The sequence below is a fragment of the Sceloporus occidentalis genome, unplaced genomic scaffold (genome assembly GCF_023333645.1).
Source record: "Sceloporus occidentalis isolate IW3139 unplaced genomic scaffold, rSceOcc1.0.p SCAF_10, whole genome shotgun sequence".
Classification (NCBI taxonomy): domain Eukaryota; kingdom Metazoa; phylum Chordata; class Lepidosauria; order Squamata; family Phrynosomatidae; genus Sceloporus; species Sceloporus occidentalis.
The window spans coordinates 1,504,087-1,632,500 of NW_028316990.1; the positions used below are offsets into that span (position 1 = coordinate 1,504,087).

Genomic DNA, 128,414 nt, shown 5'->3' on the forward strand with positions numbered 1-128,414 from the left:
GCAGCTTTATTTTGGCAGTCTGGAACAGACCAAAGAAAGAAAGAAAGAAAGAAAGAAAGATGAGAAGGAAGGAAGGAAGGATGGGAAAAGACAGGAAGGGAGAAAGGAAAAAAGAAAGAAAGAAAGAAAGAAAGAAAGAAAGAAAGAAAGAAAGAAAGAAGGGGAGGGAGGGAGGGAGGGAGGGAGGGAGGAAGGGAAAAGACAGGAAGGGAAGAAGGAAGAAAAAGAAAGGAAGAGAAAGAAAGAAAGATGAGAAGGAAGGAAGGAAGGAAGGAAGGAAGGAAGGAAGGAAGGAAAAAGACAGGAAGGGAGGAAGGGAGGAAGGAAAGGAGGGAGGGCGGGAGGAAGGGAAAATACAGGAAGGGAGGAAGGAAGAAAAAGAAAGGAAGGAAGAGAAAGAAAGACAAGAAGGAAGGAAGGAAGGAAGGAAGGAAAGAAAAAAGTAAGTAAGTAAGGAAGGAAGGAAGGAAGGGAAAAGACAGGAAGCGAGGAAGGAAAAGAAAGAAAGAAAGAAAGAAAGAAAGAAAGAAAGAAAGAAAGAAAGAGGGAAGGGAGGGAGGGAGGGAAAAGACAGGAAGGGAGGAAGGAAAAGAAAGCAAGACAGGAAGGAAGGAAGGAAGGAAGGAAGGAAGGAAGGAAGAAAGGAAGGAAGGAAGGGAAAAGAGGAAGGGAGGAAAGAAAAGAAAGAAAGAAAGAAAGAAAAGAAGGAGGGAGGGAGGGAGGGAGGGAGGGAGGAGAAAGAAAGACAGACAGACAGACAGGTGGGAGGGAAGAAAAAGAAAGGAAGGAAGGAGGTAGGGAAGGAAGGAAGACAAAGAAAAAGAAAGAAAGGAAGGAAGAAAGCAAGCAAGCAAGAAAGCAAGCGTGGAAGCGGCAGAAGGAGGCGGCGCCTTGGCTGGCTCTGGGAGAAGGCAGCGGAGAGGCCCGAAGAGCCAAGAGGCAAGGCGAGGGCATCTTCTGCCTGGAGCCGAAGGAGGGCGCGGAGGTGAGTCTGGGGATGCTGGAGGGGGCCGGGGGTCTCCGCCAAGAAAGAGGCGGAAGGTGGCCCAGAGAAGGCTGGATCCTCCGCCCAGGAGCCCGGCTCCGCTGCAGAAAGCCTCCCGTTTGGGAGACAGACATCCAGCCTTCTCTTTTGGAGAGCTCTGGGGCCCAACAAGCCACAAATCCCAGGAATTCATACCATGAACCCCTGGCAGAGAAAGCGATGTCAAACCGGATTATTCCTGGAGTCTGGATGCAGCCTTTGTTTCCTGGCACAAGAGGCTTCTGGAGTCAGTTTGGAAACCAGAAGAGGGTCCCTTTATGGTTGTGTCCACAGGGCAGTGGATTCATGACAACCAAATACAGGTTGTAGCCCTCAAATTACAAAAACAATTAAAGCCCTTTAAAACTTCCACAGTCAATTTGCTCCATAAAATACAGAGCAATACCTTTACACTAAAATTAAAAAACATTTCATGCAAAAACATATTGCAATTTTCCATACTCCATTCAAATGAATGCAATCTGTTTTCTGCAGATTCCCATGCAAGCTTTTATCCTCAAAGTCTAATCTAAGTTGGGAATCCTTTTATATTTCCCTGCAAATGTGGAGGAATGAGCGCATAGTGTCTTACTCAAGGGAAGTCATAGTGTCAAATGGGATTATTTCTGCAGCCATAGATGCATCCAGCGAGGGTTATATTTCTTTCTATCCCTCAAAACTGGGACTCAAAACACCTCGCGATGTAAAAGGCGGCGGTGGTTGTGTGCCTTCGAGTCATTTCTGACTCATGGCAACCCAAAGACGAAGCTATCGTGGGGTTTTTTTTTGGGCCAGATTTGTTCAGAGCGGGTTTGTCTTTGCCTTCCCCTGAGGCTGAGAGAGTGTGACTTTTGCTCAAGGCCACCCAGTGGGTTTCGTGGCTGAGCTAGGAATTGAACCCTGGTCTCTGGAGTCGCAGTCCAACACTCGAACCCCTATGCCGTTCTGGCTCTCTAATGCAAAAGGACAATGCAATTACAAATACAGTGACAAATATACAAGAAGAGGGCATAGAAATAGAATTAAGATGATGAACAGAAATAGAATTAAAGCAAATACAAGAGGCTCAGTGTAGAAGTTTGGGCTTTGGGTTATGGATCTGGAGAACAGGGTTCAAATCAGTGCCGGGCCATAGAAACGAATTGGTTGACCTTGGCCAAGTCACACTCTCTCAGCCTCAGAGGATGGCCGTGGCAACCCCCCTCTTAAGAAACTAGCCAAAGAAACCCCATGAACAGTTTTAGAGTCATTATAAATGACTTGAAAGCACAGAACAACAACATTGACAACAGCAGAGAATGAAGTGCACTTTAAAAGATGTTTAGAAAGCCTTTAGAAACAGTTCAGTTGCAACAATACAGCACTTCCAGCCTCTGATGCACAGTAGCTGTTTGTTACATTTGAGCATAGTTGTCTTCAGTACAAGGTGTTCTTTCCTTTAAAAATCAGCTTTCTATTTGAAAAGCCTGCCGATGGATGGACAAAAGGGATGTGACGGATAGCATGTCCGTCTCTCAGGCTGCACCTTTGGGCACACTTTCCTAGGAGTAAATGGACCTTTGAAAGCAGAATCAATGAGGAATAGACAGGACTGTTCTCAATAATCATAAAGGAGGAAAGGTGTCGACTCTCAGCCCAAAGAAAGATCCAAAAAGCACCAAAGGAATCATCCACGTCCCTGCACCTTTTTAAACATTTCATTTTAGTTTAGAGGGTTTACAGTATCCAGAATACTCAGGAATTTAGGGCCCAAACAGACAGGTCAAAATAAAGCTGCTTTGGATCACTTTGGAGCTATGCTGTTTATATGATGCATGTGTCCTAAGAGGCCAGAAGCCATGCCAAAGCCATGCTCCAGTCCTAAGGACTGGAGCGCAGCTTTGACGCAGTTTCTGGCCTCTTAAGATGCATGTGTCATTTAAACAGCATAGCTCCAAAGTGACCCGAAGCAGCTTTATTTTGGCCTGTCTGTTCAGGCCCTAAGTCTCTCCAAAAAGCATCATAACTACCTTCTGGTTCAGAGAAAAATAGCCTATCTAGTCATTCCCAATGCCCATGGGAAGACGCACCTGCAACTGAACCCTTTCTTTTGGCCTTCCTGACCACTCAGCTACAGAAAAATGTTTTCTCGAATAATGGCTGTACCATTCCGACTAGTGGCTCTTGAAGGCCCTCACCTCCCTGAACGGAACTAAATTCATTTTAAAAGCTGTCCAGGCTGATAGTCATCACTACGACTTGTGGCTGCGAATTCCCCAGTTTAAAACATGTCCCTTTTCTCTGTTCCGAATCTCCCACCCTTCAGCTTCAGAGGATCACTACATGCTATTTTCATATATGCCTCTGTGTGTGAGGAAAGAGAGAGATTTCCCGGCAGCTTTTTTGCAGTATATATGTTGAGCAATGAAACTTTGAAAGTGTGGCAGCTGTTAACAGGAAAGGAACTCATCCCTATTGTTCCCATAACCCCTAAGGGAGAAATGTGACAACCCATAGTAACACTGTATACACTTAAAAGTATATTGTGACATGCACAATTATGCCCTCTTGATCTCTGTTTACATGTATTTCTCCGGGAATGTAAGGGAGTAAACTGTTTGGTGTATTGCATCTGTTGACCAATCTGTGCTATAATCTGTTCAGTATGCTGCTGCTCATTTCCCTTTTTGAAACTCATTTCCTCTTGGTGTAGCAGCTTCTACATTTTGTGAGCCTTAAGACTGTTGCAGGTGTCTCAAAAAACATAAGGGTTCTGTTAAAAAAGAGGCAGGGAGGTAGAAGCTGGAGCTGAAGTATGTTTATTTGCATTTTCTGAATAAGAACTACAGTATATATTCATGTATAAGTCTAGAGATGTAGGTGAAAAAAATTACCAAAAAACCCTAAGTCGACTTATCCATGTAAGTACTGCGTCTTAACTCTTATTTAAAAGAAGGAACCATCTCCTGGTGAAAAGCAAGAGTATAATCTGTCATGGAAGCACTGACCCCCTCTACTCTTATCCATCCATCCTTAAGACTAAGCGCATAGAGTTATGTCTGCTTGCATTTTGTAAGTTCTTTGACATTGTTTTAATTTGCTTAATCCTTTAGATGCTCCTAAATTGTACCCTCAACGTATCAAAATCCATAATTTTGGCCCCTAAACTTGCCCTCGACTTATACATGAGGTCGACTTATAGTCAAGTACATATGTACATTAAATGTTGGGGTGGAGAACAGACAGGGTTTGAGGGGCTGCCTTTGCTCCCTTTAAGACTCTGGGGGGCCACCCTCTCTCTTTTTTGTCCCTCTCAAATTTGGGAGAGGCTTTCCTTTTTTGTGGCTGAAAATAGCCCATAATGCCCCATGAAGCCTCTAGTTGGGTGCTAAAGGGCCTGTACAGACAGGCCAAAATAAAGCTGTTTTGGGTCACTTTGGAGGTATGCTGTTTAAATGATGCATTCATCCTAAGATGCCAGTAGCCACGTCAAAGCCATGCTCCAGTCCTAAGTTCTGGAGTGCGGCTTTGGTGCAGCTTCTGGCCTCTTAATATGCGTGCGGCATGGAAACAGCATACCTCCAAAGTGACCTGAAGCAGCTTTATTTTGTCCTGTCTGTATGGGTCCAAAGGCTCTTTTACCCCCATTAAAAAAAACTTTAAAAATCTGCATAGGCAGACCTTTTTCCCAAAGCAGAAAGTGACCAGAACCATTTGCTTATCTTTACAGTTCTGATCTGTTTGACTAATAGGATGACTTTGTAAGGTCACCCAGACCTATATTAAATCCACATGAATTTGCATTTTGGAAATCCAGTTCTAAAGTAAAATAGATGCATACTTTGCTCCTGGCTGTGTCCTTGCAGCAAATCAAGCCCAAATTCTTCCTAGAAGCCAAAGTTACTAAATTGAGAGCATCATACTTTGAATGTATCATGAGAAGGCAGGACTCATTAGACTCATATGTAGATTTTGTGAAGTGTTTGTGCTCAGAAGCCACAACTGGGTGCTGTTTCCTGTGCACACCTACATGAGACAGTTCTCACGTGGTTGAAACATTTTTCTGTACCTGGGATTATGGGGTATGTGGGGAAACAGTTCTTGTCTGTAATGATGTCTTTCCATCTGTGTGCTAACTTTTTTCCCTGTAAGAATTCTTTAATGGGGCATGATGGGAAGTGGTTTGTGCAGTAAGCCAGATGGACAAATATTGAGTGATTCACAATGATGTGATCTGTGTATGAGAAATGACAGATAACAAGATAAACATCACCCAGGAAGTTGGCATGGAGAGAGTAGGCAATTCTTGCCAGAACCTGTTTCTGAATATGAGTCTTGACCTTCTGTTGACAAATTTTAGTGTAGAATTGTGCAAACAGCATACATTAATGTGGATGGTGGTGCTGTGTTGCTCCTACGCAATAATTTGAGATCTGGAAATAGCCAGAGACGATAATCTTGAGGAAACTACCTCTGGATTGGCTTGCAGAGTGTTTTGAGGAGCTGCTGTGAGAAGGGAGTGCCCTGCCCCTGCAAACAATTTGCAGTAAGGTCTGCTTCTCTGCTGCCATAGTTGCTGCTACTTCTCATTCTCTTTAGAAACTGGATTCAGTTGCAGACTGGGCAATGTGTGGAAAGCAATCAAGTTCCTGTTTCTGAATGCAGCCAGCTGCAAATTGCAGTACATAATTCCTCCTAGTGATGCACAATGCAAAATTATACAGAGCATTTGTCTGCTTGCCTTTTTATAGAGAAAGCTGTTTGTCCAGTTACTAGCCATGCATAGTCTCCAACAGATGTTTGGGCAACATGGGGATCTCTGGATGACATTGGACTCCAATTTTTGCTGTTAGCTGTACTTACTCAGGTAGATGGGAATTATAGCCCAACAACATCTGGAAAGTCACAAGTTTCCCATACTGGCATTAACATCTGGTTAGACTCTCAAGACACCTCAAGGGCCAAGAGTGTAACCATTACCCATTGGAGGAAATATACAGTACATGTTTGTCCACTTTCCACTTTGACATATTTAACAAAAACATCGCACCCCCACTTTCCCCTGAAATGAAATTGTAGTGTAATGCATGAGATGAACAGAAATCCTTCTGTAAAAGTAAAGCAGGATTAATCATTAAAGTACCACTTGATGCGGGGAAAGTTGTTTTCTTATAGGATTTTAAAAGTAAGAATGAACAATTGCACAGTGTGGTGTCACCTTGACAGCACCCTATTCAGAGTAGGTTGGAGAATATGCAGATGCAACTTGAAAACCTGTGTGTGCCTCATGCTTTTGAGATAAGTTCCATAATTACTGCCTTTTAAAAAGCAATGGCATTTAAATCACTGTTGAAACATGGGAGGAAATATATTTTCTTCCATCATGCTTTAGTTCATAAGACTATTGTTAATCTGCAAAGCTGGCTGTAAGTTCCATATACTGTGTGAAGTCAGCCTGGTGGCTGAGAGGCTGAAACCTTTCTGCATCTGTAAACTTGATAGGTGACATTAGGAAAGATGGTTGAGTTAAATGGTGGAGTTTAGAGCTTGACTTTTCTCTAGTATAGTTTTCTGCTGGTTTGATTAATTGGTTAAACCTTTCAGTTCACCAAAGGCTTTCTTTCTCTCTCTGGGTGGCAGGCAGTCCTAAACTAATTTTTTCTCGTGCGGTTTTTAATGATTTTGGCTGCATCTACACTGCAGAATTAATTAAGTTTGCTACTGCTTTAACTGTCATGGCTCAGAGGAAGACAAAGACAAACTCTCACTTGCCAAGAAAACCCCATGATAGGTTCACCTTAGTGGCAACATAAGTTGGGAATGACTTTGAAGGCACACTTATCTGTGATTGGAAACTTTTTGAAGGCACACAACATGCTTTGAATTGGATTTCCTGCATGGCAGGGGGTTGGACTGGATGGCCCTAGTGGTCTCTTCCAACTCTATGATTCTATGATTCTATGATTCTAACAACAGCAAGATTGTGTGGTTATTGAGAAAACTTAGCTCTCTTTTAGGCGCTTAGAAAACTGTATTATTTACTATTTCTATTTGTGCCCCACCTATCCTTGACTGAGATTCACGCAATGTACATGACTCTCTTCCTCCCTACTCCATCCTCACAGCGATTGTGGTCCAAAACACACTGCAGAAATAATCCAGTCTGAGACGACTTTAACTGGCAGGCTCAATGCTAGGGAATTCTGGGAACTGTAGTTTTGTGAGACATTTAGCCTGCTCTGTCAGAGAGCTCTGGTGCCAGAATAAGGACTGGAGTGCAGCTTTGGTTCAGCTTCTGGCCTCTTAAGATGCGTGTGTCATTTAAACAGCATACCTCCAAAGTGACCCGAAGCAGCTTTATTTTGGCCTGTCTGTTCGGGCCCTATATGTGTTCGTACTAAAGGTTGGATGGATGAGAAAGTAGAAAGGGGTCAGTGCTTTCTGGGCAGATTAAATTCTTGCCTTTCACCATATATATATATATACACACACACACACACACACACACTCTATATGAGTTAAAATACAGTACTTATATTGACCCATGGATAAGTCGACTCTGTTTTTTGGGGGGTCAATTTTTTAACCTAAATTTCTAGACTTATATATGAGTACTGTATATACAATGACTAGAATTAACTAGAATACCCTGTTGACCCTATTTGAGTCTATAATAGAGTGTCTGGGTTTCGGGGGAACCTCACAAGCCGCATTCTGTTTCTCTTTTAATCCCCACAAGACATTTTCAATCCTCTTTGGGTTCCATATGAAATTCAGACCAATGACAAAGGTATCATTTGCCATTCCCTCCTTTCGCTGTGCTCCCACTCCTTCTCTTTTCCTTTTGGTAATGCTTTACCTCTTTTGCCGATTGCTTGGTTCCTTCAGTAGCTAATTGTGAAGAGTTTGTCAGAGGCCCTTTGAAAGCTTGAATAAATTACTCCAGCTGGTTCTCTTTATCCTCTGCTCCAACTGGCATTTCAGCAGATGTGAGATACTCTATCCTTTGTATGGTCTCTGTTGTATGAGACCTTCAGGGGATTTTTTTTCCTTTGTGTGTGTTTGCCTGGAAGAAAAAGCCTGTTAAACTCATTGGGGTTTACTTACTCCCAAGTAAATATGCATAGGGTTGTCACCCAAACTTAATTTCTGGCCTTTCAGAAGAACTGGGTGTTATGGCCTTGGTCCAGGTAGGATCTTTCTTTTCCAAATGATAATTGGGAAGGAAACAAGCAAAGTAGGGGGCTGGCACAGTTTTTCTTCAATGCCTTTATCCACTTACTGTTTTGCTGGGGGTTGAAATGGTGGAGAAGACGGAAGACTTGGAGACTTATAGAGTCTTCTGGTGGCCATAGAGCAGAGATAAGAAGCGGCGTGGAACCCTGAGCCCTAGGCTGCATCCACACTGCAGAAATAATCCAGTTTGACACCACTTTAACTGCCATGGCTCACTGCTATGGAATTCTGCAAACTGTTGTTTATTGTGACACCAAAGGGTTGAAATACGGACAAGATCTAGAACTTTGGTCCTTATAGAGTTAATGGTGAGCTGCTGAGATGGAAATGGCCTTAAGGTTAGCTTTCTTTTGTGACTCTCTCTTAGCCATTTTCTTTTGCCTTACCCTGCTTCAGTGCAGTTTCTGTTATTGTTGCTCTTCTTAATTTTGTATCTTTGGTCCATATTTGTTTTGAATACTTTTGGTATACACATTGTTTGTTTCTTTTCAACAAAAATAGATAAAGATGATTTATATTATCGTTTGCTTTTTGCCTTTTCCATCTTATTGTTTCAACACACAGTTCTCTTAACAGAGAAGGCTAAATGTCTCACAGAACTACAGAATTCCACAGCATTTGTACATGGCAGTTAAAGTGGTGTCAAACGCATTATTTCAGTGGTGCAGATGCAGCCCTAGTTAATGGAAGGCACCACCTGCTTCTTGGGAGTTATCACATGGCTTATTAATTAGGTTTATCTTTCCCGGTTTCAATTTGGGCTGCATCCTGATCTTATGAGAAGGTTTTTGTCGCCAAATTTGCCACGCAAATGCAGCCCAGGGTGGCAAATTCGGCAGCAAAAACCTTCCGATAAGATCAGGATGCAGCCCAAATTGAAATTTAAACTGGGAGAGCTAAGCTGAATGAATAAACCAAGCGATAATCTCCTTGGATTCTGAGCCTTTAGAAGATACTGCTCTTACATTTTAAAATCTCAGTTCTAGGTAGACTTATAAGAGTTAGAATCTTGTTCTTCAAAAAAGAGCAAGACTGTTTTAATCATTTCCAGAAAGACAACCGTGTCGGTTTGTTGCAGCAAAAAGAAAAGGGAATCTTGTATTGTCCTAATTCTATATAATTTATTATGGGTTAAGGCAGGGGACTGAGGGCTTTTAAGTATTTTATGCAACTTGCTGAGGATTGTCACACATCCGCATTAATGTTTAGTTGTCTTCACTTTTCTGTATTCACATTTATTTGTACCTATTCTCCCTCCTTCTGCTGAAAATGTGCAGCTAAGCAGATGGATGGCCACATGTTTGAGCATCTTGGGGTCCTTGTGGATACTCTTGGGTACTCTGATAAAAGTGGTGAAGCCTTTTCCTCTAGAGCTTAAGCAGTTTTTTGTGCCCTTCCCACCACCACAAAAGGCCCCCTGCAAATTGCATGAGGTCCATTCGTATTCTAATCAACTGGAATGAGCAGCGTTTTAATCATGAGGACAAGCCCAGAGATTCCCAATAAGTTGTTGGACTGAAACTCCCATCATCTCATGTCAGTAGAGTGCTGAATCTTCTCTAGGCTTTAAATCTGAACTTTGGTAGAGCTGCCTAAGGGGCTGAATCCCATCACCCAAGATAAGTTTAGCACATTAACATTTGGACTGAACTTCAGAGCAGATTCGCCACCAGCATTCCTAACGCAGGAATTGCCAATTTCCCCAGCTTCCTCATCCTCTTTGTTTAGCACTGTTATCTCATTGTATACACGCAGGTTGTGGGGAGGGATGGGTAAACAGTGAGGCCAGATTGTCATGCAATGTGAGACACACAGTCTGTGGTGAATCATGTGAGACAGACAGTCTGTGGCAATGATTCAGTTAAATGATAAGTGTACGAACATGGAGCAATATAGGTATGGTGACCGCTCACAGCTGCACTTTATAGTTTAGTATAGTATGACCAGGGAAGTTGGAGATCACCGTGCTTCCTTATTGAATAGTCCTCTAATCCACTTTCCATGAATCAGGATGGCATCGTGGTTTGAGTGTTAGACTGCTACTCTGGAAACCTGGTTTTGATTCCCTGCTCAGCCATGAAATCCACTCGGTGCCCCTGGGCAAGTTACTTGCTCTCAGCCTCAGGGGAAGACAATGGCAAACCTCCTCTGAACAAATCTTGCCAAGAAAACCCTAGGATAGGTTCACATTAGGGTCGCTATAAATCAAATGAGTGAAGGCACACCACAACCATCACCACCATGAAAGAGATTCACAAACTGCCTCCTCTATCTCCCCATTTACATTGAAAAAACGAAAGAAATCAAAAATGTGTTTATTTACAGATCATGCAGCCTTATAAGACATGTCTATCGCCACATATTTTAAACATAATGGAAAGCTCCCAAAATCTTTTAAAATCTTAATATTAAAAATGTTAAAGTTGTCTAGCCATGGTGAACCCCACAGTCCAAATACAATAAGTATAACTGGTTGGAAACGACTTGAAGGCACACAACAACAACAACAAAGTCTGCTTTTCAGGATAAGCCCCTAGGAAAGCTGATTACAATATATTTTAAAATGCAAGAGGTTGTCAATCTGTAGAAACAACCATATATAATACACAGATAAGTGAAATAACCAATAAGGTAGCAAAGGCAGATAAAATCTCTTATTAAGAGGACAGTTCGGTAAGATTAATCAAATGTAGGCTGGATTAAATTGATTTTTAAAAAGTTTGTAAAGGTCAGAAAAGATGTGGCCATAGACATATCTAAAGGGAGGAACATCACAGAGAAGTCCCTGTCATTGGTATTCATTCATCACAGCTCTTTCATTAGTCAGAAAGCATGGTGGCTTAATTATTTGTAGTTGATGTATTTTATGTATGTATTTATTTACACCCTACCATTAACATACAAAGGTTTCCAGAGCAGCTTACAATTAGTTTGACAGTTCCCTACGTTCAGCCTTACAAACTCAATAATGGCTTCTCAGAATACATATACTTTGTCTAGCCATATTTAGTACAAGGAAGTGAGGCATGAGCGAAGGAGAGAACGGGAAGTAGCAAACAGCAACTCTTAAATTTAACAAGGGGAAAATGAGATTTAAAAGCCAATTTTGCTTGACTCTTTCAATAGTTCCAGGTGTTCATGTGTGTTTTGAAACAGCTGTGGAGTATTGTAGACCTAAAAAGTTATTTCCCCACTGCCTTCCTCATAGACTTCTTCTCCTTTATTTTCGTTGGATTTTTGCAAATTCATTGTTGTTTGCAAGACCTGCCTGGAAGTTAACTCATCGTTTCTGTCATTTTTAATGAGGAGTTCTGGTTGGTAATGATTTCATGACATGCATATATATGATGGAAAGTGCATATTTGACACAAGGTAGCAAACTTCTCTGCCTTGGTGTGCATGTTTAGGTTATTTTTTAAATCCCTAAAAATAACCTGGTTTAAAAATGTAGTTTAGTTTTAATAAAAACAAGGTTTGCCACTTCAAACCAGCCCCCTAAACTGTTCCAGTATGTTCCCTAGTCAGCAAACCTTTTCTAGGGTTCTGTATCTACAGAGGAAGGGGGGAATCAGTGGAAATTGTTTCCCACCTTTCTGTTCCCAGCAGCCAAGAATATCCTATTCTGTGACTGCATTTACAACCACTTAAAACTGGGTCTTATACCTCCTGTAAAACACATTGATTTAAATCAGGATTGGAAATCATGTGGCCCTTTAGATGTTTTGGACTGGATGATCTAATAGCCTTAGCCATCAAAGTCAAGTGAAAAAGCATGCTGAGAATTGCAGTCAAAAAAATCTGGAAGGAGTTATGATTCTCATTCCTAAAAACATGTCATCTATATTGTATTTATTTTTATTCAGAGTTATGCATATTTAGTCTTCCACTGAGGGATGGTCTTCTGACCACTGAGTAGTAAGAGTTGTTGATGACAGCAAATTAGGAGAAGTAGCTAATACCAGAGGACAGCATCAAAATTCAAAATGACCTGAATAGATTAGAAAGCTGGGCCAAAACTAACAAAATGAACTCCAACAGGGAGAAATGTAAGATACTGCACTTAGGTAGAACACATGAAATGCACCTGGCTTGAGGAAAGGGATCTAGGAGTCCTAGTAGTATTTAGATCAAGGGAAGTAATAGTGCCACTGTATTCTGCTTTGATCAGGAACATTGTGTCTAGTTCTGGGCACCACAATTTAGAAAGGATGTTGACAAGCTGGAGCGTGTCCAAAGGAGGGTGACCAAAATGGTGAAGGGCCTGGAAACCATTCCTTATGAAATAAGACTTAGGGATGTTTAGCCTGGAGAAGAGAAGGTTAAGAGGTGATATGATATCCTTGTTTAAATATTTGAAGGGATGTCATATTGAGGATGGAGCAAGCTTGTTTTCTGCTGCTCCAGAGAACAGGACCCAGAACAATGGATGCAAGCTCCAGGAAAAGAGAATCCACCTCAACATTAGAGCTTCCTGATAGTAAGAGCTGTTAAATAGTGGAACGCACTCCCTTGGAGAGTGGTGGAGTCTCCTTCTTTGGAGGTCTTTAAGCAGAGGCTGGGTGGCCATCCGTCAGAGAAGCTTTGATTGAGATTTCCTACATGGCAGAATGGGGTTGGACTGGGTGGCCCTTGTGGCCTCTTCCAACTCTATGTTTCTATGATTCTATGATTTAAGGTATCCCTATGCATGAGAGAGCCAGCATCAAGTTGTAGTGTTGGTGTTCGACTAGGACTCTGGAGATCAAGGTTCAAAGCCCTGCTCTCTCCAAAAAAGACTTGAAGACATGCAGCAACATGTGTGAGCGACCTCCAAGATCTCCAGTCATCCGTTGCCCTGCTCAGGTCTTGCAAACTTAAGGCCATGGCTTCCTTGGCTGAATCAACCCACCTACTATCTTCCACTTTACCAATGAATTATTGTTCCTTGAGGCTTTTAAGAGGAAAACTCATCTTTGTGGGAGATATTAAAAGGGGAGCCTGAGAAGACTGAAAGGGCCACAGGCTGCAGAAAGTATATTTGGCACCCTCATTGCCCACCTCTATCTTAATGATAATGTTTCATGATTTTAAGTGAAAGGAAAAAAAGAAGAGGAAGAAACTGAACACTACACTCCCTTTGTTTCACACTTTATGATAACTTTGTGTTAGTTTACCAGAAACTTTTCTTTTGCAAACCGAGTTTAAATAAAGTGTGGAAGTGGCTACAGCCAAACTGAGAAACCTGAAACATTTGTTTTTAAATGTAGATTTAATGCTATCTTGGCTGTCATCCATGTAGGCTTGGCCAGTTATTTTATAAGCTGATTTTACTGTTTGGTGACTAAAGATAAACACATTTGCTAAGGTTGCAAAAAGATAAAGGTTTGCCAAAGGCTTTTCTTGGCAGCAAGAGGGAGTGTAGAAGCTTAATTGGGCTATTTATCTCTGCATTCATTTTATTTAGCTATGTTTCTATTTTGGCTTTTAGCTTATGTACTCAAGGTGGCTTAGATTTGCCAAAAGATAACATCTTACAATTCTAGAGACATGATACTAAAGGAAATAATGAGAACAGGCGAGAAAAACTTGAATCTTCAGGTACCAGATGTGAAAGAAATAAAACACGCTTCCTTTGTTGGAAAAGTGTTTATGTGGTTTTACACGGATGTTTCATGTTTTATTTTTAAATTCATTAGATTTTTTCGATCACATTCCTCCAAACCTCAGAGTAGGTCTCAAGTCTTTTACTTAGCAGCAAACTTTTATTACTTCCTTGGTTGCTTAAATGAATGTTATACAATGTAAAGAGTAACACCCCCCCCCAAAAAAAAACCCTAATCGCACCCAATGTAGTCAACAGTGCTTGCCAAGAAGTAGTAAGAAAACAGAGCCAGCATGGTGTAATGGTTTGAGCATTAGATTATGATTCTGGAGACCAGGGTTCATATCTCTGCTCAGCCACAGAACCCCACTGGATTCTCTTGGGCAAGTCACACTCTCCCAGCCTCAGAGAAAGGGCATAGGGAAGCCTTTTCTTGGCAAGAAAGCTCCATGACAGGTTCACCTCAAGGTTGCCATAAGTCAGAAATAACTTGAAGGCACACAATAACAAGAAATGATAGGAGAGAGATGGTATGTCATTTCCTAGAAGCAGAAGCTTCTTTTCCCATCAGTTCCTCAACTACTGATCCTAACAGTGTGTCTGTGTCTGTGTGAGAGAGAGAGTGTGTGTGTGTGTACAAATAAAGTCTCCATGTGTTTAGACTCTTCCTTGCTGTTGGAAATCATGCCTGATCAGTTGTATGCAAGCAGTGAGATTATTAGACACACAATTTGGGGATGTGCAGTGCTGCCTTCTGCTACCTGGGACAGCTACTTCATTCTTCCAAATGAATGAATGAATGAATGTAGAAAGGCCAAGTGATGGAATAAGCTAGTGCAGTCTCAGAAGCTTATTGCTCAGCATTTTAAACCAGCTGCAGCATCCTGGTCTGAAGCTGGGATGCAGGATGGAAGTGGGGATTATCACACACTAAATCACAGCTGAATCGCTGGCTGCCATTAATTCCAGTTCCAGCTGCACTCTGCCTGCACTTTTGTCAGAACGCTTTCTGGCTTCTAAAAAGTGCTGGCAGAGTGAGGCTGATGGTTTGGCAGTGATTTAGTGTGCAATAATCCCCACCTCCATCCCTCATCCTCAGTTTAAAATGCTGAGCAATAAGCTCCTCACTTTGAATATTTGAAAGGATGTCATATTGAAGAAGGAACAAGGTTTGTTTTCTGCTCCTCCAGAGGATATGGTCTAATCTGCACTGTAGAAATTTCACAACGCTTTAACTGCTATGGAATTCTGGGATTTGTAGTTTATTCTGGCCCCATAGTTCTCTGACAGAGAAGGCTAACTATCTCTCAAAACTGGAAATTCCAGAATTCCATAGCATTGAGCCATGGCTTACATCCTTTGTTCTGGGTCCTGTTCTCTGGAGGAGCAGAAAAGAAGCTTGCTCCCTCCTCAATATGACGCCCCTTCAAGTATTTAAAGAGGGTTATCATATCACCTCTTAACCTTCTCTTCTCCAGGCTAAACATCCCAGCTCCCTAAGTCGTTCCTCATAGGGCATAGTTTCCAGACCCTTCACCATTTTAGTCGCCCTCCTTTGGACACATGGCTCCAGTTTCACAACCTCCTTTTTGAATTGTGGTGCCCACAACTGGACACAATATTCCAGGTAGGGCCTGACCAAAGCAGAATAGAGTGGCACCCTTGACACTGTACTTCTATTGATCCAGCTTAAAATGACATTGGCCTTTTTAGCTGCCATATTGGACTATTGACCCATGTTCAACTTGTGATCTACTAGGACTCCTAGATCCCTTTCACACGTAGTCTCATTCAGCCAGGTGTCCCCCATCTTATATCTATGCATTTCTTTTTTCTGCCCTAAGTGCAGTACCTTACATTTCTCTGTATTGCATTTCATTTTGTTAGCTTTGGCCCAGCTTTCTAGTCTATTCAGGTCATTTTGAATTTCAAACTGCAGTATTTCTGCAGTGCACATTAGACTTAGATCACTGAGCAATGGATTCAAACTACAGAAGAATGTCCTGATGGTAAGAGCCATTTGACAGTGAGAGTGCTTTGACTGTGTATTCCTGCATGGCAGGGGGTCGGGCTAGATGGGACTTCTGGTCTCTTCCACTTTTATGATTCTATCATTTTCTTCCATTCAGGAGCCAAAAAAAAAAAAAAGAAAAAAGAAAAAAAAGAAAGAAAGAAAGAAAGAAAAGAAAAGAAAGGCTGGAGATGAAATGGAAAGATAAGGAGAGAGGCTTGAGAGGCAAGACAAATTACAAATTTATCCCATTCTGGGTTTATGATGCTAGAGGAATCCATGGTGTCATTCCTTTAAGTGTGGGAAGCAGTATGGCTGTCAGGGTTAAGTAACTGTGTCTTCCCATACCTTTGAAATCTCCAGTGAAGCTGATGCCAAAGAGGCTTTAATATTGTATTGGACATACTATTCAGCATGAGAGTCTCTCTGTTAGACAAGATGGCAGGGTGACAATAGTTCTCATGCAAAAGGAATCATTCTCATGGAACAAGAAGATATAATCTCTACAGGAAGAAACGCTGCGGCTAGTTGGATCTTGAACTGTGGTGACAACATATCTCTCTCTGCAGGAAGAGATATTTATTTTTCTGCCTTGTGATGAATGGTGACAGAGTTGCTTTTGCTTCTAGGTTCACTTAAGGCTGAGAGAGGAAACCTATTTTTGATATGCAATATTTGGCTGATCTGTCAAGACTGTATTTATATGTTTGGTGTAATTACTTCCTACCTGTATTGTTCTATATTTAAAGATTCAAGTCATTACTAACAGTTCCTCGGTTTTTAATTATTATGTATGAGATCTTTATTATAACATATCTTTATTTGTATGCTAATCCGTTTATTAAAAATGGCACTGATTTTTTTTTACTATAATGAGGGCTTTTGTGTAAAAGAACAAAACATCAAGTTACAAAATGTAAAATGCTTAAGCATGACAACCATAAGAACAGAAGGAACGCAACTAAAAGCTTCAACAGGAAAACCTGGCTGTCCTCCACCTCACTGAATTAATGCTGTTTGGCACCGCTCTATCCTTTGATTCCTGGGATTTGTAGTTTCTTGGCTCTCTAACAGAGAAGGCTAAATATCTCACAAAACTACAAATCCACAGTGACCATGTGCTATTCCTCATGATCGCCCCACATGATGGCAACACAGTGCTCCAATTAATAATAATAATAATAATAATAATAATAATAATAATTTTTATATGTTCCGCCTCTTCCAAGGATCGAAGCAGGATTACATCATCAAAATAATACAGTGCAATTGAACAGTCAATAAAATACTAATTCTGAATTATAGGTGCATTACAGACCGCCCTAAAGCGGGCGGTCTGCCGCCACCGCCATTAGCTGCGGTGGGAAGCCCCAGCGGCCAGACCGTGAGGCTTCCGGCCACAGCAAAAAAGGAGTGCTGAAATGGCACTCCTTTTTGGCCCCCGGAAGTGGCTCTGTGAAGCACGAAGCGCGAAGCGCACACTTGCGGCGTCACTTCCGGTGCGCCACGTCTGGACGCCATTTATCCAAGATGTAAAAATGGCAGCGCCCATGTGGATGGGCACTGCCATTTAGGCCACGCTCCGCGCATGTTGGGAACAGGGTCAGTTAGGAAGGGGCAACCCTTCCTAATCCTAGCACGCGCGGAGCGCGTCCTAAATGGCAGTCTGTAACCCGCCATACATCCCTATTAGTTCCTTAAAATCTCCAAACATCAATTCATATACCATCATACTTAATCATCATCTCTATATCAAATCCTATGGGAAAGCCTGCTGGAAGAGATCCGTCTTTAGTGCCTTCTTAAAGGCATCTAAGGTAGTGATAAGACGGATCTCCTCCATCTGATCAAGAACTGGATTGTATTTAGATGGTGCACCGCCAAGGAATGCAAAATGCTGTAGGCTGTATTTCTGAGGTGGGAAAACCATCTCTTGATCATTCCTTCTCTAAGAAAACTCTATGGACTTTATCACACAGGGAAAATTGGGGGTTTAAAGAGCCATTATCCCGTGAAAATCGCATGATCTGGTGAAAGTTGTTCACATGACGTAGTGATTAAAGAGCCATTATCCCGGGAATAACCAGGCAATAACCAGCAGCAAATAATTCATGGGGAATCCTTATGGTTTGTAAGTGAGTGGCTGCAGTACATGCATTTAACAACTGCACTACCAGTGAAACACACTGGATTGCCATAAATTGACAGATGGCTTCAAGGTAAGCCACCACACACACATGTGTGTGACTATACACACACACACACACACACCTATAATTCAGGTGAAAAGATGCTTCAGCATGGAAATGGTGAAGAACCATATACAAGGTAGATGATAGAAAAGAATATGAGAGCCTTGTTTCAAGTCGAACCTTTGGTCCATCTAATTCAGGAGTGGGCAGCATGTGTCCTAGATGTAGTTGTTGTATTGCAGCTCCTAGCAACCCAAGCTGGAAGTAAAGAATTAAAGGAGTTGTAGTCAAACTTCATTTGGATAGTTGTGACTGGCCATCACAGTCCATATGGTGACAAAAAAATGTTGCCTTCTGTGTGTTTAGTGACTGTGGCATTATGATAATCTTTTTTTCTAGCAGTTATTTAAAACTTCTAGCAGTTAAAGACTACATTTCTCTCTTTCCTCTCTCCACTGTCTCAGATTTTGCTTGCTTCTTTCTCAAATATCATGCTTTATGGATAAATGTGATGAACAGATTAATTAACATAATCTGGCAAAGGAGAGGCAAGCAAAATAAATTACTAAAAAGCTTGAGAAGCTGTCCAAATAACTGGACCAGAACTCCAAAGATTTGACCCTTCTTAAGATGTGTGTGTTTGTGATGTTATTACATATTAGCTTTTAAATGTTGCCGTTCAAGGGCAAACTGTACAAAAGAGCGCTTGGCATCTATCCAGGGCCACACATGAATAGCTTGATCCTGGCTTGGGGCTATCTGGCACACTTCTCCTTTGCTGGGTCAGACTTCATAGCAGCAATTTGAGAGAAGGAGAAAAGGCCCATGTACATCTTAAACCTAATTATTAATCCCAGCTCTAGCACAACCCAGTGCTGAATGGTAAGTCAACACTTACGTAAATCTCACTGATTCAGTGGGTCTCCTCTGATTGGGACTTGCAGTTTGATTTAGTATTGGTTGGCTTTTTTTGGTCAACACCACTGGATTTTAAGACAAAAAGATTTTCATATAGCCTTTTACACACACACACACACACACACTCATAAACTTCTATGGCTAGATCTAAAGTTTCATGTCTTGCAACAGAGCTTTCCTCTAATGCAGTGGTTCCCAACCTTCCTAATGCTGCGACCCATTAATACACTTCCTTATGCTGTGATGACCCTTAACCATGAAATTATTTTCGTTGCTACTTCATAACTGTAATTAAATAGGTGTTTTCCAATGGTCTTAGGTGACCCCCATGAAAGGGTCCTTCGGCCCCCAAAGGGGTCCCAACCCACAGGTTGGGAACCACTGCTCTAATGAAAGGGGAAAATTCTGGAATCCAACTCAAAATCCAACCAAAAATCTAAACAACCAAGTTGACCAATTTCCATTCAAATTTGTTGTTGTGTGGCTTCATTTCCAACTTATGGTGGAAACCGCCAACTTTCATGGGGTTTTCTTGGCACGATTTGTTCAGAGGAGGTTTACTATTGCCTTCCTCTGTGGCTGAGAGCATGTGACTCACCCAGGGTCATCCAGTGGGTTTCATGGCTGAGCTGGGAATCAAATCCTGGTTTCCAGAGGCAAGGTCCAACACTCAAACCACCGTTGGCAAATACCTTGCCTGAAAATAGTTAATCTGGGTGCTGTATATTTATGTCTACAGTTGGCCCTTGGTATTCTCACATTCCTTATTCGTGGATTCAACCATCCACAGCTTGAAATATATACACTATATATAAGGGACACCATTTTACTACACCTCTGTATTTAATAGGACATGAGCATCCATGGATTTGGGTATCCACAGGGGATCCTAGAACCAAACCCCAGTGGATACTAAAGGCCAACTGTACATATTTACATACAACCTAGTGCCATTATGTTTAATGGGACTTACTCTCAGTTAACTGTGCCAAGGATTGCCTCAATAGAAGTGACTGTGTTTTATGTTTGGCTGTTCCTAATATACAAACAGATTCTTTAATTGCATCGGTTCTCTATAAATGACTTTGGTGGTGTGAAAAGCAACCCTGGCTGCAGGGAGGAGAGGTGTAGGTCTTTGTTATGCAACCTATCCAATGTTCTTCAGTCAAAATGAAATTGGCCCACAGACTGTTGCTACGGAAATGGGTTCCTGCGGTTATTGCTGTGTGCTGTGTGCAGGAAAGGTTTGTGTGTGCTTTTCAAACTCAAAAGCTGCTTAAAAAGCATGGCTTTAGTATTGCTTTCTTTTTCTGGAACTCTCCTACTCATAAACAGCAAGGGGCAAAAACTTTACCAAATCCGTTTTTTCCTTTTCTTTTTGGAGGGTGGGGAGGAATTGCAGTCTTGAAACTGGCTTCTTGATTTCCTAGTGTATTACAAGGATGGGAAATGTGTGGGTCACATACAGATTCCAGGGGTGAAAACCCCACTCTTCCCCCCTGTGGAGGCATTTTTGCAATGTTTTGGAGCCTCCCCACAGTTTTAGATGTAAGAAAGGTATCTTATGAAAATGGGAGGTAAACTGGAAGTGAGTTCTGGTCACTGCCTGTTTTTTAAAAACATCTCTCCTGGCCATAAAATGCCTTGGGGTCCCTAAACATGGCGAAAATGCAACCCACATACCCTAGAGGCATTGGGACGCATTTGGTGAGCAATATTGAGGTTATTTTGTAGTAGGGGATGTGCCGTCCCACGTCTCTTAGGGGGCTAATCCACCCCATTAATCTCCCCAAATTGCCCACCCCATTGTACTGCTTGTAGTGATTGTTTACTCCTCCCTCCTCACACTTTCACACTGCACAGTTATAGTGCTGTATCCTATGGCTGCATCCTGTGGCATCCTGTAATTTACAGGGATGTAAGGCACTTGAGTCCTCTGGGAGAGAATTCTGTATACCTCTCCCTAAGCTATAAATCACAGGATTCCATAGAATGTCGCCATAACAGTTAAAGTGGAATATAGCACTATAATTGTATAGTGTGAGAGGGCCTCAGATCCCATCAGATCTCAGAAGCAAAGAAAGGTTAGTAGGAGGAAGACCACCAGGGAGCACCAGAAGCAGTAGGGTATATTCAGAGGAAGGAAATGACAAACCACCTTTGAGTACTTGCCTAAAAAACCTCTGAAATTCATGGAACTGCCATAAGTCTACAGACAAACTGAAGACACATGCTACTACAACTATAGATGTGCCGTAATTAGCCATCATGATCAGAATTCTTTTGTTTTCCATATAAAATTTCAACGACCCCATCCTCACACCTTCATAGAAAATTTTAGCCCGCTTTGGCTTGGAAATAATATTTGGTTTACAGTGGCATATTGGTTTGTTCAGCCACGATTCCCATTTACTTCCCTAATGGAATTAAAGCCATTATGGACATCTGGAGTAAAATTGCAGCACAGATAATGTTTAACAGAGCTAATTAATGTGAGGCTGGCTAATTACTGGCCAGTTAAAAAATTACAAATCAGAAGTTGAACTTGAGTTAATATTGTTACTGACCTGACAGGGCTGGCCCTTCCATGATCTGCTTTCCATAGGTGGCAGATGGTGGGGCGGTTGGCAGCACATCTGCCCTGCTATTGCCTTCCTGCTTTCCACGGAGCAGTGCCATTTCTGCTTTGGCTGCAGAATTCAGGACTTCCCAGAACACTATGGCCTGTTACAGACTGCCAAAATAAAGCTGCTTTGGGTCTCTTTGGAGGTATGCTGTTTAAATGATGCATGCATCCTAAGAGTCCAGAAGCTGTGCTAAAGCTGGGCTCCATTCCTTAGGACTGGAGCGTGGCTTTGGCGTGACCTCTGGACTCTTAGGACCCATGCATCATTTAAACAGCATACCTCCAAAGAGACCTGAAGCAGCTTTATTTTGGCAGTCTGTAACAGGCCTAAGTTTCTCTCAGAAAGAGGCCCTTCCTCAGACTGATTTAGGCCAAGGGTTAGAACCATGTGGCCTTCCAGATATTGGAGTGCTCCATCTAGCATTTGTCACCATTGGCTATGGTGACATGAAATGCTGGAACATGTAGTTCAACAACATCTGGAAGACTGCATGATTTAGGCATCAAGATTTCATGAACAGTTTCCCCAAACCCATGACATTTCACAAATCTGATGGCCATATCTTAAGATTTTTTTAAAAATTAGTCAATAATTGAGAAAATAAAGCTGACAGATTTGCTCATCCAGGCATAAGGCTTGGAGAAGTTAGGTCTTAAAAGCCTAGCTTTGAATCTCTCATTATTTGGCCATGTTTTGGGGGTGCAGAATTAAAAATAAATAAATCTCTTTTTCTGATTGGTTGTTCATCTTTTACAGTTTCATGACAGGCAGGCATAGCATAATTTTCATCATAGAAGTAATAGAGGGGAACCTGTTTGGGCAGTGCAGATAGCTTCTGTTCAGTTCATTTCAGTTGCCCATCCCAAAGCCAAAACTCCATTTTAAAAAGTTGGAATTCAGCTTCATTTGGGTTTGCCCAGAAAAAGAAGGGATATGATGGCACTTTATGTGTTGACCTGAACAAGCTGAAGAATGTCCAGAGGAGGGTGACCAAAATGGTGCCCCTATGAGCAGAGTCTTAGGGAGCTGGGTATGTTTAGCCTGGAGAAGAGAAGGTAAAGAGGTGATATGATAGCCCTGTTTAAATATTTGAAGGGGTGTCATATTGAGGAGGGAGCAAACTTGTTTTCTGCTGCTCTAGAAACTTGGACATGGAGCAGTGAATTCAAGCTACAGGAAAAGAGATTTCACCTCAACATTAGTAGAACTTTCAGACAGTAAGAGCTGTTCAATAGTGGAACACACTCCCTTGGAGTGTAGTGGAGTCTCCTTCTTTGAAGGTCTTTAAACAGAAGCGGGATAGCCATCTGTTTGGGGTGCTTTGATTGTGTCTCCCTCCATGGCAGAATAGGGTTGGAATGGATGGCTGGCCCTTGGGGTCTTTTCCAAGTCTATGATTCCATGATTCTGTCATTTTGGGAGCGATGGTGCAGCTTGCAGGTAAGAGAGTCATTGTAGGGGAGATGATCTCCCACATTTTCCACAGCTGCCCACTTCTGAAACATACAAGGTTGATGCACATATATATCAGCCTGAGGCTACCCTGATAGTTTAGTGGCTGTGGGCAGCTAAAACTGCGTTTTAGCACCATAGTAATTCTAGGGTCAGTTCAGAATTTTGTTTGCTTTGGCCTACAATCAGTTTCTAGTTTCAACTAATGTATTCTCACTGAATCATCTGATAAATATTAAACACTTACATAACTTTAGTACTAATGATATAGCTTCACACTTCAGGATCTTGTCTAGTTCCTTCATAGATTTCCAAGTCCTAGTCTTCTTCTGATTTTTTTTTACTGCAGTCTTCATTCCATTTTCCATTAATTATATTTTTAAACATTTTTACAGTATTATTCTTTTAGCTATATCTATGTTAACTTTTATAAGCAGGGAAGTTATGATGTATTAATACTGATAACAATAGTCTTTTTAAAAGCCTGTTCAAAACAAGAGGCAAGGAAACCATTTCTGTTTTGCTCTAAACCTGAAGCAACATTTACATCGCATCTGGTTCTGTCCGAAGCAGAGAGTTTTTCAAAAGCCTCCTGTTAAGTAAAGGGAATCATTAGATTTCTTATCAGATATGGCAGCCACCTAGATTTAAGCTTGACTTGCTATGAATGTCAAAGGTGCCAGTAATTTAAAATAAATAGGCCAATTGCAAAAAGTTTGTGTTCGCCAAACATTAGCAAGTAGTGATCTCATGTCAGTAAACAGATTATAATCTTATTATACAGAAGTCAGCCAAAGTAATTTTACTGTCTGTGAATGAACATGAAGGAGGTGCTCCTTGTAGCAAAAGCAGTAAAAAGAATTGTGTTGCACATACAGCTTGGAAATTTAAAAAAAGCATTAAAATTCACTATATAATGCCACTAGGGTTGGTCAAACTGTTGCCCATGGACCACTACTTGCCATACGTTTCATTTAGGTGACCTTTTGAAAACCTGTGTGCAACAGCTGGGAATCTCTGTGTTTAGCCTTGCTAATGCTGACAAATATTATACCTGAACCCCCCAATATTTGTTTATATTGTACATTCATATGATACATTTCCTCCAGTTTCCATCTCTAATCTTTCTTAATCTCTGGAGAACCAGTGTGTCATAGTGGTTTGAGTGTTGGACAACTACTCTGAAGACCAGGGTTCGATTCCTCGCTTGGCTGTGAAGCCCATTGGGTGACTTTGGGAAAGTCGTACTCTCTCAGTCTCAGAGGAAGGCAATGACACCCCACCCCCCCGAACAAATCTTGTCAAGATAACACATGATAGCTTCACCATAGATTGGAAATGACTTGAAGGCACATAACAGACACAGTTTAATTTCTAGGGAAGAGCTGGGCCAGATATGAGCCCTGGAGTGCTGGGTAGTGTCTGTTGAGTCACCTCAATGGCAGCTCTAGGTTATAGGAAAGAGGCGTTGAGCAAGAAGCCTTCCTTGAATTGGCTTTTCCTTATGTTTGATGTTTTAACAGTTGTCATGTTCACTTGCCTCTCCCTTCTGGGCTGAATTTTCACCATTGACTAGAACAGGAGTTGGAGTCATACATGCTCCAAATATTAGATTCCTCCTCCTTCTCCATCGGCTGCATTGGTTTGGGCTGCTAGAAGTTTAGCAAGTGGGATGGCAGAGGATTAATTGGGACTGTCCATGCCATATTTGGACAGTTGGACAGTACAGTGGTACCTCGGGATACGAAATACCCAGGTTACGAAATTTTCGGGATACGAAAAAATCCCATAGGGAATTATTGTTCCGGGTTACGAATGTTTTTTCGGGTTACGAAAAAACTTTTGGTGCTTTTTTCGGCTTTTTCGCACGGAATCGCGGCTTTTCCCCATTAGCGCCTATGGCAATTCGGCTTACGAAGGCTTTTCGGGTTACGAAAGCGGCCGCGGAACGAATTAATTTCGTAACCCGAGGCACCACTGTATGCCCAATGGATCATAAAAATGTCCTCTGTGGCTGCAAGCAGCCTATGGCCCATTCTCTGCTCATACCTTCTAGGATTGTTGTAAGAGTTAATACACATTATTCAGATGTTTAGTATTACCATATTTTCCGGCGTACAAGATGACTTTTGAACCCCTGAAAATCATCTTGAAAGTTGGGGGTCGTCTAATACGCTGGGTTAATCCTGGCTTGTTCCCGCCTTCCCAGGCCCAGGCCTCTGCAGAGGCCGGGAAGGAGTGCCTCTGCTGGCGCGAGGGCCGCTGGCTTTGCCCTCCTTCCAGGCCTCCGCAGAGGCCGGGAAGGAGCGCCTCCACCGGCATGAGGGCCACTGGCCCTCCCCTCCTTCCTGGCCTCTGAGGAGACCCAGGCCTCCACAGAGGCCGGGAAGGAGCGCCTCCGCCGGCACGAGGGCTGCTGGCTTTGCCCTCCTTCCAGGCCTCCGCAGAGGCCGGGAAGGAGCGCCTCCGCCGGCACGAGGGCTGCTGGCTTTGCCCTCCTTCCAGGCCTCCACAGAGGCCGGGAAGGAGCGCCTCCGCCGGCACGAGGGCTGCTGGCTTTGCCCTCCTTCCAGGCCTCCGCAGAGGCCGGGAAGGAGCGCCTCTGCCAGCGCGAGCGAACGCCAGCCCTCTCGTCTTTGGATTTGGAGGAGGGGGTCTTATACTGTACAGCGAATATATCTTAAAGTCTAAATTTTAAAAAGAAAAGTTGGGGGTCATCTTATATGCCCTGTCGTCTTATACACCAGAAAATACGGTAATCTGCCCCAGCAGACTTTTGACAATAATAATCATGAAACTCTTAATTCCCAAGATTCTTTGTGTAAGGAGCAGCCAGGAGAAGACTGGCATGAGGATTTTAACATTAATTTTGCCAAACATTAAAATGCCATAAATTTAAGATTATAATGTAATCTTCTCCTTTAATTGTATTTCTCTGTTCTGCCTTGCAGATTAGTGGAAATATTATCATCTCTCCAGGCTGGTAGCTCTTTATGTAGCTGCTTTAACGTATCACTGCTTATAACTGCTTGAATTGTTCCAAATTTTTATTAAGCAGCTAATTGCAGGATAGCTTTACTCCTTTTCTATCCAATGGGCTATTTAGTCTAGAATATCTTTGCTTCTGATGTTGTAGAACAAGAGGTAGAAAACAGCATCTATAATGAAAAGCTACCTCAATGTTGAGGACACTGTGTTTGGAAATTTAAAATAGGTCACTTGAAACTTAAAAGAATAATTGAGGTATTGATTTGTACAGTGGTTGAGATCAGTTGCAAGTTACCTCTGGCTGGAAAAATCTATCCATGGGGGCTTAATGAGGACCCTGGTGATCGGGAACTAATCGTACATCTTGAGCTTGGAAAAGGCACAAATTACAGCTGACTCCCACACTAGTGTGATAGCCTTCATTGCACCCTGGAGCTAACTTGCTTATGAAAATCAGTGTTATGAAAGTCATATTGTTCTTACCTGGAACAAATTGTAAAGTTAGCAGGTGGAAGAGTTTTCCTCTTTGAAGTGTGAAGTTTAAGCTCAACAACCTTGGCTGGGTGTAGTTTAACAGAACTTTGATAGTTGGGGTTTGGATGGGGCACTTTTGCAGATCATTGCAGGGCAATAATGGTCTCTAAACAGGGTGGTGCTTGGACCATTCTGAGTCTGGAGCAAGCTACCCAGATCTATGCTCCACTACTGTACTGTTGGGTATCTCCCAACAGAGAGCTTGTATGATGTGGATGTTTAGCCTGGAGAAGAGAAGGTTAAGAGGTGATATGATAGCCCTGTTTAAATTTTTGAAGGGATGTAATATTGAGATGGGAGCAAGCTTGTTTTCTGCTGCTCCAGAGACTAGGACCTGGAGCAATGGATGCAAGCTACAGGAAAAGAGATTCCACCTCAACATTAGGAGGAACTTCCTGACAGAAAGGGCTGTTCGACAGTGGAACAAACTCCCTCAGAGTCTCCTTCCTTGGAGGTCTAAACAGAGGCTGGATGGCCATCTGTCAGGGATGCTTTGATTGAGATTTCCTGCATGGCAGAATGGGGTTGGACTGGATGGCTCTTGTGGTCTCTTCCAACTTTAGGATTTTATGATTCTATGTAGTGGTTTGAGCACTGGACTACAACTCTGGGGACCCTAGTTTGAATCCCTGCTTGGTCTTGGAAACACCCTGGTTGGCCTTCGGCAAGCCATACTCTCAGCTTCTGAACTGCAGGTTAAAAAATCCTGTCCTGCCCCAATTTCTTGCTGCCTCCCTGCCATGAGCCTTGGCACTGATAAGTTCAACCGGTGACAGGAATGAAGTAATAAAGGCCAAGCTATCAGTTAAATTAGGATTTTTGTAATGAGTAAAATATTTTTAAAAACTTAATTGCTTTTCTTAATTTGGAATTTTAGCATTAATTCCAGAATTATTAATTAAGCCAATAATGGACTGAATGGGGGAGGCTTAACAAATGCTATATTTTTTGCTTGTTCTTTATTAATCACAGACAGTTGTAAGAATCTTTGTTTATTGTTGTTCAGAATTAGAGTATAGTTATTTGTCATTGGCTACAAGATTTTAAACCAGGAGATGAGTACTCACCTCTACTCCTCTAGGGCTTTTAGTATAGCCTTAGCATTCATTCCAGAATTAATGCTAACTAACTTAAATGGCAATTTGACACAAATGTAATAGTTAAATCTCTGCCACCAGTAAATGTAACAGAATTCTGTTTTTAGCTTCTTAACAATTAATATATCAGTCCTGTTCTGCAAACTTTCCAGCTCTGAGTTTGTCCCCTATCAAGTCATTGGGATGACAACGACTTGAGAAATATGAAACATGTACAGTCATGAGTCTTCTCTGAGAACAAATGAGGACTGTTTGTTTTTGTACTGCTGAGCTCTTTATCCTGTCAAATCACCTTTCCCCCTTTTCTTCTCTGAAATATACCTCTCAATTTGTAGCTGAATTGGTATAGGAATATAATAGTGAGGCAGATTATGAGGTGCCAAAATTATCTTCCAGAAAGTAAGTACTAGATAATGTGAAATGTTGCATGAAAGTTATGGTAGTCTTTCTTTTCTCCCTTCTCCCCCCTTTAAATATTTTAGGCCAGAGACCTCAGAAAGTCACCTGAGCTGAAAAAACCAAAACAACAATTAGAAATGCAACATATGCAATTCTGAGATGTGACTAACTAAATGGCAAAGCCTCCCAAACCTACCAGTTCAACAGGAGTGTAATTTGTTCTCAAACAATTGTAATATTAACATGAATAGTCTGATATCCATCTAAGTTCTAAATCCTATAGCTCCTGAGTGCGCATCTTGGAGATTGTAAGTTATAAATGGTTCATCATAATGTAAATGTTCTACTAGCAAAACTCTGCTATGGCTCCCCCTTTCCCCAGGACTAGGGATGCCATATCCCACCTGTAGGCGGGGCAATCCCGCTTTTGGCGGTGCTGGCCCGGTCCCGGTCCGGTTTCACGCCAAAACCGGGACTGCCCTGCCTGCGGCCACCTCCGCCCCTGCGCGTGCCTTCTTTGTGGCCGCGGGGTCCTCCAAGGCCTCGCTGAGGCCTGGGAGGGCTCTCCGCGGTTGGAGCTCTGGCCGTGGAGATGCTCCCTCCCGGGCCCTGGCGAGGCCTTGGAGGCAGCTCCAGGGTCCCCCAAGGCCTTGCTGAGGCCTGGGAGGGCTCTCTGCGGTCGGAGCTCCGGCCGCGGAGACGCTCCCTCCCGGGCCCCGGTGAGGCCTACATATCAAAATGTAGGACTTTTTTAAAAGTCCTACATTTTGATATGTTGTCCTACATTTTTCCCAGTTTGGAGGTCTTCACTTATGGCAACCCTACCCAGGACCCATGATTTTGCTATGTTTGTTGTTGTTGTTAGATACCCTTGAGTCATTCCTGATTTATGGTGACCCTGTGGATGAGGCATCTCCAAGACCCCCTATCCTCTACTTCCTTGCTCAGGTCCTCAGGCTCAGGCCCATGGTCTTCTTGCAGATTCATACCCATGACCTCTTGAACTGAGTCCATCCATTTAGCATGTGATCTTCTTCTCTATCTACTGCCCTCCACCTTTCCTAGCATTATAGCTTTTTCTAATGAATCATGTCTTCTCATGGAGTATCCAAAGTAAGACAACCTCAATTTGGTCATGCTGGCTTCCAGGGAGAGTTTGGGCTTTATCTGTTCTAGGACCCATTTGTTTGTCTTTCTGGCCATTCACAGTAACCCCAACACTCTTCTTCAATACTACATCTCAAATGAGTTTATTATCTTTCTGTCTATCTTTGTCATTGCCCAGCTGTCACATCCATACCTAGTGATGAAGAATATAACGGCTTGCATGATCCTAACTTTAGTATTCAATGTTATGTCTTTGCATGTTAGGATCCTACCTAGTTCTTTCATAGCTGCCCTTCCCAACCCGGATGTTATCACACGCAGGGCAAACGTGGTCAAAACATCATCCAAACATTGCGGAAGTGCCAGGGATGTGATCATGCCTGGGGCTTCTAAAGTGTAATTGAGACTTCCTGCTATGGTACCGTCATGGAATCATTCGCAGGGAAGCCATTTTCTGAATAACGGGATATCCCGTTATTCAGAAAATGGCTCCTCCTGGCTTCCCTGTGAACAATTCCATGACGATTTCAAAGCAGGAAGCCTCAATTACACTTTAGAAGCGCCAGGCATGATCACATCCCTGGTGCTTCCATGACGTTTGGATGACGTTTCGACCATGTTTTACCCTGTGTCTGATAAGATCCCTAGTCTTCTTCTGATTTATTGACTGCAATTTCTACTCTGATCAGTGTTTTATACTGAAATAGTTAAAGAATTCCCTTTAACACTGATCAGATATTGATGCCCAACTATGCTGCCCTCATCAGGATGTGAGCAGCTGCCATTTGCACCAGTTCCAATTATGGTTAGCCACCTGGACAGTGGGTGTTTGACTAGTCTAACAAGGGTATCACATGAGAGAGAGTGATAAGGTTTTGAGTTATCTTTCCTCAATAGTTGCACATCTTTCTCTTATTGCCCCATATAGGATTGGTGAATCCTCAGCCCTTAAAGTCCCCCCCCCAACATTATATTCCTGCCATGCTCTTTCACAATGATCTCTCCAAACCGATCTACTTCCATTCCCTGTGTAACCTAATATGTTGTCCCCAAATTCCAGGTTATTTGAACAAAGGTTTCTGTGTTTTTCTTCTCAGACATAGAGAAATGGGAACCAGCTGTTTACTGGGTTAAACCATTGGTCCATTTTCTTGGAATTGTGTAAAAATACCATTTTGTGAGGCTTGCGGCAATTAAAGATCTACTAGGATAATATTTTTTAAAAAGAAATAAAGTTTTGAAAAAGTCACATTCAAAAAAGTTAAATTTTGAATTTCAACCCCCAGAAATCCTCAGCCAACAGTTCTGTAGTATCAGTATGTAGACTGTAGAGAGATCTTGTATCACATTTGAGACTAACTGAAATAAAGAAGTTGGTAGCATGAGCATTCGTAGATTTCAGTCTACTTCCTCAGAGGCATATAGATGCCTGAGGAAGTAGACTGAAGTCTACGGAAGCTCATGCTGCCAACTTCTTTATTTCAGTTAGTCTCAAATGTGATACAAGATTTCTCTACATACTGATACTACAGACTAACACGACTATATCTTGGAGTTCTGTAGTATTGTAGTCTAAATGTATCATTTTCAAATTCTGAAATAATAATACTAAAAGAAAGAAAATATATATTTTTATTTTTGGCTCAAGTGAGGGACAAATCAACACAAAGCAAGTTAACAGCTTCTCTTTTCTTAGGAGGACTCAGTAGTTACGGTTTTGCTTTTAGTTAACTTGGATGGGATCTTTTCCTTTATTACTATGTCTGCACCCATATGTTATTTTTAAACTTCACTAATCTGTAGTAATATTTACACATGCATTTTCCTTTTTATGTGTACTGTGGATGTAGAAGCTTGCTACTGGATGCAGGGCTTCTTTATTGAATCAGGGCTTGATTTACTTTAAGTTTGTTGTGTAGCTCACTTTTTTTAATTTATCGATTAAGTGATTAATATTTGTTTGATTGATTATAGGTTAGCAGAAGAAAGTATGAGTCTCCTGCTCAAAGCAAAGTATGATAGAGAAGGAACCGAATACTGTGCAGTTATGCATGCATTAGGCTCACAGTAGATAAGAACAGAAATGAAACTTGGAGTTATCAATAAGCAGTTCGGATATTTTGTCTTTAGACATGTTAGATTTTATTTTATTGCTGTTAGCCGCCCCGATTGACCTCAATGGGCGGGATATAAATTATTATTATTATTATTATATTAGATTTGTGCATAAAATGACTAAAAAGTTGGGATCTGTTATTCTACTATGAAAGTGAGCTCTTTGAAATTTCAAGAATACATGGAAGAAAGGAAATGGGTCTATGAAGACCAATAGACTTTTACAGTGATGTTGTGGATACTGTATATGTATCTGTTCTTTTTTTAATATTTGAGATAACATTAAATAAAAAAATAATCAGGGCTGTTTTGTGTTTTTGAGGTCTCTCATTGCTAAACCAGACAGGACTCAAATAAGCATTTGGGCACTTGGGAGTTACAGTCCTCTTCCCCTTATGCCCAGGCTCTGGCAAGACTCCTCATGTTTTAAATCAAGTCAGAAGTTCATTCCTGGCCACAGAGACACTGGTTTTGCATTTGGTAAGCAGGTGACAGACTGTAGGGGCACTTGGAAGGGATTATGTAAGAGGGCCATGGAGGGTCAGATTCAGCATGAGTCATGGAGAAACTGGTTACCTAGACAGGGGAGAAATATCTGGTGTGATAAATGGATTCAAATGTGGGCTGGAAATCAAATTAAAACTTGTGGAGTATTGTATTTTGTTTGACAAATGTACAAGGCACTGGGTGGGGTGTATGCAATGGAGAAACAAGTTGTGTGTGTGTTTTTTTAAATTGATCAGTAGTATACTGAAAGATGGCTGTTCCTTTTGGTGCAAATCATTTGCGGGATTAAATTATTACATCCCCCCCCCCAAAAAAAAAATCAGTGATAATGAATTGGTTTGTTGATTGCTGTTGGATTTATTTTTCTTCTACTCTTTGCCAAGCTGGGAAGATAAAGGGATAGGTAGAAGTTGACATCTTGTTACTGAAATTCTGATCACAGAGGAAAAAAGAGTTTCTGGTTTCAGTCTGATTTGATGTAACTGAATTTGAAGAAAAAGGGTAATTGCTGTGACACATCTTCTAGAACGGTGGTTCTCAACCTCACAGGTCACTGGAGACCATCGCAAAACACATATTTTTAATTACAGTTATGAAGTAGCAACAAAAAATAATTTTATGGTTGGGGGGGGGTCACCACAACATGAATCATAGAGTTGGAAGAGACCACAAGGGCCATCCAGTCCAACCCCCTGCCATGCAGGAACTCTCAATCAAAGCATCCTTGACAGATGTCCATCCAGCCTCTGCTTAAAGACCTCCAAAGAAGGAGACTCCACTACACACCGAGGGAGTGTGTTCCACTGTCTAACAGCCCTTACTGTCAGGAAGTTCCTCCTAATGTTGAGGAACTGTATTAAAATTAGGAAGGTTCAGAACCACTGCTCTAGAACCATGGTGGGAAATATGTGCTCCTCCAAATGTTTGTGAACTATAACTCTCATCACCCATCACTGCCAAGAGTGGTGGATGACTGGAATTGCAATCCAATAACATTTATACAATGTGCGCATTCTGTTTGTTGTATTGTTGAATGCTGTCAAGTTGATTTCAGTTTATGGAAACCCTATGAAAGAGAGATCTCCAAATCACTCTATTGTTATGGTCTTGCAAACTTGAAGTTGTGGCTTCTTTGACTTGAGTCTATCCACCTGTAAAGAGATCTTTCTCATTTCCTACTGCCTTCTACCTTGCCAAGCATTATTGTCGTTTCTAATGACTCATGTCTTTTCCTGAAATATCCAAAATAGGACAGCCCCAGTTAAGTCATTTTGGCTTCTAGGGAGAGTTCAGTGCTGATTTACCCTTTGTCTTTTTTGTCTGATCAATGCCCTGTACAGACTGGCACTTTGTGGGCAGAGTCAGGGTGCAGCATCCTGATGCTGGACGCCTTGACTCCATCCCCAGCTCATCATGATAATGCGCACCATTCCAGATGGTGCACAGCACCATGGCACGCCTCTGGCGTTACATTCAGATGATGCAGGACCAAAAAGGTGCCATACAGCTGTGCCGCTGCAGCTATGGTGCCCTTTGAAGGGCTCAAAAGGAGCTGCTTTGTGCGGCTCCTTTTTGCCTCCCCACCGGAGGCCGGATCAGGGCTATTGCGTGAGGTTGCCGTGGCCCCGATCCAGCCAGGAAAGGGGCGGTCTGTATAGCCCCCAAGTTATCTGCAGAACTTTGCTCCGGCACCATATTTCAAATGAGTTGAACCTTTTCCTAACAACTGTCTTTACTGTCCATCTTTTACACCCATACATAGAAATCAGAAATATGATGGCATGGACAATACTACCATTGATGTTCAAAGGTATTATATATCATTGCACTTATATCTTCTGTATCATTCAAAAATTTTACTGCCATTTCAGTCAATGGGAGAGCACCTTTTGGGATTTAGGAGTACTCTGAAGAACGTAGACCTGTAGCAAATTCCTAGAAGTGAATGGCATGTGCTAGTCTGTTCCATAAACTAGAAAACAGAGAGACCTGTTTTACAAATATGCAGCTAACAATAATGGGTTGCCAAACCAATGTCCCGGATTGTTTATACACATGCTCAGTGGAATTAAGGTACAAGTAATGTACCTATCTGTGATGTTTATGGTTAAAAACAAGTGAAAACCAAGGCACTCTTGGGGCAACAAATCCAATGTTTTCTGGTTGCTTTTGGCTGTGAGAGTAGAAGGGGGTCAGTGCTTCCAGGGCAGATTGACTCTTGCCTTTCACCATATATATATATATGCATTAAAATAGAGTACTTACATTGACCCATGGATAAGTCGACTCAGGTTTTTTTAACCTAAATTTCTATACCTATACATGCGTATATACAATAACTTTCGAAGCTCTGTGTGTACCCAGGTGCATTAATGAAAAGGGGGTGGGGATGGAATGGGGTAGAGAATTCCCCTGAAACAGATGCAGGAAGCCATTTCCTTTCATCTTTTCAATTTGGGTGTTGACAAGGAGCCTTTAGGGTAACTAAAACAAGACATTGTAAGAAGATCAAGGCTTTAAACTAATGCTGAAGGTCAGTAAGGCTTTGCTTTAATCAAATGTCAAAACATTTCACTGACTCTGGTAACTCCCTGTACAGTCTGCTCTTGCTTTGCCCTGCTATAAATAGTGGTTGTGTAGGCTTCTATAGTTTTCAAGTCAAGAAACACTTGTTAAAAGTTGTGCCTCTCTGCCCCACGTGTTTCAGAGGAGGAAGCAGGATATTTCATGGCTCTTGTATGTTTAGGACTGCTCTTTCCATGTTCATGTGGTGCTCTATTCCCATTGGGACTTCATTTAAACAATTCCATGACAATGGATATCGGGTAGTAAGGAAGGCATGGGCCTGTTACAGACAGCCAAAATAAAGCTGCTTCGAGTCACAGTGGAGGTATGGTGTTTCAATGATGCATGCGTCCTAAGAGTCCAGAAGCCACACCATACCTTCACTGTGACTCGAAGCAGCTTTATTTTAGCTGTCTGTAACAGGCCTTAGTTATAATAAGAGGGTTTTTTTTAATAACCCCATACAACAACTGATGTGCAATTGTTTTTCTCTTAGTATTTTATATCCACACATATTTGAAAGCCATCAGTAATTATCAAAGAACTGTGCTATTGTTGTTGTTGTTGTTGTTGTTGTTGTTTTTACATTTTCAAGGTTTTCAAACATCATTCTTCATATTTGGTACAACAGTGTTGGCAAAGTATGTATCTCCTATCCTATTATTATGCCTTCAATTGATGCATGTAATTCTGCAGATACCTACATACTCCATGTATGTGATTACTCTTGTATGTAATTCTGCAGGGATTTATTATCCACTGCAGGACTGGGACTTGGTTTTATTACTTTCATCCCTCTTTAGTCTATAGTCCTATAGACACTTCATTGGGACTGTGTTATTGATGCAATTGAAGGTGAAAACTGACTAGCTGTGATTGCACTGTCTTGGCTACCATTCTCTGCATGCTGACTTGGAACTAAGACCCACTGAATACAATGGGGTTGGTTTCCATTTGTGTAATAATGACTTATTTATTATAACTTTTTATGGTCAGTTTCAGAAAAAAAAATCAGTTCACCTATCTGTGAAATGTACCTTGCCCCGAAGAGAAAATCTCAGAATACTCATCATTTAATATTGCTTCTCAGTAACATTCCTTTTTCATACTTATTTTCTTGGTTGGCAACCCCTAGTAAATTAAATGAATCAATATTAATTAGGAGTCTGTGGCTGATCATGTTCTCCCTTTTAACATACCTTGTTTATATTCATAAAAGATATAAATGATAACCTTTGTTTCTGTTGCGTAAGCTGAATGCCCCTCCAAAGAAGTTGTCTGCTGTAATATGCATGTGCAACACATAAAAACAAGTAATTCTTTTGTGTTTTGGAATAGGGGCAACTGATGTTTTTCATGTCAGTAAAGTAGGGAACCCACCTAAGGATTTAATCAGAACTTTGAAGGAGCTATCAGATGTGCTATATTCTCCCTGCCTCATATAGGTTGGATATTTCCCCTTGGATTCCCTTAGATAGATATATCTCCTTGGGTATTTCCTTTAAAGTTCACAGCTAGGAATGGATTTGTTGTCCCATCAACATGGAACCATCAGCTGACGCTGTTTTGGAACACTTGTTTTGACACTTGCACATATGTGGGTGGTTGATCAACTAAAAGCTCAGAAGTAGTATAGTAATTCATTGCTATTACTCATTACAGTGTAAACACAAAGTAACTAATTCCAAATTAGGAATTAGACAATGAGGAAGTAGACTTAAGTCTACGAAAGCTGCCAACTTCTTTCTTTAATTAGTATCAAATGTGCTACAAGGTCTCTCTACATGTAATTCCATTGCACTTTCTCCTTTACTTTTCATTACTGGAGAGAAGTAATGAAGTAAGTAAATGTTATGAAACTTGAAAAGATCCTGTTAAAATGCCTCTAAAAATGCACTTAAAATAAAGTTGAAACATAACTAGAAAGTGTTACTTGTTATAAGGGGAGATCCCCACCATTAAACCAACAACAAGTGACCTTGTTCACAGAGTTCATTGGGGCTATTTACAGGGACAGTATAGCACCCTTTGCTACAACAGCTCCATTGATTGCCAGTCTGTTTCTAAGCATAGTTAAAAATTCTTGTGATGACCATTAAAAGTCTGATATGGCATAGGTCCAGGCTGTCCAACCAACCACATTGCCATACCAACACTCTGCAAGAGAAGTCACCTCTTATGTTTACATACTCGTGTTTTAGCATGACACGTTTTGTACCTTACATGATGTGTTACCTGTCTCTAAGCCAAATAATCTACCAAATAATCAAGTCCAGTCACATGCAAATGTCCACAAGGTCATTGTGCATATTCTTGCCATCCATTTCAGGCAGATTTTCTATCTCCCCAGTATTACGAATCATTACCTGAATCACATCCATTGCTGTAACTCTCTATGGTGCATAGAGAGTCAGTCATTCGTTTTGCAAATTGTGAATGATTCCCCATCCTGAAAATCCCTATTTGCCCTGGGATCCTTAGGAAAGACCCATGTCTCCTAAGTCTTGCCACTTTCACAGGCACATGGCAATGCCTTCTCACTGGCTGCCCTGGGACTCCTGAACTCCCTTCCTTGGAAGACTAGATCATCCTTCGACTTGCCATCCATCCATGTGTTTTTTAAAATTGTTACAGGTTTTGTAAACTTAAGGTTTTTTTTAAAGAAAGGGCTTTTAAGAGGGTGCTGTCCTGTTTTAATTGTACTTTTAAAAACTGTTTTTTTAACACGGTTTCTCATTGTATGTTTTATGCAAAGGGATCTTGTAGCACCTTGGAGACTGTGGGAAAGAAGTTGCAAAATTTTGTAGACATAAGATTTCGTAGACTTCCTCCATGCGTCCGAGGAAGTCGACCCAGTCTATGGAAGCTCATGTTACAACCTCTTTTGCTCAGTTAGTCTCCAAGGTGCTGCAAGATCCCTTTGCATTCTGATATTCCAGACTAACACTGCCATGGCTCCGATTTATATTGTATATTTTAAATTGTTTGAAATGTTGATAGTTTGATTGCATTTTCATGGTATATGTTTTTAACTATACTGTATTGCTTTTTAATTTCTAAGCAGCCTTGAATCTTGGTTCTGGGGAAAAGGTGGAATATAAATAAAGATGATAATAATTGTGGTGGTGATGGTGATGGATGATGATGATGGCAACATAAATGTGTTCCTTCCGTGGCTATGCCTCCTTAAATATAGCTCATAATAGGACACTATATTGATTGGACTCCTGATTTTCTGGGCTAGCCTGCTCAGTTTCTGTCCTGATCAGGGAAGAAAAGACTTTCCTTCTCCCATGGCAACCCCAAAAATTCACAGTATAGGAGAGACAGCCTCCTCCTTTTCTCTCTCTTAGGCTGTGTGGAATTCCTTCTCTTTCCTGCATGGGATTCCTGGTTGCTACAGGTGACCAGGTACGTCATTCAACACAAAGCTGCTCTAATATTTCCTCAGTCCTTGTGGGTAATTATAGCATGCATGTTAAAAGGCTGCAACTCTGAATACTGCAGGAGGAGAACAGTTTATACTGTGTTAAACAATATTTGGTTATAATAAGGACATAATGTTAAAGAGCCTGTTGTGGCTCCTTCTCTCGGGAGAAGAGGCTTTGTACTTCCCTGGTACTTTTTGCTAAGCAATATTTGCCTTGGGTCCGAAGAACACACACTTCTTCTTAAACAAAGGCACACCTGCTATAGAGAAGCCCTTTTGAAAAAGTCACCCTCTGTCCTTTTTTCTCCTCTCCTCTTTACAGTTTTGTCCCGCAAAGCACTCATCTGAGGGAATTGCTGACAGCTCCTGAAATATGTTTGAATGAATAAAGGCAAAACAGCAACAGCCTCCCATCAACAGGACAAATAGCAATCAAGTCTAGAAAAACATGTGTGGAACTGTTGATGAGTAGCACATGGCTTTGGAGTGGAGAAGGAGGAGGAGGAGGAGAAGAAGGAGGAGGGAGGGCACTTCTTTTCCAGTTCACAGCGAGATCCGAAGGACTTAATGCTTATAAGAAGAGAGATGCTAACTCAGGACCCGGCTGTACCGATGTGGCCGAACAAGGCAGACCCGGCAGCTGTTTGACTGGTGGGAGTCACAGCGGCAATTGCTACTTGGACCTGCACAGATCTGTCTGACCTGTTGTGTGAGAGGAGAAAGAGACGGACCCAGAAGCAAAACAGAATTTAAAATGCCAGCTAAAGGCAAATACTTTTTTAATGAGAGCGAAGGCTGCAAGATAGCTGACCCTTTGTATGAGAAGTATCGCTATTCAAGTCAGCAGCATCCTCTCCTTTTCTTCTTGCTCTTCATTGCCGTTGCCTATTGTATGACGCTTGTCATCGTTCTCGTCAGCTACGATGTGAGTATTCACTGCTGCTTTTGGTATGATTTGGGTTGAAGCATAGCCACATTGACTTCAAATATAAAGGGACCTGGCATGAGGCAGGGCACTGGAAACATCACTTTACAATTTGTGTATTCATTTAGAACAGCCTATAGTTTAGATTAAAATGACATCAAAGTAGAAAATTGGATTCTTCCATATAATGGAGGGTGGGAAAGCTTTACTCAGGTGCTGCATATTTTAATGCAACTCTGATTTCAGGGTTAAACCTAATTGTTACCAATTAGATTGGAAACTGTTAATCAGTGCCAAATGATGAAGCTATGAATCTTGCTTTATATAATGTGATGACTTTCAGAGTCGTACTTTTATATTGGCAGTGCAGCTTAATAGCATGATGTGTGCTATTCATACAGAAGGTCCCAGGTTCAGTTTTTGGCATTTCCGGTTAAAAGGATCAGATAGTACATGGTTGTTGTTATTGCTGTTTGCCTTCAAATCATTTCCAACATATGACAAGCCTAAGGCAAGCCATCATTGGTTTTTCTTAGCAAGATTTGTTCAAATGCCTTTGTCTTCCTTTGAGACTGAGAGAGAATGACTGGCCCAAGCTCATCCACCCCCAAACTGAACCTGGGACCTTCTGCAGTGATAGGAAAGACATTTTGCCTGAGACTTTCCAGTCGGAGTAAATTAGTATTGAGCATAATGTAGAACAGAATATACTGATAGATCTTGGGTGATTTCAATAGATCAGCAGGATTTCTGAGTCACACCAAAGTGACTTATCTCATATCTTAAGTTGCTAGAGCAGAAATGAAGAAAGCATGAGGTAAACAGGAATTTGTTTTTGTGTGGAAGAACCATGAGCTATTTTCACTTCTTATATTCAGAGCAGATTCTTGGGCTTGTGGTTGTTAAAGTTTAAATGTATGACTTTTGATCTAGTAAATGTGCAGACACACATGCCAAGCAAACAGATATAGTACTTCAGTCGCCTTTCTTTGTTCCTTTATTTCTAATGTGTAAAAGATTATTATGTTCTGATACGTTCAAAACTGCAAATTGCTTTGAAATTGTTTTGTCAAGTCCACGACTGCATAACTTTTGCTTTATCTTTAACAGGAACCTCGTGATCACCTTGCCTTTGTCATTACAGTGAGCATTGCTCTCATGATCTTTATAATCATGTATGTGCTGGTTTATATTGAATACTTCTTTTGGTGCCAGCTGGAACTGTTCGCTGTCACGATTTGGATCTGCTTGCTGGCTATAGGATATGTGTCTATTTTTGACAAGAGAAATACCTCTCAACTTTCTGCATGGGAACAGGTATTTACTGTGTCAATTCATCTGTCTCCAAGTCCTTCCTTCAAAGTGTTCGCTGTATACAGCAAACCAACTCCGACCTCGTGCTCTCAAGCATATACAGCAACCAACTCCAATCTGGTGCCGACCTGCACTATGCATCCTATCATCCTTGACCACTGGTCACGCTGGCTGGGGCTGGTGGGAATTGTAGTACAAAAGCATACTGGAGAAGGCTGGTATGTGCCCTCTATATTCACCTCAATTTGCTTTGGTCCACCATCCCATGAGGGTAGTTTAGGTTCTGAGATACTGACTGATGAAAAATTATCCAACAATCTGAGTTTAACAAATGAGTGGGAATTTGAAGGTGGATTTTCCCAGTCTAAGCTGGGCATTCTATCCACATTATTATTATTATCATCATTTATTTATAAAGCGCCGTCCATGTACATGGTGCTTTGCAAACAACATTTCAGTAATACCGCCTATCTCTTCTGTGTTTAATTAAAATAATTTTAAAACCCATGTTTAAAAGAAATGAAATGGTTTCAAATTTAAGGCTGCCTGGATCTCCCTAGATGCTGCTCATTATGCAAATAGGCATGGTTAATCACCTGCAGGGCGAGGAATCATTTAATTATGACATCAATTTGCAAAACTAATACTGATTTGATTGTGAGCAATTAGGGGCACCATAGAGAGTTCCAGCTCTGGGTGTGCTTTAGAGAAATGGTATGTGAAACTGGGGAGATGGAAAACCTGCCTCAAATGGATAAGAATATGCGCAATGCCCTTGTGGACGTTTGCATGTGACAGGACTTGATTATTTGGTGTCTCTGGCTTAGAGGCAGCTAACATCATAAAAGGTACCAAACTGTGTCATACCCAAAACATGAGCATGCAAACATAAGAGGCGACTCCTTTTGCAGAGTGTTTGAACATAAACATACATAAGATTATCATAAGCAGAGAATCTGGTATTACACTTCAAAGGATGCATTATATTGTGTTTATATCTGGTAATTCCTTCAAAGGATCTCGGGGGGATTCTCTTTTTCCCTTCCATGTTCTCATAAGAAATAAGTGAGGTCAGTAGAGGAGAGGGATAGAAAGCAAGCTAGTGGTAAACCTATGGTGCTGTAGGACATGGGTAGGCAGAAAGTAGATCGGAGTCTGCTGGAAAACCTTGGCTGATTTGTCATAGACCAGCAAAGGTTTCTAACTCCCAGTGATCGAACAGTAGCAACAGAAACACCCCTTTCCCCCCCAAAGTTAGGGAGCTGGAATGAAGAAAGAATGGGTAAGGCCTGGAGTGATTGTAGACCAGGTTCTGATCCAAAGCAACCTACTTCATAATTTGTATGTATTTTTGCCTCACACCATCTGGATCTGGTTGGTGAGGAAAGAGAAAATTAGGTTTGGTAAGTCTGCCCATTGCTATGATGTGGTGCTATTTCAGGACATTTTCGTGCTCCTTCAGTAGCTTCAGAAGGAAATCAGTAATATCAGACCAGTCCTCCTAAAAGACAACTTATCCATCTTGAAATTGACAGTGGTTGGTCTATTCTAAAGTGCAATTTCAGTCCACAAAGAGTTACAGTGGTGGATGCTCTATGTGAATAGATGAACATGCCTGCTAGCACATTGCTCCTCTGCAGTGAACAGGCTTCCTGAAAGAAAATAATTTGTTTGAGAATGATTAGGAAAAAACAGTGAGAAGTTGGATATGTTAATCATGACAGAAAACCTAATCATAGCATGGAATGCTATGACTATTTTTTCCTGCTGGTTCTTGTCCAGGGGTCTGGATAATTTTCCCAACGCACTTGAATGCTAGCTATATTTTTGCAGAAGAAAATCTTGGATGTAGTTAAACAAGATTTGGTACTGTTTCAGTTTGTGGGTTCTGGAATCCCACAGTCCACTAATGAGACCCTGATGCAAAATAGGGAAAGGCAATGGGGTCGGGTTCTTACTGCCATTGATGAATCACATCATATATTGGTTGACCGGTCAAACCCAAAGGGAGCTCAATAATGGCTCCCTTTCATCCTAGAATGAAGTGACCAGAGGGTTCTGTCCTGGGCCTAGTGCTATTCAACATCTTTATCAATGACTTGGCTGACAGAATTGGGGGCATACTTATCAAATTTGCAGATGACACAAAATTAGGAGGAATAGCTAATACCACAGAAGATAGGATCAAAATTCAAAATGACCTGAATAGACTAGAAAGCTGGGCCAAAGCTAATGAAATGAAATTCAGTACGGAGAAATGTAAGGTACTGCACTTAGGGTAGAAAAACAAAATGCATAGATATAGGATGGGGGACACCTGGGTGAATGAGACTATGCGTGAAATGGATCTAGGAGTCCAAGTAGATCACAAGTTGAACATGGGTCAACAGTGCGATGCGGCAGCTAAAAAGGCCAATGCGATTTTAGACTGCATAAATAGAAGTACAGTGCGCCCTTGTTTTACATGGGGGATCCGTTCCGCCCCCCCCCCCCCCCCGTGTAAAACAAAAAGCGTGTATGCTTGAGCCCCATTACAAGTAATGGGGCTCGTGCTTGCGGTGCTGCGTGGTGGCGGTGCGCCATTGTTTCTTCTGGCACACGGTGCCAGCATATGCTGAAAGCAACATATAATGCACCCGCGTATGATGTGGACGCACTGTATAGTGTCTAGATCAAGGGAAGTAATACTGCCACTGTATTCTGCTTTGGTCAGGCCCCACCTGGAATATTGTGTCCAGTTCTGGGCACCACAATTCAAAAAGGAGCGTGTCCTAAGGAGGGCAACTAAAATGGTGAAGTGTCTGGAAACCATGAATCCCTATGAGAAACGACTTAGTGAGCTGAGTATGTTTAGCCTTGAGAAAAGAAGGTTAAGAGGTGATATGATAGTCCTGTTTAAATACTTGAAGGGATGTCATATTGAGGAGGGAGCAAGCTTGTTTTCTGCTGCTCCAGAGACTAGGGTTTATAAAATGGGTTTATAAAGAAATATAAATAAAAATTGTGATCTATTATTATTATTATTATTATTATTATCTGAGAGAACTTTTCTCTAGGAATCTCTAAGTCCTCTAGCATGACTCTATGGTCAACTTTCACCAGAAGCTGACCATAGAATTGCGCTGGAGGATCTTGAAATTCTTAGATAGAACATATTCATCAAATCCATCTATCATCAAATCTGAAAGGGAAACCAACAAGTTGTGTGTGTGTGTGTATGTGTTTCTTCAATTAAATGAGTTATTCTCCAGCAGTATCTCTGCCTTGCTGTCATATTGTATTGGCCCTTATGCAGAACCCACTATCCTTCTGTATTTAATAGCTTGATTTCTCTATTCCTTGGTCATTTATATGAGGAGCTAGATACATTTTTATCCTATATAGTTATCTCAAAGCTTTTATGAATGCTGTTCCTTTTATAATTTCCCTTGAAACTTTTATAAGTTTTGTCAGTATCAAAAAATATTGAGCCTCTTTTTCTTTGACAGGTGCCATTTTTTCTGTTCATAATCTTCACGGCTTACACCATGCTACCCTTTGGAATGAGAGATGCTGTGATTGTCAGCACGATTACAGCACTGTCCCATATTATTGTCCTGAGTATTGCTGTAGTGGAACACCACAAACAAAATCATCAGACCCTTGCACTTCAGGTATGGCTAATGGAATATTTGACAGTTTGAATTGTAATATGCCAGACTGATTTTTTTCAAGTTAAGTTATGAAAGGATTTTTGTTGCGGGGGACACAGGATATAAACACAGATTCAATGAAGTATGCACTTGCTGGATGGGGCTATGCCTACTGAACTTATTTTTTTGGGGTGGGAATCTTGATTTGGGCAGAAATTAAGGGGCAAAAGATGAGAAGATACAGTACATACATTCTGAGTAAAGCAGGCCCTTGGTATCAGCTGGGCGAGTGTGATTCCAGGACCTTCCTTGAATACCAAAATGTTCAAGTCCCATTAAATACAATGCATAGCAAAATGGTTTTCCCTATATAAAACAGCAAAATCAAGGCTTGCTTTTTGGAATATATGTGTATATATATATATATATATATATATATATATATATATATAAATTCAAACTGTGGATGCTTGAATCTGTGAATAAAAAAATATATGTGGATACGGAGGACTGACTATATGTGTAGAGTAGTTAAGTTAAACCAGTATTTGCTCCTGGGAAAGCCAAAGACCTCCTCTGCAGTGTTATAACTTGTGCTAAATTCCAGAGAGAAAATATTTGGCTTTTCATGCAGAGGGTGTGTTCCTAAATTACTTGGAATAAAGGAAAAGAAATTCCCATGGTTTTGTAACAGTGAGAACTGTGAACAGCTTTTGCACCATGCCAGTGAATTTTCACAATTGCTTGGCAGGCACCAGTGGTCTAGTCATGCAGCCTAATCTGATAAACTGTTCAGCATAAAGGGGCAAAACCTTCCTGAATCAGGATCTACATAGTTTAGGTGTGTGCGTCATGTCTCTCCATTTCATTTCCTTCCCCCAAATGAATACTTCTTGGTCCAACTGATGCAACCCCTTCATTTGATTAACACTTTGCTTTCACTTCTGCTCTTTCAAATCTGGCATACAATTTGCAGGGAAGGGTTTTACTCTGAATTGTGATTACTGCCTCATTTGGAAGAATTGTCTTCATATTTAAATGTTCCCATTTCACCTAGATTAATTTCAGTGCTTTTAAGAAACAAATTCTATTTAAACTCCTAGCACAGCATTTGTTCTTCATCAGGCAAGGAAGTAATGGGATGTCGATGCAGCAGAACAGAGATCAAAATGATTTCAAATAAAAATGCATGAACTGTACTCATTTGTTCAAACGTTTTCTCCAGCCCATTGTATAGTCAGTCAAGGATTTAGAGGAAATTTTAGATCTAATGAAATGAAATATTTTCCTTTCTAGTTGCTACTAACCACAAATTTACTCAATCTTAAGTCTACTAACATCACCCTTGCAGAGCTAAATGGTTGGGTAGTCCATACAATAAGTTAACATCTGAGTAGTTGTTAGGTTCCCTCTCAACAGTTGTTACAAAGTGCAGTGGGATTTTTCTTGAGGATAGGAGTTGGCCAATTAATCTAGTGATTCAAATGTATCTTTTCTTTGGTGCATATTTTTTGGGTTTTGTTGAGACATCATGACCATGATTAAGGACACTTAACTATGGATGAGAGTTGCTTCTGAACTAGCAGACCATGCTTTTCAACTAGTTGTTAAAGTAGATATGTAATCCATGTCTGATAGTCAAATAAACTTTGGTGTGATTAGCAAACCATAGTATATGGCCACTTATCTGCTTCCAGAGGATTGTTGTTGCTGTTGTTATTGTGTGCCTTCAAGTAATTTCTGATTTATGGTGACTCTATATGAGGTTTTCTTGGCATGTTTTGTCAGAGGAGGTTTGCCATTGCCATCCTCTGAGGCTGAGAGTGTGTGACTTGCCCAAGCTCTAGATGGTTGAGCCAGGATTCAAGCCCTGGTCTCCAGAGCCCTAGTCCAACGCTCAAACCACTACACCACACTGGCTCTTGGGAGGGTACCATATAATAGATAAGAGTGAACTCAGGAATCATAGTTCTGTGATCAGACAAAATAGATAATAAAATAATCTTTTAACTATAGCTTTTGGAAGCTCAAATTGTAGTTTGGGTTCTCTGTTGTCTGCATGATGTCTTTTTGCCCACATGAGGTTGCCAAGAATGTTTGTAGTAATACTTCTAAGGACCAACACAATTCATTTGAGCTGGGAGTAGGAGCTGTGTTGACACATAATGATGAATTATGGTTTCGTGCTGCACGGATAACGTGGAATGAACCCAAATGAAACCTCTGTTTTACATAATCCACTTCTCTTTTCTCCCCTTAGACAGAGAAGTCTTTGTGGCCAAATTATGATCAGTTTGCAAATGCATCAACTTCAAACCATGAGTTACGATGTTGGTTTGCTAAACTAATCATAATTTGTAATCAAACTCAGCTCCTGGTCCAGATGACACATCTTGGCAAGGTTCAGGAAAACCAAAGGTGAAAAGTGTTAATGCTCTGTTGCTTGACATGAGAGAGGGTACTGAGGGAAGAGTAAGCATGCAACAATAGCCTCATTCAAACTGATTGCATCTTATGTGCATTACATTGCACATCGTGATTGAGCATAACCTGTGAACACAATCTGTACATTAATCTGAAGTTCTTCCATGAGTTATATATTTTAACTGGAAACATCTATCTACACTAAATATAATTAGTACCTGTCATTGGTTCTTATCTTCTTCAGTTCCTCATTTAAAGCATTCTCTCTCCCAGCCTGCTGACATGTGTGATTCTCCAGATGTTGTTGGACTCCAACTCCTATCACCCCTAGTTGACATAGGTAGCAGTGAGGAATGATGAGAACTGCAGTCCAAGAACAACTGGAGGACCATTGTTGGCCAAGGGGCAGGGCATGTCCACACTACTGAACCAGTCCCTTCCAGTCAAGAGAAGCAGTTTAGACCCTGTGTGCCACATAACAAAGAGTGCATGTTCAAAGCAGAAAGCTCAAGATTACTCATGAGGGAGAACAAAGTCATCTGTTGTAGAAACACACACATACAAACACACAAATATTCTCCAATGCCTTCAATAGAGTTGTTTGCCAAACTGTCATGCCTACCTGACCTCACAATCAGTCACTGAGTCCTAGCAAATCCCACAAATAAGTAACCATAAGGAAAATTTATTCTGTGTAATTTCACAAGGCCTATCCTTCTTTCTCTAGTTATGTCAAGGCTCAGAAGCCATTTAATCCAAACATAGATGGATTTTTGCTTTTGGCAAGTTTGTAACAGAGAGGAAAATGTTATTAAAATATATAATTTCCTTTTCTTCCTGAGCTGTAACATACATATTGGATCTTCACGTGAACGGATGCACTTCACAACTTAATATCTCTAGGCTAGGACATGGCTTCACTTTGCTAATATGGGTTATTAAGTCATGCCCTTTCCAAAGCACTGTTTTAGCTTTCTGACACTTGACCAGAGCAAATGCTGTAAGTTAATTATTTTCCCCCCTCAGCTACCTTTCAGCTGTGCAAACACAATCTCTTTCATGCTTTTAAAATGTCTCTTGTATTCATATCAGAGCTTTAGAGTAAATACACTGTGTGTGGAAAAGGCTTGTTAAAAGAGAAATAGACTTTGTGTTGACTGCTGGTTGAGGAAGAAAGTGGAGGTATAGGTTTTAAATGGAGTAAAAAACTGCATTGCTTTACAGCCGTTGAAAAACTAGGATCATGTCAATGGAGCAGATAGCTTGGATCTGTACCAGGATTCCTTACTGAAAATGCATGGAGAGCAAAACAGAGAGAAAAGGTAGAAAGCATATTGATCTGCCTCACTAGCTGCTCCCGGCATATTTTTAAAAAGCATAGGTGAGGCCACCAAAATAGAAATAATAAGAAAAGTGGAGGCTGGTGAAAGAGAAAAATCATCACTGGATGCATTTTGAAAGAAGCTTTCCTTAGAAGCTTCAAAATGTTTTTGTCTACTTATGCAAAATGTACCTATTTCATATCACACATGCATATTGTTAGTTTTGCATAAAATGTTTGGTGAAACCTGGTGACCTGCTCTTCTTTTCATGGACCCTATTCCCCCGATATTATTTCTGCCTCTGGTACCAAATTTTCAGTTAAAGAAGTTATACCCAAGAATGTATCTACTTTAACTGCAGTATATCTGTACTCAATTGAATAGTCACTCATGGCTTAACCCAAAGGTTTGTGGGAATTGTAGTTTGCTTGAGCATCTTTACTAGAGATATTTGGTTTCCCACAGAAAATAAAGTTTCCATAAAGGAAAAGAATATCTTTTAAAGTAGTTAAGGGCTCTGGTATTCTGTAGATATAACCAAAGATAATAATATTGAATTAACATGGAGGTGTAGGAATAATAAATCTCAAATATAATAATATCTCATTATCATGAAGGCGTAGGAATAATCTATCTCAAATGTAATTTCTGGTTTGCCTGAGTAGGAAATAAAATGTGAGACAGATATTGAAATTTAGACAATGTTAATAGTTTTGGGCAAGGGGAAAGAAAACTGTATTGATTTGTAAAACTATGATTTTTGTGATGTTTGGGATTTTTTCTTCTTCTTTTGTTTAGGTCCTTGCCAATGTGTTTATTTTCCTTTGTGGGAACCTGATGGGTGCGTTTCACAAGCATCAGATGCAGGATGCTTCATGGGATTTGTACAGATATACTTTAAAATGCATCCAAGTCCAAATGAAGCTGAAGATTGAAAAGAGGCAACAAGTGAGTGGACCAGTTACTTCTTCTTTGATTACTTCCTTTTAATGCTATTTTTAAAATTCAATTTCCAATTTAATCTGCTTGTGTACATGGGATGGGAAGGAATAGCATCTTTACAACAAGATGTGAGTTCTCTTGGGTTAGGCCTGTCCCATGTCATCAAGATGAAAGCCTAGAAGTACAGAAGCCAACCAGGCTTTCTGTAGTCAGAAAAATTAAGGAATGTGTGCAAATGAATGTGCTTCAGATACATGAATATCCTCACCCACTTACTTTCTTTAAAAGCATGTGCGTCTCTCCAGCTATATATTCTAAAGGCCAAATAGCATGCACATATAATTGTCTGCTAGAAGAAACATTTGGGAATGGGAAGCAGAACTTGCCCTTTCAATTGAGAGTAAGACCTGGGAAAATATATGGATTCATTTACCATTTCAAACTAGGTCCATTGCCATTAAAGTTGGAATAGAATGTATATATATTTGTGCTACAGCAGTATACCTGATGTTATATGTTTTTGTATTTTTGCTATATTGTGGTGCTGGCCATGTGCCATAATAAATTCATTCATTCATTGCCATTAAAGAGAATACTATCAAGTTGGTCCATCAATGGTACCTCACTCCAGTCAAATTGGCTCGTATGTCTACCAGTGCTAATCCAAAATGCTGGAGGGATTGTGAACGTAGGGGAACCTTTGCACATATGTGGTTGGATTGTCCCTTAGTGTATGGGTACTGGACAGAAATTTTACAACTGATCTCCAAGATCACTAAACAAAGTATACAATTATCACTACTCCTTCACCTGTTCTCCATTTTTATGAATGAGAATAAAGCCCTGCAGCGTAAAGGACTTATTAATTTGCTTCTGGCTTGAGATAGACAAGAACTGGAAAACTGGAAAGTTGAATATTGCAGGATGGTGGACTTGACTCTAAGACTTGTGGTTAATGGAGAAAATGGCAGATAATAACAACCGAGCGAGAGGCTTACATTCTGGATTGACCTTTGATAAGATTCAGCACCCATTTATTGAATACATCCAGCAAGATTTAGTCTCTAGACATCCCCCAATTTTAGCTAAATTTTTATGGAAAGATGTCTTTCAGGATCCCTGAATATACCTTTTATCTATAATTTTCAGGGCCTTATCTGGGTTATTGTCTTTATTTATTCTTGTTTTGGTGTACTGTTTGTTGTCATGTTTTGTTTTAGAATGTATGAATAAATTTGAATTAAAAAAAAAAAGATAGGGGATGCTGAATATCATAGCCACAGTCTAGGAATTCATTCTTTGCAATTCTGTGTTCCTTTTATTACCTAGAATGTAGAGACATTGCTGGGTTAGTCTGGAAAATCATTATTCAAAGGGATCTTTCAGCATCTGAGTTGCATCTGAGGAAGTAGGCCCAAGTTTATGAAAGCTCATGCTGCCAGCTTCTGTCTTTCAGTTAGTCTCAAAGGTGCTGCAAGATCCCTTTGCTTACTTTTATTTCCTAAATGCTGATAGTTTTGCAATATGGGTGTTACTTACATTACTCAGAATTTCCTCCTCCTTCTTAGGAAAGCTTGCTTTTATCCATACTGCCAGCTCATATCTCCATGGGAATGAAGCTAGCTATCATAGAACGGCTAAAAGAAACCAATGACAGGAAAAAGCATGACAACAATTTCCACAGCCTCTATGTGAAACGGCATCAGAATGTTAGGTGAGCATTGGTTCATGGTTCCTGCAGATTTTTCTTTCTGAGATACCATATTTCTATTTCTGTTTCTATGGATGACTGTACCTCCTTCTTGGACTCATCTTGGAAACATCCTTTGTCTTATGTATTCCCCAAATAAATCTATGGGTAGCCCCCTTCTTTGTGTTGTGTATTTGACTCCATTTTAAGTTGCTTTTAAATGGACCTCAAAGACTTTGTTTTAAATTTCAGTCTGCTTTTGATTTTCAGCGCTGGCTAGAAGCTTCAGAACTGTTCCTGCTTTTGTTCTATCTTCACTGCCCTAGATTCCATGTTTTTAAAACGTTCATCTCTTAAGTTGCTTTCTTGTTTAATGTGAGCTATGGTTTTTAAAATTGCTTTTATTTGTTTATGGTGGTGTTTTAAAAATTTGTTTGCACTATTTGGTTATATTGTAAACTGTTTTAAGGAGACTGTTTGTCTGGGAAAGGAGGATATACTGTATATATGCTTATGTATAAGCCAAGAAATTTTAGTCAAAATCTCAACCCCCCAAAACTGGATTGATTTATCTGCGGGTCAGTGTAAGTACTGTAAAAAAAGGAATCATCTCCTTCTCTGAACAGAGTGACAAAAAGCAAGAGCTAAGTTCATCCCAGGAGAACCTAAAAGAAGCACCAACCCTGTCTTCACTGCAGCACTGCTTCTAGCCTTTTTGAATGCGTGGGTGAGAAAATAATGGTGGCAGTGGCTTTTTGGTACTTCCCCTCCAAGGAGCACTGAGAGAATGGAGAGGTTTGGTGCTTCTTCTAGGTTTTCCCAGGCCCTTTGCCACTCTGCTCAGAGAAAGGGATGGCAGAGATGTTATTCCAGTGATGAGGAACTGGGCTTGGAAGGATTTGGATGGCACTTGTGTGTGCTTGCCAGCTTTTCTAGGTTAAAATCAGGCAAAGACAAGAGTTTGGAGGGTGATAATGTTTGGTAATTCCCAGCACGTTTTAAAGATACAGACCTCCGAATAAGGAAATGAGTGATAAACAGTGTTTACTGATTCAGTGTTGTGTCCCTACTTAGCATCTTGTATGCAGATATTGTGGGATTCACTCGGCTAGCAAGTGACTGCTCTCCCAAAGAGCTGGTGGTGATGCTGAATGAGCTCTTTGGCAAATTTGATCAAATTGCAAAGGTGAGTAGCTTCTTTTTTGTCAGTAAAATGTTTCAAGAGTAAATGTTTATACATAAATTATCTGTTCAGTTCAGCTCTCAACTTAATGGCTGATTGAGCATCTGAGACTATAAAAACACAGTTGTCAATTGATGCAAAGGCACCGCATATGTGCTCCAAGTCTTCATTTATAGTTTGGCTAATTAAACTGAGACATGGTCATCCAGCCGTAGTAACGGAAGAATCCTTGCTCAGTTTTTTGAAGATTGCCTCCCTTCCATCCTCCCTTCCATCCTTAGAACATGGATGAAATACTGCTGGATCAGATACATTCGAGACAATGTTTGTTCCACGTGCCAAACCATATAATTCCTGTTAATTAAGAAGCATATCCACTAATTTATATTTGCAGTGTTGCTGATGACTCATGTGCTATTTTTGTTTTGCAGGAAAATGAATGCATGAGGATAAAAATTTTGGGAGACTGTTATTATTGTGTCTCAGGCTTACCTGTCTCATTGCCGGTGCATGCCAAGAACTGTGTGAAAATGGGCCTTGACATGTGTGAAGCTATAAAGTATGTACTTTTATAAAGCCTGTGTTAGAACAAGTGAATCCAACAACATTCCTTCTGTGACCATATCTTACTACATATGTTTGTGTCAGTGGGATTTTTATTTAGTAATAACACATTTATCAGATGTGAGCTGTAGTACAATACAAACCCAGTAACCATGGAGGATATGTTCCCATATTTACTTCAGATAGTGAAAATTGTGGCTAATAGTGAACCCTATATTTCATGCTGGAGGACCTCCAGATGCCTAGAGAGACCATATTTTTCAACATGGGTAAATGAAATTGCAGGTACCGGTCCCACGGAAGCAAGGGTTATAATGTCCATGGAATCTAATGCAACAGTAAATGCATTTAATCTTCAGTCACAACTATTGTATCGATGTGACATATTAATGGAGCCACATCTCTGGAATTATCCAGCACTATTATTTATCTTTATCACACACTACCCTTCATCCCAAGGGAAGTAGTATACACAGGTTTACCCAATTTTATCCTAACAACAACTATGGCTATCTCTGCACTGTAGAAATAATCCACTCTGACACCACTTTAAGTTATTTATTTATTATGTGGTCCTCCCTTAGCAATATGTAATGTTACAGCCAGAGATATGTTTTGCACTTCCTTGAGAAGGAAGCCATGTAATTAGCGCAAGGTGGGCTCACTAGCGTTTTACAGCTTAGTGACACCCTATACTTAGTTTTTCCAGTTACTACTAACTTTCCAACTATGCCTCTGTTGTTTTGTTCTTGTTTCCAGTGGCCCTCAATTTGATAAATTTGTAATTTAGTAACTGTGAAGAATTAAACCCCCAACATGAATTTTAGCCATAAAGATGGAGGATTAGTTAGATGCCTATTTATGTCATCTTCTCAATTGTTTTACAGACAAGTGAGAGAAGCCACAGGTGTTGATATTAACATGCGAGTCGGCATTCATTCTGGGAATGTACTTTGTGGTGTGATAGGGCTTCGGAAATGGCAGTACGACGTTTGGTCTCATGATGTCTCCTTAGCCAACCGAATGGAATCCGCGGGCGTTCCTGGGTAAACTCCTTCACTTCTTGTGTCATGGTTTCCATTATATCACTGTGTGAGAACACCTAAAACATTGGCAGGATTCACATGTGTCTTCATCCTTTGTTGACTGCATTGCCAGGGGATGTGTTGCGTATGTGAATGGCTCAGCAAAGATTTAAAACTAGGGATGTAATTCTTGGCTGATTTTGTTCTCAAAGGGAAAGAATGAGTAGAATGATAGAATCATAGTACCATAGAGTTGGAAGAGACCACAAGGGCCACCCAGTCCAAACCCTGGCCATGCAGGAACTCTCATTCAAAGCATCCCAGGCAGATGGCCATCCAGCCTCTGTTTAAAGACCTCTAAGGAAGGAGACTCCACTACACTCCGAGGAAGAAGTGTGTTCCACTGTCGAACAGCCCTTACTGTCAGGAGGTTCCTCCTAATGTTGAGCTGGAATCTCTTTTCCTGGAGCTTGCATCCATTGCTCCGGGTCCTGTTCTCTGGAGCAGCAGAAAACAAGCTTACTCCCTCCTCAAGGTGACATCCCTTCAAGTTTTTAAACAGGGCTATCATATCACCTCTTGACCTTCTCTTCTCCAGGCTAAACATCCCCAGCTCCCTAAGTCCTTCCTCATAGGGCATGGTTTTTCAGACCCTAATCTGAACAGTTTTCAAACTGCTGTAAAGTTTTCAGAGACTATTTGCAGTTTGGGACTCATTCTGTGCAAAATTTGTAAATGGTATTTTTACTCATAAAACATAATTTTCCGTGTAGAAATAATATTTCTGTAGAGGAAACGGTGTTTCCTATGAAGAAAAAAGGACAATTGCACTTACGGAGAAATTAACCTGTGAAATCCAAGCCTCTAAAGGACTAATAACAACACATACGTGACATTTGTTCTTTATGTATACCTGCAGAGATCTCCCCCCACCATGGACCCCACATTTGCCTATCAGAAATACTAGAAGAATCTCTCTTGATAGTTATAAAAATATTTATTTTTATGGATCTTCAAAGATATATAGGAATTACATATCATAAGATGACATGACTCATTAGAAAAGATGATAATACTCAGTAAAGTGAAAGGCAGTAGGAAAAGAGGAAGATCACATTACAAGTGGATTGATTCTGTCAAGGAAGCAATGGTCCCGAACTTGCAGGATCTGAGCAGAGCAATTGATAACTGAGGATCTTGGAGGTCTCTCATTCACTGGGTTGCCATAGATTGAAACTGACCTGAGAGCAAATAACAGCAAAGTTGAGTTTCTTCTTCCACCACCTTCTGCCTCTGATGGGAATGAACAACACCAACAAGCAACTATACATTCAATTTTAGCCCTGTTTCAGGATAAGAGTGTTGTGTTATTTCAGAGCTGTGTAAAAATGCTGCAAGTGTGTTGTTTTGCAAGTGTATTGTTGTGCCAGCAATCAGAACTGCCCCCCCAACATGCTTGAAATTGATAGAACTTTATACAGTAGACTCCAGTCTACGTTTCACTTACTGTTTATATTAGCAAAAGCCTTGCTAATAATACTAGTAGTGTGAGCTTAAACTGTAAAGAGTTGGCAAGGTTTATTTTTAGTCATTTTTATGGCCTAGCTGGATTGTTTGTTCCTTGCCATGAGCTTATGTTTGCTTGGTGGTGTTAGAAAGGCAAGAGTATCAGATGTACTGTGATTGCATTGTGTGCTTTATAGCCACTGCTGCTGAGTGCAGAGCACAGTTCTAGAGAATGCTGTATTTTTTCCAAGCATTGTTCTAAGATTTTCCAGGTTGCAATGAACTCAGCAGAAAGTTAGCAAAATTATTATTATTTGTTGTGTGCCTTCAAGTCATTTCCAACTTCTATTAATATCTGCACATCATACATTACACAATAGTAGAGCAGTAGAACATCTTCATTTACGCATTGGGTTTTCCTGAATGAGCAGGGATTCGAACCTTGGTCTCCAGAACCAGAGCCCAAACTCAAACCACTAGACCATGCTGGCTCTCGGCTGGAAACGATGTATTCACAATCCAGCACTTCTCATGGACCTAATTTACAAAAGAAAATATGAAGATTTAGAAAAGAAAAATGCTTCCTTGTTGAAACCTGTCCCCTGCATTTTGCTTCCAGTGCCTTCATATGTCATGACAATGTCCATAGAGTTATTATATAGACCTCATTTATTTAAAGCATGTTTGCATCACTACTCATCTATTTTAGATTTTAGCTGGGGTTGCAGCAAAATGAGAGAGGTGGGTTTTGTGCTTCTAATCCTGCTTTTTGATAAATATTCTTCTCCCTTTATAAGGATCCTCAAAATTAGCTTCCATGGAGATATGTAGTACATCAGCCATACCAACTGATTGACTAGATGTTTTAAAAACTTGAAAGAAATATGTTATAAATGGTTAAACATTTCAGGATGCAAACCTAGAGCAAAGCAATATTGCTAACTTGTCATGCCAATTAAGTTGAAGCTTCCTTTTGGGCATGGCTTGGTTTTCTTTTGCAGAGCAGGATGAATGATGACAAGATACTGGGAAGTTATTTTAAAACAAAGGAGGGAAATATATGTATTTTTGGAGTGACTGTTTTGTGTTCCAAAACTGCTGCTTGAAAAACTCTTGTAATATCAGCCAGCTGAGTAAACTCTTGGACAATGATGTGTTCTATAATAGACATAGATGTTGCTCTCGAAAGCTTCCAGACCATTTTAAGAGCTATTCATCAACTTGTTTGAAGTAGCAGCAGCGAGGGGCTAGAGAGGGAAGAGTGCATTGTGTATAAATTTGAATTAATGTTGATAGCCTTCTTGGCAGGTTCCCAAGTTGTCCTTGAAAACCAGGCAAGCAATATGCAAAGTTTTCAGTTTATATAATAAATGAACTTCAGGTCTGTAACTAATCTGTAGGTATGGTAGTGTGAATCTGTTTAACATTGATATGCGTTAAATGCATGTGCTACTACAGAGTGTCAAAATTAATGATGATTATTATGATATTGGCATTAATGTGTATGGTGCATTTTAAAATAATATGGGGGGCTTGTTTGATTTTGGAAGCTAAATAGATTTGGACTAGGGGCTCTTTCATATTACAGAGTTTATAGCACTGTGATTCCACTTAAGCGGTCATGGCAACATCCTATTGAATCCTAGGATTTGTAGTTTATTATATGGACTTAATCTCTTCAGACTACTCAACCAGAAAGCTCTAGTGACTCCTCAAACTACAAACCCTAGGATTCCATGACCCTTAAAATAGAAGCATAGCTCTATAACTTTGTAGTGTGAAAGAGTTCTGGGTTAGTAGCTGAATAGGAGATGGCCTCAGATTATCCAGACTCTCCAGGTTGGGTTTAGAAAGATTACTTGGAGGTCATGGAGAATTGCGGTAAAATGGACTTGATAATGTTTGGCCAGATGGACCAATGTTCTGAGTCAGTATAGATATATTGTACCATAAGGGTCTGTTAAATTCCATATAGTAAATTATTTATAAAAGAAGGAGGAGTATTAATTTTTATAAATTTCAGTATTAAAAGAGAATGGCAAGTTACAGGTATCAAACTTGATACTTGCAAGGGAATGCAGTCAGATATGCTGAAGTTTTGTTTCTCATGGAGGTGAAAATAAGTAAGGGGTTAAAAGATTCTGTGGTAAACTCCAAATCCCAGGTTTAGGAGACCAGCTGGGGAAAGGAGTGAAATTATTAAAGGAAACTTTGGATCTTGGCTATAAAGAAAACATATTGTTTTTATCTTGGCCACCAAATGCATTCAGTTTACTTCCTTGTAATACAATATTCTTCTTGGTAGGTACTGTTTAGCTCTTCAAACAAAATATTTTTTGCTCTCTCATGTAAATAGAAACTGTGTTGCTCTCCTAACTATGTTGGCTTCTTCCTTTATGCTTCTTTTTTCCACCATGTCCTTCCTCCAAAGAGCTCAAAACAGGTTAATGTGGTCTTCCACCATTCCTAATTTCATCCTCTCAACACTGTTGCAAAGTAGATGAGGTTGAGAGATGGTAACTGTCCCAGGTCCAAGAGTGAGTTGTGGCTAAAGGGGGTTCACGCTTGGGTCTTTGAGGCCTTAGTCTTAGCAGTCTGTCCTTTGTATCAAGCTGGCCCTTGCCCAAAGCTTGGAAACATTAGGGACTTCTATTCTCAGACTCTTCCAGACAACATGTTCACTTCAACATCAAAGCTCTGCTGTTGCTTGGGTTTGTCATTTCCCCTCTCCTAGTTATGATCCTTCTACATAAGTCAATGTGGGCAGCTGTATCCTTCCAAGTATTGTTGGACTTCAGCAAACCTCAGCCCCAGCTAGTTAATGGTGAGGGATTATGGGGGCTGAAGTCGTAACAACCTCTGGAAGTTCACAACTCTTGACTTACCTAGACACACAGTTAAGAGGGTAAAGGAAAAGAAAGACAAGGGGAATAGACATATATATACAGTATATATATATATATATATATATATATATATATATAGAGAGAGAGAGAGAGAGAGAGAGAGAGAGAGAGAGAGATGTGCTTCTCCTAAGGTCAACAGATGGACAGATTACTGTCTTTGCCATCTGTTTGTCTACATATGGAGAAAGACCATTGGTTCTACATCAAGATTATCCTGATATCACATCTCAAGCTGATTCTTCCAGTCTACATTCTCAATTTATAGACCTAAGTCTTTCTACAGATCCTATGGAGACAATATCTGGCCAGGTTTTTGTATTTGTTTGTTCTTACCCTATACCAAGTCTGCTAAAGAGCTCTGAAGAATTCAAAAGGTTGCCTCTTTCATGCCTCTCTTTCAACCCCTCTCTCTCTGTTTCTGATGGAGTCTATTTATGACAACCCAATAAATTTCATAGGGTTTTCTTAAGCAAGGAATACTCAGAGGTGGTTTTGCCATTTTCTTCCTCTGAAATATAGCACCAGATATTTGTTGATGGTCTCCCAGATGCCAGCCACAGATGCAGGCAAAACATCAGGAATAAACTCTTCTAGAACATGGCCACATAGCCCAAAATACCCACAAAAACCTAACGATATAGTGTGTGAGTGTATGTGTGTGTATCAGCAATGGAAGACACTACTACTTTTAAAAGGAAGGGACTGGGAGAAAAAAAGGGAGTGTGACAACACCTTTAAGACTAACCAGTTTTTATTTTAACATGAGCTTTCCCGGTTATAAATCCACTTCTTTAGTGAGAGAGGCAACTGTACTATTGTGGATTGCAAATAAGCAAAACTCTTAAGCAGCAATTGTGCCAGGATCCTGGGTTTGGCTGCCAAGGCTGAAGCTGCTGAGGAGCAGAGACATGTTAACAACAGCTATTGATATGGAAATGAATCACTTACAATGACCTTTCTGCCAGTGTTTAAGTCTTTTGTGCTCCTGTGTTTCCCCCTCTTTTCTAGCCGTGTACACATCACTGAAGCAACACTAAATCACCTTGGCAAAGCTTATGAGGTGGAAGAAGGGAATGGACATCTCAGAGACCCATATCTGGCAGCCATGAATATCACAACATACTTGGTGATTGATCCAAGGGTAGGCATGCTTTTTACCTAAAAGTGCACACTTGTACTTGCAGAGCAGTGTGCAAGCAGATCTCTATCTCTCATAATGTGGCTAAAAGAAGAATATTGCAAACCCCATTCCCATAGGCTGCAGTGCTGTGACGTTGTCATATTCCAATTGGTCAGGAAGAAGCTGCCAGCAATAAAATGTTAACAAACAATACGGCATCTATGAGCAAAGCAGAATGCAAAAAGGATTGGGTAGAAGTGTGTGCGTAGTAGGGAGTTGTTTCTGTTTTCAGAATCATAGCAACCCAGTCTGGTTTATTGTGAGGAAATGATTTCCCCCCCACTTTTACTATTTATTCTGTTTGCATCCTGTTTTCCCTCCAGTGATGTCAAGGCAGTGTACTTGGGTAGTCCTCCTCCTTGCTTTTATATCTCCAACAAACCTGTGAGTTAGCAAGACTGAGTGAAAGAAAGGGAGGAAGTGGTTGGCCTAAGATACTCAAGTGAGGGTCGTGGTTCGGTACGGACTAGAACCTGGATCTCCCAAGTCCCAGTCCTATATTTTTAGGAAACTATGGGAAGAGAGAAAAAAAGCTTCAATGTAAAGCTGGGGGACTGGGAATGAATAAGCAGAGGTGGTGAAGGAAAATACAATAAATAATGAAGAAAGAAGTCAGAGTCCTAAGATAGTGGGAAAAGATGAGTGATGATAAAAGGAGACTAGGGCCTGTTACAGACTGCCAAAATAAAGCTGCTTCGGGTCTCTTTGGAGGCATGCTGTTTAAATGATGCATGCATCCTAAGAATCCGGAAGCTGCACCAAAGCTGCGCTCCAGTGCTTAGGAATGGAGTGTGGCTTTGGTGCGACCTCTGGACTCTTAGGACCCATGCAACATTTAAATAGCATACCTTCAAAGAGACCCGAAGCAACTTTATTTTGGCAGTCTGTAACAGGCCTAGGGAAAACCTAGGGAAGAAAAGGAGTGAATTCATTTCATAAGAAAAGAGGAGACGTGAGAGATTTGGCACTTGATGGCACGAATCTGAATTTCACAGTGATTTGAATTAACCGGCCAAACATGGCTGGCTGCGGAGGCATTTCTACCAGTTATCTGCATGTAGTTGTTTTTGACGTTATGTGACTTTAAGTCATTTCCCAACTTACGGTGGCTCTAGAGAAAACCTATCATTGGGGTTTCTTGGCAAGATTTCCATAAAACAAGTTTGTCCTTGCTTTCTTCTGAGGTTAATCTCCAGAGCAGTACTCCAGTGCTCAAACCCCCACATCATGCTGGCTACTAAATATTACACCTTTCACAATAGTTTGAAAAAAATGGCTGTGCAAGGGCATCGTTGAACCATTTCCAGAAATAAAATTTGCAATTTGACAGTCTGAAAATTAGTACTTTGTAGCTGAATTAAGTAAGTATTGATACATAATTTTAGTCACATCAGTGTGGTACAGAGCACCCAAAAAGGGTGGCCTGCTGGCGCCTGTTTTTCTGTCGGAGGGAAGCCGCAGCCGCAAAACCGCACGGCTTCCCGCATACGGAAAAAAACCCCGTAAAAAGTGGGTTCTTTTTATGCTGCGGTGGTGGTGTAACCAGTGCGCCACTGGCGCACTCATTACATAAGTGCTGTGTTAGTCTGTAGAATCAGCACACAGAGAGATCTTGTAGCATTTTTGAGACTAACTGAAAGAAAGAAATTGGGAGCATGAGCTTTCGTAGACTTCAGCCTACTTCCTCAGATGCATTTACATGCATAAATTCATCTGAGGAAGTAGGCTGAAGTCTCATGCTGCCAATTTCTTTCTTTCAGTTAGTCTCAAGGGTGCTACAAGATCTCTCTATGTACTAAACAACAACAAATGTTTGTTTATTGATCCAGGATTTTTTACAGCTGAATATAAAATGGTGATGGTGGTAGGAACTGGGGTGCTGAAAACAATAAGCCATGAAAAAAGTAGGAATACTTGACTGCCAGATAATTTTATATGTATGTGTGTAGGGAGGGGGGGACTTGTATAACAAGGCTAAAAGGCATTAGACATTCAATTGCATGAGCCACAGATCCATGAAACAATGGCTTTTAGAGTTTGGTCTCCAAGGAACACTTCAAGTATCCAGAAAGGGCTGTGTGTTCTTTAACTGTGTGTAATTAAAAGAATATGCTTGAAGCCTCCCACGTCTTGTCTTAAGTGCAGTTCTACTAGCATTCAGTGAAGAAGTGATTAGAAAAGAAATGGTACTCCAGAGCAATCCAGTTTGCTTTGCATGACACAAAATTGAAAGTGTGTTTTGTTTTCCACCTATTTCTAAAAGCAGAGACCTACTGACTACATTAATACTTCTTTGCTTAATGCACACCATCATTAAAGATGATTAAAACCAGTTTACAAAATAATAGTTTCCAAAGAGATAGCAGGGCCATAGCTGATTGTATAGAGAGTGCTTGTTTTGTGTGTCAATCCCAGCTTTGAGACTTGGCATTTTGTTGTTAAAACAACAACTACAACTGGAAAAACACATCATAGTGACTTTGAGTGAGCCAAAGAAAGTCACAATAGATGTGAGACAGCACCACAACAACAACTGAAATAAGGAGATAATTTATTGCAAATAAACAACCTCCTTCGGTGCACTATATATGAACAAGAATGAAATACAATTAACTAAAATGAAAAACAAATATGCTAGAAATAATATATTGAGGAACCTGACTGATGTGGGAACAAGTCCAACCAACCAATCAACCCTAACGTTAAAAACATTAGAAATTGCAGTAGGAAATGCTATGGGGATCAATCAAACCATATTCTATAAAGGGATTTTGTAGCACCTTTGAGACTAAATGAGAGAAGATGTTCATAGCATAAGCTTTTGTAGGCCCAGATCTACATAAATAATGCAGTTTGACACACCTTTAACTGTCATGGACCAATGCTGTTGTGGAATCCTGGGATTTGTAGTTTGTTGTGGCACCAGAGTTCCCTGACAGAGAAGGCTAAATACCTCACATAACTACAAACCCCAGAATTCTATAGCTTGACCCAGGGCAGTTAAAGTGGTGTCAAACTGAATTATTTCTGCAATGCAGAGTAGACCTCAGTCTACTTTATCAGATGCATCTGATAGACTGAGTCTATGGGCTTTTTCACACGGCAGGCAAGCGTTAATAAAAAGTGATTAAAATGTAATAGCGCAATGGGGGAAGATTATCCCACCCCTGCGTGCTTCTCCTGTTCGTATCCTAAGTGTAAAGTGTAATGGACATGTCATTAGGTAATAACAGAAACTCCTATTATTACCCAATGACACGTCCATTACAGTTTATGCATGGGACACAAATGGGAAATTTACACGGGGGTGTGATAATCTCTCCTCCCCCCCCAGTCACACTATTACCATGTTTTAACCATGTTTTATTAACGCTTGCCCCCCTCCGTATGAAAGAGCCCTATGAGAGCTTATCTTTCGAACTTCTTTCTCTGGTCATTACAAAAATGCTCTAAGATCTCTTTGATTACTGATAGAAACTAACACAGGTGTATCTTTGAATTAATTTTACAAATAAGTAAACAATATTCAATTAGAATAAAAACATATATTATCTGCTGCAATAATACCTACATATGAAGGCAATTTAAGTGGCTCTTACACACACACATGGAGACCTAAATGCACAGGGACCCATTGCTAACCAAAGCAGACAACTTTAGGTTGGGCAGACTGAGGGATGGAGTCAGATTTGGATCAGACACAATGTACGTTATCAGACAAGGGAAATTGGAAGTATAATCCAATGGCAATCCAAACACAATCATGGGTTTAATGTTATTGCGTGATAGACTACCAAATGCAATTTTGGGCAATGAGAAGTCAGCCTGAACGCAATCATGGGGTTTCACGTTATTGCGTGAGAGGTGATCACATGCAATTTCAGGCAATGGCAAGCTATTTTCGGGCAATGGGAAGTCAGTACGAACGCAATTCAAATTCACGTAAATTTGCTGAACTAGCGAATTCACGTGAATGTGTTCTGGCCCCACTTTCGTTTCATTCAAAATTAAGAGAAATTCCTCCCATGTGATAAACTCCAATGAGCCAGCATTCTGTATCTTGGCTCACTGGAATTGAATAATATTCTGGTATACATTGATTGCTAATCTTCAGCTCTTGCAAATGGAAGCAATTAAAGAAGGAGAGGGGAATGGAAGGGGGAGACTTGCCTTAGACTTGTGTCTACTTGTTCCAGCTTGTGCACATGGGTTTAGCATGGCATGCCGTCTTCACCTGTTCATTAATGCTTGAGCTTTCTAATATCTTTGCTCTATTTGTCTTGTTTTTAGTCTAAACAGCGCGCCTCCAACAACCACGTCACCCAAGCCAGAGTGCAAGATGGCTTGAAAATGAGGGCCTCTGTCCGGATGTCACGATACTTGGAGTCCTGGGGGGCAGCACGGCCTTTTGCGCACCTGAACCATAGAGAAAGTGTGAGCAGTGACACCTCTGCACCAAACAGGAGGCGTAGGAAGGTGATGCTTTGCTTTCATTTTGTCCTTTTAAAAAATTCCAAGGTCTTATATTGTTGAGCTGTTGCTTTTTTAGTTTTCAGATTTTTTTTCCAATAGAAAGCTTTACATACAAAGAGGTAGAACAGAAACATTAACTATGCTTATCTAGGACACAGGCTTTGTTTTTATAGTAGAACTTGAAAAGAAGAAAGGATGAAATTGGAACATGTCTGTAAAGCCACAGTATAGCTGCACTTGCATATACTGTTACCAGTTTGTACTAGTGAAATGTATAGGAGTGTATAAATCTTCCTCTATATTGACTCACATTATATACAAGAAAATGTTCCACAAATAAGGCTATTTCCTTGTTGTTTTGAATACATAATTCCAAAGACCTACATGATTTATTGGTGGCAAGGAGGAGTTCAAAGAATTATTGATATAATGTGAAGTCGAAGGCTTTCATGGCTGGCATCCATATTTTTTTGTGGGTTTTTCAGGCTATGTGGCCATATTCTAGAAGAGTTTATTCCTGACATCATTAGTGATATTGTTATGTGCCTTCAAGTTAACTCCAGTGTATGGCAACCCTAGTGTAGGATTTTCTTGCCAAGATATATTCATATGAAGTTGGTCATAGCCTTCATCTTAGGCTGAGAGAGCATGACTTATCTAAGGTCACATAATAGCTTTTCATGGCTAATTTGGAGTTTGAACCCAGAGTCCTACTCCAGTATTCAACTACTATGCCACACTGGCTCTTCAGTGAAAGAGAGAGAGAGAGAATAAAGCATAGAAAAAGCCATATGTATGTCTCAATCTCATCTGATATTCTCATTGGGTTTGTGAATGGTCTATAGACTGCCAGAATTACTTCTTTTGTTTCTTTTGTCACACTTTCCAGAAAGGAGTTGGAGACAGCACTTCGTTGTAATTTATTTTGTAAGCTGCCTGGGTTGTTGTACCAGAATATAAATTAAATTAAATCATTTAATTTGTATCCCCCTTTCTCCCAGCACAGAACTCATGGTGGCTAAATGAAATTATACACATTTTCATAGCAAAGATGACAAAAAAAGATTATTGGGAGCCTGTTTCCCTCGGGTTTCCATTTCCTTTGTAACATGAGAAATGACAAGGCTTCAGTCCTTCTTGCAATTCTGCCTAGTTGTAACGATGGTCGTTGTTGTACAGGTGTCTCCATAGGCTTACCATCCATGGATCCTCAAATCCGTGGATGGCAAGTTCGTGGATAAGGAGGGCCCACTGTACAGGTGATCCAACCCCCCCAAAAAACCACCCAACAACCCCAAAATACTTCTGGTCCCAAACTTCTTCCATATTTCTTTCTTCCATAGGAGATAGCTCTCCAGCTAGCAAGTCGTCAAAGGACTTCAGAGAGGCAAGTCTTACCTAGCTTTTACTACTCTTTTCAGATCCAATTTCATTATATGGATCTATCTATTTATTATTATATTCTCCATATTTTCATATACTCTTATGTTAGAGGACAAGACATTATACATACATAAGAATCAATAGCAAATACTGATGTGACAACAGAAAAAAAAGGAGTTTATCACACAAAGGAGATCGGGAGTTTATATCGTGAATATCCTGGAATGATTTCCCACAATGTCGCACAAAACTGCATCTTGTGTAGTTATGATTGCTAAATAGAACCCCCAAATCCAAGAGCAGCGTGCCTTTAAAGTCCTGGTTCTCTGGACAAATAAGAAAGAAGAGTGTTAGTCAACTGGATTTCTCCTGGAGGGTATCTAGTTGGCTAATACTTATAAATGAGGTACTGGCCTAAATTTTCATTTGGAGCTGTTATTTTAATAAGGAACCAACTCTAGAGAAGAGATAAATGGGAGGAAGTGAACAGATGGGCTTAACCAATGCCTCTGCCCACCCCTTTGCAATCTTGCCTTGTTCTGCTCTGTTACCATGTTTGTTTTTTCTCAGTTTTATTACATTTATATCCTGCCTTATATCCTGAATTCCTTCCGTCAATTTATCCTTAAATCATCTGACTATTGCAAGAAAGAATAACTGTCTCAAGTTACCCAGGTTTGCTTAATGGCTCAATTGAGAAACTGGATGTCCTAATGCATCATCCAACTACTACACTGCTCTAGTTCTTACTGAGCCACCTAATAACTTGTATTAAGCTATTGCTGTTCCTCTCTCCCTTTGGCTGCAAACACAGATGAATGTAAGCGCTGGGAGAGTCAAGTAAGGACAAACAAAACATTGAAAAAGAGAATTCTACTGCCATTAATCCAGTTTTATTCTTTCTTCCCCAGTATCTCTCCTCTCCTCCCTGGCTCCTTTTCCTAGACCTTTTTGGATTTGGAGGATCTTGCTCAAAAGTTGATGTAGAGTCCCAATGTAGAACTTCATTTCCTTACTGGGAATTGAAAAGATGGTAGCCATACTTGATGCTTAAGCTTTATTTTTCTTGGAAAGTGCTTCTATTCTGAAATTTAGTCCCATTTTAATAGGCTCTTCCACATTTAGCTTTGAGCTTTCAGTAGTTTTCAATAGATGACAAAGTCCTCCCCCCCCACCAAAAAAGAGAGATTTTTTTTTACAAACAAAGGGCCCAAACAGACAGGCCAAAATAAAGCTGCTTCGGGTCACTTTGGAACTATGCTGTTTAAATGATGCATGTGTCCTAAGAGGCCAGAAACCACACCAAAGCCATGCTCCAGTCCTAAGGACTGGAGCACAGCTTTGACGCAGCTTCTGGCCTCTTAAGATGCATGTGTCATTTAAACAGCATAGCTCCAAAGTGATCCGAAGCAGCTTTATTTTGACCTGTCTGTTTGGGCCCATTGTTTGGCATTTCTCTGAGGAAAGACTATAAGAAAAGTCTTGTCATGAGTGATTAATTTGATTGCTACTAATTTGATGCAATAACTGCTATATGATATCAGCTTTCTCTTTCTCCCCACTCCCACCCCTCTCTCTTTCTCTTTCTCTATGTTAGTCTGGATGGATCTAGACAAGAACATGCATGTCCTCCTTCCATTGTAAACTATAAGTGAGTTTTCTTTCTTCTTTGCATTATCTGTCACTGTGCTGTGGAACAACTGCGCATTTCCAGCCTAAATTATTTTCCTCCCCCCCCCCTTTTACTTTGCTCAGAACTAATGGTTGAAAATATATGTTATTCACACCTAACTTACAACTTGGCCTGTTCTTTGTTTTTCTGCCAGCATGTTTTTGTTGACTTCTCTCTCTGGTTCTTAAATGCCTTGCTTTTGGATTTGTCTGCATAAATGGAACCTCAAATATATTGTGCATGTTTCTGGTCTGGGCATCCACTACCTTTGGCATCTTCTGGGATGCTCCTTTGTGGTCCCAGAAGCCTCACAATAGTCTCTGAAATCACTCTATTGGTTGATTTTACACCCCCAAACTGTACAAACCATCTCCCAAACCATGGAGCTGTCATGTTCACATCATAAGAACCCCCTGCTTTCCTCAAGACTTAATATTAAACATTAAATATTTTGGTCACACTGGTGCATATAGTGAGAGCCAGTGAGCCATAGGAAAGGTACCAGTAACAAAGATGCAAAATGCATCTTTTATGTTTTAATATTTAAATTTATTTTATATTTAAATAAACAATTTTTATTTTATTTTTATTTAAATAATTATTTATTTAAATTTATTTTATTTTTAAATAAATAATTTTTATTTTATTTTTTATTTAAATTATTTTTATATTTAAATTTATTTTATATTTAAATTTGTTTTATATTTAAATAATTCAATAGGCTCATTCAAAACCTCAGTAATTTTACTTGGTCATTTCTAGGGAGTATATGTTATAATATAATATAATATAATATAATATAATATAATATAGGCAAAACTAGTAAAGTAACCATGTTATATTTATCCCTGAAGAATATTTGAACTATTTTGATCTTTTAAAAAGTTGGTAATATGTCATAGTATATTTTCTTTTTTTTCCCCAATAAAGAAATGTCTTTGAAAGTTTCATGACAATTATGTAGATTGTCTTGTCGCCTCCATTTGGGAAATGCTTCATTTTTATAATGATATTTTTCTCTCTGGTTTTAAAGAAATATCTCTCAGAAAGGAAGGATGGAAGAAGATATTAATGAGAAAATGTTGTCAACCATCGAGGGACTTAGTTCAGCCAAGTAATAACACCAATTCTGGTTTCTTGTTCTTGGGAGAATTGCATTGCTTCCTTCACAGAAAGGGAAGGAGGGGGAAGGTAGAGTGCTTATATTATACGATGCATAATTATTAGAAGGGTCCCATAGGCCACAAAGTGCAAACCCCTATTCAATGCAAGAACTCCAACTAAAGCATCCCCAGTGAGTAGCTGTTCAACCTCTTTTTGAAGAAATCCAGAGAAAGAGATGTGACTACCTCTCTATTGCTAAATAGCTCTTACTGTCTACATAGAAAGAAATCACACTAACATGTGTGTATGTATACTGGTTGCTTCTTTTCTTATTGCTGGGTGAACACAGCTCCAGTGGCTCATAATTCGAGCAAAGAGGGATGCCTTACTCCAAGCAATCAATCAGTCAATCATTCAATCGCTGTGTTTATGTCCTGCCTTTTGCTCAAGAGTGGGACTGAAATATTATCTTATTTTGTGATAGATTATTTTATCTCCCTCTGTCCAACATGTTTCTTTCAACAATATCTGTTCTTCAATGCAGACCGTGGTGCAGTGAGAAGGATGACTTCCATGGACTGTGCGGGTTTTTTGTCGACATGGGACTCGAAAAAGAGGTTCGTAAGAGAGGAATAGACCTTACAGGGATGGTTTTAAATAAGAAAATATTTCAGTGCTCAAAGGCCTGTTACAGACTGCCAAAATAAAGCTGCTTCGGGTCTCTTTGGGGATATGCTATTTAAATGATACATGGGTCCTAAGAGTCTGGAGGTCGCGCCAAAGCCACACTCCATTCCTAAGTGCAGCTTTGGTGCAGCTTCCGGATTCTTAGGATGCATGCATCATTTAAACAGCATACCTCCAGAGAGACCCGAAGCAGCTTTATTTTGGCAGTCTGTAACAGGCCTTAGTGCATTTTCTTCTAGGTTTTCTGTATCAAATGGAAGATAACTCTGACAGATCTGAATGTAACATAAAGCCTTGTGGCTTCACCATTGTTAGACTGTTGCTTTGTCTATTGGAAGGCTGTTTTTAATTTAACTCCCTCCATCCAAAACACAGTCTTCTGCCCAGTTTGTATTCATAGTATTTATGTCTTCCCTTTGGGATGGACCAAAGATTGAACTGTGTGATAGGACTTTCTTCTCTTTGTGTTTGTAAAACTCTCTCTCTCTATATATATATATGTTTTTTATTCATTATATCTACATACAAGCACTTACAGCCCTTACAGTCATGTATAACATGTATATGAAGTATATATTTGTGTCACCGAAGAAATGAGTTCTTACAAAGAATCCAAATTGTGTTGCTAGTCCTGATGTTTTTTCCCTTTTGGGTCTGTTTTCCCTCCCAGTATCGCACAATTCCCATCCCCAAACTGAGGGGTTATTTCGCCTGTGCCAGCATTGTATTGCTATGTATGTTCCTGGTACAGATGTGCATAATTCCAAAGTAAGTAAGAGGTTTTGTATTTTCTGTTCAAATGTGCAACGCATTAACACAATTAGAGGATTCAACTGACTTTGCAGGAGGAAATATGTCAAGCTAGTTCTTATGTTGAAATTTCATGCCAATGTAGAAGGCAAAGCCGAATATTTCTTTTTGACCTGCTAGCTTTCTACTTGCCATTCTTTTGTGAGTTGAACAAGCATCTTCCCAAAATATCCAGGAAAGCTTTACCACTTGATTCTTTTTGCACAAACTATCCTAGAAAGAAATCACCTCCTTATTCTCTCTCCTCCCACATATAGAGCTGAAAATATTTGAGAAAGATTTTACCATGCGTTCCCTGAATAAAGTTGATTAGAGTTCATAATCATCTTTAAAATCACTTTTATTTAGTGGTTTCAGTGTTAGATCAGGACTCTGGGAAACCAAGAATCAATTGGCTGGCCTTAGGCAAGGTAAACTCGCACAGCCGTAAAAGAAGATGGGGGCAAACCTATTCTGAATAAACCTTGCCAAGAAAATAAGGCACATAAACAACAAGATCCTAAAGTGTAAAGATATACAATTGGGCACTAAAGTAAGGGTCATCCAAGGCATTGTATTTCCCATCACCATGTACAAATGCAACAGCGGGGCAATGAAGAAACGGATAGAAAGAAAATAAACTCATCTGAGATGTGGTGCTGGAGAAGATTGTTGAGGATACTGTAGACAGCCAGATAGTCAAACAAATGGGCCCTGGAGCAGATCAAGACTGAAATCTCCTTGGAAGCCAAGGTAACCGAACTGAGGCTGTTGTACTTCAGCCGCAACATGAGAAGACACTGCTCAGTGGAAGAGACAGTGGTGCTTGGAAAGATGGAGGGTAGCAGAAAGAGAGGAAGGCCGCATGCTAGATGGATATACACAACCAAAGAAGCCATGGCCCTGACGATGCAGGACCTGAACAGAGTAGTTGAGGATGGGGAGCTTGGAGGTATTTCACTCATAGGGTCACTATGAGTTGAAGCTGACTCAAAGGTAATTAACAACAAATTTCAGGTATCCTAAACCACTAGCTTGGCTAATAGCAGTTTAATGGGATGGACTGAAATGAACATTTGAGAGAATATTACAATTCATGGGTTGACAAAGTGCTGTTAAAAGAAGGTTGGAAGTCAGATGCAAAAAGCTGTAAGGAACTTAACAATGAAAGGGATTGTATCTTCCCCTGAGAATTCATGACTACTGAATCACATTTTCCCTTAACACTGCTTCATCTCTTGTTTCCATCCTCTCCTTCCCACCCCCTTTTCTCTTTCAGAACACCAAGATTAGGTATTTCGTTTGGAATCGTAGCTTTCATCATGGGGCTTATTTTGAGTGTTTGCTTTGCTGATGATTGTTGGGTACGTTAAAGGAAGGGGAAGGGCACTCAGATGTCCAAAGCCTTTAAAGAAAAGCATATTGCTGGGAGCTAGATATTAAACTCAAATTCATTTGAGTTTTAAAAGTAAAATTACAGAAGGGGAGAAGAAGAAAGAAAATTAAGATGGAGGTTGTGATGAAAAGGGAGATCAAACATGGTGTATTCCTGCACTGTGCATTTTTCAAGACCAGAAGTGGGTTTTTGGTAACTACCAGTGTTTATTTGGGCACATTTGGCAGTCTCTGTAGTTCACAGAGGGTCCTGCAACAGAAAGCTGGACCCAGACCCATTGCAACAGAAAGCTGGACCCAGACCCATTGCAATTACCCACCTCCAATTTAAACCACTTTTACCCCACCTTTATGCAAAAAAACCCTCCCTGTGTAGAGGATTGTTGTTGTTCGCCTTCAAGTCATTTCTGACTTATGGTGATCCTAAGGCAAACCTATCACAGGGTTTTCTTGACCAAATTTGTTCACAGGAAGTTCACCTTTCCCTTTCTTTGAGGCTGAGAGAGTGTGACTTGCTCAGCGTTACCTAGTGGGTTTCCATGGTTGGGTGTGTGTGTTGGGGGGGGGGTTCAACTCTTTTCATGGATTTGGGAAGCTTTCTGTGTGATTTGTGGACAAAGGTTGCCTGGAAAATGTTCCAGAGTTTTTAAAATATAAAATGAATGGGTTTCAGGAGCCACAGAAGTGGGGCCAAGTCAGCCTGTGAGCCACAGTTTGTCCATTGCTGCTGCAGTGTTACTGTAATGATTGTGTTAAAGGGCCAGTGTGTGTTTATAGACCTGGCTAACATTGGACGTTATCAGACAAGGGAAATTGGAAGTATAATCCAATGGCAATCTGAACACAATCATGGGGTTTCACATTATTGCGTGAGAGGTGATCACACTCAATTTCGGGCAATGGCAAGCTATTTTTGGGCAATGAGAAGCCAGTTCGAATGCAATTCGCATTCAAGTAAATTAGCTGAACTAGTGAATTCACGTAAATGCGTTCTGGCCCCACTTTCTTTTTATTTGAAATTAAAAGAAATTCCTCCCGTGTGATAAACTCCTCTGTCTTTTTCCTCCCTTCCAGAGATGCTGTTCAAAGCGATGGCCTCCTGCCCGCTACCTTCGCACATTTTCCCAGAAAGTGGAGACGATGCCATCTGTGAGGCTCCCATTGGCCACGATTGCCATAGGCTCTCTGTTGATCATAGCTGTGTTTAATTTGGTAATTCTTTCCCCCAAGTCCTTTGAGAAGGGAGTGCATGCTAATCCCTTTCACTTAAGTAGTGATCCTGTGATTAGGATCAGGCCCTCCAAAAGACAAATTTTGTAGCTAACATTTTCCTACAGTCAGAATGTGGAAACAACTCATCAACAATAATGGTGTTAGTTGTAACAAGTTACCTTTGTTGTAATGAATGTGTTAACAACATTATCTTTTAAAAGCAATGACATGTAACAACAAAGTTATGCTATTCCTTTATACTAATTTTCCCACCATCAAAAAAGTAACTGAAAGTAATGGAAATGTAACGTCTCAAAGGCACTTGATTGACCACGGTGGGTAACATGATATGGAATCAGACAGGCCTTTGGTCTGATCCAGCAAAGCCTGTCTTACTCTTAAGATGTAGGGTAAGATGCAATGGTGGCTAGTGACTTCCATATGTTGGGTCAGTCAGTCGTCTTAGGGGTTCTGTTCTGAGAGGAATTAGGTGCTGAACCCTTTCATGTTTAGAATAAAACCCAAAATGTATTTGCTCTTGCGCTAACATGGAAGCTATTGCAGTAGGCCCTTGGTATCTGCTGAGGTTTGGTCCCAGGATCCCCCCATGGATGCCAAAATCCATGGATGCTCAAGTCCCATTAAACACAATGTCACAGTGAAATGATGCCCCTTATATAAAATATAAAATGGCAAAAACGAGGTTTGCTTTTGGAATTTATATTATTATTGAATATTTTCAAGCTGTGGATAAAGAATCAGGGGATACAGAGGGCTAACTGTAGTCACTATTAGCAGAGTAGATCCAAATGCGTGACAACTGCCTGGCTGCCAACATTGAACCAACTTTACTGCTGCCATCTGTGACGCACACCCCAAAATGCAGATCTTTCCAGCTGTTGTTTGCCAAAGTGTTCTGTTATAGCGGCCCCCAACCCAGGCAACAGGAAAGTGTGCAGCCATTGCTCTTTGCCAATCCTTGGGAGGGAAGGCAGCAGCAGCTTGCCAAACCACTGGGAGTAATAGTTGCTTATGTATGGCTCTCTTCATAGCAACTCCTTGACAACCCAACTCAACATTACCCCACAGTGCTGCTTACCAAAAATATACAGTTGTGAAGTATATGGTGGCTTGTGAAATTCATCATCAGTGTGAATTTGGCCTAATTAAAAAAAATAAATACAAAACTTGTGTTACAGGGTATTTTTCAGTACTCTCTGAATTACTCTGTTTCCCCCCTATATGCTGGTTTTTAAAGTTAAGTTTGTACATCTTGTACTTTGTAATGAAGTTGCAGTGTAATTTAAATTCCCTCCACTATGTTCTCTAACTTCCTTTTAATGTTTTTATTAGCCGGCACACCAACTCAGTGGAAACTGCTCTATGCCACTTACGGCCCAAGTAAGTAAAAAAGCCAACTGTGCTTGCTAGATTAATATCTTTGGTTGAATAGCAGAAATTGGCCATTTTTTAGTTTTCTTCTTGTTTCTTGCTTTTAAATACTACATTATGTTTTGATTGATGGGTGCACTAACTTCACCTTTGCTATCTAGCTTTCTCATCTCCTTCCTCTATAAACAGGTGTAACTTTCTACAAATTCCTTAGGGTGGTTTTTTTTGTTGGTTGGTTGGTTATTCTGGTATAACAACCTCTGAATGAACCTTGTCCTCCATCTTTCAAGGGGTGTGTCAACATTCAAAAGGCAAAGTAGATCCTGATTCCTTTTTAAATTTTTTATTTTCCTTGGAAATCTTGGCCTTACCAGCAGCACGGCTTGAATGGGATCTAAGATTTCTGCAGAGGGATGCCAGTGATATGAACAAGGGGGTGTAAAGAGTGGTTATCTCAGTTAACAAGAATATTGTCATTTGCATGATTTTCCACTTGAATGTTCAAATTGCTTTGCATTAATCTCAGTAAATCCTAAAAAACAGCCTTGTAATTTAGGTCACGATTGTTATCCCCATGTTGCAAATTAGGTAAGATGAGAAAGTGGTTCACTAAATAATTTCAGCCATTTTCTTCCTACTGTAAGAGGATAGGAGTAGACTTTACTGATTTACTTCCAGTTTTTAAAAAGACCTTTTCTGGGACCAAAACGTAACCAGAGTGCTCCTCTCCAAAATGTGGACAGAGGGCATTTTGGAGCAAAACATTTTAATATCCCTGGGAGATCCTGAAGGCCACAAAACTGGCCCCCCCGGGGGGGGGTCTCATGACCTGCAGGACACACTTTGCCCACGTGTGGGTAAGGGATACCAGTGAGATCAATCTATCTGTAAGAGATACCAGTGAGATCAAACAGGAGAAGGCAATATTTGGACTTCCAGATGTATGTGAAGTGGTACTCCCATCATCCCTCATCTTGGTCCAGACTGGTTGGTGCTGATGGCGACTGAAGTCCAACAACATCTGGGAGGGAGTGTAACTAATTTCACAGTCCTAACTCTCAGGCAGTGTATTTTACAAATTTCTCAGTTTGACAGGTTATTTTCATTACAGCTGGGTTTTCCTTTCTGTGTTTTAAATTTGATCATAAGCCATGTATCTTAGCTGTAAGGCAAGATGTAAATAATTAATGAAATTAGTACCTGAAAGAGGCCTTAAGCCATCCTTAAGTTGTCCTAATCAGAAAGATGGATAGCGCTCATGTCTGCTTTGCATTTGCACAAGCCAATCACTAGGCAATCCTATCCATTAATCATTTTGCTCTATATGTCAGTGGGTCCTTGCCTGACAAATAAAGAAATGTTTCTTTGCTTCTCTCCCAATCCTGACAAAATAGATGGTAAGAAATGGCTCTTCTGGAAACAACATGGTATGCAGTAATGAAGCTATGACCTATTCGGTGAGTAAGGTTGGATTTGATCATTTAAAAATACAGTCTTAGGTTAGGGACAAATCTGCACAGTGCATAGGAAACCGGATGGCCTGATGTGCTAAAGGTTATACTCTGTGCGTATGAGAAAGTGGACTGTAATTCATTTAAAAAATCTCTTATTTTAAAATGCCATAAGATTTACTGTCATAAAGATGTCTGCTGAGATTTGTTTAAACTCTTCTGTTCCAGTATTATACCTACTGCTGCCTCCTGGGTTTTATTGCATGCTCTGTATTCCTTCGAATGAGCTTTGAACTCAAGCTTATGCTTTTGTCAGGAGCCGTCGTTGGGTATTTCATTGTCTTTAATACCAACCAGACTTGGAGCACCAGCCACAGCCATGTCAATAATTCCACCACAAGGTAAGATATCTTGTTTTCCAAAAGGTTACATGCTCTGTGAGCTCATGGTAAGCTTACTGTAATCCTAGACTGCCATGCTAGAAATTGACTTTTATTTGAAAAATAAGAACAAAGAGAAAAACCTCAACTAGAAAAAATTAGTCTGAAACACAATGACATTTTAAATCTACACGAGGAAAATTCTTTCCACCACTGAAAATGCTGTGGATCATACTTATTCTGGAATGGCCAACAATTCCACAGACTCCTATTAGACTGTGTTTTTGCCATCATTACAACATGTGCCGTCGCAAATCCTTCTTCACCATTTTGAGATTAGTCTTTCCCCTTTTTCTCATCTTCAAATGTAGAGGCCTTCCTAATTGTTTGAAGAAATACACACAAGAAAGGTTCAGGCAACTGCTGTTTTGCAAACTCTTTATCACTTGAATCTTTGGCGCGATACAGACCGCCAACAAGCGGCGTACCAGCGCCGGTATTAGGGAGCATGCACCATGTGTACACGGGTGCTGCCATTATGATGTCATGCATGCACCGCATCCAAACGGCACGACGCATGTGTTACGTCTTCGTGCTGCCCCAGGCTGCTTACGGCGGCCTGGCTGCAGTGAAAGGAGCTCCAAAATTGAGCTCCTTCTGGGCGTGTGCCTCATTCCCATAGCCACTAAACAACTACGAGAATGATGCCAGGGCAAAAGGGGCCAAGCGGCCCCTTTCTCCCATGGCTCTGGCTCCCGGGGTGTCCAGGGTCATGAAGCCCCAAGGACACCCCTTTTCTAGGCCATGGGTAAGCGAATTTTTGCCGCTTCTCTGTGGTCCGGAAAAGTGCCGGATTGGGGCCTCTGGGCTGCCAGTATGGCTGCCCTGGCCCCAATCCTCTGCGGAAAGGGGCGGTTGCGGATGGCCCCTTTTCCATGGTCTGTACTGGGCCTTTGTGTCCTCAGTGAGCCATTTCCAAACATTAGTCATATGTACTTCAGATTAAGTTCCTGAGGACTTAACTTTATGTTACCATTCTTCTTTTGTTCTAGGTTTTTCATGAAAGATCCAACAATAATGACAAATTTATATCTGGCCCTGTTTTACATAACCTTGGTTCTGCTCTCCAAACAGGTATGGCTTCTGCTCCTATTCCATTATCCATTATGTGGAATCCTTTTTCCTGGCAGACTATATAAAGAACTTGTATTTTCTTAATTTCCGCATATTATTTACTAGGACCAGATGTAATGCTTTCCCTTCAGAACTGCTTTGTAATAGGAATGCTGGGTTGCCCCTCTCTTTGAGATTTTTCCCTTGTGGTTACCATCCCCTTTCCTTATGTGTTATGTCTTTAGATTGTAAGCTGAGGGTAGGGAACTTTTCTTTTTCCTTGTTCTTTTTCCATGTACAGTGATGGTACTCTATAAATAAATAATGATGATGATGATGATGATGATGATGATGATGATGATGATGTAGGGGCTTTCAGCCTTCGTAGGGTGGTTGTGAGAGCTTTGAATATCCCAAGTGTAAAGTCCAGTGACCCAGTTTAGAAATGGGGGATGGTGCCATATCCAGCTCTCCTGGGTCTCAATCCAGCCTTATGGGCTTCTCCAGAAAGTCACAGTCATTTCCTCCCCATTCCGTTCCAGTTCCTCAAAGTGCCATGCGATAATAGTGCTATAATTGGTATGGAAGGGCTCTACATTTTGCCAAGTTACAGGTGTTGAGGAAGAACCAAAACCATCAAATGCAGAGATGGAAGAACTCTTTAAGTTGCGTTACGTGTTATCATATAACACATACCAATAAAAATTTCCCCTTAAAAGGCAGTGTGTATGTGCGGAGGAGGTTAGGTTTTCTTTCCTGCATAAAATTTCTTTGGTGTTGTTGTGTACCTTGAAGTAGTTTCTGACTTGTGCAACCCTAAGGCGAACCTATCACAGGGTTTTCTTGGCAGGATTTGTTCAGGGCAGGTTTGCCATTGCCTTCCTCTGAGTCTGAGAAAGTGTGACCTGTCCAAGATCACTCAGTGGGTTTCCATGGCCAAGCAGGGATTTTAACTCTACTGTCCAGATTTGTAGCCTAATGCTCAAACTACACTGTGCTAGCTCTTATAAATTTTTTTTAAAGGGCATAAATTTTGTAGGTTGCATTTGAAAATACTACATGTTGTAAATACCTCCAAATCCAGGCAATAAGCCCATTCACCAACTTAGCAAAGGAACACCTCTTCTCTCTCCTTCCATTCCTCTCCATCTGACCATTGGTTCCTTTATTGTATTTATAGCAGCAACATGGAAAGTGCCTAAGTGTTCGATGACAGTACAGATGTATTTCATGACTCCTTTGCTTGGTTGCAGATAGACTATTACTGTCGGCTGGACTGCCTCCAAAAGAATAAATTTAAAAAAGAACACGAGTCTTTTGAAACCATGGAGAACGTAAACAGGCTGCTGCTGGAAAATGTCCTTCCGGCCCACGTAGCTGCCCACTTTATTGGAGACAACAAGTTAAATGAGGTACGGAAGAATAGCATTAACGTTATTGTGCTGCATTTGTTTGGCTGAAGGCGTTTGCACACCTGTTCTTTCATAGATCGCGTCATGAGGCTGTTGTTCCCCTTCCCTACACTCTGTGCATTGAAAAGCAATCATGAAACCAAAGTACTAGTATCCTAAATATTAATAGCAAACTCATTCATTGAATGTGGCTACACATGTACAGTAGATGAAATGGAACCATCCATACACAAGAGGGAAATGTGGGCAGGCTTGTGGGAATGCTAAGGTTTGCAGAAGTACCCCGAAAATATTTTTAGGGGGAGGAGAAATCCCAAGGGAGGCCAATGAAGGCTGAGCACAGAATGCTCTCTTTTGGGTATTGTTGTTGTGTACTTTTCCTGGAAAATTAGGATGTCCATGGCCTAATTCAGTGGGATGTTGTAAATTCGAATGGCTGGGATGTACTTTTATTACAAGAATATTTATATCCTAGTTTTCCACTCCCTGAAAGGAATCGCACAAAGCATCGAACAAAGTGTGCATATGTGTCTTGTGTGCCTTCAAATCCTAAGGGGAAACCTATCATGGGATTTTCTTGGCAAGATTTGTTCAGAGGTGGTTTCTCATTGCCTGCCCTTGAGGCTGAGAGCATGTGACTTGCCCAAGGTGGCCAAGATGGGAATCGAACCCTGGTCTCCAGAGAATTAGCCTAATACTCAAATCACTATGCCACACTGGCATAGGGAAAGCTAAAAACAAGGGAGAGTGGAAGATTGAAAGGGAATATATTGGGAAAAGTTATGGTTGACTGGCTGAAATTCTGAATAGGAACACGCTACACTACCATTTTTGGTGCAGGTCTCCCTTGTATAGCTAAGATACCGTCATGTGCAGGGCAATATTAGAGATTTACTAGACATGTCCTATTGAAGAAATTGCTCTGAAGGAACAGCCTCTTAGGATGTATCAGTATCCTTTGAATTGCATGGGGCTGTTGTGTTAAAGCAAAAGCAATGGTTGTGAGCAGTGATATTATGAAACTCTTACTTACTGCATTTTCTGCAGGATTGGTACCATCAGTCCTATGACTGTGTGTGTGTCATGTTTGCATCAGTACCTGACTTCAAGGTCTTCTACACAGAATGCGATGTCAACAAAGAAGGTTTGGAGTGCCTTCGGCTTCTCAATGAAATCATTGCGGATTTTGATGAGGTATTTCCTAGCCTGCTTTGGTTTGATGTTGGGATTATGGAAGGCTTTGCCCTTTGAATCTCAAAATAAGTGTTACCCTATCCTCCTCCAGTGAAGACAGCTCTTCTTATATCATACAAACTCTGCAGGCATAGCAGAGTTTATTGTAAGACAGCTTCCAAAATCCATATTGTGTCATTACCTTTTTTAGAGCAGCCAGAGAGGCACAAAATGTATTTGTACAAGCTTTTGAAACACATGTTATTTCATCAGCCAGAGATGTTCTTTTAAAAGGGAACAGAGGGAAAATGGATGGAGATCAGACACTGATAGAAGTGAGAAGTCTGAAAACAACTAGTTATAAATGCATTACTTATAGTTAATTCATTTTGCAATAAATAGGGTATAATTAAAGTATATTATGTTGACAATGTTATAAGAGATAACTTTACGTTTTGTGTAAGAATTGTAGTTTTACTACATAAAGAGGTAAAGGTAAAACACACCATGTAACAGTTGCTTATGTATATTTTACCTTATGTACCTAAGCCTAACTGCTTAGGTATATTTTATATCACAAGACCAAATAAAGCAAACCACAAAGACCTTAGCTTTATTTGTGCATTTTAACAAGTTGATATATATTGTATTTGATTCTACAACTGTCTTATGAAATTGTTGCCTTCCAACGTCGAAACATGCCAGATCAAGAGTTGTGCATGGATATATATTGAAAAAATGATAAGGACACAGTAGCATGGATCAAATCTTATAACATTTCCCTTGTGTTTTGTACTTGCATAGCTGTATGCAGTATGAAATGCAGTGGGAAAGTCAGCTCTATTGGATCTCTACTGTTCTAGCTTATTCTACTGGAAAACCTAGCCTCTGATATGATAGTAAAGACACAGAGAATCAACAAGGCGTGAATGTTATTTTGTTCCCTTTTTCAAACAGCTGCTGCTGAAACCTAAATTCAGTGGCGTTGAAAAAATAAAAACGATTGGGAGTACATACATGGCAGCTTCTGGGCTGTGTGTTACACCAGGCCAAGAGAATAATCTGGTAAGTCGCCTGTCATAATGCCAAGTCATTCGAATTTGTGTATGGTTGTGGGAGAATTATTTTGCTACTTAACTAGAGTCTTGATTTCTGCAGTCTTTTCCTGTAGTTCTTTAGTGCCTTAGGGAAATGGTTTTCTTAACACTCCTCTTCCATGTTGTTTAGGATCAAGAAAGGCAGCATGCTCAAATTGGCATCATGGTGGAGTTTGCAATGGCCTTGATGACAAAACTTGATGGCATCAACAGGCATTCATTCAACAGTTTCCGCCTCCGAGTTGGTAAGTTGGTTTCCTTTACCTATGGCCTGTAAGCTCAAGGGCTGGGCAGAAGCAAAGCTGGTTTGTCTTCATCAACTTGGTTTCTTTCAGTTCTTTATGCCTAGGTATAAGTTACACAGGCCTACAAAATTGAGGGTAATAAAAACAGACACTAACATAGGATATCTTGTGTGTGATGAAATGGTTCATATATTAAAAAAACCTTGAAGTTTAAGGGTGCTGTTGTATTTCTTGTATATTTGGACCCACAAGTGCCCTTTTTGCATCACTACATCCTACAGAGAAAACTGGCTCTGTAACTGTTTTTGCCATGGGTTTGGGTGCCTTTAGTCTATTGGTTTGCTTATCTGTTGTCCTTCATTAGCTAAATTTCAAGGTGTTGTTGTTGAAAAAAGGTAGCCAAAGAATGTAAGATGAGGACTGTAGGATCAAAACCACTGGGCATCTCCATTCAGTCCCCCGGCTTCTCTGCCTTGCCTTCCTACTCATAGAATGACACTCTGTAAATAAACTGCTACTGGAGTCAAAGAAAGCCTTTTTTTTTAAAAACCCTCAACCCACCAGATGAAACATTTTAGTTATCCTAGAGCCACATTTTTTGCAAAATTAACTCACATCCCACCAGATGGAACATTTTGGATACCCTAAAACCTCATTTTCTTTGCAGAATTTATCCAGAGCTAACCCTGCAAGGGAGACATTTTATGGCATAGTGACCTAAAGAGTTTTAAACAATGGCTGATCCTGCCATGATGAGATATATCTCCAGTGTGTACCTACAACATGTCTCTTGGTGTACTCCCCACAAACCCACATTTTCAGTGTGGTACTTCTCCCAAGATTCCCTTTTCCACAGAGAGAGCAACAGAGACACATTCAGCTACTTTCTGCTATTTTCCCATGACAAGCATCCATGGACCTCCTGGGAAATCCTTGGAAGATCCCAGAAGACATTATTGCTGTGAGTCCCGCTAAAGAAAAATAGCTCCATATGTCTCTGCTGCTCCCCACCATATAAAGGTAAGCAGGGAATCTGCATTCTTATTATATCTTGATAAAATATGATGGTAGATGAAAGTGATTCAATAACAACCTGTCTCCTAAACCAAAAGCCCAAATTCCTCTGGGATTTAGGGAAGCAGAAAGATGACAACATAATAATGAAACGGGTAGACCAGAAAATAGATGGGTAGGCTCAGAGCTAAATTGATGAGCTCTTCTGTTTTACACCTTCAAACTTTGGTAACATGCAAAACAAAACAAAACTTGGAAGCCAAGACTAAGACTTTCTTCTTCATGCAGGTATAAACCATGGGCCTGTGGTAGCTGGTGTGATTGGGGCTCGTAAACCCCAGTATGACATTTGGGGAAACACTGTCAACGTTGCCAGCAGAATGGAGAGTACTGGAGAACTTGGGAAAATCCAGGTAATATAAAAGTGAGGTTTTGAATTGTCCCCTCTAGAAAGAAACCTGAGCAGTGGTGATGCAGAGCAGTGCATCTCAAGGTATCTCATGTAGGTGACTGGCATTTCCCCCCAGTGTGCCAGGGACCAACAATATCATACTGATGCCCAGTTGTTCTAAGTTGTTTCTTTCTTTCTTGGAAACTTGCCAGGACTGGCAGCTGATGACTTGTGGACTAGCATCAACCCATGAACCATAGTTGTGGGTAATACTAACGTAGAGAAGGGCACTTGTCCTCTTTAAAGTATTCTTTGGAGCTCCTTTTATGGGGTCAGCTGCTGTCCTGAGGTGCACTCGGAGTTGTCAGATGAAGGGCTTTCTTTGTTGTCAATCTTTTATTTGCAGAACTCCTCTGTCAGCTCCCTCACCTATCTTTATAAAATGGCTTAAAGCTGTTTTTAACTAGAGGTGAACAGGCTTTTAGTTGATAGGATTTCTTTGTCAATTCAGAAGGATGTACAGGGCAACCTAATACAAACCAGTGAACACACAGTTCTTTTATCACTTCTTTTGCTTTCTTTGAAGTATATTTATTCTTTTGCAATAGTAAGAGCCCTTATTTTTTAAAGACACTTATTAAAATCCATTGTCCCACTGGGGCTGGCATGAGGGGTTCAGCATTATCACCCACCTGCCAATGGCTACACCTAAGCAGAGCCCTCTACTCCCATCCTCCTTGCTGTTGCTTCCTCTTTACTTACTGCTTCACATTCTGTAGTTAGCAACAAGGAGTAGCAGTATCATCCACTTGCCTTCTCCTCCCTTAGCAGCATCATTTGGGCCAGGGTGGTGATGGTAAGTGAAAAGGTATGGTGATAGTAGCCAAAAAGAGGATTTGTTGAGGGCACCGGCTCCAGTGGAGACCAATGCTCACTCTTTCAGCCTTAAGCCTACCTTACACTACTGTGGCTGTTCCCATTGCTTTTCATTGCATCTAACTCCCTGTAGCTGCGGCCAGTTAAGGCGGCTTATTGCCTGGAAATAGATATTCCGTTATTACTGTCTCTGTAGAGGGCTACAAATATTTTACTCTTCAAGAGGAGAGAGGAGGAATTTTGTATAGCGGAGTTGACTGACTGATGGGGAAACTGTTAACACACATCTTTGTTGTAATGTTTTATTGCCTGTGTGCGTGCAAGTTATAGTGGCTTTTATAATGTTTGGAAATTATTTTACCTGAAGAGCCGTTTCAAGCACTGTAGTTGAGTGGCAGGATATCGCACTGATAAAACACTTATTCCAAATATCTTCTATATCCTGCTAGCTTTTTCTGTTTCTTCCTACAGGTTACAGAAGAGACATGCAAAATACTAGAGAGCTTGGGGTACGCCTGTGAATGCCGAGGACTTATTAATGTCAAGGGGAAGGGAGAACTGATGACCTACTTCGTGTGCACTGATACAGCCAAATCCCAAGCACTTTGATCTGAACAAACAGCTTTCTGAGAAGTCTTGTTCGGTTTGTTGTTGTTTAAAAAAACAAGAGCAGCTTCCCTTCTGTGAAGCCTGAAGACTTTGCCTCCTTATGTAAAGGAGCTTGTTCCAAAGGTTTGTCAATTACCTGAACTGCTTTGCAGTTAGAGGAAGAAGCACAGAAGGTTCTTGAAATGATGTTTACAGCTGTTGTCATCCCTGTTTCCAAGACTTTGCGAACGATCTCTGCCACAGGAGTGTGGGACACAAGGAATGCCTTTTTGTGCTTGTCTTTCTTGACTCCACATTTGAACCGAATGCCTTGTTGGAATGTTCTACTGCCTCATCCTTCGTCAGATCTAGTAACAGTATTGCACTTGTCACAGACTTATATTGACTATATACTTTACCTTAAGGGCAAAGCAGGACTGGAACTCTGCAGCCAGAAAGATTTTTTATATATAACTGGAGATGGAATTTGGGACTTTCTGCCTACAAGATGTGGGTGCTCTGCCAATGAGCTCCTGTCCATCCCTTAACTTTGTGCTGGAGTTCTGCCTAGAATCCATTTTCAGTACCAGAAGCATTGCACTGCCAGTATTTTTTACAACCCAGAATTCCAGTCCACAAAAATGCCCTCCCTTGCCATCCCTCTGTGCTATTAATGCTCAATCTTTTATCTTGCTCTACCTGTCAACTTTCTGGCACTGCTTATAGTAATGGTGCAAGGATAGAACATCTCCAGTTGATACACGTTTTAATTTTTGGAGGTTTCTAACCTGGGCTCCAGAGCATTTGTGATTGGTTCTTAAATATGCTTCGTTTGAGTGGCAACACATGGATAGCTTTTCCTTGTTTCCTTCTTTATGCTGTATAATGCATTTGGTCTTCACAAAGGGCCCTTTCATTTCAGCAGCCATTTATTATGCCCCAGCAGTGTGTGAATATTGGCATTGTGTGTGTGTAAGTTCAGATTCTTTTCCAAGGCAATGTTTTGTTGGGCAACCTTTTATATAAATTGCAGGCTGCTATAGCTACTCTGTGGGAATGAAAGTATCTTCTTTATCCATAAAAGGTAAAGAACGGGGTGATGTAGGATCCCAATATGTTTTGGCCCAGTTGCACCAACAAGTGTTTATGCTGTTTCTAGTGTTCTTTTACCATTGTCACACACTGTCAAAATCTAGATTGTTCATTTTCTGGAGCAAATATTGCTCTTGTTTTTCTTATTCTCTAAAGCAAAAGTGAGGAATCTCAGGCCCATGGGCTAAATCTGGTCCTCTGAGCTTCCTTGGATGACCATATCCTCTTCCTAGTTTATACCAATTTTGGGTACCTAGATTTTATATGGGGCTTTCTCCATTCTGAAAAGCTGAAGCACATCTCCCAAGCTTTGGTTACTGATATTGTGCTAACTTTTATCTGGTGAGAGAAAACTTCCCTCCCAAACCATTAACCAGAATTAAGGAGAAATGTTAGTGTTGGATTTAATCACTGGCCACCATTTGTTTCTTGTTAGGTTTATGATAAAAAGACCCAGTATAATATTTTTGTTCAACCAGTCTTGATTTTGGATGGTAAGGCTTTTAGGCATAACAATTTTGATAATCAAGATTTTGATAATCTGTATGCCTCATATTTCATAACACAAATACTCCATAGTTTTCTGGTTCACTCCAATAAGACTTACTTCTAGTTTTAAAGTAGGTTTTAACTTCTTCCTTTTTTAAAGTCTTCAGTGGAAATTGAATATGAGCCTCTGCCAAGGTGGAATATATGCATAGTAATGAAACTGATTAACAGAATTAAGGATAAATACAGTATAGTCTACTTGTTCGGGACTGTTTTCTGTCTGAGAAAGATGTCTGCATGGGGTGGAGAGAAGAGTTAAATCCTTAACCAATGTGATTCTTTTAAAAGTATAGATATTTGCATGTCTTGTTCACTTAAGTCTGCTTCTGTCAAAAGTCTGGAACATATGGCATTACATATATAGAGCTGTAATAAACATCAGTCCTGGCTAGTATAGGCAGTGTGAGAACTGATAGGTATTTAGAGATCTCTGCATTCTTCTTCTCTAGCATAAATTTTATGGATTTGGATTTTGTAAAGATGATAATACTAGGTAAAGTAGGAAAAGAGGAAGAACACATTACAGATGGATGGACTCAAATCAAGGAAGCCACAGCCTTGGATTTGCAGAACCTGAGTAGAGTTGATGACAGCTGTGTTTGTAGGTCTCTAGTTTATAGGATCATCCTAAGTGAAAGCTGATTTGACTGCAATTAACAACAAATGCAGAAGGTATTTATTTTACAAAACATTCTAGTGTTTGGGCTAAGAGTGAATTGTAAGCAGAAGATAGTGATCTGTTTGTGCATCTTTTTGTACATGCAGAAGTAATTGCTTTTCAGTTCTTATAGCACTCCTCATTGAATGATTATTTTTTGGTTTTTCAGAATAGCGTTAGCAGCTCATGATTTCTTTAAAAATACCCAGTGTATTTTCAGTGAGTTAATCTTAGAGACAGGAGCATAGGTCAGCTATTTCTCTCTGGCAGTTTTATCAGAAGGGAAGCAGAAACAAACCAAGTGTTAGGTGAGAAAAAGTTCCAAATTGTTTACAGTATGGTCAACACTAATAACAACACAGTGGGCTCTTCATATCTGCTGGGGTTTGGTTCTAGGGGCCCCCAGGGATACCAAAATCCATGGATGTTCAAATCCCATTAAATACAATGGCATAGTGGCCCTCCAAAAGGTGTGCTCTTCTCAGAAGCAGGTCTTGCTGGAACAATGGGATTAATCTCATGCAAATGTGTACAGGATTGCAACAGAAGACTTTTCTCTTGACCACTGGTGACTCATGTTGACTAACAGAATTAATTTTATTGGGCATATCATAGGACCTAAGGGAAAGAACTAATTTACCTTACACTGAAGTACTCTATACTGAAACATGTTTGAAATGTTGTTTCCGCTACTATTTGCATATGACTTTGCAGAATGCTTTTTAGTAAATAAATGTATGTGAACCTAACGGAGCAGTACTAGACTTTACAAATCACCTGCTCTGGAGTAACTTTACTGAAATCCATCCGAAGTTGATGGAATTGGTTACAAGCATTTTTCCACATTTGAGGGCTGCAATAAGTAGCCTTTTTTAAAAGGTTTTTCAGATTGGAGTGTGATTGCAAAGTTTTTTTCAATATGCTTTGCCTTGGATGCATTCCTGTTGTGTTTTGTTATAATTACTATGTAATTAATGTGCCCAGAGGCAGAAATGCCTACGTTTCATGACAGGAACAAATCTTTTCTAGGGAGGTCTTACTGTCGACTTAGGACTTTTGCAAAGTCTTGACACAATAGTATAGGTCACACTAGAAACTAGAAGACAGACTAGACTTGGATAGTATTAAAATAAAATATTTGTGGTTGTCCCTTTTGTTATGTCTGCAAGTTTATATGAATTGTAATATGTTTTGCTTTCCATTCTTATTTTATTGTGTGTTTGTTACATGTTTTTTAAAATAAAATATAGAAGTTAGAATGGTCTAGTTGAATGGGTTCATCTGGTCTAACACTTAGTAACTATTTGTTATGTTTAGTAACAGTTATCCAGTGGTATACAAACAACAGAAACCTAAAAGTATGAAATTAAAGGATTAATTTTAAATATTGTTTCGGTTCACATTGTGGACTTTCTGGTAGTTTGTCTAAGCTAACTGCTTCCTTATTTACTTGAGTATGATGGATAAGATATTTAGGATATTTCTGATGCTTGATCATTTTATATTACTTAAAACTCATTCAAGGAACCTTATTAAGCAAAATAAGGCTGCCAATCCAGTATGGGACTTATGTCTGTTGGAAATAGAATTGAGCAGTTTCACAATATCCATATTCAGTTAGGGGCTGCTGTGACATTACTACATGGGGAAGCCAGCAAAGTGACTGACGCACAACAGTTGTCAGTGCACATCAGCAGAGTTCAGTGTGCCTTAAGACACTCCTACTGGTGCCCTGATATGAATGTTTACCATTTATTAGGGTTGCATAGCAGCTCTAAACTAACTATGGATAAAGCTACACAACATGGACCATGATATAGAATTGAAGCCAATGGAAGAAAAAGAAAACTTCTAATGACATTACACAGTTCACTCTAGCTGTTAATATGAAACCTCTGGACAATGAGAGCATATTAGCTGATCCCTGCTTTAATTAGTATTATTAACCTTTATTTATGAAGTGCTGTAAATTTACACAGCGCTGTACATACAATCTTTTTAATTAGACGGTTAACTGCTATTAACAAGCTGAGATAGTTTGCTATGATAGGTAAGGATCTAAATTTTACTCTCCTTCCTAGTAAAATATACACTCATCCCTCCATATTTGCGGCTTTGATATTTGCGGATATTTGACTCTATGGTCAACTTCAACTAAAAGTAGCACTGAAAGACCTAGAGATTCCTAGAGAGAATACTTTACTAGGCATGTGTAGCTCCTCCAGTGCAATTCTATGGTCAGTGTCTGTTGACCACAGAGTTGCACTGGTGAACCTAGAGATTCCTAGAGAGGTGTCTCAGGTAAAAACATGGTGTTTTTGTTATTTGTGGTTTTTCCATATTCATGGGGGTCTTGTGCCCCTAACCCTAGCGAATATGGAGGGACAAGTGTAGTTATAAGTGTGTGTTTACTTTCAGAGTATCCTAGAAGTTGCTGTTCACCCAAGCCTAGGGATATCACTACCCACCTTGGTTTCCAGTGGAATGGGTGAAATATTAGTTCACTTTGAAACTGAAGCATCTGCCATTTCTGGCATATTAATTATAGATTAACTTTAAAATATGACTTTTTTAAAATTAATGAACCTGCCATCATTAAAGTCAATCTTAACACGCCCTAGACAATGATGGCAACACATAATATAAAGATATGACTTATGTGAATTTTAAGATGTGGGAAGTTGATTTATTTTAGGTTCATCCTGGTGTTCTTCATTTGAAGGGTAGAATGGGACTGTGTTCACAAACCCTGCCTTACCTTCCAGGAATGAGAGGGAAGCATTGCTCTTAAGCCGTACATGAAGGAGCCAAGTACATTTTAGAACCATGCTTATTCCAGAAGCTTGCAATGATTTCTGGGGGCTGAACATGCATCAAGAATCTAGTGGAACTTTAAAAAATTAACAACTTTTATTTGATGCATATTTTAATGGATTGTAGTTCACAAAAGCTTATCCCAAATAAAGCTTACTAGTCTCTCCGCTTAAGACCATTTCACTCCAGTATGTAAACGGTGCTGTGGAAGACTAGCACAGCCCTGCCTTTACTGCCTCACACAAGCAATTCACTGCTCAAAGATCTCTGTGTTGTATTATTACGTTAAAACAACACTAAGTCTCATTTTAAAGATTTTATTAAGAATTGAAAAATTCTACAGACACTCCTAACATGTTAAATATACAAAAAATGCCCAAGCATGCATTAATTGGGGCAAATATAAATCAAAACAAAAACCCACCCTTAAAACGATGAGTAGCATTATGTAGCAACTGGTTCACATTCATTCTCAATGAGAATGGTAGCTTTTGGAGATTCTGCCACATCTGAGGGGGAAAAAAAGTTTTTAAAATGCATTACTTCATTTGTTATAGCTAAGAAAATGTGTAAATATAGAAGAATGTCATAAATTCACAATGCAAACATTTATCAGTATATTCACAAGTAAGCCAGGCTTAGTTAAATGAGAGTTAGCATGGGGCGTTAGCAAGAGGAAGTGTCGTGTACTGGTTTGAGCATTGGACTATGATTCTGGAGACCAGAGTTTGAATCCCAACATGGATATGAAAATCCCTTGGGTGATCTTGGGCAAGTCACATTCTCTCAGCCTCAGAGGAAGGCAAAGGCAACCCCTCTCTGAATAAATCTCCATGATAGATTTGCCTTAAAGTCACCCTAAGTCAGAAATAACTTGAAGGTGTACACAACAATCCTAGTAGCAAGTTATGATAACATAAATCCAATGCAATGCTGTTGTAACCTACTTTTTTGGCTGTTGCTGACAATGAAGTGACTAAACCCCCCCCCCCCCTTTCTTTTGAGCAAGCTTTCTGCAAGAACCTTGCAAGGCTTTTTGTAGTGTGTCCAGCTCCAGGAAAATAGGGGGACATGTCTCTGCTGATCCCCTTGCCCTTCAATGGATGCATCCACACAGCAAAAATAATAATTTCCATGGCTCAGTGCTCTGGAATTCTGGGATTTTTGTCAGTTTTGTGAAACGTTTAGCCTTCCTTTGGTGGTGCCACAACAAACTGCAGTTCTCAGAATTCCATAGTACTGAGCCAAAGCAGTTAAAGTGGGGTCAAACTGGATTATTTCTGCAATGTGGATTCAACTCAATGAAACGGTAATGGCTATGTTTGCAGGGTGTGTGTGTATTGTTTACAAGGTGAGTTTTTAGAGGGTAGCATACATAGGGGCCAGACATACAGCTTTCAATGCAGGATCTCAGCAAGAATTGCAGCCTTTGTTGAGAATCCTGTTGGGGCAACAGCCTGTTGTAAAATCTTTACATACGTAGTTGTGCTTTCTCACAGGCTGCCTAAGTGCTACCCCCTGGTGCAGCCCAATCATTCTGCAAGCACACACATGATCCTCTCACTTTTGACTTGACAAGTAGCGAGCTAACTGACTGTTGTACAATTAAGGGTACTCAACTGCATAGATGCTAAATGCTGCATAACCTACATTAAATCTCCTAGTTTCACAACTGGAAAAATACATCAGAATGAATGAGCAGTCCTCCTTTGAGGAACAGCAAACACATGGAGGCACTAAACTCAGAATCTGAAATTGTTTTATTATTATAATGAGCAATTACCATGTTTAAGTTTCATCTGTTAAAGTAGATTTAGATGCCAAGCTATGGGAATAATTCCTAGTTGCAAGCTGTTCATCTGGACAAACAAACAAGGGCACCTACTGAAATTCAGTGAGCTTACTCACCTTCTGTTAAGTCAACAAAGCTGTCTGTGTTGTCTGATGAAGGGATGGAAATCCCCATTGCTTTACGGATTCCGTATGTGCTCACAATATCACCTGGAGCCACTTGTTGCGCAAGCTCTTTTAGATTACTGGTCACTCTCTCAGCTGAAAAGGTTGCAATAATACACTGAAGTAATTCTATAACTTTGCTTATCTGAACTCTGTGTAAATTGCCCATGCAGCATGAACATATGGCTATAATACAAGACAATCCAACCATATTCAGAGGGTATGGTTACCCCAGTTCCTCTGCTCACTTATTGAAGACGCCACCATCACCTGTGTCCATCACCAGTGGAGGGTAATGGCATAGGAAGAAATCCAGCTGAAACCCACTTGCTTTTTCTTCCTCATCCCCTTATTCATTTTGCTTTAATTGTTAGGATCAATGACCAGCAATAGTTTGTCATATCTTCTCAGTCAAAATGCTTTAAATAAATACACACAACCAATTTTTCAAAGGACTATAGTCATATTACAAAGCACTGATTTAAAAAAAAAACACGGCTAGCATACTTCTTAAGAAGAGATGAACATACAGAATTGCTTTGCTGTCCCCCCGCCCAAACTTTAAAAGATTTACAGCACAGTCTCTATATATCTGCTCAGAAGCAAGGTGCATGGAGATTAATGTAGTTTACTCCATGGTAAGCAGATATAGGAATGCAGTCTTTGTGTACCATTGGAACCATACTTACCCAAATGCATCTCCTTATAAGATGGGCCCAAGAGGCAAATCATATTAGGAGGCGGTTTTGTACTCAGACGTTCATTCTGAGCATCCTGAAGGTCCCTAAGCAATTTTGTGGTTTCATCAAGTTTTCGCTGGAAGATTTCAGCTTCTGTTAAATAAAATAAAGTTGCAGGAAGATGTTAGCTTGGATGGAGCATACTAAAAACTGTCCAAATTAACAGCTGCACTGTTAACTCACCTTCTGAGTCAAACTCCTCCACAGGCATCCCAAAATTGGTTACTGCTCTCAGGGCTGTAAGTCTCTCTTTACTGAGAGAGGAGTCAAACTTGGCAGGATCAGCTTCCACAATCTGTAGATGGCAGCAAATGCATGCTCTCAAAAATGAGCAAGAGTAATATGTATAAAATAACAAAATCAAGCAGGGAATTGCTGGCAACTCTTTTCTTTCTGATTAAGGGAAATACAAATATTATAGATATCTTAAAGCACTGCAGTCGATATAGGGTGAGCAAAATAAGGCTCTGGAAATGCATGTGGCCATCAAGCCTGTTTCTGCAGCTCCCAACAACTCTTCCAGGATCACAATTTTTCTGGTAAAAAAAGAGTAAACTGCCTCCTGGAAGCCTCCAGGATTGGCAATTCACCTTTCAAACAGATTACTGTTACACACAGTCTGTAGAGTGTAATACTTTTTAAAAGGTGGTTTTCAAAAGGAGAAGTTGACTTCTGTTTTACCATTCCTACCCCCTTTTAATGTCTTTGTCAGTCCATGTGCCCTGGAGAGTCCCAGGGACAGAAAATTGATTCCTGGACCTACTAGAATTGCCAAACCCTGCTTTTGAGAGAGTCCTATTTTGGAAGAAAGGCAGGATATACATTAAATAAATAAAATATATATTTAGCGTGTAGATATCTAAAACTAAGCAAATATCCCCATGTTACGTAACCTGGTCTAATGTTTGGACTATGACCCTTAGCACATGCTGACAACAACAAGGGAGAGCTTAAAGACCATACTCCAGAATCCCACCCCACTCCTTGTGCTATGAACTGGAACGCTCAGGAGTCTCCTGCTTCCTATTTCTCACAGGAGTGGTTGTGCCCATATCCTGCAATACAGTATGATCTTTGAGAGTATGAAGTCTTCACTTACTAAACAGTTGTTTAGTTCATTTTACAATACAAACTGTTGACATGTTTGCACTCAGAAATGCTTGTTAATGCAAGTAAAATCTGAATATGGCCCAATAATTGGTCCACCTTACAGAAGTTCATCCCTGCTCCCCTTGTTTTTACTAAAGCAAGTTTTTTTCTCTGAACAAATGCAACATTTATTTATCTATCATTTATTTAGAGCGTTTATACCCTGCTCTTCAGCCAGAGCAGCTTAAGAATTGTTGAACTGGTGATTCCCTGCCCTCAGGCCTACAACATTCATGTAAAGATGAACACCAGCACTAACACCATATCATTCAGAACAACTGACTGGTATATTGTTGAAGAAGACAACTTGTTTTTATTACAAACTGATTTTTTTTCCTGCCCCACAATGGGAAGGTTAAAAGAGCTACCTGTTAATTTCTAATGCTGTATATCAGGAAGGTAACTGTTCCTTTTATATGTATGTAAGATTTGGTACGTATGGCCTAGTGAAACACATCATTGTTACAGTTTGGCTTCTAACCCTTGCATTGTCTAAAAATTCAATACATTTTACATGTATATTACCTCTACGTCCTTGGACGTATCAGCCCTTGCACGTGGGCTTTCAGTTTCTTCTGCTGGCTGTAACTGGAAAACGAATGAAAAAGGTTACGATATATCAAAATAAAAAAAATTAATCCTTCATATAATTCAAGAAAGTCAATATTAAGGCCTTAGGTTGCTCAAATCTTCCCTGTCAGTGTGGGCTTTCCATAGTGCCTAAATGGTGCAGAAAAATATAACAATTTTGCGGTTCCCATATCACCTCAAGTAAAAATCCAGCTTCTCTCAGTCCTCAGTGGGATTTGAGTAGCATGTGAACTAGATTGCAGCCTCAGTTTATATGAAAAACACAGAATATCCAGTGAGTTAATTAATCCTCACTGCAGGAAATAAATCTCTCAGTGAAAGCTTCACCTGGAGTTCCAGCAGAAACCAGCCTAGGGTTTATTTTAAATATAAAATGTACATAATTTTTCATATTTCTGAAGTTTTCCCCTGAAGTGACAGGCTAAGATACTATAACATCCTGGGAGGGTATAGTTTCTGCCAGAGTATTTAAGGGAGATGGCGAAGGCTGCTCCCTCTGTCTCTCTGTAAAGAGAAGGTAAGGTTTCTTCCTACTCTAGAGAAAATGGTGCTTATTATTGGATTCTTCAATAGTTAAAGTAGCTAGAACCAATTAAAGTCAATTAACTATAGAAAGTTTCTGTGTAAAAGGTGCAAAAATATCACTTTTAAGTGTGGCCCTACTTTCCCCAATATATACCTTATGATAGTTCAAAAACATTAATCCCTTGATGGTTTTTCATATCCTACTGTGCATTATATAATCATTTACTGCAAAAAAGCAAGGCTATTATGATTGTATGCCCAAGGCTGTGCAGTGACCTCCTGGGGGAACACGTGGGTTTTCAGATGCCTAACAAAACAGTAATGAACAAAGGAAAACAGTCTCACCATCTCTAATTCTCTGAGTGAACGTGAATGCCCTCCTTGAGTCAAGACATCCAGCAAGCTGTCAGCCATTACATATGGGTACTCCTGAGACTTTGCCAAAAACTCATTAATGCTAAAGATCAAAGGAACAAAATTACATGCCAACTGATTTACAATAAACCATCTAATGGCTAGCAAGGGGGGGGGGGGGAAGAAGAGAGACAACAGGCTTGCTTTTCACAGGTTACTTGGCTGCTTTTGGCCCTCCAGGCAACCAGGTGGTGACTCAGACCTCAGGAAAAAACCATTGGATTTGGTCAGCTGATTAAACTGTGTCATCAACTCTTAACCCAGTACTTTAGTGCCAGGAGCATTCAGCTTTATTCTTTGTATCTGCTTTTCATTTATGTTTTATGCCAGTCTTTCCAAACCTGTGTTCCTTTCAGAGGACTACAGCTCTCATTCATTGCTCACCACTGACCATGATGGCTGAGGCTGTAGTCCAAATCAACTGGAGGGAATCAGGCTGGAGAAGGCTGCTCTATATTAAATTAGGGCACTCCCAGTTCATCTGTGTCCTACATAACCATCCTTGTCCCACCCTCTTCTTACATGTCATCAGAGGAAGGTGATGGGGAAAAGAATGGGATGAGGTCTGTAAGAAAGAAGTATTGAGTAGGGCATCCAAGCCTACTTTTAGAATTCTTGTCAAAAACAAAACAAACAAAAATCCACAATGTACCCTGGATAAACTTAGCTAACATTTAACAAGTCTAAACACATACAGACTAGTTTAAATCTTTGGATTTCATGTTGTTTCAATATGATATTAAAGTCTGCACTTGGGTGAAATCTTATGAATGCAACCATTCTCAATAGCCATTAATTTAAAAATGCATAGAAAAACCCAAGTGTTTTCTCCTTTAATATTGCTATGCTAGTAACAGGAAAGTACTGTTTTCCAAAATGTGAATGTAGCTTTCACTTTAGGTGAGCAATCAGTCTCTAAACCAAAGGCAATCTTGTTCATTTGTTCAATACTTACTTAAAACCTCCTGGATTAGAATCTTCTCCATAGGTGGAGTAGATCAAATCTGAATCATCCTTGCTGATATTTGCAAATGTGGAATCATATGCTGGTGCATAAGAGCTAAAGGGGCCATAGTTCAAGTACATCACTAATGAAAAAGAGGAAGACAGGGATGAATATCCTCAAACGAACTGGGCTATACAATATGCATGAGTACTGACACTGAAAGCTTTTAGAAACAGATTTTTTTAATTCATAGATCTTTACTACTCATTGGAAGAAGAGGTACTGCCTCTTTATTTAGACCTCCAATTGCTTTGAAGCTCTTCTGCTTTTCTGGGCAGAGTAAAGAAGCCCCTTTCTGTCTCTTAGAAGCCAGTTCTACTGGTGCCAGGAAATGGCTCCTCTTCCAATTGCATTTGTTCTCATGGAAGACAGAAAATACATTCTGGGTCTTGTTTAATAAATAAGATACTGGTTTCACAATTACAGTATTCTGTCAGTTGAGAGGGTGGAACTTCAGGTTTGGTGACAGTGACAAGGGTGTGCTTAGCATCGCTATTGTTCTATTTCACTCTCCATCTGACTTGATTTGTGCAAATTTTGCACAGTGCAAATGCATTGCTTGTGACCCTCCACTGGAACATAATCACTTGCACCTGATTCTATCCACTTTTGCTTTGAACATTTCACATTTCTCAGTTGTTAATTTCATACCATACCAGAGCTAAATGCAACAGCTACTGAGTAGTTAATAGTGATGTTTCTATTAAGTTTTTTAACCCAGATTTAACCAGAACACATGGCCCAAGCTGAAGGAAATGTTGCTTCTGCTAATCCAAATTAGTTAAACAGGAGCATGGTTGCATGCAATACCCCAGCATTTAAATGAAAACATTTCTCTGCCATTGTGTAGATATCTTAAAAGCCTCAAGTCATTTGTTTCAATTCTTATATGAATTAGGTTATGTGAAGTTCTGTCATTCATGAAATGTATCTCTTGTTTCAGGTAAGAGTATCAGCTATGAGAGAATGCTGTGGATAAAAGTAAACCAGTCAGCATAGTAATTTAAGCACTTCACTACAACTGTTACATATGTTAAAAAACCAAATAAAAATCCAATATATATTTGGCTAACAGACCATTCATTTTAACAACTGTCAACTCATGAAATGTTATCCTTTTAGTAATATTTGTTTCTGCTTTGTTGTTGTTGTTTGCCTGCAAGTCATGGAGCCCTGGTGGCGCAGAGGTTAAATGCCTGTACTGCAGCCATTCACTCAAAACCACAAGGTTGCGAGTTCAAGACCAGCAAAAGGGCCCAAGCTCGACTCAGGCTTGCATCCTTCCGAGGTCGCTAAAATGAGTACCCAGACTGTTGGGGGCAAATTAGCTTACTTGCTTAATTAGCTTACTTGCTGTTCACCGCTATGATCTTTGGAATAGCGGTATATAAATAAAACAATTATTATTATATTATTTCTGACTTATGGCGACCCATTTCTTTCCTCTAAGAAATGAAGATGTTTTTAAGCAGAGGGTAGCAGCAGATCTTACCTGGAGTTACTTTGTTCCTTTTGTCCTCTTTGAAACCTTGTAATGTATTCACACCCGACTGAAGTCTTCCAGCTGTCACGCCAAGCTTCACAGAATTATGACCAAGATCTATATTTCAAGAAAGACACGTGAACAAGAAAAAGTTACATAAGTGAAAATTAAAAACAAAACAAAACCTCAATGTATTGGTTTCAACATATATAAAATCTCCCTTGGATATCTGCAAGGCTTTTTTCTCAAATCTTTGTGAGAATAATTCCTGACAAATATTTTCTTAAAAACCAACTAGTCTCTGATTCAACAAAACACTATTAAAACACACTAAGAATGTCCCCCCAGGAATCAGCAACCACAAAACAAAGATGTTTATCTATTTACATTTTCCCTGATTTAAATGCTGTTTAAATAATTAGTGTGTGTGTGTGTGTGTGTGTGTATATATATATATGTGTGTGTGTGTGTGTGTGTGTGTGTGCGTATTCCAATACTTCATAGAACCATGAAGTTAAACTGTTTGTATGGCTAATAGTTCACAGTCATTAGGGTTTTTAAATCTGTTCATTGTCATAATATTTGAACTTCTCTTAAAAATAGTGGTCCAAAGCACAAAGGCTGGATCTTCAGGAGAAATAGCTGCATCCGCAAGCCATACTGAGGGCCCCGCCAAACTTTCCTTGTCTTATTCAAGTAAATGGACAACTAGATTGTAAATCAGTTCATCTGGCTTAGCATCTTCCATTATAACAGGAAAAAATTCTCTAGAAAAGCATGGGCAACATGGTGTTTTTAAGCTGCACACAGCCCACACCCAACATTATACCTGACCCTACCCAATTCCCCCACTGCTAAATTTTTTCACTTAAAAAGAGCTGTGTTCCAGGAAGCCCCAAGAATGCAGAGTTTTCCATTAAAGTGACGCACAGGTTGCCCCCTGGGCCTTCCTGTCAGAAGATTTTTTGGCAACCAGAAGTGGCCTTTTAGCCTCTTTTGGCTTCAGCCTTGGATGCACACAATCCACAGTTAATTGGTGTGGGTGGAATTTAGTCCTGGACCCCTGGAACTTGACAAGCATTACCCCTCTTAATCCTACCAGAAAATCATTTATCCTGGATCTTCTTGTTCTATCAGGATGGGGAACAGTGGCCATCCAGATGACGCTGAACTGCAACTTCTATCAGTCTTTGCAAGTACAGATAATGGCAACGAATGCTGGACAATGCAGATATCTGGAGGGCTTCACTTAACTGATCTTTCCTATATATGAACAAGTCTTCCATGTTTCAGCAAGACAGTAATAAAAAACTAGACTAGAATGTTCCAAGATTTTGGGTCACTATTCCCTTAAGCTACTGCAATCAAAGACACTGTTTTGCACTTGAGTGGGCTAATTTTTCAATCAGAAACACATTACGTTCAAACACAAATTGGAAACAGACGTATGGACCATGGGAATTGTAAGGAAAACTCATGATGAGCGTTGTACAGTCCCCAGAGGCTTTTTCAGTATCTCTGCTAAGTGCAGAAAATCCACTGGTAATATACACCACTAACAGAAAAGATGGTTAAAATTAGTCATTCCAAGCATTACCCCCTGTGTTATTTTCTGCTGGATTAAGAAGTCCCAGGGTGGTTGTGCCATCAGGTTTTCTTCGTTCAAATTCACACTGAAATAAAAGATCAAGCCATTAAAACATGTCTCTTGTGCCCAGCCTGAAAAGCTAGTACGACAGAGAGCCATACATAATTTAGCAGGCTCTTTTGCTCATCATTTCAATTAATGGCTATTATGAGACTTGATTTAGATTTTTAACAATATTAAGCCATCACTTCCAAGGGGACTCAAATGTGTTCAACTTGAAGGTTTCTCAGTCATACATATCCTTCTATTTACCTGACCATTAGCAGGCCGTCTTGTTAATTTTCCTCCTGATTCTTTAATGATACGTTCAATCAGTTCTTGTTCCTTCTCTAAATTATTGGTCCTTATTTTTTCTTCAAGAAGATCTTTTTCTTTCCTAAAAAATTAAAATAAAATATTAAAACAGAAAAAAAAACCAGATGCGTTACTATGCTCAGCCTAGTATATAAGGTTATCAAATAAAACCAAGTTCCACTAAATCAAAAATGTGCTGTCCTTTAATATGTGCAGTTCAATAACATGTTCTCCTTAGTTTAAAAGAGGAATAATGCACATTTGATAGTGAAGTGAACATCATCTGCCAGTAATCTACCTCTTTCAGTGTGCATGTCATCATCTTCTATCTGCAAATTTAGCCAGAGAGAGACACATTAGACCAAAGGTCTGTCTAGTTCAACACTGTATACTCAATGGCCTTTCAAATGGTTTATGGAAGTCCACCAGTAGGAAACAAGTGCAACTGCATTCTCTATGGGAGCATTCCTCAGACTATTCTGTGTGGTGGACTGGTAATTAATTTTTTACCAGTATGCCAGGGACTGGCATCATATTGTGCCCATTGGAAACAATTGTTTTATTCTGTCCTGAAAACTCACCAGTGACTGGCAGACAATGCCTCAGGGACTGGCACTGGTTCAGAGACTACCACTTTGAACAGCACTACTCTATGGCACTTAATATTATGTCTTCTATTATGTTAGCTGCTTGCAGTACTAGCAAAAAATGCCACTAATTTCAAAAACAATAGAGTTTAAAGCTATTTTAACACAAGAACACTGCCAGATGAGACCACAGGTCTACCTAGTTCAGCTTCCTGCTGGCTTAAGTGCCCTACTATACATCCAGGCTTTATCCAATACACTTGCTACATCTGCTATGGCAAGAGCAGTGCTATGCTAAGCCTGGCAAACAGACAGCCTTCTTTCCAACTCTGAAGCTACAAATGCACACCAAGCATCCAGGAGATGCACAGCAATCCTTGCCATATCCCCACTTCCAAAGTTGGGACTACACAGTAAAGATACGCAAAACAAACTGACAAAATAATCAACCCATTGGACATCCCTCTTCAGAGAAAAAAGGACAATAGAGTAAAGCAATGATTACCGCTTCCTGAAAGCACCACATGAACGTTTGGGAAGTGCCAACCAACACTGCATACTCCCACTGTCTCCACACCTGATTTTTTTCATTTGGTAGGAAGTCTGGCAACTTCAATTTTTGGCTTAGTCCCAACATGGTTGAACCCTGTGGGGCTAGAAACCTCTCCAGCAAAGACTTTTGTTGCTCCCAGTAAATGTTTCTGTACATGCAGGTTTAATGTAACCATTATGAATAGTAGTTGTTGATACATTCTCCCACACAAATTCATTGAATCACCTCTTACAGCTATCTAGGTAAACTGCTACCAGTCATTACCTGCTTCTGCTTCACAGAAATGAAAGAAATACTTAGCCCTTGCAGAGTAATCACTTTTTGTGTTCTTTGATGGGAGTTTTAAAGGCTCGGAGATCCGTCTCCATTGAGCCTGTTTCTTTTCCAAGACGATCCTCATCTTCTCCAGCAGACTGCAGACCTGATTTATCTTTCTGCTTCCGAGTTTTTTGAAGGTCTGCCATGAAGTCAATACTTTGTTTCAAGCTCTGAATTCTTTCCTAAAGAAACAAAACAGTAATTCCAATTTTTTTTCACTTACGTTTTCCCTCTACAATTGAAAAGCTGCCTAATCAGAGTGGACATTCTGGACTACAACTCCCAGAATTCTCCACCCAACATGGCCAGCCACTGCAGTCTACTTTGGAGCTTAGGGGCTGTACAGATGGACGGCATCTAGTGGCTGGATTGGTGCCGCAGCAACCACCTCTGGAGAGCACAAAAAGGAGCTGCAAAAATTGGCTCCTTTTTATGCCCTCTAAAGGGCATCATAGCCGCGGTGGCACAGATTTCTGATGCCCTTTCGGTGCTGCATCATCTAGATGCAGCACCAGGGCTGCACCATAATACCACATGGCATCTAGAAGGGCGCGCAGTGTCATGACACGATGAGAGTGGAGTCATGGTGTCCAGTGTGCAGACTCTGTGCCGTGTCTGTATAGCTCCTTAGCTTCCCAAAACAACTCCTCCAAACTCTTCCAGAGAGAAAGAGAGAAGGAAAGGGAGGGAGAGGGAGACAGATGGAGTAAGTGTATAAGAATTGCATGGAGAGTTTCTGGAAGAAGAGTAGTGAGAGCAGCAACAAGGCTGCCTTAAACCCTTGTGCCAATTTGCAAGAGTTACATTCTTCGCTTCAAAGTAACAGTTAAATTTTGTACTTGAAAAGTATCATAAAACTAATGTTAAGGCACAATTGTAAGGAAATCCATTCAGATGCAGGTAAACTGAGTTCAGCTGGATGTACTATTTAGTTTATGACTGAAGCCTTAATGATTGTTGGAGGAAAGATCACTTTTATGATCAAGGAGGTAAAGAATTCATACTTCTTGCATACCATCCAATTACTTATCAAATTATACTGGATCAGGACAGTATCTTAACATTGACAATAATAAAAAAGGAAGACATAAAAAAGCCCACCCCTCTTTTTCCCCCCAATATTAAAGACAAAAAATATGACCTGACAGTAAAATTCCACACGTTCTCCAAGCCACAACTCCTCTAAAGCATTTTACTCTTTAATATAATTACCTGGCTGAGTATTTTCATTCCTGAATGCAAAAGTTTTTTTGCAGCCTTATAATAAATGGTCTCTGGTTTGTTATAGACCATAGCATTAGTACACATCAGTCTGAAGTTGTCCTGTATCCAGAAAAAAAAAGATATATGATTGGTGACTTCATGGAATGTTTGCTTAGATATCTTTTCCCCTTCACATGAACAAGATCTAGAAATTTTAACTGTGTCGAAGCAGCTAGCATTTAGAAAAACAAGTGCCATTTATTTTTCTCCTTGACCAGAATAAAAGAAGCACCACAGTGTTTCAGAAACATTAGTCTTGAAAATGTTCATCTCCAGTTTCTTACTCAGTTCATCTCTAGTTTCTAAACAGAAATGCCACATTCCAACCCAGAGACACTGCCTGGCATTTTTAAGAGCTCAAAAGCAGAGTTTTGAGTGAGTGTGGGTGTGTAGAGAGAATGCACAGAACATTTCAAAACCCTCACCTTCCACCTCTAACTACAATATGTCTTACAATGGTAGATGTAACAGAAGGACAGGTGAAGAGAAAGCATAATGGAGAAAGAAGCACCATGCCTTTACTTTCTGAGCTGCCTCTAAGCTGTTCAGAGTGACAGACCAAACCTCCGTGTGGGATTTAGTACCCTTTTCCTTAGGCATTACCTTGCAAAGCACTAGGCCAGCAGCTGACATGTTTTAGAGATGACAGATTTGATCTGAGGCCAAAGATGTTGATGACAGACATCTGACTTCTTACACTTTGGTATTAATGCCCCGATAAAGGGAATACTCATCACAGACAGTTCTCCCAGGAGATCACAGGGTTGTTTTTGTCAGGTTGAAAACAGTAATAAAGGAAGCGTACAGGTCTTATGTTTTTCTTTAAAACATACAAATAGAAAGCTCTGAGGTGGGGTGGGGTTGAGACTGGAATGTAATAAGTAGTGGTAAAAGACGGCAAAGAGACAAGCTGAATTTTGTGCACTTCTACGCTTGGTTAAAAACAAAGCAAAACCAAGAACATACACAGTATTTGTTGCAATAATGCACTATAGTCAGCCCCTCCGTATCCATGGATTCAACCCATCCACAGCCTGAAAATATTTTTTAAAATCTATAAATTCGCAATAGCAAACCTCAATTTTGCCATTTTATATAAAACACAACATTTAACAACATCATTGTATTTAATGGGACTTGTGTGTCTTTGGAATTTTTATCCACAGATGCTCCTGGAAACAAACCCCAAAATACCAGGGGCCCACTATATTTTATTCTAGAAGTAAACAAGTGCAAGAAAGCTAGTGTGGTGTAGTAGTTTGAGCCCTGGACTATGAGTCTGGAGACCAGGGTTCAAATCCCTGCTAAGTCATGGAAACCCACTGAGTGACCTTGGGGAAGTCACACTCTCTCAGACTCTGAGGAAGGCAAAGTCAACCTCTCCTCTGAACAAATTTTGCCAAGATAACCCCATGACAGGTTCACCTCAGTGTTGCCTAAGTCAGAAATGACTTGAAAGCACACAGCAACAATGTAATGGAAATGCAAGAGATGCAGACATTTTATATCCCACTAAATGCTAAGGTTTTACCCTAAATTCTATTCTCAAACAAAAAAACCCTAAACATCATTGCATGTTTTTTGTGATTTGCATTGCATTTTTGAATGTCTATGTGGCAGCTACATAAGCCCACTAACACACTGGTGAAGAGTCACTAAATTATTACCATTATCTGTTACCCTGGCAAACTAATAACCAGATTGTCTTTTCTTTCCTTATGAACATGCTTTTCCAAATCTATAGTTTTTTCAGAACATCAAGTACTATTAAAATATGTTTTGGCTGTTCATCCTTTCCCCGCTTGGCACACATGTATGTGTGCACATGCACATTTTCTTTTGAACACCTTACAAGTTAACATTAAAAAGTGTCTACTGAAGACACTCAAAGGCGTTCTTTAAAGAAACTGAATGGAAAACTCATAAAGCCAGATGTGCCCATTTTTGATTCTGTGTGTTCATAAACTATGAAAGTTCAGGCCCAAGATGAATAAAATATATATTTTTTAAAAATGTACAATGCAATTGCTAGTACCAGCAAGTGTCAGTGTTTAATCCCCTCTCTGCAGTTGAAATATAAATTAAAAGCACCTTTAGTTCTTCTATGGACTGGTAGCCATTGTTCTTGATCTTCTCTTTCATGGTACTAAAATCCATTGGGCGTTTAATGATCATGGAGTAGCCGGGAGCAATAAAGTCAGTCACAGGAAATGAAAAGAAAGCATTTGGATCCTTTCTGTTAAGAAATGAAAAGAAGAGTCCTTTATGTTTCATTTCTATAACAAAGAACAGACAGAGTTTAGTATTAAATAGGAGAGAAGACTCCAACTTAAAAGGAACCAGAAAACTGAGCTGAAACAAGAGATAGTTTTTGCCCTAATCCAATCTTGCATTTCTTTAAAGTTGAAGAGATACTGCCTGGAAGCATCCCTCCCCCCTCTGCTCCAAGCCCCAGCTTTTGCTAGGATGTTATTGTTAAAATGTGTTTGATAGTTATAAATCAAACCACAGCTATCACATTTTTCTGCTTCCCCTTCATACTCAAAGGCACATTATAATATCAATGGCAAGGAAGCTCATTGTATGAGGCCACTGAATGGTTGCAAAATAGTATTTTCACCTTCAAATGAGGGACCCCTTATAAAACTGATAGCATCTCCTAAACCACAAAGAGTGTTAATATATATATTATGTAGAGCAAGGACCTTCAAACACCAGTAGCCCAAGTCACACCAAGGACAAGCTAAAACAAAATGGCAGACATCAATTCATCCAGTCCATCCAGGCCAAATGATTATGTAAGATGATATTCTAAGTATGGATATGCACAGGAAAAGGCATCCAAGTCTATATAAACCGTTCCTACCAAACCATGTTGTACTGACAGACTGGGAATACTGGCAATGACTTCTGACTAAGTGCTTAAACAACAATTAGGCTTGTCAAAATGAATGTCTGTTTCAACCAGTGCCTTCTGTCCTCTTCCACACTCATCCTGACATACACTTTTCAATTACACAACTTCTTCAAAGAATAATCTTTTGCTGTAATTATCGCAAAGCTTTGTATATCCTCTAGTCAGTTAGATGAATAATGATTTAGAAGGCTTCAACAGTTCACTTTAGAATAGTTCTGACAAATGCCTCCAATTAGGAAATTTAATCCCTCAAAAACAAGATAATACTAGACCACAAAAAGCTACATTCACTTGAGATCCCATAAAATCTATACAGTGGGCCCTTGGTACTTGCTGCTGTTTGGTTCCAGGACCCACCGTGGATACCAAAATCCATGGATTCTCAAGTCCCATTAAATTCAGTGGCACAGTGAAATGGTGTCTCTTATATAGAATAGCAAAATCAAGATTTGCTTTTAGAATTTATATTATTTTTGAGTATTTTTAAGCCATGGATGGTTGAATATATGGATAAAAAAATCTGTGGATACAGAGGGCTGACTGTAAAACATTCCATGACTACTTCATTGTAGTTTGTTTATGAAACACAGCCTCATTATCAGTAGCTTTCTAATTTTAAAAAGTGATTATCAAATGAAGGTAATACAGGGACCACCTATAATCATCAACTCAAGCACATAGCTGTATGCATTAGCTTGGCAGAGCAAACTAGCACAATGCACTTATAAAGAAAGATCCAACCAAGAAAGATGGCAATTTATGTTATTCTAGTATTGAATGTTTAGAATTTCCTACTAGCAGTACCACAAATGCTCAGAACATACCTCTGCAGTTGTCTGACAAGCTGGTTCAAGGCTTCTTGAAGTGGTGTTTGTTCCACTTCTAAGACAAAAAGACGGCATTAGAAATAAATGAAGCAACAAAAAGGACCAAAGAAATCAAACATCCAAGAGCTCCTGAATCACACAACAGTGCTGCAGTTCCACATAGTTCTTCAACAAGCACATAGTCTTCACCAAGAACATGATGTTGATCTTAAACTTTGGCCCGTTACACACGGGCCTTAAAGTACGGACTGGGTCCGTAATAGGGTTAGGAAGGGGTGTCCCTTCCGGACACCCCTAACCCTAGTATGGACCCAGTCCGTGCAAAATGGTGGCGCCCTATGTAGACGGCGCCGCCATTACGGCGTCATGAGCGCGCCACCTCTATACGGGGCGGTGCAGACGTGATGTCGTCACACCATGCCAGGCGCATAGTGCGCCCTTTCCCCAGCTGCAGAAGGAGCTCCGAAATGGAGCTCCTTTTGCCATTTGTGTCGCTGGGTGCAGCCTTTACATGGCTGCCGTGGGATGTCCTTGGGGCTTGAAGCCCCAAAGACACCCCTTTCCAGGTCGAGGGGAAGCGGCCTTTTGCTGCTTCCCCGCGGCCTGAAAAGCGGTGGATCGGGCCTCGGAGGCTGCTGTTCTGGCAGCTGAGGCCCCGATACACCGGGGAAAGGGGCGGGTGCAAGCCGCCCCAAACGGGCGGTCTGTAACCCGCCTATGTTTTCAACTGTGGAAGACAGTTTCTTAAGATGCCTGGTCCTCTTATTTGGTCCAAAGTTTGGGATCATACAAAGTAGCAAGAACTCCCTTCTTTCCTTTGGGAGGAGGAAGTCCCCCCACCCAACAGTCATGTCTGTTCCTCAGCAAGAACGTTCAGAGCTTTTGCTCTAATCTGCTCCAGAATTTATGTTTTCCTCTTCTTTGACTGAGCTAGAAAAGGTAGCAAGTGAGCTCACATACTGAACCCCAGCCACAGCTGCTCTGCATGGAAGCTCTACATGCAGTGATCCCTGAAACTGAATCCCCAGATGTTACTGAACTCCCAGAATCCCTTAGCAATGGCCACGTTGGCTGGAGCTTCTGGGAACAGCGGTCTAACATTATGGTATACTTAATGTCTGGAATCCTGTTGGTGATTTCCCCCTCAAATTTATTTTCAGGATCTATATACCATCCATATACCACAACAACAATGCCCTCAATCCACTAACATCATACAGTGGATCCTTGTTATATGCTGGGGTTTGGTTCCAAGATCTCCCGTGTATAACAAAATCCGTGTATGCTCAAGTCCCATTACATATAATGACATAGCAAAATGGTGTCCCTTATAAAAAATGGAAAATCAAAGTAAATTTATACTTTTTTGTAACATTTTCAAACCGTGTATGCTTAAATACGTGTATAAAAAATCCGTGTATAAGAAGGGCCGACTGTACATTTTAATAAGAAAGCAAAACAAAGCATATAACACATTTAAAAACAAAACAAGACTTTTTTTTTACCTTCTTGTTTTGCTAAACTGCTTGCCAGTGGTTTTTCCAGTGACATTTCCAGTCTTACAGGAGTCTGAGATTTCAGGTCTCTTTCTCCTTCACTTTCACCGCGGTCCCTATCCCGTTTCTTTTTATCCTCCTAAGGACATAAACAATAAGCAATGTTGTTCTGCAAAATGTCCATAGGAATGGTTGCATGTTTCTGGCTGTAACTTTCTTACTGAAGTGGCATTTAATTATGAGAATGTTAAGCATCTATGCAGAATTTTTGGGAACTATTTTTTATGTGTTGTCTCCATCTACTGGAAGATGCACTAATCCTGGACATTATTCATGATATTTAACAAAAGGCGTGGATCCACAGCAACATAAGAGGCCGTTTTATACCAAGTCAAAACTATTTCTCCATCTAACCAAGTATTATCTGGCTTATAGCTGGCCCTACAGATGCTGGAAGTTGGAAAGGACCACAAGGTTCAACTAGTCTAGGCAAGAATACACAGCAAAAGCAACTAAAAACCTGAAAGATGCCCATCTAACTTCTGTTTAAAGAACTCCAAAGTTCAAGAGCCCATCACTCTCTGATGCAATCCATAAAGAGTTGTCAAACAGCTGATAGTAAGAGTTCCTCCTAATGTTTAGGTAGAATCTCTTTTCTTGTAATTTGAACCCATTGGTTCATGTTCTAATCTCTGGAGCAGCAGAAAACAAGCTTGCTCCATCTTCTACATATGTAAATGAACATGCTGTTTTCCTCAGCCCCTGCTGGGATTTTCTGCAAGCAAAGGAGGTATTCTAGTTCTGGGCTTTGTGCTAGATTGACCTGAATGGATTCCTGGATCTTATTATTTTTGCAAGCTTCCTCTGCCTGAGTTTTGCCAATTCCTCACTCAGCCTCCTGTATTACATCTTGGTCTTTTCTTGACAATCAAGGATCATCCTGATGGTCATTGTATACAAGAAAGTAATGTTACATTTAAAAGCAAATTGAGTAACTGTCATGAAAATATACCTTTCCTTTTCTCTTCCTTTTTTCCTTTTCTTCTCCAGGGGCTTGCTTTTCTGCTTTTTTCCTCTTTTTCCTTTTTTTGTCTTTGTGTTTCTCATGTTCGCTTTTATCGTCATATAGGGATGGATCATGTATCGTGGTCTGAGTGGAAAGTTCTGCAACTTCATTTCCTCCCACTTTTAAGACAAGCTTTAAGGGTTTTTCTACATATTCTTGGAAAAAAAATACATGAAACCTAGTTCATCTTTAGAAGTAACATGGAATAACTATGCTCTGGGCGCTATTGGAATGATTGCAGTCCAACAGTGTCTGGAAAGTCAATTGTCCCCTGTGCCATTTTAAATGTTATTAACATTAAATTACATAGGTAAATAACAGATAGGTCCAAAACACAATGCAGAACTAAACCAATTTGAAACCACTTTAACTGCCCTGGTTCAATGCTCGGGAATTCTGGGAACTGTAGTTTTGGGAGACAGTCAACCTCCTCTCTGTCAGAAAGCTACAGTTCCCAGGATTCCCTGGCACTGAGCCAAGGCAGTTAAAGAGGTCTCAAACTGGATTATTTCCTCAGTGTGTTCTGGACCATAAGGAAAACACAGGTCAAAGTCAGAAGATAGCTCAGATTTTAATGGAGTCAGTTGATGACTAGAAAGAAGTATTCCTCTTTCCTTATAACTCATGATATTAAAATCTATGTTCTTCTACTGAACTTTAAACAGACTTTAAGATCATTATGTATTATGACTACCTCTAGCACTGGCCTCATACAGAGAGGCCAAAATAAAGCTGCTTCGAGGTATGCTGTTTAAATGATGCATGCGTACTAGGAGTCCGGAGGTTGCGCCAAAGCTGTGCTCCAGTCCTTAGGAATGGATTGTGGCTTTGGTGTGGCTTCTGGACTATTAGTACACAAGCATCATTTAAACAGCATACCTCCAAAGTGACTTGAAGCAGCTTTATTTTGGCCTGTCTCTTTGGGGCCACTGTCTCCCTACACTTAAAGAAAAAAGAGTAATGGGGCACATCCCTGTCCCAAAGAGCTTAAAAACCCAAAGGTTTATTGAGGCATGTTTCTGTGTTGAATTCACCTGACATAAGAAGAAACTGGCAAAACCACCTCGGAGTACTCCTTACCTAAATGTTTGATATCCCTCCTTTTGGTGGAAAGGGCAGTATAAATAAATAAATAAATGATGATGATGATGATGATTGAGGTAAGGCACCCAAATTTGTTTTAAACTTCTCCGGACTTGTAGGGCTGGCATTTCACCCTTTTCAAGAGGCCAGCAAAATGGCAGTCCAGGAAGTCTCCAGAGGGGATTTGCCTTTACTGTCCTCTGAGGCTGAGAGAGTGTGACTTGTCCAAGATCACCCAGCGCGTTTCCAAAGTCTGAGTGGAGATTCGAACCCTGGCCTCCAGAATTTGTAGTCCAGTGCTCAGACCACTACATGATGCTGGCTCTCTACACTCGGCATGGGTTTTAAGAGGAAAAAACGCCTTGAGGGTCTAGATACAGCCTCAGTTTGCATGTTTATTGTATAAACAAAAGTTCATATTATGCTGCTCAGTCACCTCTGCCCTCAACGGCCCCAAGTTCTCTGAGAACAAGAAAGGATATTAAGGCCGAGCAATAAAACTCTGACTTGGACCCAAATTATTATTAATGGATTAATTTAAAACACCTTTTTTGCTTTGGGTGCAAACAGATGAGTCCAGGATCAAATCAAACCTGAATTCTCGCGACAACCCAAAATGTCTAAGCTGAGGCCGTCGTATTTTGGACACATCATGAGATGACACGCTTCAACGGAAAGGGTGCCAATGGAGTGGAAGGCAGCAGGAGAAAAGACTGCATTACATGCACAGCCCTGTTTGCAAGGGCTGGTGATGATGACTAGGAGGTCTTCCATTCACAGGTTGCATGCGTCAAAACTAACTTGGCAGCAAATAACAACAAGAACAAAATAATTTGGATCCCCATTGGAAACTATGGCGCGTTACAGACGGGCCTAAGCGGCGCCGTCATTGCGCTGTGAATACGCGCGAGGGGCGGCGCTTCTGGATGCGCCTTGCCCCTCGCGCGTATTTCGTACGTCAAGATGGCGGCGCCCTATACAGATGGGCGTGGCCATCTTGACGTAACGGACGCTGTGCGTCCGGACGTCCAAACCCGGAAGAGACGTCACAAATGCGCACTTTGGCATTTGCGGCGTCTCTTCCGGGTTGCTGGATCGCGCTCCTTTTTTACAGCGCAGGGGAGTCGCGCGGTTTGGCTGCAGCGGCTTCCCCGCGCTGCAACCGGCAGCGGCCCAAGACTGCCCCTTTTGGGCGGTCTGTAACGGGCCTATGGCTCCATACAGACAGGCCAAAATAATGCTGCTTTGGGTCACTTTGGAGGTTTGCTGTTTAAATGTTGCATGTGTCCTAAGAGTCCGGAAACCATGCCAAAGCCACAATTTAGTCTTAAGGACTGGAGCAAAGCTTTGGCGCAGCTTCCGGACTCTTAGGATGCATGCAGCATTTAAACAGCATACCTCCAAAGTGGCCCGAAGCAGCTTTATTTTGGCTTGTCTGTATGGGGCCTATAAAGACCACAGAAAAACCTCAGCTTCGTCTCTATCCAGCGTGCAATTTTGCTGGAAATCAGAAGCAAGTTCCCCAAGTATCTTTTCTACTGTCAGGTCTGGAATCACAAAGCTATGGAACAGGAGAGATACTATTTGTGACAGACCCTCATACCCTCCAATATTAATTATCATCCCACTTTTTAATCTGCTTTTAAAAATGTCCCAGTTTCTCTCTCCTCTTTTCAATCCCCCCTTTTCTTCGATAGCTGCAAACTTGGATTCAAAGTACAAATGCAGTTTGTACTCAGTCAAGTCATAAAACGCAGCCATGGCAGTCAAAAGCAGAAGCTTAGCTCTGTCTACTGTATATAATATATACTCCGGTCAATGTAAGTACTGTACTTTGAGATTTAAAAAGGAACCATCCCTTAATGAAAGGCAAGATAGTAATCTGTAATCTGGAAGTACTGACCCGCCTCTGTTATCTCATCCATCCAGCCTTTACGGTGAGCACAAACAGTTATTTGGCACCATCTTCCTTTGCTTTATCCCAGTGGCCCTTCTTTAACTGTCTTCTTTAAGGGATTTTAAACTTCAGCTCCCAGATTCCCAGACTATTGGCCAACATGGCTGAGGTTTCTGGGAACTGAAGTCCAAAATCTCTTTAAAGGGCACAGTTTGGGGATCATTGGGTCAGGCCTGCACTACATGCGGTTTGGGGGCCAAAGGATTTTGGGTGCCTCAGGAGGATGTGAAATGTCTTCAAGAGTGCTCTTCTGCCAGGTTTTCTCCAGGAGAGAAGGTCAGGTAGCGGAGGAATCCTAGAGTTGGAAGAGACCCCAAAAAGGGCCATCCAGTCCAACCCCATTCTGCCATGCAGGAACTCTCAATCAAAGCATACCACAAATGGCCATCCAGCCTCTGTTTAAAGACCTCCAAGGAGGGAGACTCCACTAAACTCCATTGAAGAAGTGTATTTCACTGTCAAACAGCCCTTACTGTCAGGAAGTTCCTCCTAATGTTGAGGTGGAATCTCTTTTCCTTTAGCTTGCATCCATTGCTCCGAGTCCTGTTCTCTGGAGCAGCAGAAAACAAGCTTGCTTCTTCCTCAATATGACATCCCTCTGAATATTTATCAGGGCTATCATATCACTTCTTAACCTTCTTTTCTCCAGGCTAAACATCCCCAGCTCCCTAAGTCCTTCCTCATAGGGCTTCATGGTTTCCAGACCTTTCACCATTTTAGTCGCCCTCCTTTGGACACATGGCTCCAGCTTCTCAACATCCTTTTTGAATTGTGGTGCCCAGAACTGGACACAATATTCCAGGTGAGGCCTGACCAAAGCAGAACACAGTGGCACTATTACTTCCCTTGATCCAGACACTACACTTCTATTGATCCAGCCTAGAATCGCATTGGCCTTGTTAGCTGCCGCATCGCACTGTTGGAGGAGGGTGGACACACGCTTGCTCCTCGAGGCTCCTCTGCTGGAGAAGAGAAAGTTAAGAGGTGATATGATTTAAGTTTAAATACTTGAAGGGATGCCACACTGAGGATGCAGTGAGCTTGTTTTCTGCTGCTCCAGAGAATAAGACCTGGAATAATGGATGCAAGCTACAGGAAAAGAGATTCCACCTCGACATTAGGAAGAAGTAAGGGCTGTTTGACAGTGGAATATGCTTCACTGGAGAGTGGTGGAGTCTCCCTCCTTGGAGGTCGTCTTTAAGCAGAGGCTGGAGGGACATCTGTCAGGGATGCTTTGATTGAGAGTTCCTGCATGGCAGAAGAAGGGGGTTGGACTGGATCAGGGCCCTTCTAGGGGTCTCTTCCAACTCCAGGATCCTAGGTCTGGCTCCTCCATCTTCGCTCTCCAGGAGGAGCCCCAGTCTCCCCTGAGGGTCCCTCCCCGGGAGAGAACCCCAACAGCCCCCAGAGGCACCCCAAACCTCCTCCTCCTCCCGCTCCAGAAGGGAGGGGCCTACCTTCATACGGGTACTTCTCCCCTTTATGCTTCTTGTGCTTCTTGCCCATCGCTCTCCCGGTCCAGACCCAGCAGCAGCAGCAGCAAAAGCAGCCCCCTCCGCCTCCCAAGTCTCGCGAGAGCCAAGGCTCGAGAAGAGACGCAAAGAAAGAGCGAGAGCAAGGCACACAGAGCTTGCCTTCTTGAAAAGTATAGAGTCACCCAGCGCACTGGCGGAGGAGGGAGCTTCCGGGTTTCGCTTTAGATAAAAGAACATTTATTTATAGCACAAACACACACAAACATATATACACATTTATATATAAATATATGTGTTTGTGTATATGTGTGTGTGTATATATATATATATATGGTCTCACTTCAGATGAAAGAACACACATTTATATATATTTAGATACACACACATATAAAAATATTTATATATACATTTGTGTGTGTGTGTGTGTGTGTGTATATATATATATATATATATATATATATGGTTTCACTTCAGATGAAAGAACGTTTATATTTACAGACAGACACATTTATATATATTTAGATACGCACACAAACATATATGTATATATAAACACACACACACACACACAATATGGTTTCACTTCAGATGAAAGAACATATATATATATATATACACACACACACACATACACATACAGACAGACAGATATGTGTGTATGTATATATATATATATATATACACACACATATGGTCTTACTTCAGATAAAAAAACAAAGATAGATAGATAGATATGACTGTATGTGATATACATATATATAGTTTCACTTCAGATGAAGGAACATTTATATATATATATATATATATATACACACACACACACACACACACATATAGACAGATAGATATGTGTGTGTGTGTGTGTATATATATATATATATGGTCTTCAGAAAAAAACATAGATAGGTAGATATGTGTGTATGTGATATACATATATATGGTTTCACTTCATATAGAACACACACACACACACACACACACACACATATATGTATGTGTGTGTATTTGTATTCCTAGTGTCTGCTTTATGTCCATTTATGCTCTGGTGCAGGGACTGGCCTGTTTGCCCAATGCAGAGTGCTGAAGGGCATTGCTGACACAGTATGGCATATAGATCCCATTGGAGGAATGGGGATACACAGAAACCGGTGGCAGAACATTCCATTCTCTTGACCCTGGGCCTTCAATCTCAGACCTCAGAACAGCAGTCCTTGAGCAAAAGAACTGCAAAGGTAGACTGGAAAGAGAACGGGCAGAACTAGAATTCATCCACAAACTACACTCCTTCAGCAATGGGTCGAACAAAGACAATGGTTTCCGGACACACAACACACGACACTATCTGACCCCATCCTCATAGGGCTGCCCTAGATTCATCCCTTCTGCTCACCACAGGCTAGTGCCATTGCAAAACTGGGTCTGCCACTTCATCTCCATGCGCAAAGACCAGTTTCCTTTGTTTTTGTACGCTAATGGCCATAGTTAAAACTGGACCTGCAACTTCATTTTCATACACAAAGGGTTTGTAATGTGAATTAACATTCTCGCGTATCAGTGGCATATACACTTCTCCCTCCCTTTTCGCTAGGGTTAGGGGCACAAGACCCCCGTGAATATGGAAAAACCATAAATAACATAAACACCATGTTTTTACCGGAGAGGACACCTCTCTAGGAATCTCTAGGTCCTCCGGTGAAACTCTGTGGTCAACATCCGACAGACACTGACCATAGAATTGCATTGGAGGAGCTACCAAAGCCTAGTAGAGCATCCACTCTAGGAATCTCTAGGCCTTTCATGCAACCTTTAGTTAAAGTTGACCATAGAGTTGCACTGGAGGACTTAGATATGCCTAGAGAGAACATATTAAATCTGTGAATAATCAAACCTGCAAATATCAAAGATGCAAATATGAAGGGATGAGTGTATATGTCTGTCCCTAGTTTAACTGGTTTAACTGGCTTTAGCGTTGCCCCCCAAACCACGCTGCTGTGAACAAGCGCCAATTCGGCGCCAGCGTGAACAAGGGCCCTTTAAACCGGTTTACACCAGTTTGAAAACCGGTTTATTATGTAGTGTGAATGAGGTCTCCTATGATCAGAGAGCATTTAGCAGATTCAGTTCATTCAACCATCTTCCTTTTCTGCCAAACCAGAGGTCTACTTCCAAAAGAATTGGAATATGCGATGTCAAAATCGACCGGACCACATTTTTGCGTGTCACTCTACAATGTCTAGCTCTATGAGGGTGAGGGGGAGAACCAGAGAGAACAAGGAAGCTATGAGAAAGAGCGGCCACCTCGCTTGCATTGTGATCAGTAGACTGGCGCACCCTAGTGGCTCCAAGGTGCTGCTACAACAGGATGCTCTTTCCTATTCAAAGACTTCATATTAGCAATCCTTATTGAGTTTAAGACAGCCAGTGTGCAGTAGTGGTTTGAGGGTCTTTATCACATGGGGAAAATTGGGGGTTTAAACAGTGATTAAACTGAAAATCACACAATCACAATTATGATTTTCACAAGACATCATGATTAAAATGCCATTATACTGGGAATAACCAGGCAATAAACAGCAACAAAGGAAACCCTGTGAATGATTTCTTGCTGTTTATTGCCTGGTTATTCCCAGGATGATGACTCTTTAATCATGCTATGTGTGAAAATCTTAATTCCGATTGCATGATTTTCACAGGATAATCACTGTTTAAACCCCCAATTTCCCCCCTTATTTCCTGGTGTGATAAAGTCTGATGACTCTGGAGACCAGGGTTGGATTCTCTTCTTGGCCATGAAACCCACTGGGAGACCTTGGTCAAGTCACACTCTCTCAGCCTCCTCAGGGGAAGGCAATGGCAACCCCTTTTGAACAAATCTGGCCAAGAAAATCCCATGATAGCTTTGCGTAAATCAGAGATGATTCGAAGGCACACAACAACCACAACCACAAAGGAGATCCACACTGCCACACTCTCTCAGCCTCAGAGGAAGGCAATGGCAACCCCCCTCTGAACAAATCTAGCCAAGAAACTCCCATGAGAGAAAGAACCCACAGGGCAGCAACCTATACCTTCCAACATTTCCCAAGCGAAAGCCAGGATGCATGTAGCTGAACAACATCGGAGTGTGGCCAAGATTTATAGCAACAGCACTATTGCAATAGCAAGCACATTTCTGTACTGCTTATCCATGCACTTAAGCACTCCTTAAACCTGTGTTGGCGAACCTATGGCATGTGTGCCAAAGACGGCATGTGAAGCCATTTTTGTGACACGCAGAGGGTGGGGAAGAGGAGGAATAGGTGCGTGCCAGTTCTTCCTCTTTCTCAGTCGTCCTGGACCTTCAGCCGCCTCAGAAGGCAGGGGAAAGAAGTCCCGTTCCCCCTGGAAGTCCTGCCCCTGGCACTGAGTAACACTTGGTGCTGGAAGGCCTTTTAGTAGTTTATTGCAATGGCCCCTGGAACCGGACTGGCACATTACAAAAGGGGGGCAGGATGGCAATGGAAGGCAGCACAGAACGCAGTTTACCGCACAGGAAAACGCCAATGCTGCCGCCGGATGTTCCCATTCCGTTCTGGACGCATCCCCAGGAGGCGATTTTCAGGAACGCTTGTAAGAGTTGCTGCCTTCCGTTCCCATCCTGCCCCCTTTTGTAACGCGCCAGTCCAGTTCCAGGGGCCTGTGCGATAAACCCCTGAGAGAAATAGATTTGAATCAAACACATAAGATTTAATAAGAGTTAGAAACACATGACTAGTGTAGAAAGGATTATATAATCGTATGCTATAATTAGATTACATATATAAATAGTATGGAACCACATATATACATGTATACTATGATAATCAATATATCTATTCTAATAGGATTGAGTAAAGGTCAGCTGAGGCCCTTTAACTGAAAGGGAATTTTATAAAAATATATAAGTTAATAAAAGAAAGAGTTTTTAGATAAGCTTTTTATAACACTGTTATTTATTAAATATTAAATATATTGTTTTATAAGAATAAAGAGGGGGTTATATCTTTGATAATAAATAAGATACACTTATAAAATATGCTGGACTTAGTTATTTTAAATAGTATTTTTTGTCTCTGTTAAGATTATCAAAATGGCTAAGTGTTCTGTTTAAAAATAAATAAGTAAATAAATAAGACTGCCCCTGGAAGTCAAGGACAACTTTGCAAAGAAGGAGGCAAAGCAGTTTTTGGAGCCAACTGATCAGAGAGCTCCATCCTCATTAAATGTCAAGAACACTATTTTTTTGGTGGGGTTACTAAAAGTCAAGAGATATCCCCTTTTGAGCATGCCTAATGGGGGGTGATGAATATTAGAACACACCTATGAATCTATAATGGCTAATTTAAATGGTCATGAGACGTATGATGAGATATGTTATGGGTGGAGTTTTTACATACTTAAAAAGGCGGTCTTAAAATTGATCCCATGTCTAGATCTGGCCAATAAAAAATGAGATAGTAATATTGTAACAGAAAATGTCTTATAAATACTGTGTGAAACCTCAGACGGTGTGCCTGCTTGTCTGAGACACCATTTCTTGCAAGATTGTAATGAATAAATTGGAAATTGCTGCTTCACTTGTTTTGTCCTGATTAATTTGATTTGGTACTTTGCTACTTAGGAAAAAAATCTGTATCTCGCAACTCCTTAGTTTGGACACTCGGTCCTTAAAAGGTTCTCCATCATGCCCTAATCGGTTTACAATGTGTAAGCTAATTGCTCCCAACAAGCTGGATACTCGTTTTAGCGCCCTCGGAAGGATGGCAGGCTGAGCCGACCCTGAGCCCCTGGCTGGGATTGAACTCACAACCTTGTGGTTTGTGAGTGAGTAGCTGCACTACCAATATTTAACCACTGTGTTAGCAAGGGCTCCTTCAAGCACAAGCCTAGGAGAGGTTGCAGCACTTTGCTTTTGCCTGAGTCTACTGAGAAGAGCAAGATTCAGCCTTTCCTCTCTTCTCTCCTCGCCACTGAGTTGAGTCCATGCTCACTATTGCCTATAGTGGCAAGGACTGATAGGAGGTACAGTCCAGCAACATCAAGTGAGTCAAGAATTCCTAGGGGGCTTCCATAGTATGCAGTTACAGCATTATGATCCCACTTTAACTGCCATGGCAACATGTTACAGAACTCTGGGATTTGCAGTTTACGGAGAGATATTTAGACTTGTCAGCCAGAGAGCTCTTGTGGCTCACCAAATTAACAAACCCAAGGATTCCATAGGATGCAGTCACGGAAAATACAGTGAAATCACACTGCTATAACTGTGTAGTGTGAAAGGACCACTGATATGGACAGTGCAGACATATATCTCATCTATTTTTCTAGAGACCAATATTATTCCCTTGATAGCTGCTAGTTGTGATGGAACCTCTCAAATTCAAAGGCAGTATAGAATCATGGAATCATAGAGTTGGAAGAGACTGCAAGGGCCCTGATCCAGTCCAACCCCATTTTGCCATGCAGGAACTCTCAGTCAAAGCATCCCCGACAGATGGCCATCAAACCTCTGTTTAAAGACCTCCAAAGAAGGAGAATCTACCACTCCGCGAAGGAGTGTGTTCCACTGTCGAACAGCCCTTGCTGTCAGGAAGTTCCTCCTAATATTGAGGTGGAATCTCATTTCCTGTAGCTTGCATCCATTATTCTGGCTCCCTCCTCAATATGACATCCCTTCAAGTATTTAAACAGGGCTATCATATCACCTCTTAACCTTCTCTTCTCCAAGCTAAACATCCCCAGCTCCCTAAGTCTTTCCTCATAGAGCATGGTTTCCAGACCCTTATTGAATACAAGTAGCTTGGGTGACCTTGAGCAACTTATACTCTCTCGGCCTCAGAGGATGGCAACGGCAAAACCCCTGTGAAGAAATTTGCCAAGAAAACTCTATGATCGATTTGCTTTAGGTTTGCTATAAGGCAAAAATGACTTGGAGGCACACAACAACAACACCTTGCTTAGGACTCCCATTACTGCCATCATGTTTTGTTTGTGGTATTTCTGGAACAGCCCGGAAAAGTTGTAATAAGCATCTCCGGGTCCCGGTTTTGGGAGAAAGGTGAGCTATCTATGAAATAATATTACTTAATACCCCAGATGTAAACATCAGAATGTTGGAGTGTACTTTAAATAAAATCCTGTTCTCCTTTTAAAGAAAAAAAGGTACAGAAGTTTCCTTTCAACCTAAGCAAAGTCTGCATCTCATGTGGCAGAAATCTATACATTTTTAATATCTGTAGGTGACAGCTAACATCGCCCTTTATCTGTTTGTCAATGCTAGATAGTTTATTTGAGCCCAAGTCCTGGATTTCACTGGAGAGCAACATAACAAGACATGATGCGCTCGAGCGCTAGAGGACATTTTCTTGTTACTATTCTCCCTCTCTATCCCCCCCCATCAAACTTCACTTTATAGGAGAGGTGGTTAAGATCGCACATTGATTTTTATTTAGAACAAGCGTTTATTGATCTGCACAGGACTTGTAATGAAAAACCGGCAAATCTCCAAGAAGCTAAAGGTGTTCCAAGGTGCGCACATGCAGGGAAACGGCCTATTTTGTAGAAGATGTGACATGCATTTCAGGAAATTTGCTCTTGACTGGGAACGCTCCTGCCACAATGAACTGGTTAGAGCTGAACCCCTGCTAAGTTACATGTTCAGGAGGCAGTCAGGAGAAATAAAGAGTCGTGCTTGAAGTTCCTATTGTAGGCACCTGCACAGTCATACAGGTGAGCTGCTATTCAGCTTAAAAGGAAGGAGTGCACGATGCAATGTGTGGCCCTGATCTGGTGCAGCAGATGTGACTGCAGTTTCATGCGGCAAGGGTGGTCAACCTACGCCACTGTATGCCCTCCTCAGCCTAATTCAAAAGCTCTCTTATAAGCCATTGGTTCCAACTTCTGACAGGAACCATCAATGGATCTCTTCCTCCCACAAAAGCTCAGCAAGAGAGAAATTGAGAGGGAAAGGGTGGCAGAGACAAGCAGGGAGAAAAGAATGGCACATCCAAAATCCACAAGACAGTGATACCGTTATTGGATCAAGCAAAATGCACATTATACATATTGCAAGGTTTTGAAGCTCCATTGACTTTTCACAGAATCATAGAGTTGGAAGAGATCCTAAGGGCCATCCAGTCCAACCCTCTGCCATGCAGGAATACACAATCAAAGCACCCCTAACAGATATCCATTCAATCTCTATTGAAAAACCTCCAAAGAAGGAGACTCCACCATTCTCCAAGTTCCACTGTCGAACAGCCCTTACTGTCAGGAAGTTCTTCCTAATGTTGAGGTGGAATCTCTTTTCCTGGAGCTTGCATCCATTGTTAAGGGTCCTAGTCTCTGGAGCAGCAGAAAGCTAAATGTCTCCCAAAAGTCCCAGAATTCTATATCATTGAACCATGGCAGTTAAAGTGGTGTCAAACTGAATTATTTCCCCCCCTCCCTTTTTCCTTTTATCGGTTCAGAATGAATCCCACAGATGCACATTTTAAACCACTGATGTCTATCTAATCGCATTAAGCCTGTCCAACAAATCACTAGATTTGTTTCTATTGCTGTGTCCCGAATATTTGAGATTTAGTTTCTCCATGCTCCTCCATAGCATCCCCTGTCCCCCAGTGAAATGTTAGAATTTTAGGTGTTACATACTCGGCTGATTTAAATCCCATTTACAAACAAATAGTGCATTGTTAGCCATGAAGGAATGAAGGAAGATTATTATGTGTGCTGGATGAGAAGGGTAGAATGTAATCCCGCTAACTTTTGTCACAGCAATATGCCTTTCCAACACTTTCCAATACAATTACAAAAGCAAGTCTGTCCACTGCATTGCCCTCTTTAGTGAACGTCTAGTGGTCCTACCCAGGCCTAGAGAATGAGGCCACAAGGTAGTAAGGTGTACTCTCCAACATTTCACAACTGAAAACCAGGACATGTGTGGCCAAACAACATCAGAGTGTGATCAAGATTTCAAAAGTTATTAATGAGGAAGAATGCACAAGGTAGGAGAGCTTGCAGCACTTTGCTTTTGCCTGAGCCTACTGAAAAGGGCAAGATTCTGCCTTTCCTCTTTTCTCTCTCCTCCACTGAGTTGGCTGCAAACTACTTTTCCATTGGTTACCAGCATGACAAAAGGCATGCTTTTACAACCATCTCCCTCTGAAACAGAATGGAGGTGCTTTGATGGCATGCAGAAAGTTAAACAGATAGCCACTTCTCCCTCGTTGCATGTTGGCTTTCTTATGTCATGCTATAAGGCTCTACATTTAAAATCCAGTGATCTGAGTGATATGACAAACCTATATTTGTGTTGCTGGCATGGCTGTACTGAGAATTCCTGCAGCAGACAAAATCCAGGATAGTTACTTATTTTTTCCATGGTTTGGTATATGATATAGAGTTGCCTCAAATAAGGAAATATACATTAGCTCTTTCTCTCTTTTCACAAAAGCATGTGTGTGCACACAGAGAAAATTATAAACAAGCACTAAGCACAGTATTAAACAAGATGGAAGGAAATGCATAAAAGGGTTACAGTTGGCCCTCTGTTTTTGCAGGGCATCCGTTCCGGACCCTCCACGAAAATGGAGACTCACCAATATTCAAGTCCCACAGGCTTGAATAGGGTGTGTGCCCATGAGCGCATGCAGGATGCACCTGGGAGCATGCCCCATTGGAAATAACGGAGGTAGCCCCTCTGTGAGTATTCAAGACTGCGGACCTCAAGTCCACGAGAAAGGAGGGGTGGCTGTACAATAAATAGGATTTTGTGACTGGTCAGCTATTTGAGACAGGTTGCCAAAGTTAAACTGTGTATTAACAAGATTCTTATTGTATTGTATTGTATTTTACAAACCTTCACATCTCTCCAGAGTCTAAAAAGACCTAAAGCAGAAAGGTGAATGTTGAGGACAATGCTTAAAGGATGCTGGTGGATGGCCTCATATCTTCTCATGCTACCATCCACTTGGTGGTGTAATATGCAAAGGAAAATGGACTTGTCATGTTCAGCATTTCCGCATTAATGAAATGTGGATTTCTATTTCAGATAACATAACTTGCTGGATTATTTAATAACACTGGAACTTGTTAAGAGCTCAGCTAAGCTGCTGGATTATTAAATAAAGCAGGAAGATTTTTTCCCCCAAACACTTTTTTTAAAGGGCTCCTCTGTAGTTGCTTGCTTTGATTTCATCCCATGATAAGTTATTGCTAAGGTTGATCTTTCATTTCATTATGGGAAAACATTTGTTTGGAAAATGCTGAAAGGAAAACTATGCTCTCCCAAACAGGATCTGAACACTTTCTTTAACGTGTTGCCTGCTTATAACTAAGAGTTCTGAAACTGAGCTAAGAAGAGTGCAACCAGTATTTAAAACAAATTAGAAGAAACCGTACTTCTTCCAAGAATATTCTTCCTTCTGTAAACCAGAGCTTTGAAAAGTTAATCTTTACAGCTCCCAGAACTCTCATAATTTTGGGATCTGGAGGCTCAAAAGTACCACCAGTTGTCCATATCCATGGATTCTGCATCCATGGATTCGACCATCCATGATTCAAAAATATTCACCATAAATAAATAAAACCCAAAAGCAAACCTTGATTGTGCCATTCACCCATACTTGTGTGAACTTTATATTTAACCACTACCGGATCAAGTGACTTTTAAGAACAATATACAAACCTATTTATCAGTACTTTGAAAATGAGTTAGATTTACACGGATAGGGATACACATTTGAAGGTTCGAAAGTAAAAAGCTGCTGTCTTTCGCTGTTTTACCTTTGGTTTATTTTCGTGTTATTTCACATTTGCAGGAACATCGTGATAAACTTCCCGCATTTGCAGTTTAAAAAAAAATTAAATCTGGTTTAAATCACGTTTCTGAATGGGACTTCGCTAGTGTCCTACATACAATCTGCTGTTATCACACTCATCACATTCTGCTATTATTTCCCCCCATCTTTCCTGCGTAATGCAAGTGTCTTCCACTAGTCTTTTGTTCCCAGAAAAAGGAATATGCATTTTCCTGATTTTAGAAATAAACATGGGTATTCCTCCTTGCCCCTCACCTCAAGACAGAGAAAGACTGCAACCCATCCCACAATCAATTTAAAGATCTGGAAACTGTACTATCTTTGTGGACTGGGAAATGGGGAGCTAACTGCACACAGGGGAAAATATGGTTCAGGTATCTGTTTACTTATGCATTAGCTTAAAGGGATAACTATCAATAACTCAAGAATATCATCATTTTGCTAGTATGGAAGCTGGTCATGTACTCTTTCGTTGGCTTATGTATTAGAAGCAGTCAAGTATCTGAGCTTTGGAAATTCATAGCTGACATGGTAACATGTGGAAGGCTTCACCACGGTGTGAATTCCTTTGAAAGGCAGTTGCTTTTAGACAGGATTAATCACAACAGATGCTACAGATCCTGGAAATAGTTCTGGGGAAAAAATACAGAGAGAGGAGGAGAGATTAATTTCAACTGCTGTCCACTTTTTAAAATACATGTATGGAGAGATCTATGAAAATTCAGGGACATGGTATGAGTGTTATACTGTGTTGCTATCCAGTACAGGGGTTGTGTAATGGAAGCAGAACATAACTCTATCGGTGGTTATTTGTGCTATGAATCACTGGACCAGTGTGGTGTAGTGGTTTGAGTGTTGGACTATGACTCTGGAGACCAGGGTTTGATTCCTTACTTGGCCATGCGATCCACTGGGTGACCTTGGGCAAGTCACATACTCTCAGCTTTAGGCAATGGCAATGGCAAACTTCCTCTGAATAAATCTTGCCAAGAAAATGCCTTGGTTATCAGAGTTTGCCATAAGTCTGAAATGATTTGAGGCACACAACAACAACAACAACAACAACAACATAGGCTTTCAGCCTCTCTATCAAGGGCCATGTCTGCACTGACAGGAAAACCTGGTTTGCCATCAGGACTTCTAGATCTGCGAGGAGAATGAGCCTCCCAGACAACTGGTATAATGGGCCAAAACCAGCCGCACCATCTACACACTTTCCCACTTGAGTTCTGGTCTTGTTAAAAGGCAATATGCACCGGAAGAACTGCACAAACCTGGAAGTGACTAGAATCACTGAGTAGGAAGAGGTTAGTGGCTTCCCTGTCCCAGGGCACCTCTTGACTTCTGCCCACCAACACTACTCCCCCCATCCCCACATTGGCACACAGTTCACATGCTCAGGGCATTCTCTGGAGTTTCCAGTCTGATTCAAAGCAAACAGCATCTCATTTTAATTTGCAGATCCACCCTGGAACATGTTTTGCCCATTGTGGCCCCATGAGTCATCTAAACAGGCCAGTGCAGGAATGGGGCAGGATTTTTTTTCTTCTGTGTGGACACAGCCTATGTCTCCCCCTTCTCTTATTCGCTTTCTGTCTCTCTGACACACACACACTTTCTTTCAGACATGGAAGCCACCAGCCATCACTCTGTAGGCTGTGTCTAGTCTTGCCATGAGCCTCCTACCTTTGGTCAGCCCCAGTGATGTAGCCTCGAGTCAACTGATGTGGACTCAAGTCAGATTCAAGTAACTTCAATGACTTGACTTGGACTTGACTTGTCGATAAATGATGCCTTGACTCAAATTGAGACATTTCTATTTTTAGTGACTGGCTTACTGACATCATTCACTTTGAGCAGCGGGCAAAACCTGCCCCCAGAGCATGGGGCATGTTTCATGGAGGGGAACAGTAAATGTATTAGGCAACTGGCTTGAAGTAGAAGGATCCTTTAAAAGCTTTTGGAAAGCTTTAGTAGATTTCTCTAATGCGCAGCATGGACAGGCTGCCAAGCAGACCTCAACCCCTATGTCAAGCCCTTTGCCTAACACATTTGCTATTCCCCTCCAAGAAATGTGCCTTGTCTCTCTTTTTTTTATGTTAAATATTGGCTCATGGACTTGAAACTTAACTTGGAAGTATCTTGCAAGGACTTGGGACTCAAGACTTGAAGTAGAGTAGGGATCTGAGACTTGACTTGAGACTTGGTGTAAAAGACTTGAATACATTATTGTTCAGCCCAGAACAGTGTGTAGGACAGTTTCTGTACCTGTGTGACATGAAGAGTAAATGGAGACAGACAGAGAATATATGACAAACAATAGTAAACATCTAGAGCAGTGATGGAGAACCTTTTAGAGACTGAGTGCCCAAACTGCAACCCAAAACCTACTTATCTATTGCAAAGTGTCATGTCCCTCTGGATTTCTAGTGACAAACTCTAGTGAACTCTGTGTTGGGATGATGATGCGTGTGCCCACAGAGAGGGCTCTGAGAGCTACCTCTGGCACGCGTGGCATAGATTCGCCACCACTGATCTAGAGCACATAGCTTTAGATCAGGATGTACACAATAGCACTTATGAGGAGCTGTGTGAAAGAAGAAGCCCTGAGGCTCACTGGTACTCAGTCCTTAGCTTTTCCATTTTCATTGGCAAAGAAGACAGGATAGCAGAATTCCCCCATCTCCCTTGAGAGAATGACTTTTTGCAGTGAAATACTGGAGCTTATTACTCCACTTAAATAACCTGGTTTACCTCATCCAAATTCAAGCCTAAATCAGGATGCAGCCAGGTTCTTCTACAAGGATGTTGCCACCAAAGCTGTCAGGCAAGTACAGCCCAGCTGCAGCCAGGGTCCCAGGCAAGCTCTGACACCATTTTTCCAAGTCAGAAAGCTTCCAGCTTTGAAATAAGGCCGCTGGAGTTCCCCTGGACCCAGGCTGCAGCTGGGCTGTACTCGCCTGGCGGCGTTGGCGGCAAAATCCTTGCAGTAGGACCTGGCTGTCTCCCGATTTAGGCTTGAATTTAGATGAGGTAAACCGGATTATTTAAGCACTGTGTGCACATGGCAGAGCTTGGAAAAATTCCGTTTGAAGACTACAGCTCCCATAACACTACCACTCCAGTCAGCAAGGCTAAGTACTTGTTTTAGAGGAGAATCCCTATGCCTGAACATTTCCAGGGAGCAGCAATTCTCCTTTATGAAGCCATTTTGTTTTGTGAGCTGGAAAGAGGCTAGGAGAGACCAGGGTCCTCAAAAACGCACCACATGTCATTACGGGTATAGCTCTTGGGGAGAGGCAAAATGATAGGATTGCACCCCAAATAAGAATGTTGTCCTCCCAATGAAATGTTCCTCCAGTCCTCAAATTTCTATTAGTGGGGAGAGAGAGAGAGAGAGAGAGAGTGGGAGAAAGGAGGTTGAAAATCATTTACATCTTGAATGATTACATTGTCTAAGTTTGTATTCCTTTGGTCACTTTACGTGCCCTTTTGCCTTCTTTAGATGCTCAGACGGTATTTTCAAATGCTCAACTGAACATTTAAGTTACTGCAATGCCAGAAATTTAGAAACTGAAGGGAATTTTGTGCGTTGGGGGGAATTCTTACCAAATGGCAATGCCCTTTTGCTGCCCCTATAGCTACAACTACGCATTCTGTCCTTTGTCCCTCCCCACCAACTATAACCCATCAGCTAGTAAATCTGCATGTACAGGACTGCACTCTGGATCCCATATACGTAAATTCTACAAATAGTCCTGCAAAGTGTTTCTTGTCTCTGCCTATTTGTTATTCCTCTATTTATAGATCCACGAATAATGCTTAGTTCTTTTTACAGACAGCATTTGCATTGCTGGGAAGGAATTCATCTTATGTTTGTTACTTATGGTGACCCTTTGAGCATTTTAAAAATAACATTTTTCAAGGATTAAGCTCTTCTCCACCATTGGAATTATGTACATTTCCCCACCCTACAATTCCACATATAATCTTCAGTTTAGCTGTGTTAAGATAGCTTGGGCCCCATTCTCACTAGCCCATTTGCACTGGGTAGAACTCGGTAGATCCGGTTGCCCCCATGCCAAATCAACCCAGTTACAAGTGCCCACTACCCTTTACCTTGATCGGGGCAATTTGCCCCTCTGAAGTTCACATTTGCAGTACCACTTTAAAATGGAGCCTCCTTTGTTGTCAATCAAATTCACTCCTACTTTCATCCTACAGCCATTGGCCAACTGAATGGGTGCTTTCTTTCTTCCTTTTTTAAAAAATACACTGGTGGCAGTGTGCGCATATTCTGTCAACTTGTCAAATTTAAAAATCTCCAGGTGTGTGTGTGTGTGTGTGTGTTGTGTGTATTACCCTAAAATGACCCCATCCTGGGGTTTTCTTGGCAAGATTGGTTCCAAGGAGATTTGCCATTGCCTTTGCCCTGAGGCTGAGAGAGTGTGACTCCCCCAAAGTCATGGGTTTCCACAGCCTTCCCTCTGAATGCCAGCCTCCAGCTTCCCCTTCGCTTCCAGCCCAGCATTTCCTCCTCTTTGGAACCTCTTCCCTTCCCTTCTCTTCCCTTCCAGCCCAAAGCATTTGCATAATCTGTCACAATAATAATAACAAATATTGCTTGCGGGGAGGCCACCTGAATGCCATCTCTGCTTTCCCTCCGATTGCCACCCCAGAATGCACCTCTCCTTACATACACACATGTAGCACAAGCATTCACACTCTGTATCAATTTGCCAAATTGAAAGGGAAACATTTGTAACATTCGCATATTACACACAAAAAATAATTTTAAAAAATGCCACTTGCAAAGTGACCTGCCCTGACGGCAGCAAGCAAACCAAAGGGAAATGTAGCACAAGCAGACACGTTCTATCAATATGTATTAACCTGTAGAACAAGCATTCGCATAATCTGTCAAAAATAAAGTTACAAAAGAGAGAGAGAGAGAGAGAGAGAGAGAGAGAGAGAGAGAGAGAGAGAGAGAGAGAGAAAACTGCCTGCAAGAGAGGAGGCATGTTCTGCCCTCTGCCCTCCCTCTGCTCTAAATCCCTCCCCTGAACTTGACCTAATCATGACTGGGGCCAAGTTCACATTTGTTGGGAGCAGGGAAGAAACGGGTTTTCCTAAAAGAGACGGGAAATAATCCACTTTCGGAAAAAATGCTCTAAAGGGGATTTGCCCTGGTTCAGGTGTGTAAAACCCTAATTCTGATGTGTTTAAACCGGTGCCAATGGGAACTTCTGACTTTTAATCCGGGTCACAATTCGGTACAAAAGGTAGTCCGAATGGCCCCTTGGTGGGTTATTTCCACCTCTTAACAATTTAATCCAGTCTCTGTTGTAATACATCTAACCATTTCAGTGTGTGTATATATAATTTTTTTTATATAATGCTCACTCTTTCATAAAGGCATCTTGCTTTCTATTTATTAAAAGTTCTATAAAGACCTTTTCTCATTTTCAACATCTTTTCAACTTCTTACCATACGATAAAGCATAGTTTACCATATAAACTATATGGTTTAGATGGTTTGCCATATAAACTATATAGACCATAGTTTACCATATAAACTACAAAATTTATAAAAATTTAAATCTGTCCATAGAAGAGTTTTCTATGGATGGATTTAAATTTCATAGATATGAAAATACTTTAATGAACACATTTGTACATACATATTGTTGGTGTATATAACTGAGTACAGTGTGGCTTAGTATTGTTCCAGTTCATACCTCTTGACACTTATAAGTATCTATTGAAGATATAGTTGTCAGTTACATAATCATGTATTCACTTTATTGCACTTTGCTTTTTTGCTGGGAAGTCTATGGTTCCTATTCCTGTATTGCCTATCTGGGTGATCTGGGTCCAGTTTTACCCATTTTTAAAACAAAAACTTTGGGATCTGGGGACTTTGAGGGTATCCTGGAAGGGTTGGGGCCCTCAGAAAAATGTTGGGGCCACATGCATACCAGGATACACTTTGGTCATCTCTGTCTCTCAGGAGGGTGAAGGAAAAAGTCGGTAAAGCCAGCCCTCAGTATCCACGGATTCTTTATCCACGGATTCAACCATCCACAGTTTGAAAATAGAATCATAGAATCATAGAGTTGGATCACTGGACACAATATTCCAGGTGGGGTCTGACCAAAGCAGAATACAGTGGCACTATTACTTCCCTTGATCTAGACACTATACTTTTATTGAGGCAGCCTAAAATTGCATTGGCTTTTTAGCTGCCGCATCGCACTGTAATTTTTTTTACAAAAATATTTGTAAAAAAATATAAATTCCAAAAAGCAAACCTTGATTTTGTCATTTTATATAAGAGACACCATTTTCATATGCCATTGTATATCCAGTCAATATGATAAAGCTGTTGTCATAACATGCTATTTCAGAGTCTGGGGGAGGGAAAGATCATTACAAATGCTACACTCCAACAAAGCATCTTCTGACAGTCTTGGAGTGTAGTTGCGTTGATTTGTTGGACTAGGAGGGAAGCCCAGAGCAGGAAAGGGCAGAGAGAGGTGGCTTTGCTGGTGAGGCCAAGATCAGAAGAGTGCAAGAAATGAAAGCAATAGGAAGAGAGCAAAATGAGAGAAGAAATATCTTTACCACTTCCTTGTAATGATATCTACTCCACGCTTAATATTTCCCCCCTGTCTTGACACTGAAAGAAGCAGACCATCCCCCTCCCATCCCTAAGCACATGGGAATTCTGCTTTTCTCTGCTGAAGGGAGAAAGAAAGCCTCAGATTGAGAACTGAATGCACACAAAATGTTATTATTGACATGACCGTGCAACAAGCCACAATTTGGAGAGATCATGTTTTTGTGACTAAAAGAAGAATCATGTTAGCTGGAAGATGATTTGGGGGAAGTAGTCCAAAATCCAACTATTTATTTGTTAACTTATATCTCATCTTCTTTCCAGAACTGGGATCAAGGGGGGGGGGGGGGGAGGGTAGCAGCAAGTAAAATAGATACTGATTAAATTGAACTGAATCCCATTGTAGAGAAAAGCGGGATACAAATACTGGAAATAAATAAATAAATACATTAAAACAGGTACAAATAAATGTGCACACAAGTTTATGAAGCTAAAATGAAATAAATATTACTATTAAAACTTCATCAAATTTAAAATGCATTAAAAATACACTGGTAAAAAAGAGTAGCATCGTTCTTTTTAAAGCCCCTTTCCCACCAGCCAGCCAATTGTTGCTGAAAGCTTGATGGAGGAAAAAAAAATCTTTGCCTACACAAGTGGAAAGACAACAGGGAAGGCAGTGGGTTGGATCAGTCCAGCTAATCTTGGCAGGTAGTTCCACAGTTTGGGGGCAGACACTAAGAAGATCACTTTTTCCAGGTCTGCAAAGATTAGGACTGGGAAGGGCAGCTATGAAAGAACTAGACAAAATCCTAAAGTGTAAAAGTAAAGTAAGGCTAAGCCATGGAGATTATCATTGGGGGACAGGACGTCCTTGTCCCGTCCTTGTCCCGTCCTTCCCGTGCGATCACAGGAAGGACTTTTAGATGACGTTGCGCTGATCCAGACATAGTCCCATCTGGAAAGTGCAAATGACAGCAATGGCATGAAAGACTTTCATATGATGTCACGCTGATCCTGTCATTATTCGTCAGTGAGGTGGAATTGTCCCATCCTTGCCCTTCATTTTGCATTACCAGAAGAACCCGTTAATGCAATTCCACTTCACTGACAGGTTTAGGACAAGATCAGCACATCAAGTGTGAACATCTTTCACGTGATCGCTGTCACAGATGGGATAAGGATGGGCTTTGCTCCTTTCCCCCATCTTATAAAAGGCCAATGCAATTTTAGGCTGCATCAATAAAAATATAGCGTCTAGATCAAGGGCCGC

The 128,414-nt window shown here is 40.7% G+C and overlaps 2 protein-coding genes across 4 annotated transcripts; one reads left to right on the top strand and one right to left on the bottom strand.

The window, feature by feature from the left end:
• Positions 1-15,037: 15,037 nt before the first annotated feature.
• Positions 15,038-85,780, top strand: ADCY7 (adenylate cyclase 7). 2 transcript variants are annotated; one of them, XM_089476967.1, is made up of 28 exons: positions 15,038-16,056; positions 38,085-38,687; positions 39,798-40,004; positions 43,490-43,654; positions 48,178-48,327; positions 49,890-50,035; positions 51,086-51,197; positions 51,626-51,753; positions 52,646-52,804; positions 58,204-58,336; positions 62,666-62,851; positions 64,192-64,235; positions 65,829-65,882; positions 66,937-67,017; positions 67,552-67,624; positions 68,365-68,462; positions 69,763-69,847; positions 70,953-71,090; positions 72,444-72,491; positions 73,877-73,939; positions 74,162-74,334; positions 75,366-75,447; positions 76,680-76,838; positions 77,886-78,032; positions 78,969-79,076; positions 79,239-79,353; positions 80,656-80,780; positions 82,106-85,780. In XM_089476967.1, the coding sequence occupies exons 2-28, from the start codon at positions 38,517-38,519 to the stop codon at positions 82,241-82,243; spliced, it is 3,288 nt and encodes a 1,095-aa protein (XP_089333093.1). In that variant the 5' UTR covers positions 15,038-16,056; positions 38,085-38,516; the 3' UTR covers positions 82,244-85,780. The 2 variants fall into 2 exon arrangements, with proteins under 2 accessions (XP_089333093.1, XP_089333094.1); XM_089476968.1 differs by lacking the exons at positions 15,038-16,056; positions 38,085-38,687; positions 39,798-40,004 and adding an exon at positions 40,148-40,219.
• A 1,649-nt stretch (positions 85,781-87,429) lies between these two features.
• BRD7 (bromodomain containing 7) lies at positions 87,430-110,767 on the bottom strand. Of its 2 annotated transcripts, XM_089539996.1 has the most exons (17): positions 110,666-110,767; positions 106,115-106,323; positions 105,112-105,241; positions 103,604-103,661; positions 101,954-102,098; positions 99,812-99,922; positions 98,600-98,781; positions 97,100-97,223; positions 96,797-96,872; positions 95,209-95,316; positions 93,666-93,798; positions 92,642-92,753; positions 91,706-91,768; positions 90,215-90,326; positions 89,981-90,124; positions 89,244-89,387; positions 87,430-87,844 (listed from the first exon to the last, which is right to left on the bottom strand). In XM_089539996.1, exons 1-17 carry the CDS (start codon positions 110,712-110,714, stop codon positions 87,780-87,782), a joined length of 1,965 nt encoding a protein of 654 aa, XP_089396122.1. In that variant the 5' UTR covers positions 110,715-110,767; the 3' UTR covers positions 87,430-87,779. The 2 variants fall into 2 exon arrangements, with proteins under 2 accessions (XP_089396122.1, XP_089396123.1); XM_089539997.1 differs by lacking the exons at positions 87,430-87,844; positions 89,244-89,387 and adding an exon at positions 89,108-89,194.
• Between the last annotated feature and the right edge of the window lie 17,647 nt (positions 110,768-128,414).

Coding starts and splice junctions, on each gene's coding strand:
- ADCY7 (XM_089476967.1), top strand. CDS start 38,517: ATGCCAGCTAAAGGCAAATACTTTTTTAATGAGAGCGAAGGCTGCAAG. Junction 58,337..62,665: donor ACTTGGTGATTGATCCAAGG/GTAGGCATGCTT, acceptor TCTTGTTTTTAG/TCTAAACAGCGCGCCTCCAA. Junction 68,463..69,762: donor CAGATGTGCATAATTCCAAA/GTAAGTAAGAGG, acceptor TTTCTCTTTCAG/AACACCAAGATTAGGTATTT.
- BRD7 (XM_089539996.1), bottom strand. CDS start 110,714: ATGGGCAAGAAGCACAAGAAGCATAAAGGGGAGAAGTACCCGTATGAA. Junction 92,754..93,665: donor TCTAATCCAGGAGGTTTTAA/GTAAGTATTGAA, acceptor TTTGATCTTTAG/CATTAATGAGTTTTTGGCAA. Junction 91,769..92,641: donor CACTCAGAGAATTAGAGATG/GTGAGACTGTTT, acceptor TTCGTTTTCCAG/TTACAGCCAGCAGAAGAAAC.